The sequence below is a fragment of the Chrysoperla carnea genome, chromosome 2 (assembly GCF_905475395.1).
Source record: "Chrysoperla carnea chromosome 2, inChrCarn1.1, whole genome shotgun sequence".
Classification (NCBI taxonomy): domain Eukaryota; kingdom Metazoa; phylum Arthropoda; class Insecta; order Neuroptera; family Chrysopidae; genus Chrysoperla; species Chrysoperla carnea.
This window is the reverse complement of record NC_058338.1, coordinates 72,676,229-72,791,798: the sequence shown is the minus strand read 5'-3', so window position 1 is coordinate 72,791,798 and position 115,570 is coordinate 72,676,229. Positions and strand designations below refer to the sequence as shown.

Sequence of the window (115,570 nt, the reverse complement as noted above, 5' to 3'; positions counted from 1 at the left end):
GAAGTTTCTGCCAAACAAAAGAATTAAAGTGGTTATTGTGAATCCCAAAAAAATATTAGCTTCGAAAACTAGGTTTAAATAATACTGAACGAAAATGATCGTTCGGGATATGTTCTTTTCTCTTTCGATGATTATAAGAATTTCAAATTTTCATTGTTTAAAGTATTGACTATATTTTATTTTGCTCTTTATAAAACTCTGATATATATTGTCGAGTTAGCAGTCTAACCGTAGTAGTAAATTAAGATCTTTATAATGCTATAATTTTTTCGCGCTGCTCAGGACTGTCTAACTTTCTGCCCGTGTAACGTATATTTAGGTCTCTCATATTTTCTGCCCGTGTGATTTATACTATTTTTCTTCATTTTCAGCCGAAAGTACGTATACTCAATGTCAGAAAAAATGCTCGTTTTAAAACATTCTAAGTGTTACTGTTATAACATAACATATGATGAGTACGCTTAGAATGTTTTAACTGTAGCATTTTGTCTGACAGTGAGTATACTTTCGGTCGTGGATAAAGAATAAATTATTTTAATATAAAAAATTGAATACGTATCGAATTTAACGTAAAAATATAGGTAGCTAGTAATTTTTTATCGATTATAGTTCTTTATACATTTGATCCCAAATATCTCAAAAATTATTCCTCATTTTTTCCTATTTACATTTTTTATCAGCAAGTTAATAATTACCTTTTAACGCATTATAAACCAACTTGGCACTTAAAAAAGACTAATTTAAAATATTGGTGTCAGGAAAACCTACAAAATTTACTACTACGAGAAGTTTTTGTATATAGATATAAGCATAGATATAAAAACTTTTTTTTTGAAACATTTTTCGTAAACATAATTTTCTATTTTCTCCAAAACTATAGAAGTTAGGGAGTTGAAGCAATTCAACTAGTGCTCTTGTGAAAGATTCTTGAAAAACGAAATAAAAATTTTCGAAAGCCAAAACAAATGGCTGCCGAAAGGTCGCCACAATTATATTGCTTTTTGAATCTTTCCTGATTTATTAAAAATCATGCAGGCACTGACATTCAATACTTTCTATATAGGGCATTTAAACAATTAATTCAGTCAATTGTTTGTTTTCAATATTTTTAATGAAATCGTTCGGTCGGGACATTTCGAAGGAATCATGCTCACCGATTTTAAAAACACTGTTTTAAGAAAAACGTATTTAAAGTTTCAAAAGAGGTACACTCAGTTAAATTTTTTTATATATATGCGCTTATCTTCGTTAATATTTCTTGGAACAACTTGAAATTTTCAGAGAATATACTTAAATATATGTACATTCCGGAAATGCAAAAATCAATTTTCCAAGAATGGTATTACAAAGTTAAAAATATAAAAAAATCTACAAACAAACATACTTTCGAATTTATAATATTATTATGTATATGTAATAAAATTTATATAAATATGAATTGAATTTTAATTGGTTTAAAATAAAAAGATAATGTTTGTGCGTGTAACGAATCAAACAAAATGAATTTTAATTTACTCATATCGACATCATAGTCGACAGAGATCTTTTTATAATTAGTAATAATGGGTTCGAGTTCAATTGAATGTTTGAAAGGTTTTAACCTTTCTTTACACATATACATATTAATATTATTATATAAACATTTTGATCCGTTACAATTTTAAATGGGTCGGGTCGATTTGATTTGTAATATAAAATATAAATAGTATTAATAAGGAAGAGATTTAAAAATTGATTTATTTTTATTATTATTTATATTCATATAATAATTATACGAGCTCATGCATGCATTTCAAATCATTAAACATTTTTTTAATTATTTGCTACAAGTTGACTTTAGGTAGCGCAATTACAACGAAAGAACTGCACATTTTTACATAGGATGTCTATCTAGCCCCCAAATACCTACCCAGTCTTGGTGACCTCTCAATAATTTCATTCCTGCATCGGCTACGCTGTTAAGCGGGCATGCCAGTTTTTTTTCAAAAATTTATTTTCAATAAAATTACAGCATGTTTCCTAAGATCTTGTTCTTAAGAGGTGCACGGTCGATTATAAACTAGACTGCAGCAAAAATAAAAGGCACAAAGAAAATTTATGTAAGTGACTATACTTACTGGGTTGAATAGATATTATTGCTTTGCATAACTGCATAAATATTTATAAATTAACTTCTATCGATATCACAAATTATTGAAAAAAATAAAAGTAAATGATGCGACTAACGAGTGTGTGTATAAGTTCCATTGAAATGTGCTTGAGTTTTCAAATAAGAGCTATAATAAATTCCTGTATAAATTCTTTATTGTTATGGAAAATAAAAAATTTTTGTTGCTAAAATTGTTGGCTAGGTAAGTGTTGGCTAGGTCTTTTTTGTAAAAATTTAGTAACATATTCCCGTTTCCAAGATGCCCAGTTTTTCTAGAGAATAATTGTTATAAATTTTAAAAGGGCAGTATTGTAGCAACATTTTCTTGAAGGCTTGATACACTTTAGTTCAAGACAAAATTCCAATTGTATTTTAATTGTTTTAGAAATGCATTATTAATACTAGAGCAGGTGCTAGATAGAGTTGTGTGTGCAAAATATAAAGATCACATTTTGTCAATTGATTCTTGTTCGTAGAAAAGCTTATAGATTAATATTTCGGATGTTGGTAGAAATCCTATTGGTCCAATTTTGTTATAGCCCCAACCCGGGTTGTTCGGAGGGCCTCCACGGAAACGGTCAAATGCCATTTTTGAACCATATATAAAGCTATACTCGAAGTTTTTTGAGTAATTTTATGTCAAAAAAGCTCCTTGTGATTTTTCCTAAAATTCACTGTTTGAGTTATTAACAATAGTTTAATGTTTGGCAAAACTCCAGAGAAAAATTGGACCAATAGAGATTCTGGCGACATCCGGAAAATTAATCTAAAGCTTTCCTGAACAAGAATCATTTGACAAAATGTGGTCCTCACATATCTTGCACACTAAACTCTATCTGGCGCCTGCTCTATATTGTCAATATATTTTATTTGAAAAATGCACTACTTACTATCTGTAAAATCAATGAGTATGAAAGTAATGGATAATATTAATGTACAGTAAATCTTGTATAAGATATAACATGCCATTATTAACTTTCCACTTTCCAGTATAGGTAAGTTCTTGTAATTGGTCCGAAAATCCAAATCGAAATGTTGAACATATCTTTACATTTTATTGCCACTGCAATGTATTAATGTTGCAGCCAGTTAGCTTATTTATAGTCTAAAGCCAGGTAGTTCATTAAATGTTGTATTTGACGCTACGCCTGAAAATCATTGAACAGCGCCGTTTAGTAAAAAGGCTAGGCAGTGTGGAAATTTTTTCGCTTTCTATTACTCGTAAATAAAATGTAATATTAATTCCGGATTTGAAATGTAATATTAACCGCCAAACGTTGCTGAATAACAGCAAGATATGTTGGAAACATTTCCAAAAGCAGGGCGTAAAAATTGTGGCGCGGGGGGGGGGTTGTTTTAACAGAAAAATAAAATCAGAAATTTTTCTCCAAATATTAACAAACTGGATATTATGATAACATAGAATGCGAGTATTTTAACTCTAAGCAACACGACTGTGTTTCAAATAATAATTAATGTTGAAGTGCTTTAATCAGTTATAGAAATTTATTTTCATCATCGGGGAAGTTGAATGTGTGGAACATAAGGATTGCACTCACATGAACAGCTTGTTTGAAAATAGGCTCCACCCAAAACATGGTAAGTGTATCCGATATATAAGATTTAATCAAAAATTTTAAAAATAAGATCCATAAATAGAATTACATCAAAATTAAATAAAATCACCAAATATAGAAAATCGATTTTTTAGATAAGTTAGCCAAATTGATCCGGTAACTAAAATTTAACAAAAAAATTGAAAATATCCAAATTTAGTATAATTACATACTTGGATCATTAAAATTGGTTAAAATTTGAGTATGGAAGATTAAAATCAGTTCATTTAATTTTTGATGACGCCACAAAGTACAAAAATCGATTTTTTGGGTAAGTAGAGGAAATATTTTTGTTTGTTTGAGTTAAACAGGTTTGACTAAAGTTTAGTGTAAGTATTTAACACGTGCCAAACTAATTTTTAATTGGTATGTGACTGAATTATTTAAATGATTTAGCGTGGTTCTGCTAACTAAGTATGATTAATTGGTTGTCATATAAACACATGTATGATTTGTACGATAATTTTGTATCACATATTGTATGCAATACCATTTACACGTTTAAAAATCAAAAAAATCGACCAATGATCTGCCTACCAAAACTTTTAGTAGCAAAAAGGTGGTTGTCAGAACTGGACGAATTTTAATTAATGAATTTTCTGTGGAAATAATTACACATAGATTGGGACAATGCTCGGTTTCCGCTCAGGATTACGAGTCCTCGAACTAGAAGTTCAGCCAGCGCAAGACAAGCCAAAAACTTGGCTTGTCTTAACAAAAACCTTTATCCAAAATATATTAACTTAAAAGACTCGAAACGGTATTATTCGAGTTATTTAAAAGTTGACAGTCTCATGGTCTTACTCTTGCATAATTGTCAAACAAAAAGTTCATAAATGAGCAACATGGGTCAATTGAAAGTCTTGGTTCCGTATAGTCTTGGGCCATCTTGTAAACAGTTAGAGATAAAACAAAAGTTTAAATGTAAAAAATGTTTCTTATAAAAAAATAAACAACTTTTGTTTGATATATTTTTTCGTAAACAACACTGTTTTCTCTGTGAGGGCGAAAATTATATAGTAGGTATATATTATATGGGAATATCAGTTAGGTGTGTGTGACATGTATGTATGTGTGGCCATCTTTCTTTACTTACATGACGTAAAAAAACAAACGATTGCATAATCAACAATTCTATACATAGTATTTCAACAATTAACTCAGTCAATTATTTTTTTTCACTTGTTTTAAAGTGTCTCTGCCATTAAAATATGATGATTTGTTTGACATTAAAATTCTAAAATATCGATTGAAATTGATCCAGGAAATCATCCTTTGTACACGATTCTATGTACGTGATATATTGTATAAGCGCGTCCAATGGTCGGTCGAATGGAGCCGATTGTTGTATTATTTCTGTTAAAATTATTATAGAAAATATATTTCCAATCTAATTGGAGAGAAAAATTTGTCCCAATTTGTTGAAATTTTTGTAACCCTTTAAGAAACTCACAAAAATTTTTTTTTTCAGAATTCGGTATAACTTATGGTAAATTGGGAGACATAGAATTTCAAAATACTTTTGATTCAAAGACCCATCCATTTCATTTAATTGCAAAATCAACTAGATTTGCATCTCGTCTAAACGTTAAAGAGGAGAAGGAAGATCACTTAAAATAGTTGATCTAATCTCTCTTTGGATCCGTGCTTGCTTAAAAAAATTGAAAATATTTTTTTTCCGGAACTAAAATTCTTTTTGGAATAAAAAAAAGTCTTTACTACTCGACCACTTTTAAGACTTGAAACTAAAAGAAACTAAATGAAAACATGAAACAAAATTGTAATGATCGCTTCGCATAGTCTTTATATGCAAAGTACTTATAAATTTAAATATTTGTATGAACTAAATATTAAATTATTATGCCATAAATAAATACATAGGCGTTACCATCTTATTTAGATTAGAGATACCAAACAAGAATTTTTGAATTAGAGACAGTATAAATCAGAAAATTTTGTTTAAAAAATTTCATAAATTGCAATTTTTTTTTTTGCCATAAACACATACTTAACTAACTAAATCTTTGGTAAATCCAGGTCCAAAAGAGGGGGTAATAATTATAATAAAACAAAAAAGGGATACCGCAAATGGGTCCCTAGCCCCTAGACCAAGAGTCCTCTGTGCCCTTCTTGAGAACGAGACGTCTTCGAATAGGAGGCGCTATTAAAATCGGATGAAGATATAGGATTCTGTCGAGGCCAGGCGCCACTCAGAAAAGCCCACAGCTTCTCCGCCGGGATCTCTCCCAAGATTGATGGATCCATAGTTTCGGCTCCGAACATTCTAGTCCGAACATTAAGGTGTAAATAACATGTATGGAGATTTCGTCATTCTCCACATGCTCTTCAAGTGGGATCATTAGAGATCCCCATGTTATGAAGGTGATAGTTCAATCGACAGTGTCCTGTCAAGAGTCCCACCACCCTTCTCAACTGTGCTCTAGTAATTTTTAGACGAACACAGTCGAATGGCCTAGTTGTGATAAAGGGGGGGGGGGGTAAAACTGCCCTCCTCTCGATACGTCCATGAATAAGCATACTATAGAATGAATGGTAATAAAATTAATAATTGTAATTAATTAGTGTTATAGCAGCGTTATAGTTAGCTAGTTAGTTAGTTAGGCGTCTTCTTTATCATCAAATAGAAAAACATTAGATAAAATAATTAAGATATTTGTAATGTAATGATGATTGGACACACAGATGCTGGGGACATTCAATTTACTATATCATTAATAATAATGCATTACAATCTATTTAAATATTTAACAGGATTGGATTTACAAAACTTTACTAAATTCCAGCTTCTCAAAAAATGGATGGTTGGCAGATAATTCTATTTATTGCAAAGTAATTATCTGTGATTATTGAAAATTGAAGAAAAAACTATGTACTTTCCGATTCATTATGTTCGCCTAATACAAATATACGAAAATTGACTATTTATTTAAAAATAAAAGTAATAGTTTGTTCTTTATGTTCTCCTAATACAAATGCACTAAAATTGATGATTTTCATTCAAATAATTAATTGTAAAAATTGCTTATTATGTTCCCTTAATACAAATACCCAAAAATTGATTATTATTGGTTAAATATAGATAAAAACTATCCTTGAAACAGGTATCGTGTATAAATTTGAGCTCAATCGTTGCAGAACTTTTTGAGTCCATAAGCAATACATAAACGAACATAACATTTTTATATATACAGGGTGTCCTGTAAGTACCGCATGCTTTTGTTGCATCAGGTAGAAAATAAAATTCTAAGAAGAATAGTCTTTTTCAATTTTTTGATCCAATGCACGGGTATTTAGCTATTCATTAAAATAGGTAGCCAATCAGAAGCATATTGTATTTAATGATTTTTGATAGATAATTTATTAAATAAATATTATTGTTATTAATAAATAAATTTAAGTATAAATTTGTGTCGGGACATCTTGTATATAGAATTTTTCTTTTATAACAGAAATTCTTATTAGAAAGATTAGAAATTTAATTAAATTTGTTTGTCATGCTCTCCTAATACATATTCACGCTAATTAAATAAATAAATAAAAACATAAATCAATCAATCCTTTCTTTAAAAATTTGTCATTCTCTAGAGTTTTTAATCGGACTAATTTGTCGTATACCCTGAAATAATTACATACCTTCTGCATTGGAAAACGATAAGGCAATAGAACTGGCCAAGATATCACTTCGAAACTAATAGCTCGACCCGAGCGATATTCCGCAGTGTAGTACTCGTGGCTAAAAATTGTCTAGAGAATAAAATCAATAGTCATTTACTATCTTTTTATTTATAGGCAATTTTATTACAGATATGATATACAAATTACATAATGAACAAAATTAAATCTTAAAATTATTTTTTTACCCTGTTTTTTACTAAGCGGTACGTTTTTAGACCGTGAATCTATTTTTCGTTATTAGCCAGCACGAGAAGCTTTAAAATAAGGAGTAAATCATGGAATATTATTATAATATATGATAAGATCTAAAATCATTACATACAAACCTGCTTACGCATATTTTAAAAATAAGTTTAACAATTCGTACATACAAAATGTTTCAGAAAGAGTTAACAATATAAAGGTAAATTTAACAATATCGAATAAAAAGATTAAGCCAACATGAATATTAGAAAATGTTTTTAAATAACACTTGAAATAGTATAGATTTCTATCATTTATCATAAATGTTACTGTACTATTTCGGTTTACTTTAAGCTCTAAAACGATCAGTTTGACAATGTAAAGATATAGATTTCTAAGTTTTAAAGAGGAGTAGATTGCTCAGTTCAGTAAATTATTTAAAGCGAAAATATTTTTGTTGCGTTATTTTATCAATATTGTAAGTTTTCAAAGCGAGAATTTGAAATCGGATTTCCTCACATTTTGGCGCCCAAGCAAGTACTTGAATGAAAAGAAAAAATGGCCAGGAAATAAATTAGGGTATACAGTAATAAATTATAGTAAAATTTTATTCTCAGAGTCAGGCGATTGAGTGGGCTATAAAAGATCATCGCGAATTAAAGGTTCCACTAAATTACACAGCACGAGAATATAAATGGCAAATTCACTGAAAGCTGTCCCTTAAAAAGGTTTTTGACTTTTTTAGGACCAGTTTCTGGTTGTATAAACCCCTGTGGCTTAATAAATATTGTAGTTTTAATAATACTACGTTAAGTTCTTCTAGGTATTTCTAAAATTATAATTTATCCTGAAACATGCAATATAATTCAGTATCATTTATCCGTACACATATGGTATTTAAATCTATACAGAATTTATTTGAAATGCGGAAGAAGTTTTGATTATTTTTCTTAAAATATGTTTCAAAATTGTTTTTCAATACAGTAAAATAATTGATGTGTAGGTTGGCCTTTATTAAACACAATATTATAGTTTTTGCAAAATAAATTTTTTTTGGATTGGATATAGGTACTTAAATCTAAATAAAACCAGAGCCATTGAAGTTCTTTATAATGGTCAGATTATGGCCATATTTCCCTCCGAAATCATCTCTTTAGATAATGTCAATTCCCTTCTCCCTTCCTTTGAAAATAGTTTTTTTTTTTAATGAATAAAATTAATATGAAAAAAATGTTAATAAATTATAAAAGGACATTTTTAAAACTGAAAATAGGTATAATAAATTTTCGTTTAAGCTCAAGCATTGATAAATTAAAAAAAAAGTAGGTAAAAATGGAAAATAATATCACGGAAGGAAGTTGCGAGATTTAAATTGAAATTCAAAAGTGAAAACAAACAATTGACTGAGTTATTTATTGAAATACCATGCATAGACAGTGTTGATTACTCTGATCACATAGCACATACATACATGTCACACATATATAACTGATATTCCCATATAATAAAAACTATAAAATTTACGCCTAATTTGCGCCCTGACGGGTAAACAGTGATGTTTACGAAAAAATGTTTCAGGCAAAAGTTGTTTATTTTTTTATAAGGAATATTTAAACTTTTGTTCTATCTCTAACGGTTGACAAGATGGGTCCTACGAAACCAAGATCCAATTGACCTATGTTGCTCATTTGCGAACTCGACCTCACTTTTTACGTTCTGAGTACGCTGTAAATTTCAGCTTGATACCTTTTTTGTTTTTGAGTTATCGTGCCCACAGACGGACGGACGGACAACCGGAAATTGACTAATTAGGTGATTTTATGAACGCCTATACCAAAGTTTTGTTCGTAGTTCGTTTTTGTTTCCAAAAAAGAAAATAATTTATCTATTTTTGAGAGTACTTAAGACAACAATAAAATGATGAAAATTTCTCCTATATTGATTTTTTTTCAATATTTTCAAATCAAATTTTATGGAATTTTTCTATTAAATTTTATGGAATTAAAAATTAATATTATTAAATTTTATTAATATATGCTTTTATTCGAAATATTCGCGGTATTATTTTCATCATTTTCAGAAGTATAAATGCAGCCGAAAATTTAGGTAGGTATTGGCCCATTTGCTGAAAGTACAATTCGAATTTAACTAACACGTTATGAGATCCCAATTCGGCATGGATTTTATTCGGAAGCATCGATTTCATCAAAATCAAATGAGTTTTAACGAATTTTTAATAAAAATTGAAGAATATTTTATTTTCAATGAAAATAATTTTGATCTAAAATTACGAACATCGAATTTTTTTGAACATTGTTTCTGTCTAAATAGAGATATAATTTTGTCAGTTTTCTAGATTTTAAATTTAAGCCCTCCGATTTTAGCTTGTGGTATCGTACTTGTAGTTTTATAAACAAAATCTTGATTCTTGTAAAAGTACGAAGTTGTTCATGGTAAGGAAATTTAAATGATTCTTAGCCGTTAACTTTATATATTTACATTGCGAAGTAATCACTTAAGTTTTGTTAGTAGTTGTATCTAAAATAGACGAATAGCTGATTAATTTTATTTGAAAATATAGATTGTAATTATTAGATACTATTTTAATAATTGATGATTTATGGATAAGATTTCGTAATACTGCATTATTGGGATCCCCCTTCCACTATCACTATCCATTTTACAAGGAATATCTAAAGATGTTAGAAATGTTCAAATCTCATAAAGTCTGCATCATTCTATCAAATCAAGTCATTTATTTTAATTAGGACAACTTTTTTGTATTTAGTTATTTCAATTATCAACAATAATGGATTTCTAAAAAAACAGTTTGGTCATAGACCATATAATTGTCAGGTATGGAAAATATTTTAATTTTTATTTACAATTTTATTTAGTATACAAGGTGTTAAAAACTATCGTATTAGAAAAGTGTGCGGCTTTGGGATCCGATATCCCATTAACAAGATAGGACTTCGTTAATTATATAAAATTTTGTGAAATATTCATAAATATTTGCCAAATTGAAAGGAGGGGTATCGATAAGGCCTCATTTACGCCCCAGAATAACGAAGAAAAATAGTTATACGATTTGATTGATACCCCTATAGTAAGGAAAGTTTGAAAAATAAATTTTACTAGAATTTATCCTTCAAGCATTTTCCCTAGGTTTTAAATACGGAAATATTTACATTCAATGTTTTAAAATACAAAATTTGAAAATTTTCGAAAAAAAACAAATTTTTTTATTAAAGAGGATAAATTGCTAGGAGTAAATTTTATATTCTACATTTTTGCTAATTATAAACAATTATATTTTCGCTATATAAATAAATACAGTCTTGAGTTTTTAGTGCATTAATATTGGAACACTCCATATATCGATAAAAATTAATGTAGTTTTATAAAATGAGCTTTTGAAATTAAGCAATTGTTGATTATACTGTGTGCATTAATTTCCTTATCCAATACGGCTTTGTTTCGATGGTGGACTCACTTAATGTAGTTCCCCAAAAATTCACTTTATGAAAATCTCAATTTTCGAAATAACTGAGTCTGGTAATTAAGAGTAAATAGTTACTCAGGCGAAATACACTATTTAGATGGTACATGTTACATTCATTTCATTCAAAACACAATTCTAATCAACAATCTATTAGTGAGTTTAAACATTTTTGATAATTCAAAAATCTGCAGGGTAATAAAATTTTTGCTAATTTTATTTAAATAAAATAAAAAACAAAAACTGAGTGAATTGTTGAAATACCCTGTATAGAAAATGTTGAATGTCAGTACTTGTATTATTTTTAAACATAATTAGAAAAGTTTAAAAAACCGAAGTATTTTCTAGATTCTTTTCGTTTTTCGAGAATCTTTCACAAGAAGACTAGTCGAAGCTACCTATAAATTTCAACTCCCTATCTTTTATGGTTTTGGAGAAAATGGACACCAAAATGTTGTCCTAATTTGCGCCCTGGGTAAACAATTATCTTTATGAAAAAAAAGTTTCAAACAAAAGTTGTTTATTTTTGTATAAGGAACATTTTTATAAATTTGTTCTATCTCTTACAAGTTGATTCCTACGGATAATAGACGAACTTAAACTTAATTTTTACGTTTTGAGTTTATGAACACCTATCATATACACCTATATACACCTATACCAAAATTTTGCTCGTATCATCAATTTTTCGAAGCGTTACAAACTTTAGGTCTAAAATTAGTACACTTTAATATACATATATTTAAAATTTTTTAATAAAAGTCCATAGTTTTTCGATACGATTACAGTTATAGGTGCTCGCAATCCATAAAATATAATCAAAATTTTCAAATTATGAAGAAACATATTTATAAAATAATTGCATTCGAAATATTCTCGAAAAATCATATTTTTTACAAAAAAGGTCATATTTTGATTGCTTGATTGAATTTCTTGAATATATTTCACCGTACATTGACTATACTAATTTCGCTATAAATTATTCTGAAAAACGTAAAAACTGAAAAGCAAAAAAAAAACGGATTTTTCATTAATATCAAGATTAGGTACTTTTTTCTTACGATGTTTTATAAATTCAATCCTTAAACTAATAATCATTACCTACGAATCAAAAATTTATTAAAGGAAAAATGAAGATTTATTCCTGGCGTCTGCAGTACATATTAGCAGTTTTGATTTTATGGTTAAATACTGCAGAATTAGCAAAAACACGACGAAGATCAACGAATTTGAATCGACCACAAGCTCAACAACCTGATGAAAATTACGATGATAATTACACTGATGGGGATTACGATTATACGTATGGAGAAAGTAAGTAAACACATTTTTTTAATTTTTATATGTACAGTGTGTCGCACTTAAGATGCAGACACCTTCATATTTTCTTTATTTCTATAGGGATAACGATTTGAAATTTTGCACAGTCATAGAGGGTGATTGGTCACATTTTTTAAAATAATTAACCGAAATGTGAAATTTAAACTCAGGCTACTACAAATTGACAAATAGGACCGATTCTTAATATTTTGTCTAGCATCAGAGATGGTTAGAGATATCGAAAAAAACTATTAAAGTTGCTTCAAATATTTTTTTACTTGTAATAATTTTGAGTGCAGACCAAAATAATTAAAAAATTAAAAATGCGCATTTTTTCACGAAAATAGGTATTCGTTGTGCGCGTAGTCATGGTAGGGACAATAAAATCGATGCCAGCGCTTCCAGTGAAAAATTTTGGCGTTAAAGGGGGCTGTTATTACTAATTTGCAGTTCTTTACATGTTAATGTTATAGAAATGTCAAATTAAAATTATTGTAAAACACGAATTAATTAAACGTATATATAAAAATTGTGAAAATAAGAAATCAAATTGCACAAATATTATTTTTCAAATGTAAATTATCATAATTATTTATTTAAATTTGTGAGACAATAATATTATATTTTCAATGTAAGTCTTAAATGCAATCCATACAATTATATATACATCCATACAATTCTATAATTAAAGTAGTGTATCGTTACCAAGGAAACGAAACTCACGCACGGAGCGAATATGAGCATAAAAAAATATTCCAAGCAACTTTTTATAATAATTTTTTTTGATATCTCTATCATTCTCTGGCGCTAGGCAAAATATTAAGAATCTGCCTTATTTGTCAATTTGTAGTAGGCTGAGTTTAAAGTTCAGATTTTGGTTAAGTATCTTAAAAAATGCGACCCATCACCCCTGTATGACTGTACAAAATTTCAAATCGACTTCAAAACGAAAATATGAAGGTCTTCATCTTAAATGCGACATACTGTAAATGGAGTTTAAAAAAATTCAAACTTAAATGTATAATGCATTACAAAAATGCTTTAATATTTATTTTAATCACTTTGAACAATTGCAGCTACTCCAGAAGGTGTAACTCCAGGTACAGAATATGGACAACCTCCAGATGAACGGCCTACTCCAACCGGTAATAATTTATATGTAAATTTTAAAATTCATATGCACCTAATTCGAATGTTACCTATTAGTAGGCCTAAATGATCGTGAATTAGCTTGTTAGGTAAATTCATTTAATTTCTGACAGGTGCGATAAATGTGAATATCGTGACAACACCACCAACAACTCCTCAACCATATGTTCCTCCATCAAGGCGTCCAGTACAGCCAACAACTTCAAAACCCAGAACTGTCAGGCCAACTCCAGATGCCAAGCCAAATCCAGATGAGCCACCTGTTGTTGGTCCAAGAGGGGATAATGGTTATCCAGGAGAACCTGGTAGACCTGGAGATTCTGGCATCCCTGGATCACCTGGTTCACCAGGAATTCCTGGCCATCCTGGACCTCCTGGCCCTGTACCGGATGTATGTAATATTGTTTAAGAGAAATAATTCAAATGCTTTATTCAGAAATTTAATTTCAGTTAACCAATTACTATAATCAATTGGCTCTTGCACAAGCGGGTGCAGATAAAGGACCGAGTTATGCAGGACCGGAAGCTTTTCCATTCCTCCAAGCACAAGTAGGCCCAGTTGGACCACGCGGTGCTCCTGGATTACCTGGCCCACCAGGTCCGCAAGGTTTCCAAGGTGTAAGAGGAGAGCCTGGTGAACCAGGACCACCTGGTGTACCAGGAATTGCAGGACCAAGAGGACTACCCGGACCACAAGGAAAAGATGTATGAGAATATTTATTTAATATTCATAAATTATTGATTTTTACTGACTTAATATAATTATAGGGCGCTCCTGGAGACGATGGTGAAGTAGGCCAGCCTGGTGCAGTTGGGCCACAAGGACCCCGAGGCTTACCTGGCATGCCAGGCTTACCCGGTGTAAAAGGTCACCGAGGATACCCTGGTTTAGATGGCGCCAAAGGAGAGCAAGGTCCATTAGGAGAAAAGGGTGCACAAGGGAATATAGGTTCAATAGGACCTACGGGTCCCCCGGGTCCAGCCGGGCCTAGAGGTGAACGTGGAAGAGAAGGACCTCCTGGTCCACCTGGATTGCGTGGAGTGGACGGTATATCTGGGCCACCGGGACCTCCAGTAAGACAAATTTTTTTATAACTTATATTATGATGTTTTTTTTAAATTAATAATTACTATTTTAGGGTGCCATCGGCAAACCAGGTCCACCGGGATTTCCAGGAAGCACTGGCAATAAAGGTGATCAAGGTGCACAAGGTCCCAAAGGAAGCCAAGGCCTTCAAGGTCCTAGAGGTAAAATTTCAGAAATATCAAATGTATAGTAAATACTTCATTTTGGAATTAGTTCAAAGGAAAGCCATCAAGTAACTATTTTGATGTAAATCTGTTTTCAGGTGAATCTGGTAGACCTGGCCAGCCTGGAGAATCTGGACCACAAGGACCTCAAGGCAAAGATGGAATACCAGGTGAAAAAGGGAATATAGGTGGGATTGGACCCGCTGGACCCCCCGGATTTCCCGGGGCTCGTGGTCCACCTGGTTTACCTGGGGCTGACGGACCAGCAGGGGCAAAAGGAATACCTGTGAGTATATCAATATTAACATTTATATTATAATATTGACTATATTAATATCTTAAAATAAAGGGTACCCCTGGAGAACGAGGATATAAAGGTGATAGTGGTTCAAAAGGTGAAAGTGGAGCTCCTGGACCTCGCGGACTTCCTGGTCCCCAAGGTAGTGAGGGTAAACGAGGAAAACGGGGTATGAGAGGGCCGACTGGACCTTCAGGCCCTCAGGGAGAACGAGGAGTAGCAGGTGCAAGAGGACTTCCAGGTCCAGATGGTTCTGTTGGTCCAAAAGGTACGTGCTCCTTAACATATTAATGGTAGTATATATTAATAAAGAAGTTTTGTAGGTCAATCTGGAGATAGAGGTCCTCAAGGTCCAGCAGGAATAAAAGGAGCGCAAGGAGACCCAGGGCGCCCAGGATCCCCAGGTATTCAAGGACTCCGTGGTATTCCCGGTCGTCCTGGTCAAGTAGGTAAACCTGGAAATCCAGGAGAACGAGGAATACAAGGTGCAGACGGCAGGCCTGGTGAGCCAGGACCACAAGGATTACAAGGTTTACCAGGTCCTCTTGGACCTCAAGGAGACAAGGGGTTGACTGTAAGTATTGTACAAATTTACTGAAGAAATTAGATTACTTAAAATTAAATATATTATAGGGGGAACCTGGAAAAGATGGTGAACAAGGACCAACAGGTGCACCCGGACCCCGTGGAGACCCTGGTAAAGACGGTGCCCCTGGTGCAACAGGTCCTCCAGGACCCCCTGGTTCAGATGGTGAACGTGGACCAACGGGCGCTCCAGGACCTCGAGGATTCAATGTAAGAAAATTTTTTTAATTAAAATACTAACAGAGTATTCTATGCTAAAAATGTAAATGCTTATAATTTTTTTACTATCCTGAAAAATTTGTATGAACTTAGTCAACTGATTTTCAATATAGGGATTGCCAGGTGTTGCCGGAAATCCTGGATCTCCCGGAAAGGATGGAGAAGCGGGCGTTCAAGGTCCACCAGGTTTGCCTGGTCAAGCTGGTGCTCGTGGAGAAAGAGGATTCCCAGGTGAAAGAGGTCCAACTGGTTTAGCGGGACCTCCAGGATTACGTGGCGAAGCAGGTCCACAAGGCGCAGACGGATTACCTGTAAATACATTGACTGTACATAAATATGAGTAAAATTATTATGTTTACAAAAATTTTAGGGACCAACGGGCGCTAAAGGTGATAAAGGTATTCAAGGTCATCAAGGTTTAATTGGTTTACCTGGATTAAGAGGATTGCCGGGACCTAGTGGAGAAAAAGGAGACCGTGGAGAAATTGGTCTTGTTGGACCTGCGGGTCCTCCAGGTAAACAAAACTAAAAGATGCCAGTATATGAAAACAAAATAGATAAACAACTAAATTTTTTGAAGTAGATTTCTTTAAACTTCAACCTATTAGAAACTTTAGGTCAGACACTAGCTAAAATTTATTCGTCTGAAAAAAAATATAAAAACAAACATTCAGAAATGGTGGAGTCAGATAGTACACGAAATATGGGGACGGTAGAACCATAGTGGCCTAATTTAACATTTTTAATTCATTTTTTGTGAGAACAATTTTTTTTTATTTGTAAAGAATTTAGTGATTTTGTATATCAACATTAACTAATTAATTGTAGGAATAATGGAAAACATTATTCAATTAATTTACTTTGATAAAAAATAATAATATTTGATTTTACAAATTAAAAAATCAATTCTTCAAGAAGTAAGCATTTGGGATTTCAATATTGAAAATGATGCCAAATATCACTTTAATGAGTTCTTATGGAAGACTTATAATTTTGTTTTTTAATGTCCACATGTCTTTATTTTTAGAAAAATGATACTTGGATTAATGTTTTTCTACCATCGTCATATGTTAAACAAAATGAGACACTGCCAAGCTAAAATAATCAGACATGATTGAATAATCAGACAGAAGAATTGTATAAGCATAACAACAATGTTTGATTTAAAAGCTCAAAATTTTTTTATAGGTAGAATATGTGGTTGAAATTAGGTACCCATGCAAATTTTTAAGAAAAAAATCATTGAAAATCGATGTAAAATAAATTGGCTCTTATGGAGAAATCTCAAAAAAGACATATTTTGACTGTTTTTGATAATTTTCACTTCTACTAAATGAAAACAAATTAAAAAAAAACTTATTAATAGAAAGATATCGAAAAAATTTATTCTTACTTTACATCTTACATATCATAAAATTTTAGAAAAATTCATAATCAATATTGAAAATATTTATTTTTTAAATTTATGCTCCCACTACCGTGCTTATACATCCTTAAACTATAGAACCTTTGTTATTTCATTTCAAGGATGACTCTAAAGAAGAAATTATACTTCCACCGTGAGATTATGTGAATTAAGCTCAAGTTTTTTTATAAATTGTATGCAGGTCGCCAAGGTGAAAGAGGTGTACAAGGACCTACGGGTCCTGTTGGTCCACCTGGTGAACCAGCTGAAAGGGGTGATCCAGGCTCACCTGGCCCACCTGGTGAACCGGGATCTCCGGGTTCGATTGGAGAACGTGGCCCCGCCGGACCTCCTGGACCTCAAGGCTTCCCAGGACCGCAAGGGCTATTTGGATTACCTGGTATTAAAGGAGAACGTGGTCATAATGGGCTTAAGGGTGAACAGGGAAAACCGGGACCAGTAGGTAATAAATTAAAAATAATACAAATTAAATTATTTTCGAAAAGAACAAAATTTATATGAAGTTCTACATTTGTTATACAGGAAATCCTGGTGAAGCAGGACCTCAAGGTCCTATTGGACTTACTGGTTCTAAAGGAGCACGGGGTGAACCAGGTTTACGAGGAGATGTGGGTTTATCAGGACCGCCGGGAAGACCAGGAGAACCTGGATTACCGGTAATTTTCATTCAATTTTATTTTTTTCATAGTCATAATATTCATCGCAATTTCAATGTGTTTCAAAAAATTAATTAATATTTTAGGGTCAACCTGGTAATGTAGGGCCACCAGGATCTGCTGGAGTTCCAGGAATAAAGGGTACTCCCGGAGAACAAGGGCGTCCTGGAAGCCCAGGATTACAAGGTGAACCAGGTGTCATTGGACCTGAGGGACAGAAAGGTGATGTGGGCTCTCAAGGTCCACCAGGGGTAGCTGGTCAACCAGGACCACAAGGGCCAGCAGGGGACAGAGGTTTACCCGGCTTACCCGGACCTACAGGTCCCGTTGGATCTAGAGGAATTCGAGGTGCTCCGGTATGTAATTATTTTGATTTTGCAGTATGTTTCTTGATTTCACAATAGGTTTACAGAGTTTTTTTGTATAGGGAGAAACTGGTTCACCAGGAAAACCTGGAAATGAAGGTCCACCAGGTCCTGTTGGTCCAAATGGTCCACCAGGTCCTCCTGGCCCACAAGGTGATCATGGACCCGAAGGTCCGTCCGGAAAGCAAGGTCCTCCAGGAATTTCAGGTCGTCCAGGAGATAAAGGACCAATAGGACAGCCAGGAAATCCTGGACCAACTGGGCCACCTGGATTACCAGTGAGTATATCAAAAATACATGGTTTATTACAAACTGTTTATATATATTTAATTATATTATTAATAAACTATTCACGGATAGGGTCCACCTGGACCAAATGGACCACCAGGTCTGACAGGAGAAAGAGGAAGTCGTGGTGAAACAGGCCCACAAGGTGTTGAAGGACAACAAGGACCCCGAGGAAAACCTGGAACACCAGGACCAGAAGGACCAAAAGGAGATCATGGAGATATTGGACCTCAAGGAGCTAAAGGGCATAGAGGATTAATGGGATTACAAGGGTTGCCAGGACAACCTGGTTTGCCTGGAGATAAGGGAATACCTGGAGCAAATGGATTACCGGGCAAAGATGGCGAACCTGGTCCAAGAGGTTCTCCTGGCAGAGATGGTAATCCGGGACCACAAGGTCCCCCTGGCCCTCCAGGTTCACGTGGTCCTGCTGGAGATGAAGGAAAACAAGGTATCAGTGGTCCAGCTGGCCCTCCGGGTCCACCTGGACCTCCTGGTGAGCCAATGTATGATCCTACGGCATTAGCTGCGTTTATTAGTGCAGGTATTATATTTTTTTATTTTGTAGCTATTTTAAGTTATTTAAATTTATTTAATTTCTCTCGGTACTTTCAGGTCAAATAAATAATAATAAAGGACCTGATCCACAAGGTGATGAACCACTTCGAATATTTGGAAAAGAAATAACTGAAAAAGAACGACGTGAATTAGTTCTCAAAGCTTACGAACAATTGAAAGCATCCTTTGAAAAGTTCAGATCACCAGATGGTCAGAAACATTCTCCAGGAAAAACTTGCCGAGATATTTTTGTAGCGCATCCTGACTTCTCATCGGGTGACTATTGGATTGATCCAAATGAGGGTGATATGCGAGATGCTATTATGGTTTATTGTAATAAAGAAGCACATACAACATGTGTATATCCAAGTCCAACTCGTAGCCCAGAAATAGTATATGAAGGAAACGAACAAGAAATTTGGCTCGGAGAAATATCTGGTGGTCTAAAGGTAAAATTATTAATTATACCAAGGCCTTGAGCAACTTTTTCCTTAAACTATTTACTTTTTCTGTTACGAAAATAATTTTCTTATAACTGAGGCAATTTCTTTTTAGATAACGTATAAAGCAGATAGCAGCCAAATCAATTTCTTACAACTACTCGCAGAGAGTGCTCAACAAAATATAACATACCACTGCAAAAATTCCGTCGCATATTTTGATGCAGAAAAACGAACTTACCGTAAAGGTATTAAATTGATGTCATGGAATGATGCAGAAATAACACCAAGAGGCAATCAAAGATTACGATACGAAATGATTGAAGACGATTGTCGGGTAAGTAGCAATGAGAAAACATAATTTTAGGAATTTTTTTATTCATCTAATAATATATCGGTTATAGTTCCGTAAACCTGAATGGGCCAAAACCGTTTTGACATATGCTACTGAAAAATCAACACGTTTACCAATTACTGATATTGGAGTACGTGACTTTGGAAAACCAGATCAATCATTTTGGGTTGAAATTGGACCAGTATGTTTCAAATAATATGCAATGTTTGAAATGATAAAGCAAATTTAACTGCCATTTCCAATCACATTTGAACAGCAATAAATGTGATTGGTAATTACCTATTAAAATAATGTGTTCGTATTAATAATTTAGAATTTTTTTACTCTCTGTACAAAGTTAAGTATTTACAATAAGATTATGTTTAAGGAAGTTGTCACAATTTTTTATTTTAAGCACGTTTATAAGTTTGTAACATATTTTTCAATAAAATAATTCCATACTTCAATGTTCGTTTATTCAACATTATAAGGACCCAATCACCCTCCTTTATGGCCACGAAAAAAGAACTTCCGGAATTTTCTCCATTCCGGACGATCTTTAACGGTTTTACGAGAAACCGTGTGTCCTTATATACATCCGTTTGGATGTTCAATTCCCTTGAACTACGTTCTAAGAATCATCATAGACAAAATATTATAGTTAATTCATTGTAGAAAGTTTTTCTATTTATAAATGGTTCACAAACTTTTTGGCCATTTTGTGGACATAAAACGTAAAATACTATAGCTAAAAGAATTTTTTTTAAGTAATTTATTTTCATAATAGCATTAATAAAAAAAACAAATTTGTGTGTATTTTTGAAAAAAAATGAAGTCTACAAATTAAAAATTCCTTAAAATTGCAGTCTTTGAAAACGGAGACGGCAACCAGACTTGAAAGTTATGGTAATACAAACATAAATAATTGTCACCGCATCTCTTATCATTTAAAAATTATTACTCATGCATAATTAATACAGGATCGGCTCTATTGACTATTTTAGTAGATATCTAATTAATTCAATATCATAAAAAAATAAATTCAGTTTTAGTAATAATGGGTACATACTATACTCTATGAGAGAATTTTAATACTTTACAAAACAAATCAAAACAAACAATTGACTGAGTTAATTGTTGAAATACCATGTATAAACAGTGTTGATTACTCTGTCACATTACACATACATATATGTCACACATACATAACTGATATAAACATATAATAATACAATTTGCCCATAATATGCGCTCTCACGGGTAAACAGTGATGTTTACGAAAAAATGTTTCAAACGAAAGTTGTTTAATTTTTTTTATAAGGAACATTTTTTACATTTAAACTTTTGTTCTATCTCTAACGGTTTACAAGACCCAATTGACCTATGTTGCTCATTTACGAACTCGACCTCACTTTTTACGTCCTCAGCAAGCTTTAAAATTTTCAGCTTGATATCTCTTTTCGTTTTTGAGTAATTGTGATGACAGACGGACAGACGACAGGCAGACAGACAACCGGAAATTAATTAAGTGATTTTATGAACACCTATACCAAAATTTTGTTCATAGCATAAATATTTTTAAGCGTTACAAACTTGGGACTAAACTTAATATACCTTAGTATATTTCATATACATGGTATAAAAATTAAATGTATTGTAAAGCCGGTACTGGTAAATATTCTAAATCATGGATGAATGGGACAGAACATGAGATAACTAAAATCGATTTTTTAAATTAGAAAAAAAAGATTAAACCGACTGACTAGCAGTTTTGGAAAGTCGAAAAAAAAATTAAGGAAAACGCTGTGGATATTACAAATTATTTTGGGTAAGATTAAACTTTTAATTATAAACAAAATTTAACAAGGGCATTTGAGTTTCTTTTTCAAGTACAATTCTATAAAACCTTCCTTTTTCATTTCAAAATATACAGTAAGAGAAGCTGTACATTTTTATCTTTCAGCCTTACATAACATGGTGTATATAGCGTAAACCATCAGCTAGTACTATGGCATGACAACTTTTATTATTTTGCACAACTTTTGTTTGAAACCTTTTATCGAAAAATTTATTTTATGGAATGTTATTATTAGAACTGTGTGTCGTTTTAAAAAATCGTAATGAGTATCTTTTTTTGTCATATCATTTAATATAGTACAGTCGGCAGATAGAAAAAAGTAGGAAGTTAATGAAAATTTGGGATGTTATTCAGGGATCGTTAATTAATATTTTCTCAAGTTTTAGATCTCGAAGACCCTGTGTGAAAAGGGAAGGGGAGAAGAAAACTGCAAAATTTTCTACCTTCTTCCAGTTTTCCTCAATAACTTTTTCCCTTAAATCCAACGGCAAAACCATCCCAATACATTTTGAAGAGCGCTAAATTTTAACTATTTTAATTAATTGGAATTGCGAAAATTGTAGTAAGTCAGTAATGGTAATATTTTGCTATCCGGGGTGTCGGAAGCAACCCTGGTCAGCTGAGTGAGCTGAATACTCTAATATTTGCCATGCTATTCTGACATTTGCCCCAGCATAAGTACCTTTGACTCAGCAGCCTTAGAGTAATCTTGTATATTGATTCGAAAAGTAACTAATATTAATGCCAACATTCAACAGAAAAGAAAATTACCTTTTGTGAATTGGCGTAGGGTGGGGAAAGAGGAGCAGAGGTAGGATCACTAAAGTTTGTGATTATAACCAGAAACGTAATCTGGGTATAACAGAAGAAATAAGGTAAAATTTTGCATTTTTTGAAAAATAATCTTTTTTCGAAGCGCTATATTTCGGTTATAAATTGGCCAACAAACATCTATCAAAATTGTAGAAAATTTAATGCTATACAAAAATATCGGAATGCCTTTGACGGAGGACGAAAGGGAAAAAAGTTATTAATTAAAAATTTAAGGGAAGTCGAAAGTTTTCCAGTTTTTCCTCTGCCCCTCGAAGGAAAATAGCAAAAATCAAGCATTTTCGGCCATTAAAAAACCTTTAAGTTTTCTTATCCAGGTTTAACATCCCATAAAATGACACCTAGCTAACTGGATTGTTTTTGTTTTTTTATACATTTAAAAAATAAGAAGGGTAAATATTTTAAACAATAGTCAATAATTTTTATGAACATAACTGAAACTGTAACATGAATAAATTATAAAATTCTATATAAAATGATTAACAACATTTAAATCCATAACGAGGTATAATCAGTTAATAAAATTTTATCAAAGTCGTTATAAAGAATAGCCATACTCTTGAATCCAATTGAGTCCTGCAGCCGTTGGTTTATATTCCAAACCAATCCAATCGTTATAGCCTTCTTTTTCAATCAATTCCAAAATATATTTATAATTAATCTCACCAAATGTATTTGGTTCACCTCTGCCAGGTACTTGTGCAATTTGTATATGTCCAGTATGTGGTAGGAATGTTTTAATACTATTGGTTAAATCACCACGTATATGTTGTAAATGGAAGATATCCAATTGTAATTTGATGTGCTTGCTATTAATTTTTTTAATTAAAGCCACAGCTGAAAAAATCAATTATAAATTTTATATTTTTAACTTCTGTGGCATCGCAGCACTCAAACCCGGAAGCCCGATTTAGCCACGACCATTTTTGCTTGTGTTTAACGAAAATCTTATTGATTGGGGCAAAATTTTATTTAATTTAAATTAACGACAATTAACCCTAACAAAATACCCGGTCATCAGGCCTGTACATATGAGTAGGGGAAGGATGTTGGTATTAAAAACCCTCCTATTGAGAATCTCTCCACATAAATTTGAATTAACAATATAGTCCTGCAAATGCAGACATTTATGAAACACAGTTCCACTGAATACACTTAGCTGTTCAAGCTGTTCGACATTTGTTGACATTTATATATTTGCGAAAAATACGCCATGGAGTTGCAGAAGGTAAGGCTCTCGTCAAAATAGACTCAACGCTCGAATGTATACAGACTGATTGTAGATTATTTCTGGATCACAATCTAAATAACGTTTTAATCATGACAATATTTTATAAAATTTTTCTTGTCTCTTTTCCATCAAAAATAAAAATTCTGATGTAGACTCTTGTGCCCAAGTTTTTGAACCATACACTTCCATTTTAAATTATGACTTCCATGACTTTTGGGTCGATAAAGTTCAACTTTCAAAAATTTACTCGAAGAACTCGATATTTGCAATGAAGATATACGTTTAATGAAGATCGGTAAACGATTTAGCATCGCTCAATATACATTCTAAGGCCGCCTCTGTGAAGCTTTCGAGAGTTCTTCATACTTTACCGGTTTCTTTTCTAAGAATAAGTATATACAATAAATTATTTACTCACCTCTATCATAATCATTTAAATAATAATTAGGTAATGAATATTTATTAATTGGTTCAATAACTCCAAGGATGTTTTCTTTTGATAATATTTGTTCAGCGTAAATTAGATTCTTTTCATATGTTTGGTGATGTATGTCTGTCACTGGTGTATCCTTCACTGTACCAGCCGTTATATGTATTCTAAATATAAAATCAATTCAAAATTAATTCATTTAATTAATTAATATTGTTATTTTACAGGTGTAAACTTTACTCACTACTTACTTTGGACATTCAAGTGCTTTTGCAAGTTCTACTGTTTTAGCAAGAGCCTCGCGAAATTCATTTTCTTTACCTGGAAGTGCGGTGTATCCAAAATAACCATCGGCTGTAATTAAATTAACGATTATATTTATGAATAAATTAACAATATATGCGTCAAATGTGAGGGCGGAAATTAGGACAAAACTTTGGTGGCCATTTTCTATAAAAATTAGGAAGTTGAAAATAAGCAAGTAGCTTCAACTAGTGGTCTTGTGAAGCATTCTTGAAAAACAAAATTCTAGAAATAATACTTTCGAAAATTTTCCGTAAGTCGCCATAATTGTGTTGGTTTTCTAAACCCTTATTCTACTTTATAAAAAATATAACACTTTCTGTACAGGGTATTTCAACAATTGCATTAACTTAGTCAATTGTTTGTTTCCACTTGTTTGGATTAAAATTACCCTATATACTAAGTTTCATTCAATTCCGGAACACAAATTATGTTGGGATTTTCTCGAATTTTCCCTTAAGAAATTACAAAAATTTGGTACAATTTATTTGTCTACGATTTGGATAGATATTTTTCAAATTAAAAAAAGGTATCCATCCCCGGGGGCATGAAAAAAATGAAATTATTATTTTTTTAAAGGTGCAGACCAGATTTTTAGATGGGCAAAGCTGGACAACTCTGAAGGAGGGGGGTATTAACAAAAATTCTCATACAGAATAAAAATAATATCGTAATATTTTTTTATTTTTAACTTAATTAAGTACAATTTATAAATATAAAAAAATGTATAATATTTTATATCTTGACATATTTTTTATTTGAGTGAATAATAGTATAAATAATTTACTAAACGAACGCATATGAAAAGTTTTCTAGATCCGCGATTCTATCCATAATAACCATTTTTAAAAGAAACAAATTATTAGCAGAATTGATAGTGATAAAAAATATACCGACTTAAGTCAAGTATAATTCGAATCCGATTCAACTTTAAAAATATATTGTAAAAATAAAACATAGCCTACATACCAACATACATATTCAACAAAGCTTGCTGTACATTAGCTTTCTTTTTAGCTGCAACAATTTCATCTTTAGTTGGTCCAGAAGGATAAGCACCTTCCACAGCTTTAAAACCCGCAGATTTTGCTAAAGCATATCGTTCTAATATATTCGAACTTTCCGTAAACATAAATGAAATATTACTACAGAATTTTAAAGGCATTCTTGCTGAGGTAATTAAAGTTTGAATTGAATTTTCGAATTGTGTCTTGTAGTTTTTTATTTAGTTATGATTACTATACTTGTACAATACTTAAATTGTATTTATATATTGTAAAATACAAATAAAAATTTAGATAGTTTAACCAATGAAAATTTACAAATGATAATTGAGTTGATAAAATTTTAAGATTAGAACAAATAAATTTTATTTTTTTATATATAATTAAATCAACAAATTTTTTATGTATAATTATCACACAAAAACAGATAATAAATGTAAAAGAATCTTATATTATTATTTCTTTGACATTGATTGCAATGTGGTTATAAAAAAACAATCAAAACTTACGAATAGGTAAAAAAAACAATAACAGGTGATATTCAATCTAAATTATATAACAAAACTTTCTTCCTTTTTGAATTTGAATAATATTTTTTTTGTTTTTAATTAGAGAAGAAAATTAAACTTAAAAAATAAAAAATAAATTAGCTCTATTTAGAATATTTATTAAAAATAAATTATTTTATTTTAAATTTATAAGTTAGCGCTCACATTGGACTATTTGACATATGTGACGTCATTGTGAAAATTAATTATATTTTTCAGCCGTAAGGTATTTTATATGAAGGGAATAAATAAAATTAATAACGAAGAAGTGGTAATAACTTTTAGCCTCAGTTATAAGAAAATATTTTCCAATTCTTAAAATAACAAAATTTCATAAATAGATGTTAAAATCAGCTGATTAAAATGGTTGCTGAATGGACCGAAATGAAATTACGTCATCATGTGTGATGGTCCTCGTCTCACACATTGTTGATTTACGAAGAGTAAACAAAAAAGGGATAAGATAAAAAATAGAGAGAAAAGGCTAAAAAACGCGTCTGATTGTCTGGGAGGGCCCTTAGAATTTTATTGTCTATGGGCTCCGATATGCGTTAATCCGGCCCTGAACATTACGGCATCTACGGCATATAGTTCTATCAAACCAAAGTGGCACTGAGTAAGAGAGAATGTAGATATGACTCCTGCTCAGTGCCACTTAGCCTATCAAAAATTGTACGTCGAAAAGCAGTAAATAAGAATGGCGCCCCTTAAGTAAAAGATTAAATTTTAAAAGAAGTGCTCAAAATAATAAGAGTAAGATATAGAACTAAGTAAACAGGTTATTAGAGTAGAATAGCAGTTCACATCAAACACACTCTTCTACATTAGCGCCACTCTGGTAAATTTTAGAACTATTATTTTATGTTTTCAACTGTATACTTTTTTACTTTTTACTGCTATAGACCATTCATTTCATTTCAAAAAGTGATTACCTTTTACAAAACAAATATATCTTTACCCAGTTTATAACTATCTGTCCGAAACAATATAATGAAGCTTATTTGAAATGAAAAGGTCTATTTAACATAGTCCCCCCTTCATGAAGAGAATATTCTTTTCAAAATTTTTCATTGTATAACAACCATGATACAATTATCTTAAATTTTACACTTATTTTGTAATAAATTTCGATTCCCCTCCCCATTTTCCTAGATCAATTTTTGTATAATATAAATACCGTATTATATACAATTTGATATAAGGTAATAATATAATTTGATGCAGACTAGTAAATTAGCTGTTTGTTGCAGGCAGTGACCAAATTAGCAACAAGTAACACACAGTATAAGAGTAATTACCATTAGATAATGCATACCAATGATGACTATATAGTAGTCGAAATACGTATTTATATAATACAAAAATTGATCAAGGAAAGTGAAACAAAAATCAGAGTTCTTATTTATTATTTTGGATAATATTTATATTTATTTTGTAGTATAGGCAATAAGGCAATAAAGATGCGAAAATACGTTTCCATCCATAGTCTTGCATATGTATATGGCTCTAAATTCATACGATTCTCTTTAATTCCTTCTTTAATTGTCGTAATCGGGTTAAAATTGAATGCTGAAGGAACTTCATTATAGCCATATTATAGCGACTGACACTCCTGTTTTGCATACAGACAATTGGTAAAGGTTTAAGGTTCAGTAATGGTTGATAATTGTCTTAGGAATAATTAGGAGAAATAAAAAAATAGAGAATATTACGTATATTATTTATTAAATCCTTTCAAATGAATTATAAATATATTTGATTAAAATTTTAAAAATATTTAATTATATATATTTAACATGATTTAAAATAATTTTTTTAAATAAATCTTTATATGAATTATGCAGTATTATTTATTATTTACAATTGTTAAGGCAGACAGTAAATAAGTAAAAAGTGTGTGGGTGTGAATGTGCCACAAATTAAACAAGTAAGTTTGTACTAAGTTACGTTACGTTACGTTACGTTATAACTGATTGTCGACTAACTAATGTGATATGACATGTATCACATACGCGTACAGGTTTGGCTGATGATGCTAATAGCATTGTATTATCTGAACATGAATTACAAAATATGTCACCGCAATTACGACAATGATGCTGAAAACAAAACAAAGTGTTAGTATATATTGTTATTATTACAGAAAGAAATCATGTCTGCATCAATTTTTAATAAAAACTATGCCTAAATTTGTTAATACACTCCGCAAATATAAAATCACGATACTTGTTGTTTCGTTAAAAATAACCGTATATGCAGGCACGTACTCTTGTTATCCTTGATCCTTTCCGGGTCTACCACAATTTACTTTAAGCCTTTTAAAGTATTGTCATGGCTATCGCAAATTCAAGATCATGTATAAAAAGAAAAATTTTATATTAAAACTGTTATGTTTGTTAGACAATTAATTCTATGTTCTCCCTTTAATTTTATATGCGTTTTATAGCCGTATGATTTTTCGTTCTCGAAAACAAACCATGCCTAATATGAGCATGGTTTGTTTTCGAGATATTTATTTATATTTCTATTTCAAATAAATCGTATATACAAAACTTATACATTCAAAAATATCTTGAATTTCTGATTGTCATGACAAACACTTCGAGTCTTAGAGTAAATTGTAATAGGAAATTTTCAAATTCACTTATTTTCTCTTAAAATGAGCCTTACTAGAACCCAAAAATATCAAGGATAACAAAGAAACATGAATACAAATATTGTGTATTTTTAACAAAACAAATTCGTGACTTGAAAATACTGACCTGGACTCTACTGATTTAAATATGAAATTAGGAAGAGGATGTAAGCAACATTTTAAAACATGTAATTAAACGATCTAAAAAGAAAACTTTTACTAATTCACTCGAACTAGTAGTCAATAATCATGAAGGTTATAGAACAGGAGAAAGATCGCTATGTACTAAAGCATTAGCGTACCTGTCCCTAAAAATTTGTAGAATTTATAGTTCATTTTTAAGCCACCAGCCGCGCTGTCATCAAGAAGTAGTATCTGTGAAGTTAGCTGTTGTTGTTAGCATAATGTACAAATTGATATGTCATTTGAAATTAGCGCACAACAGCCCGCTTTTATTGATACTACCTAGCGGTCGCAGCGCCTCACTTATTTTATCCATATTTCGGGGACAATATTTTCTATAGCTATCGTTCTCCTGCCTATATGCTTCATGCAATAATATAAATTATATATTCTATGGTTTTTTGTTTGTTTATAACATGTAGATAAATGGTTATAACCCTCTTCAACCGCTATTAAAGTGCCACCTATAGTTTCTTGGAGTCGCGAATAATGTTGCGCTTTTTTTGGCGGATTATAGTTATACAGTCAAGTATACTTACTTTTCTTCTGGTCATATTAAATTCTTTTTTACAAGATTTACAATTTGTAATATCTTTATCGCTTGCCCATTGTCCATCTGATTTGAGACGTGTTGCTTCCTCTTGTAGATCAGATATTTTTAATTTACTAACACTCAATTGACTTCCTAATTCTTCGAGGGTTTGTTCTTGTTCTAGACAATGTTCTTTTAACGTGTAGTAATCTTCTTGTAATGCAGTATATTTCTGAATGAAAAAAGATTTTTTTTTTTATAAATTTAAAACTCATGTATCTAGCCCAATTTGTATTCTAACGCTTCTTTGCTTATATAATTTCACATACCTTTGATAAATTCCTAAGTTGATGTAATTCTTGTTGAAGTTGTGCGATACGTTCCCGATCTGATTCCAATGTTTCTTGAAGTGTTGTACGCCATTCTCGTTCGGTTCGTAAATCAACTTCAACATGTGTAACAGCTTCCTCTTTTTCAGCAGCACGTATTTCTAAATTTTTTGAGAATTGTTCAAAATTGGCTCTTAATTGTTCACATTCACGATATCTGTTGTAAATATAAAATTATAATTAAAGTATTTATGCACAAAAGTACAAACTAAAAACTTGTTTAAAATAAATAAAAATAAAACTAAAATGGCTGTGATTAGTAAGTACCATATCGTTAAATATTGACAAACCAACACTGTGGAGCGTGCAGTGACTTAAAAAATCAAAATAAAATAGAAATAACATACACAGAAGTTATATTTTTATAATAATTTGATGGTTTTATTTGTTTTTAAAAACGTCTACAAGCTGTTTATAAATAATTTTAAATGGTTATGTATATCTATCATCTGAAAAAATAGTTATTAAAACATTATATACGTATTTTATATGAAATACAGAATAAATAAATACATCGTTATATAGGTTAGTACTACATACACTCAACTCTTTTTTACTCGAAACTTTATTCAGAAAAACGTGTAATTTCTGGGAATCATCGACAGACTCAAAGTCTGATCTCAAATAGGAGCATAAGGCATTCATAAATTCGCCAGTTCTCCTTCAAATTTGCCGAAATTTATACTCTACGATATGCACCTCGTGAATTCCAACCTAGAGCTGTATAGTTACATTCTAAGGAATTGCAGAAGAGGAATGGTCAACCTATTTCCAATTTAGGTCTGCATAAATATTCAATTTAGTGGCAGGCTTAAAAATTAATATTTGTTTTATTTTAATATTATTGCTATTCTAATAAAAAGATTCGAGAAAACAGGGATTCGCTATGTTGGACACGTTACGTGGCTCAACGCTTTTGTCGGGCAAACCATCTCTTGCAGTATATTCTTACGAGCACTTAGTCTATTAAGGGTAAATTTACTCGTTTTCAATTTTAATATGATAAAAGGTTTCCTATTTTGACATTTTAAATTATATATAATATTCTAAAACAAAAATATAAAATATTTTTAATAACACAGCCATACAAATAGCGTGCATGCATAATAATATAATAAATATATAAAGCATAATTGGTGCGACATCAATCAAAATTAATAAGATTAATTAATTCTAGAGAGCTTTACTTTGTGGAATTGCATAATTAGGATTTTGAAGAAATTAAACTTCTAATTTTCTTTGCTTAGTCCACTATATTTTTTTATATTTTAATAATTTAAAATATTAAAAAATATAGTGGACTAAGCAAAGAAAATTAGAATTTTTATTTCTTCAAAATCCTAATAAGATTAAATACAAATTTTGTCCTTGTACGATTAAATTCATATAAAAAAAGAGTTAAGTGTATTAAGTTCTTATTTGCGAATCAGTCAGGTCATTTAATTCAATCAACATTTATTTTATTGATATCACTGGCTTTCGCACTTAAAAGACAAAGAGATCAATCTTTACATATAAAGGTCTATCTACACATTTCAGTGCATGAAATATTCCCTATCTATTTTATATAGAAATTCCTGAAGAGTACTGAGATGTCGGACCATCACATCAAAGATACCGCTCGTCCACTAAAATGCGTAGATGGGCCTTAAATAGTTCTACTATGCAATGTAGCTTTTCAAACTGCACATGGCACTGAACGCATTCTACATTCCAAAGTGACTTACTATTCAAAAGCTAAATAAATATTAGACTTAAAGAAAAAGTTTCCAAAATCTAAAGAACTATTGATATCAATCTTTAAAATATAATTTCAATTTTTTAAACAAATATTTCCTATTTTAGATGTAATAATCATCTAAACATGTTCTTTGAACATAAAATGCGTTCTTTTTAGTTAACATTATATGTTTTAAGATGTTCATTTAGTGAAGTAGTATATCTTTAGATACATCTATTTCGACGTACTGTGTCTACAAGTCATGCACATGATTATAAAGATTCTATTGGTATTGGTAAAATATCGAAATGAAATTAAAAATAAATAAACTTCTCTTGTTAAATCACAATTTTAAAAAAATATTTGAGACATTTTAAAAGGAGTTACTTACTTTATTAATTTGCATAAATAAGTTTACCTACTCATTCTTACACTCAAAATTAAAAATAAAATATTGAAGTACATTCAAATACAGATATTATAAATAAATTTTTGTACATCAAATAAGTAATAATAAGTACCAATTTTGTTTTTAATTACTTAAATCAAGTAAAATGCAATTTATGGTCATGTCACCATGAACGAATTTATATACTTCTTTCTTCTTTATCTTCTTTTTTAAATATTAATTTTTTTAATATTACACAAAATGCCATAGCGCTACTTTCCTGCAAGTTAGAACGACATGAGTTTGGACAATAGCGTTCGCACAATCCGCTAGCCATAAAACTTGCAAGAAAGTGAGGAAAGTGCCACTTCCTTCAAGTTAAAATGGCACGAATTTGGACACTAGCGTTCGAATAATCTTTTCGCATGGTACCTACATCTTTACAAATTATTATTTTTTGGGGAGTAATATTTTTCTTATGACATGCTTGGCATGAGTACAACGAATCCCCCTCCTCCAAACCTTATTACATTTACTTATTCGATTTATTTAATCTCTTGTGTCTAGATACTTCCCAGATTATTCCTTGCAGGTGAGCAACGCTTATATTGAGATCGATACACCTACCCACTCTCAAGCAATCCTAATCCATATTTTTGGGTGAATATGTGTCCGTGTATGTATGACCGTAATTTTAATGGGTTTGTTTATCCGATAAAACATTTATAAGGACTTGGAAGCAAAATATACAACCGCTGAATGTACTGACACGTTATCAGCCAAAATACAAGTACATACTTATGTCTTACTATACTTGAGAGCTATCAATGATTAAACGCACTCGCCGATCAATAATTTAATCATTTAGAAGTGGTTATATTATACGTGCTTACTTAAAAAAAAATTGAATTTGATTTATAAACCCATATAATATTTGTTTGTAATTGTTGGATAAATCTAGCGGATTTAAATAATGCAAATGGCTAATTTTTTTTAAAAATATCTTTCTTTTGTTATAAAAAATACGGAACGATTCGCCGCGTATAATAATAACAATTATTATTAGTATACTGACATTCTAAATTAACATTTATGGTATAAATTAATATCAGACAAAATTATATCGAAGCATTATTAATAAATTTTCATAAAATTCAGTACTTAAATTCTATTTTGGTAATTATGAATATATTTGCATCTTGTGCCCTAGTCGATACATTTAATAAAAGACCGGAAATTTAGAATCTTTGTCTGAGTGTCAATGATAAACTGTAAAAACTTTATGTGAAAAGAGTCAATGATATTTAACGGGTTAGTTGGAGGAAGAGTGAAAGCTGCGTAAAACGTTCAGATTAACGTTCTATAACACAAATATTTTAAATCGGCTCCTCTCATGTGCAGTAATCTCAACTAATACGATTTCAACTCAAAATTTCAGGCCTCTCTTAAATGTTCTTGGAATTGAACCACATTACATCCATTCTTGTATTTGGAATGAAGTTTAACTAGCGTATTTGTATTCGTTTTAATTGTTTATCGATTTGATGATAATACGATACGATAAAACTGAATATAAAAGTTATAAAATTGTAAAAAATAATTGATTTTAAATGTTTTAAACTTTTATTTAAAATTATATAATACAAAATATTTTGCATTTCTACATCATCTAAAATAGTTAAATGTAAATGCTTTACAACTGCAGCTGCCATAGTGAAGGTTTGCCAACATTATTTTTACGATCATGTCATGGTTTTTTTAAATGAATTTTTTATGCGATTGTTTGTGTTGATAATAAAGAGAATAATTTTTTAGCAGCAACTTACTAATATTATTCAATATATATAAATTACAAGCTAATCAGCCTAGATTTAGACTTAGACCTAACACAATGTTAATTTTAAATTTTATCACAATTGAATGCAATTCAGTTTATTTAATATGCGTATGTGTCTTTTTTTTAATTAAATTTATTCGAGATCATAGAATCTGCTAAATTAAGATTAAATATTCATTTAAATATACTGTTTTCAAATATATACATGATTTATAAACAATGCTCGAATAAACATAAAATAACTAATTATTTAGCAAGCAGATTGTGAGAAAAGCTAGTAAAAATTCAATATACCTCCCTCCTTCAAAATGTGCCTCAAAAAGCAGTTTTTTATTATATTATTTTTCTTATAATCTATAATTCTTGAATACTTTTTAAGTCAGAATTTGCGAAAGACTAGATCTACGTAAGGAGTACTACCTACGCTAAATTTTGTGGCTTGAATAATCTATCAAGGTGCTACCTCTTGAGCTGCCCTAAACCTCGTAGTTAACGGGAATTTGATACAGAAGTATGAGGAAACCATGTTAAAGGGCACTTGAGTTTGGAGGATTTTGAAGAAAATTATTCGCAACTTTACCTATTATTTCTCTCTAGAAATTTATCGGGAAAATTGTTTGTAAATTGATTCTAATTCCTCTCTCTCAAAAAATTTCGCACTTACATTTTTCGAATTCTTCTTGATATATTTTATAAAAGAAAGACAAATAGGTAAAATATGGTAACTAGAACCATGGTGAGAGTTAATATCGGGTTCCTTATTCCATCCACATTTTTAATCCCCGAAGTAAAAAGAGGAGAGTTTATCCGCTATGTGTATGTGTGTGTATGTCTACTGTGGTATCGCAGCTTTTAAACGAACCGATTTAGTTTTTTTTAGAGTGTACTTAGCTACACTTGTTTTTACGCTTTTATTTCGAGAGTGTTCTTAGCTATGTTTCATTAAAGCCGGTTCAGTTTGGAGAGAGCTACAAGAAAAAAACCTCATTTGTCGGGGGTTTTTTTATTTTGTATATTTCATTTGTTTCTTACAAACACTTTAATCATGCCACCAAGATGAATTATTTATTCCAAACCGCATGAAACTTCAAACTCTAGGGGAATCACGTTTATCATTCCTCTCAACATATCTAGTGTTAAACCACATTTATATTAAAAATAAATGTGAGATTTGCTTATCTATTATTATGAACTTTTTGTTCTGAATCATGTATACATTTGAATATGCGATTAAATAATTATGAGACTATTAGAAGAAAAATATTTAAAAGAATTTGGTTTCATTGGGCTTAAATAAACGAAGTTATAGCTTAGCTATATGTAGGGTAATATCATATAATGCAAGCATATTTATTGTTATCAAAATAATTAGTATTGTTAGTAATTGATAGTTTTTAATATTGTTTTCCATATTTTTAATATTTATTAAAAAATAATAATTCTTATTGATTATTTATATTTAAAATTTACAGGTATTTGTAAAATATAAACAAATACGAAAGTATACGTGATAAAAGTGTATTTAATATAGTTTATAAATATTGTGAAGAAAGCTTAACTTAAATGAACTCTAATATCTATGCTTTGCTCGAAGTACAACAACAAATTTTGGACAATTTTACTCATTTCTCGTGCTCGGTTCTCTCGCAAACTATTAATCAAAAAGCAAAACTTTAAATGTTAAAACTGTTTCTCTTAAAAATACAAACAAATTTTGCTTGAAATTTTTTTTCAAATATCAAACGGCATCGGTAAAATTTGACATGGAAAAGATCGCTTACATGTTGCTACTATCAGAATACTTGTTTTGGTATACTCTTGATTATTGACCATTTGTTCAGAAATAGACTGTCTATGATGTTAATTATAATATTCTTATCTTAGGCTATATTTAACACGGTTACTATAAAGTTGAGCTTGGTAGAAGTTTTACAACTTTTTAATGTGGCTGGGCTGATAGGTACAATCAGTTAGAAAAATGAGTCTCTATTTCAAATACGGCAGTTTAAGTGTGATTGACGAAATATTAGAATTTGTTAAAATACTAGATTGGCGGCAACTGAACAAATAAATTATTAGGTTAAAAATATGGAAAACAACATTAAAATAAATAATTCAATTAATTAATAAAGCATTTAAATAGTTAAATGAATTAGTTTTGTTTATTGTAGTAATTGAAAATTAAAAATTTGCACCTACTTTTCATCAAGTTTGTGGATTGTATCAGTCATGGACAATGTTTTTGTTTCCAATTTGCTAATTAATTCTGTTTTATGTTTTAATGAACTTTCACATTCCTGTAAACATTACAATTTAAATTTAGAATCAATAAAATATATATTAAATTTCCATGACTTGTTTCTTTATAGAATAATTAATAAATTAATAAATAATAATTTAATTTAAATAACAACTAACGCTATAATATATATATGTATATATAATATATATGTATATCTATATTAATTTATATATGGCATTTTTAAAATATAAATTTGTCATTTTTAAGTATATCATACAAAATTTTTTTAATTTAAATTAATATGGAAGAAAATTGTGTTTAACTCAAATAATAACGTCTTGAATATTTCTTCAATGCAACATTTTTGGGAAAAATTATCCGATTGTAAGTTATTCTGTCCGGAAGGAAACATTATAACTTTAAATTTGACTTTGACTTTAATAGCCTAAAAAGTCATCTCATGTTTATAAGTGATAACAGACTAAGGCAGAAGAACAATTTCAATTAGAAATGCTGTTCCTTTTCAGCCAAAGTTGTTGTAACGGAATAATTTACCCTCGGATTATTTTTCCTTATAACGCTTTATTAGAGAAATAATCAGTTAGGGTTTTTTAAAATGAAATATCGTATGTTAATATAGAAAGTAAAAGTGGAAATGTCGCCGACATATCGAAAAAATGTGTGTACATAATTCCCTAGAAAAAGTCCTTTCTGATAGAAGAAAACTACCAACAATACCTGTTATTTTACACTTATCTGATTCAGTGGATGTTCAGTTCTGAGCTTCCAACATGACGCATATTGTAATTGAAAGATATTGTAATTGAAGTCTTTGTCTATCAATTTGTATCATCTTTGCATCCAAACAAAATAAAAATAAACATATTTTAGTGCAAATTTTTTTAATCGCGATGTTTCTTAGCAAAGTTTGATAAAAATCTGATCAACCCTTTTTTTATCAGCACTTTTTCTTGTGATTTCCTTTTCTTTTATAGAAGAGTGAATGCAGATCAGAGCATTTAACATATCTATTTTTCCTATGCTTAAAAAGAATTTACTTGTTAAGCTTGCGCTATAGTTATTAATTTCATTTAACTAATATCTTACTTTTTAAAGATTCACAGATTTTTATTGGAAACTTTTTAAATTTCTATTATTTCCCGTTGTTCTATTTCCATTTAGGATTTATAGATAATGGAAATAATGTGGTGGCAATTTTTTTTTAGTTAAAAAGGTTCTTGTCGCGTAATTTCTATTTTCATTTTAATAAAAAGGAATTATTTTGTGCTTTAGCTGTGTAGCTTTAAACAATAACATGCATTTCGAAGCAACTATAAAAAAATTAATAAATAACAAAACATTAGCAACGAATACATTTTGATAATAAACACAAATTTCTTCCAAAAATTAATTAATTTAATTTTAAATAATAATTTAAAAATTAAGATGGTTTTGCATTTGTATTAGAAGTAGTTGATGAATCAGTAGTTGATGGTGATTTAGGTATTTTATTTTGAGTAACAGTTGTTGGAGTTGTGATGGCACTTTTAGATCCTGAACCCCCTTCATGAGCATGAGCATGAGAGTTCCTTTCTCTTATTGCATAATTTTGTTTTTCAAGATTTGTTAAAATTTTGCCTATTTGACTCGCTTTTACTTGTAGTCGACTCACCATTTCACCTTTTTGTGTTAATTCTGTTTCACATTCCTATAACATTTTTTTATTTAATTGCCAAAAAAACAATAAATTCTTTAAAGATAAAAACAATTTCAATCACTATATAAATTTTTTTTTTTTATAAAAGTCGAGAAAGTACAGAGGATTTAGAACTCAAATCATGTGACATCTCAACATATAAATAAATAATTAAATCAGTTCCTATCAAATTATCAAGATCAATCATTTCATTTGTTCATTTCAGATATTTATAAAGGTATGGCTCCACAAAAGCTCCAAATCTCAATCTATCTAAAGCCTCAAAACAAGAGATCAAATATTAATTTAACAGCAAGAAAATCACCCAAATTAATAAACTCTACATTGAACCTGGAAATTGTTTTTGTTGAAAAATTACATTTCTTCTTCGGGATTTAAATTTATTGTGCTTTAAACCACACTAAGCCATTCGACTGTGCTCGCCTGAAACTCACTTGAGCAAGGTTGAAATGTATGGTGGGACTCTTGACAGGAGACTGTAGTTTGAACTACCACCTTCATAACATGGAGATCTCTTATTATCCCGCTTTAAGGGCCTGTATGGAGGACGATGAAACCTTCATACATGTTATTTTAAACTGCAGAACTCGGCAGGGTGTCAGATAGAGAATGCTTGTGCCCGAAATCTTGGATACATCAATCCTGGAGAAATCCCGACGGAGAAGCTGTGGATTTTCTACCGTGGCCAATTTTTCTCAAGTAACAAGCAATTTTTCTGAAGTGGCGCCTGGCCTCGACAGAATCCTATAGCTTCATCTGCTTAAAATAGCATCTCTTACTCGAAAACGTATTGCTTTCGAGTGACAGATTGTTCTCAAGGAGGGCACGGAGGGTCTTTTGGTTCTAGATGCTAGGACTCGATTGCGGCACCCCTCTTTTGTTTTATTATTATTATTAACCTGCCTTCCCAATAGAAGGCTCTTGAAGAATCCCTTACATAGCCTCACTTTCTTCTGCCATATCTAAGATCGATAATAAACATTTCATGTTATTTTTGAAAAATACTTTCAATATAGGATAATTATGAATAAAGACACAGAGCTCGACTATCGGGAGTTTTTATTGAAAATTTTTTTTCTCTTGGAAAAACTGTCTTTTGCCATAAACTCTTTTGCTAGTAATAAATTTTTGAAATTATTTATGTACGAATATAAAAGTTTCGCACATTTTCTAGATGACGTGACATTTCGAATCGACTGAGGACTCGATGTGAACTTGAATATAAGTTCAATGAAGAGAAATACGTGGATCCAAGATGATGATGTTAATATGCTAATTTAATAAACACAATCTAAAAACTAGTACCTACATTTTGTTGATGGTTTTATCCCATAATTACAACAATACTTACTTGTAACTTATTATACATTTCCAAATTAATCAGTTTGATATCGTCGAGTTGTCTTCTAAGGGATATAATGGTGTCTTGTTTTTCATGAATATCTTTCTCCAATAACTTCATAGCTACTTCCATTTCAGCTTTCAAACAAATCTAATTAGAAATTAAAAAAAAAAAACAATTTTTATTTTAATCGAATCAATTTTATTTAATATAAAAGTACTAGGACTGAGTTCGATTTAGAGTTCGAGTATTTCAGGTGGAATTTGGACAATATCTCAAAAACTATGTATCCACTCATCAAATAAATCCGGTTTTTTAAATTTTTGGGTCAAAATTACATTATGTACTCAGTTTTTTTAATGCAATTTTGAAAAAATAAAAAAAAATTTTTTATTTAAGAATTTGATAAAATTCGCTATACACAGGGTGTTCCAGTAGTCGAACGAACGTCCTTGTTGCTTCAGGTAGAAAATAAAATTCCTAAATAAAAAGTTTTCTTTCATTTTTTGATTCGATGTACGGATAAATGGCTATATTAAAATAGGCAGCCAATCAGAAGTAATGAGAACTTCAACCTTACGCTGACATATACGTGTGCATACGCGTATAAGTGTTTCTTAAAAAAATTTAAGAAGACTTTTCGCATTTGAATTTCATTTTTACTTGAAACAACATAAGTACGTCCGTTACTCCTGGCACAAATTTTAGAGCAATTTTAACCCAAAAAATATAAAAATTGAATTCATTTGACGATTAATCGAATATTTTCTATGATATTGCTCATATGAAGTTCTGTTTTTAAGAGATTTTCAGCGGTATTAACGGAAGTATTCGCCTAGTCGTTATATAAAAAGAATGTGTATCTTTTGTACCCTACCCCCATTACAAGAACAGAGACAAAGAAATTGAACTTCTGGAAATCTTTTTATATATAGTGGTAAAATTCAAATATAAGGTATCGGTAAAATCTAAAATATCGTTAAACTTTTGTTGATAAATTGGATAAAAATCATTATCTAAGATATTAAAAAAAAAAAAAAAACAACAACAAAAAAAAATTAAAATCTATTTTATTGCAGGAAAGTTTTCGAAATTTCTTGATACTGCTTAAATTTTTTAATTTCCGTAGTAATTACCGGTCAATCATATTCTCTAATAAATTCCAATATTCCAGGTTTGTAACCACTGTGTACTATTTTAGAATACGCAATTATCTGACTATCGGACTCATTAAAATTACTGAATATAAGGATCAAAGTTTATGTAAGCATCGTATTTTTTAAAGCTTTAAGCATCAAAGTTTGTTTATTGATTTCTGGATTTCTGTGGATTTTACAAGATATGGTTATGAAAGAGAAACTTAAATAGTTATTTACCTGTAAATCTAATTCCTTTTCTGTTTCCATTCTAAGCTTACATTCCTCTTCTAATTGTAAACGTAACGCAGACGCATCCTCAGAGTTTGCTAACATTTGTTTATGATGTTCTAGGGCGTGAACATGGTCACCACTGCCACCACCTTCATCTACTCGTTCAGATGATACATCATGTCCTAGTTCTAATTTTAGTTTTCTATTTTCTTCATATAACGATAGTAAATTATTCTTAGCTATTGCAAGATCTTCTTTCATTAATGCATTCGTTGTTGTTAAAGATTCCACTTTTGTCTGTAGATTTGTCACCGTAGCACTGTCCAAACAAATTTTATATAAATTATTGTAAATTACTATCATTACAAGCTAATATAAATTACTATTATTATAAAATTCAAGATCTAACTTAAACCAAGAGCTAGTGAAGTTTAGTGCAATTAGAAAAACAAAACGCCGTTATATTTTTCCCTCATTTCAAGGACTTTTTTTCTGTCATGGAGGATCCTATGTCTCGAAAATTTCTTTTTTCTTTGAAAACGAATATTTTGGGAGGTCTTCCCTAATGTCCGAGTTCAAATCCTAATTATGTTAACTCACTTTTAAATAATGTTTTCGTTTTCATTCAAAATTAAGAGTGTCTGTTTTAACTTGATATTTGCAAAAAAATAAAACAATATGTCAGATAAAAAAAATTGTTTCCAAACAAAGGTTTGATCATTTGAAAGTCTCTATCAATTCTAAATGCGTATTTGATTTGAAGTGATCAACTTCATTTTTTCAGATAGGACCCTATACTTTTGTAGGGTATGAAGGAAAAGCTCTTCTGAAATGATTGTCATTAATCATGCCGCGTTAATTAAAAATTCAATTCAATTAATTAAAATTTCCCTGACTGCGTGAGAGAAGAGTGAAACTTTCTGTACAGGGAAAAGTTGTAAGACAGATCGTGACAGTAGTATCTCGAAGTTTTCCAACTGTTCTGTTAAGAATGTCAAATACTAGCATGGCTCTAGGCTTAATATTTTTATTTTCAGTTTTTTTAATCCCCGAACCAAAAATAGTGATGTTATAAATTTGTCTGCTATGTGTGTGTGTGTATGTCTGTCTGTGGCATCGTAGCACCTAAACGGATGAACCGAATGAAGTTTAGGGTTTCGCACCCGGAACAACTAAAAAATAGGTGATGAATAAGGTAATTTAATGGAGAGTGTTCTTAAATATATTTCAAGTGCGAGTTTTGGGTTTCGTACACGAAAAATTTCTCGGGGGTTTTTTTAATTTTGTAAACTTCACTTGTAGTCTAAATTTAATTTATAAACTTAAATTTTTTAAGATATTTTTAGAAAGATGTATCTGTTACATCAATGCACACACATACACATAACACACGCACATAAAATCCAATTAGCACCATAAATTATTAACAATTATAACAATAAATATAAATATGCGTATCGTACCGTTTAACTTTTCTTTTATAATATTTATTCCGAAAATGAATAATTTTCTCTTTTGATAACATTTTTATTTATTTGGTTGATTGACTACTGATATTGATAAGTAAGAAAATATTAAAAATAAAAACAAATTAAAAAAAACATAATGTAGCCGATTGTAATATACAAAATAGAATATTATTGAATCATCAAATAAAATGCAAATTATTTTAAATTGATAATAATACCAATAATAATAATAATAAATATTTAAAATAATAATGGTATGAATATGATTGTTTAAATCATTTTAAATAAAGTGTGTTGAGTGTCTTCATCAAAATATTTATATTTATTATTATGACACCTACACCTGCATATTAAAATTATTTATTATTTATAAAACGCTCACACATTACAATGTTATAAGTTTTGAATATTAATTAAGTACCTACAAATACGACAAATAAGGGTATCAATTATCTATTCTTTGATAAGTAAATAATAGTTGAAACATTTTAATTATTTACAGTAAGTGTCTTCGTTGCCACTGATACTAACATTCTTTTTTGTAAGTAAAATTAATAAGTATAGGAACAGAATATAATAGGCTTAATACTTGATAATCATTTCGGAACGGTTAGAAATTTGAAAGATTGTCAAGGTCGTGCATAAAAATTTTTTTTTCTCCACAAAGAACCCCGCAATATAAGATAGGGAAATGGCTTTCTGTGAAACTTTTTCTAACCTACCCTAAAATGTTCTTTGGATTATTCTGATCAAAAGCTCTCACAGCCAGAAAAATTTTTAACGAGTTGTTTTCGAGCTACGGGTGATCAAAGCGGCGAATATATTATAGTTTTAGTATATGACTAGGAAAATGGAAATCCACCCATAAAATGTTTTTCGGATCGTTCTGACCAAAATCTCTCACGATCACAAAATTTTCTAACGGAATTGGTTCTTTGAACAAAATAAAATTTATATTTGCCATTTTTCTGCAAGGCCCTTAGTTTTCAAGATCGAAAGAGGATTTATTTGAAAATGTATAAAGTCAACGCGGTAACGGGGTCACTTCCTTTTTTTTTCTTATACGCTAAATAAGCGAAGATATACGTTTGTAAAATGTATGCGCTAAAAATAGTATAATATTAGCATGCGGTATATCGATAATCATTAAATTTAAAAAAAAAATAGTATTCAATAAAAGAAAATAGTATAGGAAATTGGGTTTAGCCACAACATCTTAAGCTTTTATAATCTGTTAGGAATACTACATTGCTTTTTTACGGAACATGTGCAAAATTTCAATACTTTAACTGAATTCGATATTTTTTAACTTAAAAAATATGAAGGGCGGAGGAGCTCTGCTTTTCTTCTCTGTACGGCCCTGACACTAATGCAATGGTAAATGTTAATGAGAAGACGTGGGTAATGTTAAAAACATGTTAAACGAATTCTTAAAAAGTGTTTACTGTTATTTTATAAATGAAGAATAATTATTTTTACTAGCACCGCACCACACCGGATATAATTTGCATTATTTTCTTTCATTACAAAATTGTACGGACTATTTTTATTCACTTTCTTTATAAGTAAATATTGTTTCTATTCAACACAGTCATATTTTTTTAACTAACAGTATTCTGGAAAACGTGGTATTTTGATATTTTTCCGTAATTATCTGAATATTCCAGCGGTTAAGAAGCATGAAGTATTATGCTCAAACAAGTCAAATATCTTCGAATGAAAAAATAAGAATTTTTTTTAAACTTTTGCTATGGAAGTAATACATACAATCGATCTGAGTGTGAAAGCAAGAATTTGCCTCTTTACATCCAGAATTAGACCGATACGATTGGTTCAAATTTACCGATTAAATTCAAATTGTCTTCGCAAAATTTTCACAATTTTTGTTATGAATTTTTACTATTCCAATGTTTTATGAGCTGCCAATTTGAAATGAAAGTTCGGGTTAAACCTCCCTTTTATCCGCGTTCAATATACAATAATAACAATTCTTAGCTTTAGGTAAATCTTGCATTAAAAAAAATTTAAAACAAGAAATATTAAAATAAAGCGTAAATTGATGTTAAAAAAGGCTTACTTTAAATGACGATTAAGTTCTTCTATATAATTCTTTTGATCTAACACTGTTGTCATATTTTCATTATTGTCTCCGTCTCCATTGTTGTCTCCAGTGACTTGATTTGTTGACCGTAAATACAATGAGAAGTCGATAACACCTTGTTGACAATCTAAATCTTCTTCCTGTTTAAAAATTGGAAAGCATGAAATTAAAATCAATTCAAGAATAAAAACATTACATTATCACATTCTTTTGAAATATTTGAATGCATTCACTTAAAGTAATGTAACATGACTAACCTTGATACATAAATTACAATCAATTACATTTAATCCAACTAAAAGTCCAATGATAACAACTGCTTCATCACTTAACATTAACGCATCTGGTTCAAAATATTCAGCTAATGCTTCTTCTTTGTGATCAATTAATACTTTTAAGTAATCAGCTAATTTCTTCTGCATAAGTGCCAAACGAAGCCATGCTCTTGCACGTCCCATATGTGTTCTGTAACATATTTTTTTAATATTATTAAAATTCTGACCTAAAAGCCTTTCTGAATAGCTCATTTATAGGATAGATCAATAGAAATTAATTACAATAAAATACTTCGTTTTGAGAGAAAATAGAAACTCTTTATTGAAAATGATAGGTGGTTGCAACGTTTAGATCTCAACCTCTTTTAAAGCACTGACTGGATTTAAACGTCGAAATTTTACAATTACATCAGGCTTTGACCCTGAATTATCAATTTATTAAAGAAATTTTGACTGGATTTTGAATAAAAAGTTGCAGGCCGCGTTCATGAATCTCAAATAAGATTATGAATCTAAAAATGCAAAATTAATTTTCCGGTATGTTATTAAATGAAGTCTCTCAAAAATATATATAAAGGGTTACGATAGATAAAACTGATCGAATTAAAAAATATCTTCTGGTTATTCAAATTTAATCTATCTACTCCGAAAATTTTTCCTAATTAGAAAACACTGAAATACTATTTTAACCCTCTTCGAACAAGAAAATGAGGTGATAAAAACTAATGTGCTTAAATATGTAAATACTCTAATTGTTTACAAAGAAAAAAACAATTTTGTATCTAAACTTTTCTACTTCCTATGGTTCAAAATTAACTTTTTGGGAGGAAATTCCTGAATCGATTTTCTTATATTCAAATTTTCGTTCCAGAATACTTCCCACAAATCTTTAGCCGGCTATTTTTGGGTACAATTCATTTTGCATGTCATTAGCACTATTTCTATTAGTTTCTTTCTAAATAGAAGTTAACAATTTCCATAGTTTGTATATTGGAAAATTTGTTTTAAAAAGAGTATCTATACCACAGATTATAATTTATTTTTTAAATTAAAAACTATAATCTGTGATCTATACATTAAATCCAGAATCAATTAATACAAATATTCTAATGGGAAAAATAAACATATTTTAAGTTCATCATGAATTTTTCTAAAAATGCAAAGTCTTATTATTTTTCTAATTATTGAGATTTGAAATACAATTTGTATCTAATCAAAAAGAATTAGAAAAAATTTATTGAAAGATTTTATTGTGCGACTAAAATGTTTCGAGGCATCATATAACAAAAAGACGTCCTTAATGTTGGTAATGTAAATAACACGTAAGAATGCACTCTATTGGCGACAACTGTAAATATGAACGCACCCCAGTAGTGACATATCAAAGAGTATCATAACCTGCACATATAAAGTTCGTAGATAGACAAATAAAAATATGTCACTTTAAAATAATATTTTTTGTAACTATTTTGATAAAAATTAGTGCTTTAATGGTTAAATTAATAAATAAAAAATCAATTTTTGAGATAATCAAGTAATTCATTCAACAAATAGTGTAAATATATGAATCGATTTTTCATCACCGATGGAAGAAAATTCATGTCCATTGAATGCACCTTTATCATTGTATAACATAGCCATAAAACAGTTATCATGTAACATAGGATGTGAAAACATTTTTAAAAATGTGTACAGAGACTTGCCAAATCATGTTTTATTCGATTTGTATTATCAAATGTATCGAGACAATCTACTAAGTGTATTAAGAAAAGAATTTAGTAATATTGAAATATTCTCACGCTTACTTATTTTACCAGATAGAAAAGTCAAATTACTACAATGCTTCCAATCAAATTGTTACAATACTAATGCGGATTTAATTACATCGTACGCAAATAAGTGTGCTACAATCAAGGCAACATCAAGTGATAAAATCATACGGGATCTTATAGACACAGGTCTCCGTTTAGGTGCATTCTTTAGTGAGTCTGGTTGGTTTGTAGACAGCGCACAAGTTTTATATGAAGTGGAATTAATATGTACGAATAATCTACATTTACCATTTGCTGAATACAAATTATTAGACTGTTACCATAGACTATTACATGTACAGGCTGTTTACTGTAAGTTTGACGATGCAAATAATACGGTCAAACAAGTCTTACAACTAATTACAAAGTTACGACAAAATGATAAATGTCCTAATGTAGCTGGTTTGTACACTGAATTATCTGTATTACATTTTATACGAAGTGAATACGATAAAGCCTATCATTGGGGTGTGAAAGCTTTAGAACATGTCGATTCTTCACTTCCACCAAGTGTAATTATAGACGTTTTGCGCCAAGCATCTAAAGCTTGTGTTGTGAAACGTAAATTTAAAAAAGCGTATGTGTTAATTCGTTACGCTGTCAATTATACTTATGAAATATTTGAAGACTTACATCCAAAAGTAGCGGATGTTTTAATGGATTATGGATTTTATTTACTTAATTCTGATTCTATATTATCAAGTGTTAAAGTGTATGAAGAAGCTTTAGACATACGAAAACAAATATTCCACAAAGATAATTTAAAAATAGCTGAAGCACATGAAGATATCGCTTATGCAGTCTATGTGAATGAATATACTTCTGGAAGATTTTGTTCAGCACGGGATCATGCAGAACAAGCTATCCAAATTATGGAAGCTTTGATTCCAACAGATCATTTAATATTAGCATCAGCAAAACGTGTCAAAGCTTTAATTCTGGAAGAGATTGCATTAGATTTACCTGGTGTAAATAGTCAATCACGTGATAAAATGAAAATTTTAAAAGAAGCTGAAGATTTACATTTAGCTGCTTTAAAAATATCATTAAATGCATTCGGAGAGAAAAATGTTCAAACAGCGAAACATTATGGGAATCTAGGAAGGTTGTATCAAAGTATGACCGAATATGAAAAAGCTGAACGAATGCATTTACGTGCAATATCAGTGAAGGAAGAGTTACTTGGGGATCAAGATTACGAAGTTGCGTTATCTATTGGTCATTTAGCATCGCTGTACAACTATCACATGGAGAAGTATAGAGAAGCAGAGAAATTATATCTTAGGTCAATAGCAATTAGTTTAAAATTATTTGGAGAGAGTTATTCAGGTTTGGAGTACGATTATCGTGGTTTGGTGCATGCGTACACAGAATTAAATGAAATATATCGAATGATTGATTATTCAAACACGCTGAGCAATTGGATGGAACTTCGCGAACAAATCGTCCGTGGTGAAGATTTTCCAATTCGAAATAATAATACAGAACGTATGTCGTTAAAAGAAACATTAAATAAGTTTTTTAGCATGTCGTAAAACATTTGTAGTACTTTCAACATTCACGATCGATCTATTTATTTGGTTTTTTCAAAATTATTGTGATATATTTATAAATTTATGGTCATCAATTTAATCTCAATAGCTGTCTTATTTTTATTAGTTCAGTATTAAAAATAATAATTAGGCAGCGACTAAGCTGTCGGTACTAAGAGGACCGACACCGCCCCTCTACTTATGCACACAAAATAATTGTCAATTTGTACTAAAAAAAAGTTATTAATATACAGAATAAATATTGTTTTATTAAGTAATTTTAATGATTTTATTTCATTTTACCAAAACCATTCATAAAGAGCTGTTTATGTGAATGCGACTATTATGGTCCATATCGTCAACTTCTCAAATAATCCTCATTTGTTTGGAAAATTTTTTTATAAAATCAATTGGTTTCAAGATATTGTGAATTAGCATATAAATATATATATTGGCCGTTTTTCCCGATTTTCGGAAAAATAGCTGAAGATATTAAACTTTTTATTTACATTTTGTTTAGGAAAAAAATTTCCGACAATTTTTGTTTGAAACTATTTTTCATAAAGTTGATGGTTTCCTAGATATTGGCCAAAATCGTTTTTTTATATAAACATAGCGTTAATTAACGCAACCCTAGCACTTTAGAGACTGCGCGTTAGAAGGGTCTTAAACTAGATGCCGAAACCTTCCTTTTTTTTTTTAGTTTTGAAATCGCTTATTTTCAGTTATTTTGGACGGCCTAAAATTTTATTTTTAAGTATTTGAGGCTTCTTTGGACGAGGTACATTATTTACAGGAATATAAATTTAAAATTTTGTACAAATGGAATGTAAAAACTTGACAAATTGATAATTTAATAGTGTTATGTATACAATTATTTCAATAAACCTGTAATAAATTTGAGTAAAGACCAAAATAATGAAAAAATTTAAAAGTGAATTTTGTCATGAAAATCACTTTATAAGTATAAAAAATATTCTAGTTTCTATTTCAGATTTCGTTTAAGAATCTTAAAAAATGTCACCCACAACCTGTATAACTATATAAATATTATCGAAGATAATAAATGAGAACTCTAGGATATTTCGAAATAAATTTCGATTTTTGCCCCAATTTCCTAGATCAGTTCCACCATCATTACTTTGGTGGCGGACTGCACCATGCAGAGTTCGCCACCAAATTAGCAAAGAGTAACATTCATAATAAAAGTAATCGCGACTAGCTAATTCATACTGATGATGACTACTTGGTAGTCGATATACGTATTTATAATATACAAAAAACTGATCTAGGAAATTGAGGCAAAAATCGAAATTTATTTCTGTATGACTGCAAAATTTCAAATCGATATTCCTATAAATAACGAAAATATGAGAGTGTCTTCAACTTAAATGCGAAACACTGATGTATACGTTATCAAAAAGATTACAACACCGTCTGTTGAATAAACAAAAACCTTGGGCAATTTGTTGATAGTGTTGAGTGGTTGCATTCACAAAGCAATAAATAGTTTAGAACTTTAAAATTGATCATGTAAACCATTTATGAAAATAATATTAATAATTTTGGGTAGTATCGAAAAATAAAAATAAATATTTTTTTTTAAATTTATCTAACTATGTATAAAAACGTATCCACATTGAAAATTACTCGATTTTGCTTAATTTTCTTCAGTAGGCTTGGTATTTTAAATTACGACTTTTGCGTTTTTACTAAGTTTCTAAATATTAAATTGTTGAAAAAGGTCAGCCCAACTTAACACAGGTTAGGATAGGTTATATTGGCACGAGGAATACACTTAGGCTATATGGCCCATTGTGATAGCATTATGTGTTTTACCACCTTTCCGCTGATAAATTAATTTATCTGCTCCTCAATTATTTTCAGAGGCTGACTACACCTCCTTCTTGCATATACCATGCACTACACCAGCCCATCATAACTATTATAATTAAATTATTGTGACGGCAGGAATCGAACCCACTACTTTCTCGTCATACTGCGTACGGAATTGATCAACTTTTAACCAAATGAGCCACTAGGGCCAACAACTCAACATAGCGATTAATAATAAATTTTTTCTTTACAAGATAATTTCAATAGACTTTGGTATTTTAAAATCATCTTTTAAGTTTTGCGTTCTTAATGAATACAATAAATACAAAATGACATTAATTAAAAGGAATCAATTTGTTCATTGAAATGTTATTTTTCTCCAATAGATCAAACATTAAATACTTCAAGGAACATCAAGTTGCAACCTACCTTATTCAAATGACCAGCTCCATATAGTGACAAAAAATCATGACAGCTAGCCGGCCGCACATGATCAGAATTTGCTATAAAAAAATCTCACAGGTACCGAAAAGTATACCTTACAAGCTAAATTCTGATCGTGCATTTCGGTGGAGGTATTTGAAATTGCAATTTTCGTTTTAAAAATCCTTACAAGTAACAAAAACTCTTTAATTTTTCAAATAAAACGATACATTATGACTTTAATTTTTATATTTAGTATGTATTCTTTGCATGCAAAACCTAATTCAGCGACACTAGCGGAAATATTTGTAACTTCCTATATTTTTAAATAATTATATTATTTATTTATAGATATAGGTAAAATTATTACATAAATGGCAAATTCATTGCGTGAAACATCAAAACATAGAAAACTTAAAATGAAACAATATAAAATTTATAATTATTTCCGTGAACGGCGCTAAAAACCAATATGCCAAATTTCCCAGAATTCATAAAATTTTCCAATTAAGTAAATAATACAGAACGTATAAAATTGTGTTCTATATCATATTGAGCGACCTATTCTTTGATAAAAATTTGGGCTAGGATGCTCATTCATGTAACGAACAGCAAAGGAAAATTATTTTTCTAATAATTATAAAAACACCCAAGATAAAAGCCTTCAAAGATTTGTCTGTACCTCTCTCTAGCAAAACATAATTTAGCATGGAGTAGCTTTGGTAGCACATGGCCATAACAGTCTTTCACGTCTGTCGGATTTTTCTGTCTAATATTAGTCTAATTAGTCTAATCTAGTTTAAAATGCTTATATAACCCGCATTTTTTGGCCGATTTTAATTTCACTTTTTGTCATCTTTTTTATGGTATTTTCATTGTTATGATATACGAAAAAAACTTCATACATATTCCCTATTGGTATAAATTTCCATAGGTACATTAAGTATTAGGTAACTCTTTTTTGAAATAGGACATTCTATTTCATATGTTAAATACTCCACTTACCTTACAGTTGGTAGATCTCTAACGCTAGTTGTAATATCTTGTGCTTCTGGTGCAAATTTTTCCACAGTTTGTAAAATATCCCATAGTTCTTTCTTCGGTCCAAGCAAACCTTTCTTGGGTTTGAGCCCATGACGTAAAACATGTTCCAAAACAATAAAGAAATGCTGCAAAGGCATATGATCTGAATCCAACATTCGACCATATTTAAGGGATTGTTCTATTAACTCCTTGACTATTAATTTACTGATGTTAACTAAATTACTGCGTTCAATTACTACAGGATCGCGAGCTGCAAATTCAAAAAATAAATTACACGTTAGATTCATTTCTTGTAGGATATCCACTCGTCAGTTTTTAACTTCAGTGCTAAACAAACGGAATCGGTGAATATTAAACACACACTCAGCTCTTTAAAAACTTCACACCATTAACGCGATCAATATACACATTTGATTGCGGTAACCAAACAGAAGCTGCAGTAAATTCACATCACGTCATAAATGATAAGTAACATTACTTCTGATTGTTTAGCGATATTACGCTTATTAGAAACCCAGTGAATGCTTTTGCCGACAGAGTGAGTAATAATGCACACACTATTTCTTTAAAGATTTTCCGTGCAATGACAAATAATTAATTGTTCATTGAATTAACAAAATTTACTTTTCGCACTCAAATTGCCTGTGACTTTGTATGTAGATTTATATGCGGATAAGTCATAGTATGTGTGGTCAGCATAGATTTGCTAAGTGAAAATTCGTAAATGAATGGTACCTTAATCTATATACAGGATATCCTGTGACTCGTTGGACATAGCTTAAGAGCGTATTCTTTGTACAATGTTAAGCCGAAAGTGCCTTATATACTTTTGTCCAAAACCCAATAGTGAAGAATTTATATGCACTATTGAATTTAATCAATAAAGTAAAGGCATTGTTGTGTGAAGTAGTTGAGTAATGTCTTTACATTGTAAAGTGAAGACATTGTTGAGTAAAGTATTTTTAATGTTTTATTAGTTAAAATTTTTGTATTGCTAACACAAATGAAATTAAAATTTTACTTTTGGGGTATGGAAGTAGAAATAGAGATCAAGTAAAGAATATTTTCAAATATACCCAATTGGCATATCAAATAAAAGGGCATGGCGTGTATATAAAAAAAAATGTAAGTTACATGAAAATCAGTTCAGCCGTTTAAAAACGAACTCTTTTATCGGGGGTTATCAAATTTTATAAAATTTACTAGCTGTTGTTAATTTACTAATCTTCTTCTATTTTATTTTTATGTAACCATGTGCCAAAATCAAGCGTGGGAGGGTACAGCTAGTAATTTATAAAATTATGAGTAGATATTTCTTAAAGAGTTATATTCAAAAAATATGGTAACTAAAATAAAAAACTAATATAAATTATAGATATATGAAAAAAAAAAAAAATATTTTGTAAATTATTCAAATGGCTATTCAAAAATAATTGCATTCATGTTAAAAAACTAATTTAAAATTATCTTATAAAACACTATCAGTCTACATTTAATAAAGTCTGTGGTAATATAGTGTATTCTAAATATCGACACTTGTAAGTATTGTTCAAGTGTTTTTATAAATAAAAAAAAATAGGGTAAATTTGAGTATTTCCCTTGTATTTTCTTAAAAAGGGCATTTAATTTTTCTAATAAGGTAAATTGCAGGAAACACCGCAAAATCGTAGCAGCAATAAGCAAACATGTAAAAATTAGTACACACATTTTGCTGCGAAGCTGGAATTCATTATTAAAAAAATAATTAGTTGCCCTCATACTTTTTCATTCAACGCGGCAATTCTGCAAGCGTTAACATTCCTTTACGTTTCCGCCGTATAAGGGATGAAGTTTTGATAGGGACTGTTCATTAAAAAAAATATCTTTTTTTTCTTTCGGATAGATGTCAATCAAGTAAACACATATCACGAATATTCTATCTTTGTCAAAAATTGTTGTTTGATAAAGGTAAAATATATTAGATTTTTAGTTGAATAGTTGACAACTATCCGAAACATAAGCAAATCGATGAAAATATCTATGGCCTGTTGTATCTGGCGCATTATTAATTTAAAAAATTTTTTTGTGCATATTACATTAATCTATGGGCAAGATGATGTAATACCGCTGGTGGAATGTTAAAGCATCGAAAAATTAAAAGCATGATGTCATTATCGGCAACGGGGACACTATTTATTGTTAACTTCGCTATTCATAAATTTTCAACCTTAATTCAAATCTTTAAGCTTTTTCTTAAGATATTTAAAAAAGTCAAAACTTTTGATTCCTCTCCTCCAGATCTTAAAGTAAAAGAAGACATTTTGTGCGAATGTGCTAATAAATAGTCCAGTCACTTCAGTGATAAAATCAAAATATTTTAGTTCAGTTGAAACATTAAGGTCAGAATTTCTGAATTTCCAAAGATAAAAAAATAAGAAAAATTTATTATCATTTTTTCATCTCGATATTTTGTAGCTATACTATAAAGATTAAAATTAGAGCTTTAATATTCTCGCAGATACTTAAATTTTCTACTGTTTTTGTATAAAACTTTACTTGACATTTTTGACTTTTCTTAAAAACGACTTTTGAAATAGTTTCCGGCTTTTTTCAAAATTACATCTGAACAGAAAAAATTTTGATTTCAAAATTGAAATGCTCATAACGTCGTAAGTAAAACTATCTCATATGAATTTGTGTAAATAAAATTTGCTGAATTTTGTTTGTGATTATTCAGCGCAACTTTTTCAATAATAACAATATGAAAACATTTTGATAAGTGCAATAATGTCGTGTCCAGCTGTGAAAAATATTCAAATTAAAAATTTTTAAACTAATCTTTAGGCTTCTTTTGGTCGAGAGTCGTGACGTTTGTCCATATTGAGTCATAAACATTCACACCCTCAGCAAAAAAATTGATAATCACTTAAGTGTGTCACTTTACCGGTAATATCTGTAGAATAAGAAAACATAACAAAATATTTATTAAAAATGAACAGAAATTAACAATTTGGTCATTGATGAGACAAGGTCAACCACAAAAAAAAAAACATCCATAAAGACGTAAAAAATGATTGTATATAAGTGAACATACCCAATAAATTGCAGGGTACTTCAGGTGATATAACCTGCGATTGAATAAATGAATCTTGCATATTGAATTCAACATCATGTAATTCTTTTAAACATAACCATTCACCATCAACCGAAACACGAAAATTACACAAATAAATTGTATCTTGTGCCCCTGCCATGTCCTGCTCTAAAGCACCGGGACAGGGGGTTTCGCAATTTTCCAAAGCTTTCATGTTTTATATTTTTTAATCACACAATACCAACACCTTAGGCACCGAAAATCACTAAAAATTTTATGTTCTTTGATATTTTTGTTAAAATTTTTTTTTCATGCAACAATAAATTTTTTTTCCATGCAATATTCAAGAAATGTTGCACATTTTATTATTTTCTAAGGATTTTTTAAGGATGTTATTACGAGATACATAAAAGAGTTAAAAATATTTTAAATATTTAATATTTACAAAAATAAAATAAAAAATACAAACTACGTAATTAATAAATTCAGGGAAATGGAAAATGTGAAAGAGGGAAATCAAAACTAAATATCGTTTATTGTTTTATTAATTGGAGTTTTTACATTGGAACGTAAAAAATTATTCCATGCGACGAACAAAATTTAAGAATAATTAAATATTAAAAATATATAAAAAAAATTGAATAATATTTACGTCGAATTTAATAGCAATTATTTTTTGTTATACTATTTTTGGTTTTTTTTAATGATAACAATTAACAGCTCAAACTCAACCTCGCAGAATTATTTGTGTTATTTATTTATTTATTTTTTAAATAATTTATTTTTTTGTTCTTTTTATATTAAATATAATAAAATACAATGTTAGTTAGCCTCCTGTTAATGTAATGTGAATGCCTATGTTTGTCTATGAATAACAATATGAGACAATACCGATTATTGATTTTAATAACATGAACATGGATGTAGAAGTGGTCTTACATACGAACTACACACTCTATTATTATACATACGAATAAATGCCGCGACATTTAAATGTACATAGGGTAAGGGTAGTTTATTTTTAGAGGGTTGAATAAATACGCGAATCTCTTGAGAAGTTGATATATATCTAATATAAAAAATGTTTGTCCCATATTTTTAATCTATTTAAAAATGGGGAAATTAAGTTCCATCTAACAGATAATTTTAAATTTTGAAATAGGTTATTCTACTATCTTTGAAAAAGTACTTCAAAATGTTGATTTTCCTAATAAAAAGCCACAAAAAATATATTTCGCCAAAATTAACACGCTTTCTTGCCATAAAATTAAACATTTTTTATTCTCGCAAAAACGCTGTCAGCCAATTTGGTGACGTAATATTGGTGAAAACAACAGTCGTGTATGTAATAATTATATGTATAAATAAAATTGATGTCACATCATGGCAGCTAGTGTTTTAGGTCACGTGATATACAGGTTAAAAATTACGACTTTTAATTTTAATATAATAAAACAATAATGTGCTTTTATGACTCAAAATCAGAATATTTAAATATATTTCTACATAAATTTTAATTTTTATCAAATTTCATAATTTATTTGTTCGACTACTTGTTAATGATTGGAAATTTTGTGTGAAACACAGATTTTCCAGTCGCGGACCCTGAAATTTTTTTGGAAGGGGCAATATGATCTTGTCACTTTCTAATAACACTGGACATTTAATTTACTTTAAGAATGGCAAAAAAGGCATATCGTGCCAGCTCGGCATGCGGGCAATGTGTGGCAAACCTAGATTTGTGTAGCAAATAATATTGTAATATTCTTCAGCTATTGATCTCTTTAATTGTATGTATACTATACAACTGGTGCGGTTAATTGTCAATTACACATGAGACTGAAGTTAGAAGTTCGAATGAGAAGTACTTTTGCAATTCGAGTATGTAAAAAACAATTCACACGGATTGTTAACGGTATTTTTCTTGATGAATACAGGAATAGTTTTTTATTTCTGCACGACTTTCCGTGAAAGGACAAATAGCTAACTACCCACAGCGTGTTACACATAAATTTCGAGCTCGTTATTTAATTAGCTATTTTTTGTGCAAAAAACAGTACAGAGAGTACTTATCTTGCATGAGTGAAAGAAATTTACTATTTGAAATACATTAAGTCAAATGAAGGATTTGTACCAAAAACTTTTTAAATCTAGAATAACTTGATAATAACACCTATATTCAGGGTAGCTAAAATTTATAATAACCCTTCAGTACAAAATTTTTAGATTTTTACTGTTTATGTTCAAATCTTACATTGTTTCTTTTTTATAAATGATCACGTCAATTTGTTATTTATACCAGACTCTGAAACCATTTATTTTATTGGCGTTCGTAAAATGCATTTAAATTGCATGCAATTTTGGTCGATTTTTTTTATTTTTTCAAGAAGTCAAAAAAGAGAAAAGTTAACATACAAAATTGCCCTATTAGCTCAGTTGGTTAAGGCGAAACCAATTCCGTATGCGCGATTAATTGTGCGAAATCAAAAATCATTTAATAGATGGAAACAGATAGTTGTAACACTTACACATTTTATCTGATAACATTTTTAAGATCTCAGCGCCTAGTAGTAAAAAAATGAACCTTTCATTAGGTCACTTAGCTGATTATTATCATTAAATAAAAACATTATAGACGTATTATTGTGTTAAAAGCGTGCTTTTGACAGCTGACTCCTTTCGTTATATAAAAACGTTGCTCTCTTGCGTTGTTGATACTTGTAATTTTTTGATAAGTGTTTCTCTTGTAAATTTTGTACTTTATCGTGTTATCTTTTTTATGTAACATGGACTGAACAGACTTAGCCATCCAAATTTCGCTTTGGTTTATTAATTCCCCATTTCTTTTTAATTTTTGTTTTGACTTAGGAAATTCATGTAAAATCATTTATTGAATTACATTTAGCTACACAGCAAGATTTATTCAAAGGATTTTAATTGATATTCAAAAAAATAATAATATATCCAAATATAGAAAACCTAAATTACTTAATCGTAGGTAATTACTATAAATACCTTATAATTAACAGCCATAATTATGGCTAAGCAATACTCTGTATAACATTCTATGTCTATAAAGTCACAAAATATTTTCAACGCTCATACTTAATCTAAATTTTCAAGATAGGTATATATGTCACCACCGGTAGATTGGAATTTCAATTATATTATAAACCGGTTAACAAAAATCACACTCCTGGGACATTTACCAGTTTAATTAATATAGATTCAGTTAGCACGAGTTTGGATGAATACAATCTCACATATAATTAACTAACAATTCTTACAATTATCCTGTGACATATATTTTTATTCCATACTTTGTATATAGGTAGGTACCTACTTATCAATTTATGTCTGTCTATATTTCCTGGACTAGATCGTACTGTACAGGTAATAAATCAAACAATAAAGATAACCCTTAAAAAGGTAAATTTGGTACCATAGCAACAGGTGTTCGACCGTATACAACATATTTTAGAATAAAACAGAAAAAATATCCAATTATGTATTAATAAAGCATTCATAGTTCGTACTTGACTTATTATTTTTACTAAAGGTAAACAAGTAACTTAAGACAATAACTTAACACAACATGAATGAATTAAATTAGAATTAGCCGATTTGAATATTAGAATAAATTGCTTACAGATAAAAAATCCCATATCCTCATCCCATATAAAACATTTAATAACCAATTAAATAAAATGATTAAATGAATAATACATAACATAAATCAAAATAATTTAAATAAAAACAGAGCAGAGTTATTATAAAAATCATATGTGTCATTATTATTCTTATCAAATCATAGTATTAATAAAAATTGAAATGTCATAATCATCTGTCAAAATAAAATTTATTTACCTTTTTTGTTTCTGAGAACTTTATTTACTCGTGATGATCGTGATATTAATGATAATGTAGGCCATTGAAAGTCTCTAAATGATGAACTGGATGATGATCGTGATAATATTTTATCTGTTCGCGATGAATTTGTTGGTGAATCGCTATCATTATTAAATGATGGTGATGTTGGTAAACATTCACTATTGGCAGCTGCCATTATCTAACTAAAACCTAAAGTCTAAACTGTTTCATGTTGTACTATAAACTGGTATGGTATCGTATAGTATATATTATATTCATTATGGTAGGTAGGTAGATGAAGATATCATATTATATTATATGATGTGTAGTATACATGTGTTGTGATTGTATTTGTAATTTTGTATGCAACATGCTAAATTGCTTGTCACAAAAAAAAAAACACGTCTACAAACTCATGTAGGTCTGACGATGGACGCCATGCCAAAGATTGTGGAAGTGTGGACATGGTGTGGACGCAGTATTGCTTTCACATGCGGTTATTTTGTATGTAACCAACTTAACCATTTAATGTTGATCCGAAATTTTTGTCTTTATCATTGTTTTCAAAATAAGAATGTGCCGCAAAGGACTTACACAAAAGTTTATTATTATATTCAATTAGCAATAAAGATGCCTTCGAAAAACCTGCAATCTTCGAATAGCTTCAAGTTAATTAATTATGTACTAAATGGTTGCATAGGGAGGAGAGATGGTAAAATTTTTTTGAGATTTTCTCGATTATATCAAAGTGAAAAAACCTAAAAAAATGGGGAATTTGTTTCCACAATTTGAATAAAAATCGTTTTCGGAAGTTATTTTGACTCAAAAATGTTAAAATCATAGAGATAATAACATAGATCTACAAAAACGGCGCCCAAAAGGTTGATTGCAGTAGAGAGAGACCAGATAAGATAGGCGCGTATAGCTCTCTTTACCACGGCCAGTACCAAAACTATAGTAGTATGTACAAAACATGTGTTGTCGTTTGCGCGCTTGATTGTAGTTAATTATTATTGGCTGCGAAACAGAGAGGGTTTATTAGTTCTATCTCTTTCTCTGCGGTTAAGATATGAACCATGAAGGTTATAAAGAAGGAGAACGATCGCTATGTACTAAAGCATTAGCGCAACTGTCCCTGAAAATTTGTAGAATTTATAGTTCATTTTCAGCCACCAGCCGCGCTGTCGTCGGTAAGTAGTATATTAACGCACAACAGCCCGCATTTAATGATACAACTTAGCGATCCCAGCGCCTCACTTATTTTTTCAAAATATTGGAGACAATATTTTCTATTGCGATCGTTCTCCTTCTTTATAATCTTCATGATATGAACACAATAGTGTCCATGGGTTAAGAATTCAATTATTACCATAGACATAGTAATACTAGACTGCGTGATTCATATACTTTCTGTGTTGAAAAGTTGTGCCAACTTTAGAAAAAAATAACCTCTCATCTAAGGTAGAGCCATGGAGGTTAGAGAGAAGGAGGACGATCGCTGTAGGAAATAGTGTCTCAGAAATACGGACAAAATAATTGAGGCGCTGCGATCGCTAAGTTGCCTCAATAAAAGCGGGCTGTTGTGCGCTAATTTGAAATGATATATCAACGTTTAATATACGTGTATATAATATCATTCAAAGGCAAAAAAAAGAAATAATGAAATTATTATTAATTATTTATTAATGAATAAATTATAAATTATCTATACTACTTTATAAATTTCAGGAAGGTTATAGGCTACTTTTTGTTTTAAAATTTGTACATTATGTAACTAACTTCATCTACTTGTACCGACGACAGCGCGGCTGGTGGCTGAAAAATGAACTATTAATTCTACAAATTTTCAGGGACAGACGCGCTTTAGCACCTAGCAATCGTTCTTCTTCTTTATAACCTCCATGGGTAGAGCAACCTCTACTATCTACAGGAGAGATAACTTTACCGAAATTTTCTTTGTATCTCTTTCTACTATTGGAACATGAATTTCATCGAATGGGCACTTATTACAGTTCATATGCCTATACAGCATACAGCTCAATGGTATTATTATCTCTATGGTTAAAATCGACTGACTTCGGGCGTTTGGGCGAATAGCTTCTGAGATATCGACTAAAGTAGAATAATCAGAGATTTGTCATTCAATCGCAAAATGAACCAGATTTTCGTGCTTATGAATCATCTCAAGATAAAAACTTTTCGGAAAGGATTTTATGCGATATCTTGAAATAAATTCGATTATTATTATTATTATTATTATTTTTTTGTCAAAATTACCCTATACAACACATTTTTGTTATTTTCACGATTTTTGAACGGGTTCTCTTAAGAAAATTGCAATAATTCGGAAAAATTCTTTGCTTCCGATTTGAATACAAATTATTTCCTGAAGTAATGTAGATGCAAAAAATACAAAAATTCGGTCTGTTTGATAGTTGGACGAATTGTTTTTAATATATCGCCCAAAAATATTGTCAGAAACTTGTTCAATCAAATCACAAGATGGATCAATTTTTTTTTTCTCTTTACAAATTGAAATGTAAGAGCATGAAAATTATTAATTATTCAAAACTCATGAAAGGATCAGACCGGCCCCCTACAAAAAAATTTCCGTATTCAAGTACTCATGACACAGCTAAAAGATTGAAAAAATTTAACATACATTTAATAATATTAATTGATTTATTATAGAAATTGAACATAAAATAATCACATAATTTTTTAATACATATTTACATAACAATACGATTTTAATTAACTAAAATCAGTTTAAGATAGCTACTGTAGCTCTGACGAATGTAACATTCATAATGCGCATCATTAACTGCGCACTTCGTCTTATGGTCAACGTTTCGAAAAAGGTTTCAACAAATATTTACATACAAAATAAAAAAATTAATTTTTTTAATGATATTAGAGAAAAATTTTTTGTATTAAATTTATTTGTTCACAAATTTTCCATTATTTGACTACTCACCAATATTTTTACACCAATATCAAAAGTCTCAATTAAAGTAAGAATTTTTTTTTACATAGTCATTAAGGTATTTCTAACGACATATAACTAAAAATATTTTTGCACGAATAATTCCAAAGATGCAGTTTTCAACGATATAAAGCTGTTAAAAAGTTAGCTGCTATAAATTTTCAAAGTTGTCGATATTTAACATGCAAAGAATGAATTCATACTATTTAGAACACATTTTTTAACATCTTTAGTTCGCGTTTTTTCTATTCGCACCGTGCGTGAGTATTTTTGGAGGCGTTTCCATGGTAACGATACACTACTTTAATTATAGAATTGTATGGATGCATATATAATTGTATGGATTGCATTTAAGAATTACATTGAAAATTTAATATTATTGTCTCACAAATTTAAATAAATAATTATGATAATTTATATTAGAAAAATAATATTTGTGCAATTTGATTTCTTATTTTCACAATTTTTTAAGTTAAATTAATAAGTGTTTTTAAATAATTTTAATTTGACATTTTCAATAACATTAACATGTAAAGAATTGCAAATTAGTCATAACAGCCTCCTTTAACGCCAAAATTTTTCACTGGAAGCGCTGGCATCGATTTTATTGTCCCTACCATAACTACGCATACAACGAATAGAAAACAACTTTTCAAAAAATAAATATCTGTAAATAAACAAATTAGGGATGCTTTGAGTCTAATTAGGATGTAATTGACCGTTTAGTTTACGAAAAAACAATAAACAAATATTAATTTTTGACGAATATTTAGTCGAATACAGAAGTGAATTGTACAATCGACAACGTTCTGTATACTGTTGAAGGTTTTTCTGAATAGCATTCGTTGTAGTGTTCACAGATTGACTGAAGTAATATACTGCTATTTAGATAACTATATTTTTCTCTTTGAATAATAATGCGTTCTATCTTATATCGTTAGAAAAACCTTAAGCTATGTAAAATAAAATAAAGTAGTATCTCACTTTTAAAGTAAGAAACTAAAAAATATATATCTAAATGTCGTATTTGCTTATATATAAATTAAATGCTATTATTTATAGAATGAACAGTATTTACAACAATTTTGCACTTTGTAAACATATATTAGCTCGGTCGTAAAATTGGCCGGAGTCAGGGAATAATATATTTAATTCTGATATGCCCAGAACTTAAGTAAATTTTAGATATGTATCTTAGTATAGAGTCTTATAAAAGGATGATGTTTGGTAAGGCATTTTAGAGTTACTAATGATTCTACTGAGTAAATAAAAAGGAAGTTTATCCAAATTTAATTGGTAATGATAAGTACTATTTAAATTATGACTTTAAAATCCAAGAATCCAAAACCCAGTACAGTTTTCTTCCGAAATATGAAATAGATGATATATTTCGTCGTATTAAGATGTGATAGCAGTGTAATTTCTCCTGCTGACAAAAAATACTGTTTTAAGAAAGTATTTAAATCAGCTATTGCGTAGGTATAATTAAAGGGTTATTAGAGTTACATGAGACACACTGGCCGATTTGGTCGTTCAAAAACTGAAAATATATTTTAAAATCTAGAAAAAACCTCAGCTGGCTAACTCTTTTCGTTTTTGAGATATTGTGTAGACGGACAGATAGGCGGAAATGGGCTAATTCAGAAATTTTACTATTGATATTTATTTTTAAGAGTTAGCAAATTTGACTTAATGGTAATTCTATCGCCTAGACCTAGACAAAGCGTAATTGTCTTAACTTTTGATTGAAAAACTCTAATACGCTACAATCAGTAACCATATCTAATGATTAATTTACAGAAGTTCAAGACAATAGGTACGTATTGCTCCGTAAAATAGTTAAAGGGCCAACATCACGTTTATATTACATTAAATCGAAATTAAAATTTTGTCTACTGATTCTAAGTATATATATACATTATATAATTTTGTACTAAAATGTATTTTCTAATTAATTAGTCTATAGTAATCTGATCTGAACCTTAAATTCTTTACAGCCTGCTGCCAATCTAGACTGCTATTTGTAAATAATTTTTATTTATAAAAATTAATAGAATAATTTGTTAACAAAAACAACTTTCTTCTTGATTGTTGCTATTTATAGTATTTTCTCTTTTGAGAGTAATATGCTGTTGTCTCTTGGCAGAATTACATGAAGGTGACATCAAAGGTTTTTGACTTTTTAATTTATGGGCTAGCGTTAAAAAAATAGCTTCAATATTATCACATTCAGAATCTTCATGGGCGGATGTTTCAAATAACTGAAATTAAATCATTGATTTAAACCTCTTAGTAAATAACGTACAAACTTATAGTAAATGTACATCAGTAATGTGCATTATGTCTCTCGAATGAAAGTCGACACATGGCCCCCGAAAAAAAAAAAAAAAAAAAATTTTAAAATAGAAGTTGAGAAATTAAATAGAATTGGGTATAAGTACACACGGAATTTTATTGGTATATCATCCAGTTACTCTCGATTCCTATGTTGCGAGACTTGCGAGAACATGTTTAATAGACTGTGTAACAAGTGCATAAAAAAAAGTTATCCTCTTAATTTTTATATTTAAAGTTATTTTTATTTTGTCAAGTGTTTTGTTGTATAATACAAAATTTTGTTAACTACATTTTTTCTAAGAAATTAAGTGCTGAATACCTTGTGGCTGCAATTTCAACGTTACAACCGTTTTTATAAAATGGTAAGTGTTTCCTACTTTATAAAGATTATTCAAAATGCCTTAAGGGGCGCCAAAATACTTTTTTGCACATATACGCCAGTAGCCCTTACGGGGGCCCTGAGTCGACATATTATGGTATCCTCGTAATTTTATAAATGTGAATAAACATTCGAAATGTTCAATTCTAGGGTGTATCATATTCAATCCCAACACAAATTTATTTACATTATCAATAAAAAAAGACCACAATAGCAAATAGATATACAATCTTATGCTTTTTCTAAGAATATGATTGGAACTACATTTAAAATAAGTCTGTGATATAGGAGTTATCGGTACTTACTGGCATATCGTACTTATCAGCTAAACGTTGAGCTATGTTTGTGTTTACTGCATAATTCTCAGTACAATCACACTTATTTCCAACTAGAATTCGCGGAATATCATTATATAAATTATTTTTTTCGCATTCTTCAACCCATCCTGGAATGCTCTGAAACAATGAAATTATTCTTATTCTACGCTTGAGTCTTTTTCGTTTAAAATTAATGTTCCAAATACGATTTAAAATTTTCTATTCAACAGTATAACCACAGACTTGATATTAGATCTAGACTGACTATTAAAAAGCACGCCTCAAGTAGATTGACATTTTCTTATTATGACGAAACAGGTATTTATCAAGTTAAAATGAAACTCACTAACATTTGGTAATATATACTTGATTAGGTATTATTTTAACATCTTTTAGATAATTGTATTGACAGTTCGTAGTATCTGTGGGAACCTGAGAAAGATCAATAGACTTTTTCATTTTAAATTATGCTTTATTTTTAACTTTCTGTTATAGAATTTCTGTCCGAAACAAAATGAATTGTAATTTACAATGAAAAGTCTATGAATAAATACATGTCTATGGTCTTCCTTACAAATGCCTATATATGTCCCACGTCAACACGAATATTTAGAAATATTTTCATGTCATTCGAAAAACATCATTATTCATAAAAAGTTTTCATCGAATAGCTAATAATTTTGAAGAAGGATATCAAAGATCAATTAATTATTTATGGACTTCAAAGCCCTTGTTTTTCACAAAAATTAAAAAAAACATACATCAAAAGATGACATTTTCGTAACATCATAAACAATAACAACTGCGTGTGCATTACGATAATAATGTTGGATCATTGATTTTCTAAACCTTTCTTGGCCAGCTGTATCCCATAATTGAAGCTGAAACATATTGTTTAAATTAATTCTATCATATTAAAACTCAAAAAATTAAAAACTATAATTCATACTTTAATATCTTCATTATCCACAGTAACAATTCTTTCTCTAAAATCAACACCAATTGTTGCTTCGGCAGTTTCTAAACATTTTCCTTCACAAAATCTATAAGTTAATGAAGTTTTTCCAACATTTGAATCACCGACAACTATTATCTTAAATATTTTCATTTTAACGATAAATGTTTTAATAATTAACAGTACATTAACACATGTTCTAAAAATAGCTTATTTGTTGATAAGTTTGAATCGAAAATATTTTTAAATATTAAAAAAAAGTAAAATAATGATAATTAAGAGGCGCCAATTGAAATAATATATAAATTACGAACTTCATGAATACAAATAACAAATAATAAATAAAGAATATGAACGAATAATTAAAATATGGCTTGTTTACATCTTACAACGCATCCGTAAAAAATATACCGCAAATAGTACTTACCAAATTCAAATAGTACTTAACAAATTTATTCATTGTTGAATAAATTGTCTGAAAATGACAAATTTTAAATAATCAATACACAATTAGTCATTCTTGACTTCATTAATTAATCTTAATCTTTGTAATATCTACTAAAGTTTGGCTGGTGTTCGTTGAGTCCAGAACAAAGCCTATACCGGAGGTAACAAATTAAAAAAATTAATATAATCGATCCCGATTTACGATATTCGTATGTGATATAACTTTTGCGCTCTTTGGAAAACAGAACAAAATTATTTTACTTATGTAATTCATATGCATAAACTTTTTCAAAAATCGTATAGGATTTAATTCTTAAATTTAGTACCTGTGGCGATGAGCTCGCGCTTAAAACCGCAAATTGATTCTACCTAATGTTATTTAATCGGTAAATGTAACATTAATTATGTGTATGTCTTATTGAATTTTAAAATTTTCGAGTTTCTACATCTCTTTATAAAAAATTTCTATTTAAGAAAAAGAACAATAAATACACATTCTGTCTAATCGATTCTTCCCACTTATACCTTACTCAGAATCAATTCGACCGCTTTCAAAAAACATCTGATTCGGAGTGGCTAATCAGAAGCTATGATGGTTACCGCCTTTGATACAACGGTAAGCAAACGGTAGCTTCCTTGATATCCGCGACCTATTGCTTATGTTTGCCGCTTCAATGACGTTTAGCCTTTTTTAATTCCGAACTATAATATCTCGGAAACGGTTAAATGATTTATTTTGCCTATGCATTTATTTGGTATATAATGTTTTTGTAAAATTAAAACAAATTTGTGTTTCCTATTTATAATTTTTAGTACCCAATATTAAAAGTATAACTATAAACATAATAAACATTTTATTATGACATCATCGGATTGGAATGCTATAGATATATTAAAAAAACAAATTATGATAAGCAATAAGTATAATGAATAGTGACATTTGATGAAACTTAATAAAATGAGAATACAAATCTATTTCAATAATTATGATGACTGTATTAAAAACGAGAGATTGGATATAGTTTGTATTGTATAAAAAGTATTTTTATTTTATATTATTGGAGTAAAGTATTTTATGGATAAGATAAAGTATAAATTAATTGAGTGGGATTCAAAACTCTAGCATGCATGTCACATAAAATAAGAATGTAGTGAATGTTGCTATAAAAATAAATAAATGATTTTAAACAATAATTAATTGTATTAAAGGATAATGTTTAAATAATATTTTTTTTTAAATTGATAAAAATATTGAACAAAAATAAAAATGATGGTGCAAACAACTAATATCTGAAAAATTAAAAATATAAAAGAATTAAATACGTATCGTATGGTATGGTGTTGGTACCTATGATAAAGTATAGCACGGATATGTCAACCGACAAGTGATTTTTGACAATCTATGAAGTGTGAAGTAATGACTGACTGAACTGGTGTTGAATGTTGTACTTGTATTGTATTTATTTGAAGTAGTTTAGAGTAACCTAGTGATGGAGTGATCTGAATTCGATAGTGACATTCAATTTATATGATGGAGAATCAAATTCTTATGATTTTAATTGGGTGTGTCTTAAGTATCAACAAATAAATCAAACCAAAAAACCTAAGTGTTGAAACTTATATATCGATACGTTTTTTTTTAAATAACAAATTTAATTTGACAGTTATATAAAGTTGTTCGACCCACCCAACCCTTCAGCACAAGAAACCTAATAGTTTTAATTAATCTGTTTCTGAATCTCATGAATGTGTATGAATCGAAACAAATCAACTCAAATGAAATGCATTATAAGTATAATAATGAGTGATTTGAACGCTTAAAGTTTTGTCAATGAATATGTCTCGACTTGCTGATTATTTCGTTATCGTTGGATATGATCACGAAAAAGAAAGTAAGTTGATATATGAAGCTGTTATAAATAAATTATTAGTTCTATGTTTTTATAAATTAAACTTTGTACTTCTGTTATCAAAATTCTATAACTTATTGTTTCCCATTATTTACCAAAAGCATAATATTCAAAACAATGCTATTTTTCATGGTATTATCTAAAATATTTTCACGAAAAATGGCTTAAACTGACTATTTTAAATATGATATGTTTACGTATTGAATGACAATAGAAGTGCAGAAGAATCTGGATAAAACGTAAAAATAACCATAAATTAATAAAGATGTGTTCTATTTTCCCCAGACTGAAAAATTAAATGAATAATTTGAATACTTATACCGGCTACTTAGCAAATAATGAAGAAAAACATTGCTTCTTCTGTCAATGTCTTACGAAAACCCACTAAGTAAAAATGTGAGCCATTAATCATCCTTTACTTAAATTTATCGAGATTTTACTGTTCATTTATTTTACTAGTTCACAATTATTTAATTTTTCTGAAATTTTTTTACACTTTCCAAAATTATTGAACACTTTTTCCAAGTACCGATCGTTGTAAACTCTCTTTTCCGCAAACACAAAGTGCGAATTAAAATAAAATTTATTTGTTCTTATCGTAGAGAGGCACAAGGATTGATAAGTCCTAAAAGTGGACCAAAAGCGTAAGAAACGACGGTTTAAAAGCTTCCTTATGAAATCTAAATTCTATATTTAATTTTTATACGGACTAAATAAATATAATAATCAATACAGTTAATTGTTTAAACGTCTCGTATATATTGAGTTGGGTATTATTTAATTTATTATTTATTAAGATTAAAACGTTTATGATTATAATCGTAGATTTTTGAGCTGAAATCGTTTGCAAATATATTTATGAAAAATATTTCTTGCAAAACTTATCTATTTTTGAAAAACAAACATTTTTTTCATTAAAAATTGTTTTCTAACGCTAATCATTTAAAATATATGGTATTTATGGCCAAACGGGTGGATCGGTCGGTGTTGATCGTTTGCGATTTTACAGTAATATTTTAACTGGCTATATTTTTCGGTTTTGAGCTCATTTAAGTTATCGTACTGACCAAATGTTTCAACTTCAGAATGCTAAAAATTAAAATGAATGATTTTACGAATTTTAGGAGGTGGGATAAGCAGTGGTATTATATTGCAACGTTTTCCTGAAAAGGATTGGAGCGATACACCTTTCATCGAAGGAATAGAATGGGTAAGTTTTTGTGCTAATTATTCAACTATCTATTAAATGGCTTCACTTGACAAAAGAGTTTACAGGAAAGTTTATACTTGACAGTTTATGAACTTTCCTGTATGTACCTATCGATTTGACTATTACATAATATTTTAAAAAGAATTAGTGTTGTAATATGACGGCTACTAATAAAAATAAATAGCTCGACCCAAGAGGAATTCCGCAGTGCCGTATCCGTGGCTAAAAACAGGCTAGAGAAATAACATATAAGTGATAATTGACTTGCTTTTTATTTATAGGCAATTTTATTACAGATATGATATACAAATTACATAATGCACAACATTAAATTTTAATATTATTTCTCTAGCCTGTTTGTCATTAGCCAGCACAATTAGCTTTAAAATGAGGGTTAAATTCTCGAGTAAGAAAGTAATAAGAAAGATATCACGCGGACAGGAAAAACAGGCTAGAGAAATAATATATAAGATATCAATTATCAACTGCAATGAATTTTATTTATGAGAATACCAAAATTCGAATTATTACAAAAATTTATTTCATGTCAATACAAGACAGTCATACATATAAAATAAAACTCAGTGTTGCCAATGCCTAATTGACTGGTAAAAAATATAAAATTATCCCATTTTACCCAAAAACCATTTAAACTTCTTTTTAAGGCAACTCAAAATAAAAAATTGTTAAGTCATACCATTAAATTATAGTCATACATATAATACAGGGTGTATCAGGAGTAACGGACGCCTTGTCGTACTCAGGTAGAAAATAAAGTTCTAAGAGTTCTAAATAAATGTTCTCTTCCATTTTATGATCCGATGCGCGGATAATTAGCGGATAATTAAAATAGGCGGCCAATCAAAAGTGCGCTACAGCGGCAGGATAGTGGGTGGAAGGATATGCATACGTGTGTAAGCGTATTAATGTGTAGGAGGGGGCGGGTGTAAGTGCATCGGATCAAAAAATTGAAGAGAGCAATTCGTTTTAGAATTTTATTTTCTACGTGATGCAAAAAGGACGTCCGTTACTCCTGTAGATAGAACATATTTTTTTGCTTTTTAAAACAGCATAAAATTATACTAAAATGTATTATACTAAAATTACAGCTTTTAAAATTATACTAAAATGTATTATGTTCGATAAAAAATGAATGCAACTTTGTTAAAATACAAGCAAAAATGTAAATAATTCAGGAAAGTTAAAAAAATGCTTAGTTACTTGTTTTACCCGTTAATACTGAATTACCCGCTATATTGGATTGTTTAATAAAAAATAACAATCAAATTTTGTATTTTATTTCAATTCTTTATCATAAATAATATTGAACTTCGTTAAAAAACCTTTTATGGTTAAATAAAAGGTTTTAAAATACGTCCTTACTAAATACGTCTTTTATCTTTCGAAAATTTTCCGTCGTTAAATAAGATTGGATGAAGTATGGTCGCCCTTTATTTTATAAAAGTAGTACTATTATCAATAAAATGTTAATTAAAAATTATATAATTTGAATAAAAAGTGAAATATATGGTTTCATTTGCAACGTAACGGTTATTAATTTTATTTTAAATATTTAAATTTCACTACAAGAATGTTTTAAAATTACATTTATTTATTCATTTTTTATTAATTCTAATTTTTATTGAATTATTAAAAGTAATTTGATTTATTGTTAACAAAAATTGTGTATATTAATTAATATTTTGTTCTATATTGTTTTAGTTTTGTCAACCGCAAGGATGGGCATTATCAACAGAACGAACAGAACCACGGTTTTTTGTGTCGGTATTGACTGATGTTGACGCAAACAGGCACTATTGTGCTTGTATGTGCTTCAATGAAACTGTATCGATCACACCTAGCAAACCTGTTGATGAGGTGATTGTTTCATTTATTATGTTTTATTTATCAATTAATATGGGGTGGGGAGCTAACGTTTCGGATGTAAATACATTCGTGTTGTCTTATAGAATGCTACGATTACAATTAAAATTAGTAGAGGTTCCACGAATGGTTTACCTGAGTTGAAAATAATTAAACGGCCGAAAAATTAGCTATCGCGTCCCTTTCGTGAAACCTAAAAAATCAAAGTGGGTTTCTCGAAGCTACTCCTTATTTTGAAATATTATGAAACATCTTGCTACAAGAATCTAGGGTTCTTTCGTTATACCTAATACGCAGTCAGATCAGTCAGGTGATTTATCTCCGCTAACCTAACTGGCTTTCAACAAAATTAAGATTTCCGCTTAGAAGCCGATATATATCTATGTAGAGGAATCATATTTGTTCCAAATTTCTCTGATCCATATACAGTCCAGAAGAACTCGATAAATATTAGGCACATCTCAATTTCAAACCTCAATAGATGCATAAATGGTGTACAAGATATTTAAAATCCTTCGCTATTCGACAAGTGAAGATGAGGGGTCAAAGCCTTCAACATGCTGATGATAAATGTAAGACCCGCTTTTGGTTTGCTATACCAATTTTATCACTATAAAATCACTCGCGCAGCAGTGACAGTTAAGTGGCAGTTATAAAAGAACACTTGAAATTAATTACTATTGTTGAAAATTATTGTTTGCTAGAAAATGGCATAAATTTGGTTAAAATCGATTTAAAATCGATGTTTTTTAATTTTTATTATAGATACTATCCATATTTTAAAAAACATAATTTATTTTAAACATATTTAGGAAGAAGATCCGGTGGATGGAGAAGTAACTCTAGGTCGAGCTATTCCACCAATAACTCATCACAGTATTATGTATGCTCCAAAATGTTTAGTACTTGTATCTCGACTAGATTATATAGACACATTCAGGGTAACTATCTATTGTTCGGACTAATAAATGATGGGAATACTAATCATTTAGCAATCAATTGTTTTTTTTTTCTAGAACTGTTTAGGTATAATATACACCGTATATATTGAAAATTATGGTATACCGTTAGAAACATTGATCGGTAATATATTGGGATGTATTCAAGTGCCACCACCTGGTGGGCCTCAAGTCAGATTTAGTATCGGTGCAGGTGATCGGCAAGCACTACAGCCACCAATCAGTCCTTCCTTACCTACAACGCACACATCTGTAAATCTTCTCTTCCAACAGTTGGGTATGTTAATTGATGATTATTATTAATTAAAACTTCCTGTGTTAAATATTTTTATTAATTTAATATTTTAATTACACTTATTATATTATTTACTATTCATAACATTACAGAATATAATGCAATTTGTTTAAATTTAAGAAGTTTTTCTGTTGCCGGCGTCTTTGTTAACATATTAGAAATAAAAAAATAATAATTATTTTTTAAGCCCTTACAATTGGGCTATGAATAAAAAATAATAATCAATTTTTGTATTTTATTTCAATTCTTTATAATAAATAATATTGAACTTAGCTTAAAAACTTTTATAAGTAAATAAGCTAGTTAAAATGAATAAAATATACAAAAGAATTCACAGATTATAAACGTTACTTAGGTACGATTTGCTATGTTCGTGACAGATAGGGCTTTTCATTTTCAAATCACGATTCACATTTGTTTCGTACTAAATGATTTATAACCAATGTGATAAAATGAATAACAAATATCTTCTATCTTAGTCCTACTTATTGCTGTCAGTACGAAAAAATAAACTCTGCACTTGCGCTTATGACATGATGAAAAGGCCTTATAGGCCTGTAATGTTAAAATACAAAATTCTATAAAAATATAAACTTTCGCATGGATGTTAATTGATGTTCTCCTAGACACAGAACTATTGCTACTCCATCTATTTTATTTTAACTGATTTATATTTAAATGTATATCATTTTAAAAATTCGTTCTCTTCGATTTTCCCTTTGGTATTATATACGATGATACTACATTGAAATAAAATTTAAAAACACAAACATTTTTTATTCAAAAATCCAAATGTTTCTGGTATAAAACTGACCGGTTTACTATAACTCCACCTGCTGAATAGTTAACTAAACTGTTAATTTTAACCGAATGCACAAACCTCTTAAAATAAAAATCTTAAATTTTATAAAAACTTCTGTTAACTCTTGTATACAATTCTTAATTAAAATTATTACGTCACACGATGTTTTACGAATATTTTTTCTTCGAGCGTTTTTGTTTATATTTGGAAAAGTTTTTTAAAACTGTATGTAACTTTCAAATTATTATGAAAAAATTAAAACAGTTTTGTTATAAAACCTTTAAGCGATCTTTCCATTAAAAAAAGTTTTGTTCAACAACTCAATTACGTCTTGTTCAAAAACGTCTACAGAATAGTCATAAACTTGATAAACAGGACTTAAAATGAAAATAAGCGAAATTTAAAAGTACCCCAATCTAATTTTTTTTAAATGGATTATTCTTTGTTATTTTTCAGGTATTAGAAATGTTCTAGTACTTTTCTGTGCAATAATGACTGAACATAAAATACTCTTCCATTCAAAAAGTTACAATAGATTAACAGACGGATGTCGAGCACTTACAGCTCTTATGTATCCATTCCGTTACACACATGTGTACATTCCTTTACTGCCAGCCGGTCTTATTGAAGTTTTATCAACTCCAACACCGTTCATCATGGGTGTTCATTCATCACTTAAAACTGAAATCTTTGAAATGGTTTGTATATAACAAGAAACAGAGCGGATCCATATTAAGTGTTATCAATATAGACAATTCTAAAGCTTAGGAGCTTAGGTCCCTTTGGCAACATGCGATAACTTCTATGACAATGTTTAATAAGTATTGTTTCCAGACTTCCCGGACACCCTATAATTGGGATAATCGGGAGTGACCAATTTAGAGAGATAGTTTAATCGACAGTGTTGGGTGCTCTCCACATGAAAGCAACATTTTGGTTGCAAACTAGTTTACAAAAAAATAACCACGAAAACAAACTAACTGTAAATTAGTTTCCAACTAGGCTAGATTAGGTTAGGTTAGAGTGGCAGTTCTGGGGTGGGACTTAATTAGACCATAGGGCCCGTTGTAATACCAAAGAAGGGGTTGACCCACCCCAACCTCTTACTCCATGAACCATTTGGAGTTGTTTAGGAATAGCAGGAACACTTTGACTTCAACGGACTTTAGGTCGGAGGGGTCTTCAAAGAAAGGCTGATTCAAGTAAGTCCATCTCTTCACGGCAAGAGCTTGACAGTGACAAAGAAGATGAGACATCATCTCCTCCTCCCCACTCTTAACAGCTACTATAATAGTCCGAGTACACGGTTAGGCCCAGGTGTTCAGCATGTTTGCCGCCCAGAATAGAGGCCTTTGGAAGCGATATAAGATCTTCGAAACGCCTACGATTGTACTCAGACCATATCTACTTTGTTTTCCGTTTGCTAGATGCAAACAAATATCCACGGAAACAAACTAGCTATAAATTAGTTTCCAACTAGTTTGCAACCTAGATTAAAATCACGTGGGTAGGACCTTAAACAACACTTAATATGAACCGACTGTCTTAAAAAATATTTCTAATATGATAAAATTTTTTTGTTTTAAAGGCGGATTCAATAATTGTAGCCGATTTAGATGGTGGTTCTATATTTGTTCCTGAAGGTCCATCTGTACCGTTACTTCCAGAACCGCTATTAACAAATACAGAAGAAGCATTAAGTCTTGTTCTACAGCCAGAACTAGCATGTGCAGATCATGCATTTCCCCCGTTAGCAGTGCGAGCACCACAAGCAGCAATGTTAGATAAGGAAATACGTGCTGTATTTATGAGAACCTTTGCTCATCTCTTCCAAGGATACCGTAGCTGTTTAACACTGATACGAATTAATCCAAAACCAGTAATCACATTTCATAAAGCAGCATTTCTTGGTGAACGTTGTCTTACCGATTGTGAATTTACGAATCGTGTGTTAGACTGTATGTTTTTCAATGCATTTGTGGCAGAACGCGGACCTCCATGGCGACCGTGTGATGTCTGGGATGAATTGTATAGTAGTTTACCTGAATTATTACGATTGGAAGCACAAGATCCTAATTTAGTTTTAGCACATATTCAAGAACTAGCCACACAATTGTATTTAAATGAGAATCCGAATTCTCAATCGTATGTACAGAAAATTCCAAAACCTCCAGATGGAGCATTTTCACGTATACATCAACCACCGTTGCCAACTATAAATAATGGTCAGGTCCAAGCTATTATTGATGAAGAATTATCTAAGGATAATTTTAAAGCAGGGTATGTTATTTTTCTTAAATACAATGAAATTAATTTAACTAATAATAATAATAATGATAATAATTAATTAATTTAACTAATTAAAGCCAATTGTTTTATTTAGGTTATCGTCAATTCGACCAATTCAATCTCGTATTGTGCCAACAGGACCACATATTACAAATATTCAAGATAATCGCCAAATTATTAGTAATTCAGCTAGACGTTTAGAGGTATTTATTTCATTTTTAATTTTTGTTTTCTTTATCCAAAGCTATTTGATGAACATATAAGCGAGTTTCTTGCATTTTTTGGTCCAAAATTACCAATCGTAGTTATATGAAATTTTGAAATAAACACTTATTATTTATTATATGAAAATTTGATAAAACTCATTATGTAAGGAAGTATTTACTCAAAAATTACAAGAATTGCATTAAATTTACAAATAAATGAATAATTTCTTAGATATTGTTAGAAATCACTCCGAGATACATCTTTTTCCGAAAGATTTCAGTCAATTTCTCAGAAACTACTTGCTCAAGCGTCAAATCAACCATTCCGAAGAACAAATTTTCTGGTTATTCAAAGGTAGACCCCTTAAGAAAATTTCAAAAATTCGAGAAAAAATTTTACTTCAATTTCGATAAAACTCAGCATAAAATGGTAATTTTGAGTTTAAAAAAATTCAAAAATCGTGTTCATTTTATAATGGAATTAGCAGTTTCTCAGATAGCACCTAAAATCCCATTCAAAAATGATTTCACGGATCGATTTCAATCGATATCTTCGAAACTATTTATTTAAAGACGACGTAAAATGCCATTTACATTTTATTTAGTTAGTATTCGTTAAAAATTTAATTTATATATTTTTCTAGGTATTAAGAAACTGTGTAACTTACATATTTGAAAATAAAATAACAGATGCTAGAAAATCGTTACCAGCTGTTCTACGAGCACTAAAATCAAAAACAGCTCGTCTAACATTATGCGCGGAATTGTCACAACATGTTGTCGGCAACAAAGCAATGTTAGAACATCAACAATTTGATTTGGTTGTTAAGTTAATGAATTGTGCACTACAAGATGACACTGCGACAGATGAGTTTGGCGTGGCAGCAACACTTTTACCATTAGCCACAGCATTTTGTCGTAAATTATGCACTGGTGTCATTCAATTTGCTTATACATGTATACAGGTAGGTACAAATATTTAAATTAGAACTATTACCAATATTTAAAAAAGTAAATTTTTGTTTTTTATCAAAATGTACTAAATAATTGATACTGTAATTAGGAGCATCCAGTTTGGCAAAATCAACAATTTTGGGAAACAGCATTTTATCAAGATGTACAGAAAGATATTAAAGCATTATATTTACCACAACAAGATAATTACTCAACATCTAGAATGAATAGTGAAACAATGTTAAGCCCGACTAGTCCACGTGAAAGTAGAGATTTTATATGGAAAGATAGACGATCGATTCTAAATCGAGTTCATGAACCTTCTGCTTTAGAAATTGCAGCCGAACAAATGCGTACTTGGAACACTTTGGATACCGACAAGCAAAAGGAACTAGTGTCAAATGAAGAATCAACGATGTATAGTCAAGCTATACATTATGCCAATCGAATGGTGTCATTGTTGGTGCCAATCGATGTTGGCGTTAAAAATAATAGACAGAATCATGTATACGATGAAGAAGGTGCAAGCAATAGTCGAACAAACAGGTAACAGACCTTGATAAAGCTTTAATATTTGTAGGACTAAAAATTTATAATTTGTTTTAGTTTTGCGGAAAGTGATAGTGCAGACGCTGAATCTGGTTTTGAAGACCAAGAAACAGGTGAAACAGGAAGTACAGTGATTCGAATGGTCTCAAGATTTGTGGATAAAGTATGTACAGAAGGTGACATTAGCAGTGTTTTAATCAGATGTCTCCATCAAATGGTACCTGGGGTTGTACATATGCATATTGAAATGTTAGAAGCAGTTTATAGAGAATCTAAACGATTACCTCCAATACCTAAGGTTTATTTATTTAATTCATTTTAATCCAAATAAATACTAATTGAACTCGTTTATTTTGCAGCCTAAGATATTGACACCAAATCTTCTACCTGGTGAAGAAATATCAATGGAGGGTCTTCGTGTACAATTATTACCAGATGGTAGAGAGGATAGTACTGGCTATTTGGGCGCACCACTCTTACCAGCTGAAGGAGCTGTATTCCTCACAAATTATCGTATTATATTCAAAGGAATGCCATGTGACGCTTTTGGTTTGTATTCAATTAATAGTTCGATAAATTTAGCTTTTAAAACGAAATTAGATCTGAATCTTCTAACCAAGTGTGTTGGAAACTGTTGAATTATCATTTTTGGCATTAAATTTTCAGGCTCCAACCTCAAATTTTGATTTAACGATTTGTTATATTATATTACCAAGAATATTATTTAAACTCTTGGAATTCTAGGAGATATTATCATAAATAATAAATGTTTTAGCTTGCGAACAATTGGTTGTAAGATCTTTCCCAGTGACATCCTTAACGAAAGAAAAGAAGGTCACTTTACATTTGGGACAACTAGATCAATTACATCATGAAGGTTTACAGTTACGTTCGTGTACATTCCAATTAATGAAATTGGGATTTGAAGAGGAAGTTACACCTGAAAATATAGATATGTTTAGAAAATGCTTACATCGAATACGACATCCATCACATGTTTTACATCACTTTGCATTTTGTGGTCAAACTATGGTTTCACCAACTCCATTGCATAAGGGAAAAGAAGGAAAAAATGCTACTTTAAAGTAAGAGACAATCCAATAATAGTTATGGATCCTTAAAAATTGATTAAAAATTTTTGCGTTTAGGGGATTTGCTAAGAAAACATTATTAAAAACTGCACGTAAAGCTGGTTTCAAACAAAAAGATTCATCCAAACGTCAAAAATATGTTTTAACAAGTAACATCAATGGAAATAAATATATGACATCTCCTGGTCGAATGAGTTTACCTGGTGATACGGAAGATTTCAGCCACGATGATGATTTATCAAGTAAGATTCATATAATTTATAATCTATTATATAATTATTTGTAATTATTATAATTGTAATAATAAAGGGAGCTTTGGGTCAGGCAGAAGTATTCAAACATTGTCACAATCTACAGTTACATTACTGTCACAATTTCTAGATGTATTCAAAAAAACATGTATGTGTTATGTCAACGTCAAATTTGAGTGTGATTCGTTTTTTTTTCTTTAACATTTTGATTTTAGTTCAGTAGTGGAGTATCTCAAAAAAATAGTTATATTTAGACTGTGGATTTACATTGCAGAAGGTCAATACTTTTTCTAGAAAAAATTTTTAATAAACTTCAATAGCTGCGACCTTTTGTAACGTATAGTCATTTTTAACTGGCTACCGCTGAACTATTAACAAAAAATGAAGAGTAGTTTTAATTGAATTTTCAGAATTATCAGAATAATACGCTGCTCCACGAAAAACTGGCACTTTATATGTTTCTTAATAAAATATTTTAGCTATCAACTATTTTTTCATATATTGTTAATGATATATTTTTGATTTCGATGAAGAAATTTTACTGAATATCGTATACGACTCATATTCAGCTCACATAAGCACTAAGATGCTTTCGAGTAAGTTCTAAACCAGCTCCACTAAGATGAATACAATCTTAGTGGATTTATAATCACTAAAACAAACTCCTTTTTTCAATTTTTCCACTTTTTGCAACACCCCGTGGTGTACGATGATATTAGGTAGATTCAGTGGCAGCTAAAATTAAAAGCATGATAATATTGAAATAATTTGCTCTATATTGATAACAGGGAGTTGCAACCACGCTAACTGGCGATAATAAGTCGTACTAATTAAAACAGGGAGTGGGATCATTTTGAGTAGTTCTAATTTAGACTTCCAGATGGCAATATTTGTACTTACCATTTATCAGATAACTGGAGTTGATTCCCCGCCAACTGACGATAATATTTAGTACTAATTAACCCTTATGTGAAAAAAACAACTTATCAGAGTAACGAAAAACCCAGGTATTTGCATACATTTTACATTATGTAAACAACTAAATTTTGTTTAGTAGTGAAGTGAAAGCACCCGGGTACCTTGCCACTCTATTATTGAGATAAAAAATGTTTAAGCTTCTTCAAAATAAAACTTTTTTCTTTTAATTGAAAATGCTAAAAATACCCAGGTACTCCGTCACTCACATAAGGGCTAAACAGTAAATGGGCCCGTTTTGAATTGATCCAATTTAGACTATCAGATTACTTACCATTTATCATATAATATTTAAAAGCCGAAATATTTTACTAGGATTTAATTAAATTCTTTAAGTGTCATTGTTTTTTGTAAAGCAGTGGTGTGGATTGCATGGTGTGATTAACAAAATATTTGATTTAGTGAAAGTTGATTTGTTTGAATTTTTCAAATATTGCATTGGGTAGTTTTATATTTTTCCACTAATAATATTCATACAATCTTTAAATATGTATTCTACAGCTCTTAGTTTTCTGTTACTCCATACTTTGTATATATTGTCTTCGTAATCATATAATTCCAAGTTGTTCCAAAAATAGAGAACATAAAAAAAAAAAAAATAAAATTGGTGGACCGTTTTTCTGTTGTTCCTTATTTTTGGTACACCTTTTATAACAAGGGTTTTTCTGTGGTAGGTTTTAATTTATCGATATTCCAAACAGTGCGTTTCATAAAAAAGGGACACTTAATTTAGTAAAGTCTTTATCCTTGCGATTGACAAAACTCGATATAAATGTATATTATCATTTTTTGTCAACCTTGGTTGATTCGGAGTAGTTTTAAATATTAACAGTATTAGTATTGAATAATAATTATGAATCGTGCGCGCCTTAATATCATTACTTCATTAGATAATTGTTTTCTTAATTTTCTTTTTGTCTTTAGTTGACGATTATGATATGAATGCAATTCCAACTGTAGTACGACCACCCACCGATGCCAAAACATTAGAACGGCTTTCTGAAAGAAGCTATGTCAAAGATTGGCAACGATTAGGTCTTTGCAACCAATCACCAACAAACGGTAATTCTAGGCAACGCCATGATCAGTTTCGGATAACAACTGTAAATAGCGCATACATGTTATGTCGAAGGTATTTTAGCGCTTTTTAAGATATCTAGTTTATATTTAGTGTTAATATTGCTATCTGTTTTTTATAGTTATCCCGCATTATTGGTTGTACCTGCAGCAACGACTGATGAAAGTATTCGGAAATTTTGTCGTTGTTATCGACATGGTCGAATTGCATGTATAACTTGGCGTCATCCCCGTACAAAAGCATTGCTATTACGAGGCGCTGGTCTTCATGGTAAAACTGTTATTGGAATGTTAAAAAGCCATCCAACAGCAGCGAATACTTCGACTGAAACTACGTCAATGGAGCAAGAACGGTATCTAAGCATATTAGTTTCAGCAACCCCAGTATCTACAATGCGCCAAAGTTCTGCTTGGGGGATATCGGATAGTAGCCTTAGTATTGATTCATTATTTTTAGCAGCTGATGATCCTATTGGTTTAGGTGGTACTTTAACGCCTGAAGTTGCCAGAAGACAAAATCCTTTCAATAAGGCTATGGGTACGCTAGGGTAAGTTTCAGTATGCCCTTATTTTTACTTAAAAAAGAAACTATCGTTTTTTGTCGCATATTTTGAAAATTACTATACTGCAGGTTTATGAAATGGGGGACAAAATTATTTTATGATTTTCTTAATTTTTTCAAAGAGGTTAAGGAAATTTTAAAAGTTGAGCAAAAATTGTTTACTTTTGATTTCGAGCGATTTCTCGGGACGATTTTAAGCGATATCTTAAATGGAACTGGATTTTTGGGTCCTAATTAAGCTTAAAAATAAACTAAAACGTAAATATTACAAAAAATTTTTTTTCGTTTTGAATAAAATCATTATTTTGTTATTATTACCCAAAAATGTCTTCTAATTTCTGCTATCAAACAAAAATCCCACCTAACAAATTTCCCAATATCTGAAATTTGACCTTACCAACATTAGTTATTGTCTGAAATATATTTTTAATTAAAAAATTATATGACAATATTGACAATTTTATAAAAAATATCTCTAACCTTGATTAAAATTTTAAAGTCGTAAGTGGTTTAATGGTCATTTTAGAGTATTCCCAAGATCAAGTGGAGGAAAAGGCCCTAAAAATTTTGGACGATTTGGATCACTGAAAGATCGACGACAGAATTCACAAGCATCATTAACAAATCTTCCACCTCAACATCGTGGTAATATTAGACTCTCAGCAGATTCAGATTCTGGTACAGATTGTGTACAATTCCAACGAGCTGCATTATATATTCTGGGAGAAAAGGCTCACATGAAAGTTGTAAGAACTGATGCTGTAGCAAAAACAGATTTTATTCCTGTAGAATATGATGATATTCGACATACTAAAGCCGCGTTTAAGAAATTGATGAAAGCTTGCATTCCTAGTTCAATAGGACAAGAACCCGAACAGACTTTTTATAGGTTTGTATTAATTTTCAATATCGATCGATCAATCACAGGCGTTTCTTCTTTTTATTTAACTTTAATTTGGCCTACTTAAAGTAAAAGAACATTTTACAGAGTAACGAGCGATCTAGAAAACTTTGAAAATCTGAATAGTCGTGGAATTTCAATCTTTATTTCATTATATCTCGCATATTTTTTTTTATTTGACTTAATAAATAGGCCAAAATTTTTTCTATAATTATGAAATAGTCAGGGAAAATTCAGGGAATTAGATCAGATGAGATGAATAACTATGAGGATACCCTTTCCTATGTGCGTTTGTAATTTTGAAAATATTTTTTATGGGCACTATAATTTTTAGACTTGTGGAAAATTCTGAGTGGCTGAAACAAATACAAAATATTATGCAGTTGGCTGGTGCAGTTGTAGACTTGTTGGATGTACAAGGCTCATCAGTTTCGATTTGTTTAGAAGATGGATGGGATATTACTGCACAAGTTTCTTCAATCGCTCAATTATGTTTAGATCCACATTATCGCACAATTGAAGGTTTCCGTGTACTCATTGAAAAAGAATGGATTGGTTTCGGTCATAGATTTAGTCATAGAAGTAATTTGGCTGCTAATTCACAAGCTAATGGATTCGCTCCCACATTCTTACAATTTTTAGATGTCGTACATCAGGTAATGTTTCATCTCTCAACGAAAACAGAGATATTATCTTTTATTCCCAATTTTAATAAAATTCATTTTTTGTTTTTCAGATCCAAAAACAATTTCCGTTAGCATTTGAATTTAATGAATATTTTTTAAAGTTTTTAGCATATCATTCTGTATCTTGTAGATTTAGAACGTTTTTATTTGATTGCGAAGTAGAACGAGTCGAATGTGGTGTTGCAGCTGTCGAAGATAAACGAGGTTCTCTTACCTCACATCATAAAGGTGTTGACACTGGTTCTGATGATGAAGGTATTTATCCGGGTGGGCGATTAGCTGGTACACAGTCTGGTCCAAATTTAGGACAATCAATTTTTGATTATATTGAAAAACAACATACAAGATCTCCATTGTTTTTCAATTTTTTATATACACCAGATTTTGAACATCCTGTAAGTAATTTTCGATCAATTCTTTAATATTTTAAGTTTTATTTTTTTTTTAATTTTTCCTCCATTTTTAACATCGTGGCAACATTTAATAATTTCAGAATCAAACTATTGAAAAATTTCCAAAAAGGCTTAAATTTTTATTATCAAAGAGCAGGCTTTATGTTTCACATCGTAAATTAAAAAATGTGGAAAAGTTGAATTTTGCATTTTCTTTGGTGTAAAAATCGTGCCCCTGCAATGTCTTCTTTTTTTAATTTTTTTTTTTTACTTTTATTTTATTCTCTAACTTTTATTAACTATTTTGTACATGACATCCAATAATCCATGGATGTCTATAACATTGTTTTATTAACGAAGGTGATTAACTTTGTTATGTTTGTTACAGGTTTTGCGACCACAATCTCATATACCATGTTTAGAAATTTGGGAATATTATTTAGAAGAAGATTTAGCACACGGGCCAAGTTATGATTTGGAAATTATTCAAATGGATACGCAACAAGAAGAAGAAGCTGAAGCAATGGAGAGTATGGGAAATAAATCAAACAGAAAAACCATTACAGTTGGCTACGATAATGTTACAAGAAATGTTCCTGATGCATTTAGTCATTTATTAGAAGAAATCCATAAACTAGAAACAGAATTAGGGCATTTACCACAAAAATGGAAAGTATTGTGGGATAAATTAGAATTACCAAATACTGATTCTTTAACGGTACGTATTCATAAATGATATTTTATTTTATTATATTTCAATTAATTGAAATGTAATTTTTTTAGCGTCATGCATCGTTTAGTACAGCATTAATTCGATACCATGGTCGATTGTTGCATAAACGTTCAACGTTAGAGATTTTAATGCGTGGTAAATTAGTTGGAGCAGCTGAATCAACGCATGTTTATTCGCATCCTCATCGGTTTGAACGATATAATTATACAACACCAACATACTGTGATTTATGTTCGAATGTATTATGGGGACCTGTTAAGGTAAAAAAAACCCGTTGGAGGCGCCCATGAGTATACATACATTTAGAATTTTGTTTTAATATTGTATTTTTTCCATTTTAGTCTGGTTCACGATGTATAGATTGTGGATATAATTGTCACGAAAAATGCACTGAAAATGTTCCTAAAGATTGTACTAAATATAAGACAGTAACAGATGGTTCCTTGAATTCTCAAACATTATCTCGTAGTGGTGGTGACAATGGATCGGTAAATTCAAGTAAGTCTTTTTTTTGTCAAAATTTGTTCTTATATTTTTAAATTTAATTTTAATTTCACTTCAAATTTAACTTTAATTTTAGCTACAATGCAGACATCCAGTAAACAGTATTACGAACAATTTTCATCGAATGTAGCAGAGAATAGAACACATGAAGGATATTTATATAAACGTGGTGCCCTCTTGAAAGGATGGAAACAACGATGGTTTGTTTTAGATTCTATCAAACATCAATTGCGTTATTATGATGCAATGGAAGATTCACATTGTAAAGGCTATATTGGTTAGTAATTGAAATTTATTTACAAGCACCTTAATATAGACTTACATCCCGTTAAGTACATTCCTAAGTAGGCAAAATTTTCAGAGTGTAGTAAATTTTTACTCCATATTTTATGTTTTAATGTGTGCAAATATATGAATATTAGATTACAAATTTGCCTTACCGCCTCCCTGTAGGCCGGTAGCGCTCACAAGCGGGCGACATCGCCCACTTTGAGAAACGCTGATTTAACACAAAAAGGATACCGTTTTCAAATGAGCATAGGACAGTGCTTGACATAAGTTCGTTTTATACTTAAATCATATATTTTAAATAGATAAGCCCAGTGTATACCAAGTATGTATATTTTGGCGTCACAGAGTAGATTAACAAAGATGAAAATACAATATTCAAACAGCTGACAGAGAAAACACCATTTTGGAGGCCTGGTATTCAATGCGCATGATCGTATGACCGGAATCAGCTGCTTCAATAATGTGTTTATATTTCACATTCACATGTGCTTAAAATAAATAAATAAAATTTATTTTGTTTTAACGTTCAAACGAGTAATATTGTTAAATAATTTTGTTTAAATTCTATGAATACATTTTTTTTAAATTGTAAAATGGTAATTTGTACAAAATATACTGTTTTAACTTTATTTAAAGTGGTATAATCTTATTTTAAATACGCGCCAGGATATTATTTTATATATTAAGACATGCGTATTATGACCAGGCCTCGGCATTTATTATCCTTGTCTTTCTACTTTGAGACGTGGTTCTCACTCTGTTGACAATTCCAGTACTGAATTTTCAAAGGTTTTATATCTATGAATTTGATACTTAATTACGTGGAACCAACGCTTTAAATTAAAAGTCATATGTATCAATCAAATAATGTCCATTAATTTATTAGATCGTAAGATAATGACAGACAGGTCTCTTCCATGTTTACTGAGTGAATTCTATGATAGAAGTGCAAGTGACAAACAAGTTGAAATAAGTGTCTGATTTTCTAAGGAATCGGGGAATTTTATGCATTCTAGAAGCTAAAATAAGTAATCTGCTAATCGAAAGTATGAAAGTGGATATTGTGTGGTTCACAAAAAAAAAAAAGGCATAATATCTGATAATGGCCAAGTATGATTGAGGGCCTTATTTTAGTTAAGATTGAAAAGTGTGGTACCCAAATCTGTCATTATCAAAGAATAAAAAACTTAAAAAAATTTACTTTAATGTTGTTTTAATAGATTTAGCAGAAGTAATGTCAGTCACACCAGCTTCTCCTGCCCCTGGGCCACCAAAGAAAACGGACGATAAATCATTCTTTGATGTAAGTATTGAACTAAACATTACATTTTAAGCTTAGACAAAACTTTTCTAATTAAATTATTTTAAATTGAAATAGTTAAGGACAAGTCGACGAACATACAATTTTTGTGCATCGGATGCTACATCTGCTCAAGAATGGATTGAAAAAGTGCAAGCATGTTTGCAATAAATGAATCTATTATCTCTGGTGATAGTTCAATTGTTTTGTACACACCAGCTTACCAAACCAAGTAAGCCAAAGTTTGAAAATAGTCATCTTGTTATAATTAAAATAAAAAATTTAAATCCTTTTTCTTTTTACTTTTGACAATAAGATAAGATGTAAATGTTTGTATTTGATTGTTTTTACTTTGTATATACCATATATATATATATATATAAATATTATTATTGTAAAACTTAGTAATAATTAACAAAGAGAACACACAAATACTACTAAAAAACAGATAAGCCAGCCATTATTTTTGTTTTTCTTACAATATTTTTTAAATGAAGAATTATTATTTATTTATTTTTTATTATGAATAGTATGCAATAAATATTAATATAAATAAAAACCTATAACATCTCTCTATCTATTATAAAATAAAATGTATTGTCTAGCCAAAACCAATCAACCAATACATTATAATTCGTTATTTTTATATTTTAAATTTTATATTAAAGCAAATTATTTTCAATTTTATATTTTGTACAATAATTTTTATTTTATTTTATTCTTTACTTTAATGAATCTTTTTTAAATTGATATTATATACCTACTGCGTGTATCAGCATTTAATTTTAAAGCATTATTTATTTAACTACTATTACATCTATAGAAAAAAATGTGTATCAGTCTATTGTAACTCAATTTTTATATCAAATGACTCTCGAAACTAAACCAGTTTTGTTTGGCATGTAATCAACGAATTGATTTAGAATGTTATTGGAGTAAGCGGTTGTCTCTCTTTTTCTTTGAATTTATCAACCACTTATACTCAAGCATTGATCTTCATTTAGATACCGTCATTACGACCTAAAGATGATTGTTCACTTTAAACACAAAATCTGCATTAGAGTCACAGAAAAAGTTTCATAATTTAACTAGCTCCACATCTTTTAATCTCATTTAGCCCCATTCGATAACACTCGACGGGATTTTTTTACACAGTTAAAATATATGCAGTTTTCAATTTTTTTAAGAGTAAAATAGTCATTATTCATTGAGTATTTCAGAAAAGATGGCCATGAATTGTTTAACATTTACTATTTTAAATTTATACAGACATCTTTAATTTATGGTTCAAAATGATGGTCATAGTGCAGCAAATGTCAGAATAAATTAGCTTTTTTAGTTTTTAACTTTTTTTAATATATATCTTTATAAAATATAGCTCATGTGTTACTCTGATGTATGAGCTATATTGTTGTACAGTTTCCTTCTAATCCATTCGCTAGTTTTTGCGTGAAAGCGTAACAAACAAACAAATATCCTTATTTTCACATTTATAATATATATGTTAGGGATAGATTAAATGACTACCTTGGGTCCAAATGAGACATTTTGAGTAAAAATTGTACTTGAGTGAACAATAAAAATGATTTCCCACCTATTTATTCTCTTTAGATGTAGCAGTCACAGTTAAGCAAGTAATGTTTGCTAATCTATGTTTTTAGAACTTTTATGTATTGAGGGCATTATTTGCATCACAAGTTGTGTTTTTTGAGTTTAAAACGACTCACTGAGATTGAAGTGTCCCACTTATGCCTGAGATTCTTTACTTCGGATCACTTTAAATGCAAACAAGTACAGCTCAATCATTATTTTTCTGACAACCGAAAGCTGGAAATTATTGAAACGAGGTTTTGACTTGATTCTAAGTAGCACGATGTGTTATTTCATTAGTTCTCAATACATAAAATGAACTGAAAGATTTTTTTAATGTTTTGAGTTTTTATCATCAGGCTTTTAGTGTTATATGAAAGTTGTTGTTTATAAATTAGCGTATTCCTAATTTTTTATTCTTATAGAAAGTTTTATAGGTAAAACGGTATTTTTATAAGGTGCAATGAAAATCTCAGTTAAAATATTTTCAGAATCGAAGGATCTGTAGAAAAGTATTTTACTAAGTATTTAAGAATGAATCATTAAAAACAACAAGAGACTGTGATGATGATCTTACTACAAGAGAAATGAGAAAAATTATAGGGTGTTTTTTAACTTGATATATACGTGAAACCCGAAAAATAAGTTTAATCGAGGAAAATGCTTCAAACGAAAAATGTTAGTTTCAAAGAGACACATCTCATACAAATATTAAGTCCACCTAAGATTTCAGGCTTGATTGAAACTTCACTCTGATTCATAACTGGCAAACATTAGACGAACAATTTAAATTAGAAAGATGTTCTTTATTAAAACGCAAACATTTTTTTTGAAAAATCGAGTAGTTTAGACACTAATTGATAGCAAAAATATCTAGCTGGGCGTTTCTTCATTAAATTTGAAAAAAAGCGGTCTTTTTAGAAAAACAAATGACTTTTAATGGAAACTTTTTTTAGAAGAGTACCTAGATTTAGCAGAAACAATCCAATTTTGAGTAAAACTTTTCAGCCCGTTTTTGCCTAAACTGTACGGTTTGCGGAAAAATGTTACGAACAATGTTAATTTTGTAATCAATAAAAATTTTCTTAAAGTGTTCATCTATCTATTACCAGTTGTGGAGGGAACCGAGCTTTTCATTGAGTCTAAAAACCTAGGTCAAGTTCAATTCTTCATAAGATATGCTCATATACTCCTAAAATTTTTTGCTGGAAGTATTTTTATGTCAACTTAAAAGACATTCTACCTGTATATAGATTTATATTAAGCGTACAATTAAAGTTGTATGCCATTTCATCGGATGGCGGATGTCAGACGCAAGAACAATAATTCGACAAACAAAGAAAAATAACGATATATTTTTATGCTTCCTTTCTCGGTTACATATAGGACGGAGAGTATAGTTTTCGTTTTAGGACGGTGTCTATACCTCCCATCTTACAGAAACTTACTGTTTATCTATCTGGCCTCGCACTCTTGAGTCTCGTGATTGAACTATTACACTTATCTCCAACATCCGTCATTCGATTACACGATATATGGCTTTAGGTTCCAGAATTAGCCCAAATATTTTGTGCAATAATCGATTCAATAACCAGAGTTTACTTCAGTTACCATTCGTATAATACCACTTATTTGACTAGCGTTTGGTTGTGAAAATTTTAAGGGGTGGTTTGGAGGAATTCTAACTGTCAAAACATCTGCCGCGCTCTGATGGAGTTTTTGGTCATTTTCATTGGGGTAAATGAAGTACATTTTAATAGTTTCGTTTACTAAACAATTTCCAGGAAGAAAACAAGTTTGATATTTACATAGTCTCTTCGATTATCGACTGGTAGATGGTAATCTTCGTCGAATTTGCGAATGACTTCTCAAGACATATTTGATAAATGTGTACAGCTCATTTATACCATTTTAAAAAAATTTATATTTGTTAAAATTGATTATTTTGTGTCTATGTTGTTAATGCTAATGCCCCATCTTTTAAATATATATGTAAATATTTTATAGTGGATTATTTACATTTAAAAAATAATGACTTTTATAGTAAAAAAATTATAAACAATTAGATATCTAAATAGCAAACAAATTTATTGTGAGTTTACTATCACAACATCAGTTGATTCGTTTCTTAGCATTAACCATTTTTGTGATAAGCCCTTTAAAATTTTAACTCTTCCATAATGGACTACAAGCCCATGCTGAAATTTTTCGGATGAAATTACCCACCAGGAATCATGTTGAAAAAGATGCTCCTTTTTTTAAAGCACCATGGCGTTAGTTTTGCGCGGTACGGGTGAGAATATGAATGTCGCACCCCTGCGCCAGCAAATATATGTAGTGCGTTGGTGAATACTAACTCTGCATAGATATCCGAAACGAATTAAATAAATGCCGTACAGAAATAAATCCGGTAGTTTCGATACCGGAAGTTAAAAAAAAAATTTTCTCTCCCGTCAATTTCCAAAGTCCTACGTGTTTATTTCTGTACGGCATTTATGTTATTCGCTTCGAATACTTATGCAGAGTTAGTATCCAGCAACGCTATACATATTTGCTAGTGCAGAGGTGAGATATCAAGGGAATGGTGCTTTAACTTACTTTTACATATAAGAGCGTCTTTTTCAACATGTTTCCTTGTGGATCATTTCACCCGAAAAGTTTCAACATTGGCTTGTGGTCTATAAAAACTTTTTGCAGATCATGATTAGACCCATGATATTTTTAAGACGCAACAAGTTCTTCAAACAGTCAGAATAATAGTTGTATACAAAAATATAGGGCATATTGTAAAGCCACAATTTGTTCACTAGTTATTATGCGTGGGTAAGTACATTTACCTGCCTTATATAGATCTTCTTTGATGCAAGATATTTAATCGTTAAAATTTTGCATTTAGAAGAGTTAAACGACTAATGGACATTAATATTAATTTTATGAATTCACAATATATTTGTTTGAATAATGTGTAAAATAATATAAATTATACAACAAATAATTTTAAATTAAATGAATCAATTTATAAAAACTGTTATTAATAAGATTTGTATCTATTGTTCGTATGTTATTTATTATTATTATTAGACACTTAAAAATTTTAATTTTATTCAAAAACAAATCTAAATTCAACAACACTGATTCAATGCTCAACTGAACTGATTCAATTACAGGATTGTCAAATACTTAATAACATCCACTTCAAATCGTAAGGTAAAGTTGGAAAGAAATATGAAATCGAAGATAAAGAAAAAATGCATTCATTTGATTATTCATCAGTTTACTTGCTCTTAGAACGTTTAACGAATATTTTAATTGGAAATCAAGATTCAATAATTTATATCGTTTCCAACCGTAAGATTTACGACCGATTTCAAAGTAAATTTACAATCACTTTAATTTGCTGGTAAATTCTATCGCTAGTATATTAGACCAATGATGAAAATTGTTAAATTAGGAAAGGTAGTATACAGGCGGTTACCATTAAGACTAGCCATTGATGCTTTCAAATGATAACATTGTTACAATTTTGTATGTATTACATTCTAAAATGAATCTTTAGAAATTAATGTGGATAGCCAACTTATTGTTTTATATACAATGCTGTAATTCAAATAGGCAAATGGCATTGTTTTTATAATAACGTCTGTATAATGACAATCCTGAACTAGGCGGCATATTCCATTTTGTGTGATTATGATCACTCATCATGAACAAAATCTTTTACGGAAACACAAATTGGTTGTATTTTTACTTATTGATTGTATTATTCTTAAATCTTCATATAAATGCCTAAAATGAAGCGTGACATCTCTTTATTTTAAAAACGATTACAAATTTAAAGTAAAAGAAAAGAGATAAAGTAGAGGAAATAAATGTCCAGATATTCCAATGGTGTTAAATATAAACCAATCAAATTAATAAATGATATTAAAATTAGTCTTTCTTCGCTTTCCTCTTGGTAACGGAGTGAGTCAATTTTGCAATTTCAAATGGATATATTCATTTTAACCAAAAGCAAGAAATAATAAATTTTGAAAGAAGTTTGAAGTTTTTTTTCCTAAAGATGAAAATGAGATTTTTATTTTAATTTAGAGAAATAAGCTTAGTCAAAAGGTTATACCAGCGTCATAGGCAAAAAAGAAGAAAGTATAATAATAATAATATAGACTGTGTCTATTTAAAATTAACCTAATATTTTTATCTTTATATGATTATGAAATATAAAATTAAATAATAAAAAAGGATACGAAACCGAAGACTCTGGATTAAATCCGGAAAAGTGGCAGATTTAATTAATAAAATATATAGTGATTTAAGAATAATGAATTAATGAGTATGCTTTTGAAAATAAAACAAGATGCTGATATGCTGATGTTGATAAATATAATAAATATTTATAATTATATCTCAAAATTGTACAAAAATTTTATGAATAATATTGTTTGGTGTCACATACAATTAAGTTAAATTGAATTTTATCATTAGGTGCGATGCGTGTAATCGATTAAAGGGCTTACGAGCAAAATGGCAACTTCTGAATGTGCTTATCGTATAAAAATTGATTGGGCTAAATTGTTTCAAATAAAAGGTTCGGTTTACTTTTGGCATTCAGCAGTTACCCCTTTGGTTTTCGCTTAGAAACACCCATTGATCACTAAATTATAAAAATCAATCAAAACGAAGAAAGCAATAATTTATTTTTAGATCTCATTGCTTTTACATCAGTTTTAACTTTTAGTTTATTATACATTTTTTATGATCTCAAAACAAGTCAAACATCACAATCATCTGAATATAGTAGTAAATGTCTATTTTTTATTAATATAGTAGAGCTTATTAATATAGTAGACCAGCAGATGTGGCTCCAGCTTACAAAAAAAATCCGACTCCCGACCTTTACCACGAAATTATTATACGGAAGGAATATTATACAAAACCTACTAATAATCTAGGTTGATGTTGAAATTTAATAGTTTGGGCTAGATAAAAATACGATAAAAGCTATTTCGTTTTCTCCTTTTCGTGTGTGTCTGGATTATTGAAATACCGCAATAACAGTATAAATAGCATTAATTAAATCTCGTTCCTATTTGTTTTAAACAAAATAATTATGAGATATTCCTAGAATGAAAAACGGTTATTTTTTGCAAAAATGCTCTCTATGAATCGTTTGTTCTTCTTGCCTTCGCCTTTGACTTCGTTTTTGATCTAGTTAAGTTTAGTATATTATATAATTTGTTTGATAATAATCAGTCAAAATCGGTTATAGTGGCACTGAAGAGACTTATCAATACTCGTTATAAGCGATATGCACTTTTTATTTTTTTTGAAATAATTATCGTCTGAGAGAAATATCATTAGAAGCTTAATTGGTAACTCTCGTTAAAAAAATCATCCTTCTCCGAGGAAAAACGACAACCCGAAGAAAAAACAAGCTGGCTTCTTTGACGATCGGTGTTTGACAATTTTTTCTTGAGAAAGTACCCCAGTAACAGAATTTACTGTTAACTATTTTTAATCCCCGAATCAATAAAAGGGTCTTATAAGTTTGATCGCTATGTGGGTGTGTCTGCCTGTCTGTGGCATCGTAGCGCTTAAACGGTTGAAACGATTTTAATATTTTTGAATCGTTTAAAAGGTAATTTAATGGAGAGTGTTCTTAGCTATGTTTCAAGTGCAAGATTAGGGTTCCGTACCATCATGTTGTTTTATCAGCTGTTCTTATATACGGTGTAATTACAATATGTATTTCAGTCGCTTTAACCGATTTGCCTGTAAACATAAATTGATTTTGACTTTTGTTATTTCTATTTTCAATAGTGAGTACAAAATGTGGCAACTGAACAGTTAGAGAATCAATATTGAAATATCAATTTAAAAAATAAATTTGATGTTTGCAATTGCAATTCTACAAATGAAAAATAAAATTATATATATATAAAAGTTATGTATTCTCCATTGTTTATCTATATCTTAACATAAATAAACATATCAAATTAAATCAAACAAACTCAAAACATATTCTTTTAAATCTTATTTATTATTATTATTATTTTGTGATATATTTTTTATTTTATTTTATTTTTTAAATAAAGAAATTAATTGTAGAATTTAGTCATTATATTTTATTGTTATTTAAAAATTTATATGAACCTTTTAGCTGAGCTCCGTAGAAATAAACTTTCGTATTGATTGCTAACATTTTAGGTCATGGGGACGTAAGTTAATCAAAAATAGTTTACATCAGACAGTATATTTTAATAAATTCGACGGAAATCGGATGCATAAACAAGATTTTTCTTTTGATTTTCTTCCGAATGTATTAACTTTATGGTAAAATATTTCGAACAGAAGTTGTTTTTTCGTTTACCTCTTTAGACTAGAAGCCTATGCAGAATTTTTTTGGGTGAAATGACCCACCAGGAATCATGTAGAAAAAGATGTTTCTATATGTTAGAGTAAATTTAAGCACCATATCGTTAGATTTGATGAACGGCGTTGCTGGCTACTAATTCTGCTTAAGTATTACATAAATGCCTTATAGAAATCAATCAGGAAACTTCAATACCGCAAGTTATAAAAAATCTCCTGTCAATTTCTGAAGCCCTACGTGATTTATTTCTGCACGGCATTTATGTAATTCGCTTCGAATACTTGTAAAGTTAGTAGCCAGCAACGCCGTACATATTTGATGGTGTAGGGATGAGATACCAAGGGTTGTGACATTCATATTCTCACCAATGAATGCTGTACTTATCCATATAGGAACAACTTTTTCAACATGATTCTTGGTGGGTCATTGAACCCGAAAAATTTCAGCATGGGCTTGTAGACTACCTGAAAAAACACACCTACGAAAATAATTTTTTATATTCCTTCAAAAGTGCAGACTTTTGTACCTACATATTTTTTTTTGTGCAGTTTTTTTTTTCGAGATATTTTTTGCATAGAAATAATATCTGAAATATTTAGTGAAAAATAGACGACAAATATGAAATTACAACGGTAAGTATCAGCTTTTCCATCTAAAATATTTACAGAAAGAATTACTGACACAAATAAAGTATAATTTAACTTGGACATTATTCATTGTCAGGTCATCAAAATTTTCGAATTGGGGCAAATCTTTCGGTAATAATTGATAAAATTTTTAAAATAACTTCGCATCGTGTTACGCTTTTGAAACAAGATAAAATATAGTTACTCTTTAATGTCTGAAACTCTATGAGGCTTATTCAACCATTGTTTTTTTAAATTTTGTTATGGATGCTTGGTATAAAGACCATGGCTTCTTCCTGAAACTCAGCACGATATCAAACTTAAAAAGTAATTATAATCACACAAATTAAATTTTGCTAAAAAATTATAGAATATACAATGTGATATGCGAAGAGTTAAGATTACATAATATAGTTTTGATTAAAAACTGAAACTATCTGGAAGATTGATTGATTTATCAAAAAAATTATTTGGAAATCCTGCACTCTCTATGCCAGATATACAAAATTGTTGGGATCTAATAAGCTTTCTTTACTGTTTAAAATAAAACGTTTAATGAACTCGTATTTGCATAATATAAATCGAACAGATCATTGCAGTAACATGGCTTTTGAGGTGAGTAAAACGTTATCGTGGTGTGACGATTGACGTCAATAAGGAAAAAATCCAACACGGGAAACCACAAAATTTAGGTTTCAACAACAAGATCAACATTTAAAAACTATTAGTCGAATCTGAGCTATAAATAGAGATTTTGGCTGAACGGATAAATAAATAATGTATCTTAGGGTTAAAAAGTTGAGTGCAAGTCTATTCTAGACCACCTTTACACGCCAAAATCTTTTAAGCTAGAGTTTTAAACCTGTGTTGTAACAACATGTGTGAGATGTCGTGTAAATTGTCTTACAGCTGTAGTAATAATCAGATTTAATAAAACCACCGACTTACGAGAATAACATAGTGACAATGGTCCTATTCACAAATCGTGACGAAATCGTAAAAGAATAAACAGGTATGATAAAAACTATAAATAGAGTACGAATGAGATTTTAATATTTATATAATTTATTAATTGTAATAAATATTTATTTTATATACAGTGACAAATATATTGATTTTATAATTTATTTGTAGCAGCTATATCATAAAAATATTATTTTGATTTTAATTTAATAAGTACAATTAAAAACGAGATGATTTTATTTTTCTTTTTTTAATTATTAATTTTTTTTTATTTGGTAAAGCCTTAATTTTTGATAACTTACAGCACCGAAATCAAATCAACTCAAAACCCACAGGATAAATAATAATAATAATATTAATTAATAATAAACATAATAAAAAATTCTTTATTTATAATAATATATTTTAATTTTAAAAAATATTTTTTTCTATTTTATTTGCGTATAATTATTATAAAATATTAATAATAATACTTTATTACTAAATCAAGAATTTTACTTAAAAAATGTCAAATATTATTTCATTTTTTTAAAGCAACTAATTTGTTTTTTAATTTTAATAATAAATATATTTTTTTTATTTGTGTTGCTATTTTGTATGCAATAATCAAATAACAAAATCAACCTTTTTGTTCAGAAACGATTTAATTAATATTACTATCACTAGTGGAGCTGGCGTCACTAAACAAATAAACATTAATAATTTTAATATCTAGCTGCCATGATTTACTTAGTCACCATTTATAATTTAAGTTCGTCTTACGAACAAAAAAAAAAATTGGTTATCACGGAAACTAAGGCGCTTTTAAAAAAGGGCTTCATGGTGGACAATACGAAACGTTTATTTGGTCTGATTAACATATCGAATGTTTTGTCTGCACATTGTGATAGGTCACATAATGCAGCTAGTTTCATTACCTATTAAGCCATGGATAGCAAAAATTTCTAAGAATGGATACCTTTCTAATTATTTATAATTTTTATTAGGATGCCATTGTTTGGTTTCAATTTAGCATCACAATTAGACAGTCGTTTTGAGACAAGGACGAGCTGATGGTTAACTAAATAAATGATTTTAAAGAGTCCTCACTTTAATTACTAGTAGCGTTTTGAAATTATTTCAAATATAGCCGGTTAATTTGCTTTTAGCATAAAATATTTAAAAAAATACTTTTTGTGTAATAAGGAAATATCTTAAGGCTGGAAACCGCAAATACCTCTTTTTAATCTTGTCTCACAGCGCTTATGGATATTGTTATTTAAATTACAAAGCCTTTATAAAATATTAAATGCTTTTGTTATTTGAATCATTAATTACTTTTGAAATATATTAATTTCCGTGTTTTGATTCAAAACTGAAAAACTAGATATTTAAAGTAGGAAATTTATAATTTTACGATGTTCTCCAGGTCTATACTTTTAATTTTAAATATTAATCAAGTACTATATTCACATTCTCGTACACGTAAGTACTATAGTAGCAGTAAAATGATAGCTGCTTTATTAAGGTTAACGCTAAAGTCAAATAAAGGAAGTCATTGAAAAGTTGGCTGATAAGATTTTTATTTCTTATCTTCAAAATTGTCAGTTATTAGGAAAATTCGTTAAAAAAGGTTTGTCCCTACTACATGTGCTTAGGCTGCCCCCTAATGATTAATCGGTGGTATCTTTCTCAACAAAAAGGTTCAAACAAACATGAAATTTTTCAAAACTAATGATCAAAACTTCAACACTATTTTTTTTTTTTTTTTTTTTTTTTTTTTTTAAATATTGTGTGACCAACGTTTGAGATTGATTAAGTTTTGTTGTTGTTGTTGTTTATAAATGTTGCCACTGAGTGGACATGAGGGTATTATTCGATTCAAGTGCTCGTGCAATTTCTTCGTGTAAACGATGACTAAGCCACAGCGTATGTAATTTCTTATAACGTTCTTCACATAAATGCAATGGATTACCACGTCGTAATCCTTGATCAGTTTCACCGTAATCATCTAGATATGGGGGTGAGACAAAACAACCACGATTTGGACTTGCCAAGAATAATATTTCACATTCTCGTACACGTAAGAAGATTCCAACGCCAGCACCACATTTATATGCATGATAGGTGCATGCACCAACCAATGTTTTATTCAATTCCGTTTGACAACAATAACTTTGTGAGCACAACATCTCCCCACATGCTAAACACATTGTTGGATTTCTGGAATCTTCACGATCACTGTTTGGACATGTAAATAATGATACAGTGTTTATTAATTCACTGTAATCATTTGGTAATGAAACTAAACGTGATATTGCTAATGGTTCTTCAATCACTTCCTTGCTCGTATTATCCTGAATGTATTTTTCTACTTCTGGATGTTTACACCACAACGCAATCAAATCACAGGATATTAATGGTTGTAAAATATCTAAACATGAATCAGTTAATCCTAGATAATTACACATATTTGTGAATGTATCCCCACCAATTTCAGTTAGTGTAGTCGGTGCAGGCACGTCTGTTAAAAAGTGGAAGAACAGGACACAACATCTTAAGAATGGTATACAAGCGTCTTTAATTCGACTCCAAATTTTATGCAACGATATATTCGTGGTTTCTAATTGTGGTTTTGCTATTTTTAATATATTTTTTAATAATATTCGCTCTGTTTCTGTTAATTGATTAGTTGTTGATTCATCGTCGTCTATGTCAACTTCCATAGATGTCGTATCCTCGTTTTCAAATTTACTAGTGATTATAATTTTACTGATGTGACACAGTAGCAATAAATGAAATATGTATTGTTCTTGCACATCACCTGTAGCAATAGCTCCTATTTGTTCCTTACAAAATAAACTTGGTAAGGATAAAACAAGTGGGACTAACATACCAAATGAATCCCAATCTAATAGGCTAGGTCCTTCTGGATCAAATGGATTCTCTAATAATAATGTTAATATTTTTAACGCATGACTTCCAATAACATTTGGTTTCTTCCAAATGGAACTAATCGCTCCAACGATTCTTACAAGACTTTCTAGACAATCTTTTTGACGGCACGATAAATCACCTAATAAAGGTTTATTTAAATCTCGTAATAGAATTTCCATTGTACGAATAGTGTATGCACATGATTTCCAAGCTAATAACGGTGTTCGGCCATCACCCACATGGGGATTTACACCTAATCCTTTAATATAGGTTGCTTTTGAAAATAGTAAAATCATTTCAGTCAGATTTTCACTTAACACTTTTGTATTTGTTGGAAATAATTCTGAGAACGATGTTCCTACTGAATTGCTATTGAAACGCTTTACAACTTGTTCTATTGGACATGCGTAATATACTTGATGAGTTTGTGTTATACAATATGGGTCACATTCTTCAACTGGATTCAACTCTGCTTCAGAGTTACTAGTCACAGCTGTTTCTCTGCAATGACAATGAAGTTCAGCACATGTTTCAGAACATTTAAAAACTCCATGACTAACTTTTAATCGAAGATTAAGGGTTATTTCTAAACCTTTCAACCAATCATTAAAAGTGATATCTGCAGTCGATTTAGGTTTAGGTTGAAGTGTTCCTAGTGGAGGAATTAATGGTAGAATTGTGTTACTTAAACATTCACATAATGGGCATAAATATTCTTGTTTTTCTACATCAAAACTCGCTGGATGGCGAAGTCGATATGGCCTCCTATTTTCTTTTAATAATACATTATCAAAATATTTTTGCCAACAGTGACTATGCATAACATGACCACAGGTGCTAGTGTGTGGAGCAGGTCCTAAATTCGCTGATAAGAATAATGGATCTAAAATGGGATTCTCCGGTTTGCTCTGTTGCCAATTGCGTTGCTGACATAAAACTGTTGATTGTTGTACAAATCCAGCTAGTACCAACGCAGTTCCATCAGCAGTGACAGCTTGTTCTTCTTGACACAAAATACAAGTGTATGTTCGTTCCACATTCATTTTAGTAGTTTGATTTTTTCCTAAACAAATAGGAACTTCATTATCTTCGGTTACATCCATTTCGATTTCATTAAATTCCGGTTTCTTTAAAACATCAGTACCACTTTCTTTAAACAGTTGAGCATATTCTTTCATAAAATTATTTTGCATTGCTGCCATTTGAGCCATAACCTTAGCACGTCGTTCAGCAGCCATTTTTGCCCGCCATTCTTTTTCTTCTTTAGAATTATCAGCAACTGGTTGATTCACTTCCATTGCGCTTTCAGTCTCTGTGGATTCCACAGGTCGTGCCACTTCTTTATATTTATTTAGCGTCCATAATAAAAGACCTTTATGAGATTCAACACGAGCACTTGTTGATAATTCCTCCATTAAAGGTAATATTTCCCATTTATTAGCTCGTTCCGTAAATACTAAAAATGGATAACGTTTCGATGCTTGTTCTTGTAAAGCATATCCAATTAAATGGAGAACTTTATGCAATTGTGGTTCTGAGAAGCTACGTGCGCGTAAATTAATACTTCGTAGTAAAACAAGTCGCATTACATGAAGCATAACATCAGATTGTAGTAAATTCGTAAGCATACTGAATGATTCAGTAAGTTCAGGTAAATCTGGTGGTGGGCAACATTCTAGTTCGTTTGCTGTTTTTCGACGTTTCCGTTGTGCTTCTTCAGATTTAGAAAGTTCTTCACGCGTATAATGATAGAAGAATACATTGTACATGTTATAGTATTCTGGTTTTAATTCATAAACACCTTTACCACTCGATTGAGGAGGTTTTTTGAAGGTAGCAACTTCGTCAATTAAATTATCTAGAACAGAGTCACTTAGAACTTCATCTGTTGTGGTTTTATTCAATTCAGATCGTGGTAAAGGTTTAATACATAATTGTTGGACAATCTCTTTTTTGATACGATCTTCTACTGTCACTTTACCAATTCCTGGTATATATCTTTCCCCTACAATTGTTATTAATAATCCTAAAAATTCCTCAACTAAATTAATAGTTTGGCGCATACTATCTTCTTCGGAGCTCTTTAAACTAATTTCTTCAAAATCAGGATTTGCCCAAGTGATTAAATTGAATTTGTTAATGACATGGATTAAAAATTCATTACTTTCTATGAGTGCAGCTGCAATTTGTAGAATGACTATGTCACGATCTAACATTTCTGTTCGACACTTTACATTATGATAAAAATATAATTGATTTAATAGAGCGTATCCATTGCGTCGCCACATGCCTGCATGTACCTGTGCAATCATCACTTGGGTACGTAAAACTGGTTCCATTATTTGTTCTGGAGTAAGTTTGATACCTTGAAATGCAGTATCGAAATTTAAGTTATGAGCTTCCAAATACAAATGTAATCCAGCCAAGAATCGTGATAGTGGTAAATGAATTGAAACTGGTTGGCTGGCTACATCGTATTGTAAACATGCCGCAGAATGATCAGCTAGTTCACGCACTTCTCCAACTTGAGTTGGATCATAACATGGATTCTCTAATAAACGTTTTAGTGTAACTTTGTAAGTTTTTGTTAATACTTTCGTGTCTGATCCACACCATTCTAATACAAGTGAAATCACAGCTGCAAGTTTGATGTGTAAATTAAATGCAGATTCCCATTCAGGTTCGTATTCCATATGCTGGCCCACTTGTCGTGAAACAGAATCCATACCTTGCATCATTGTAAGCAAATTTAAAATGATTGTAAGACCTTGAAAGAATCCTCGTCGCAATTCTTCTGTCCATTCTTTTGGCTTTGTACTTAATAAATACTTGACGTCGTATAAAATAAATTGTGCTCGTTTAAAGGTGTTAGTGGGAGTGTTTCGCTCGAATTCAAGTTTACCTTGAGTGTTACACTTGCGGGCACATTCCGATATAAATGTGTTTAATAAAATGAACAGTACATCTTCGTTTGCAATCAAATGATGCGCCAATGTTGGTACTGTGTATAATTGTACTGACAACGATGACACAGAAAATGCATGGTCATGATCGTCTCTTATAAAGTCTTTCATAATGTGACCATAATTTTTGGTAAATATTGTAGCTAAAGCTTTCTTGCTATCATACTCCATCAACATCCCAGAAATCAGAAGACGATGCCAATGACTTCGTGCTGATTTCCACATATACGAGTCTCTTAGTAACACTCCTTCAACAATTGATGTGTTATTTAAGGTGATATCTCGTGGTTTTGTTTGACAAGCTATTTGGCTAAAAACAACACGCAATCCTTCCCCATGTGACAAGAAAGTTGGCAACCATGCTAACAATTTAATCGCAAACATTTGATGTGCCACGACATGTGAATGAACAACGGACACTTTCAACGGTCGATTTCCATGGCGTGACGTATACTTTTCAATTTCGGTTTTTAATTCAGTACAGTGTTGAAATGTTGAACATTTTACAACAGCTCGACCTTCTCGATCGATGTTTGTTACAAATTCGATAGCATCTCGTTGTGAACATTTGATCACTCTTGCCAAAGTGCTGATCACTTGTTCAAATGTATGTGTTTCATCATTGTATAAGACTGTACAATATGCTTCAGGTATTTCTAAGAATTCAAGTGGTTCTCGCTCTGAGTCTCGTATCTGTAGTTCAGCCGGTAGGCGTGGACTATGTTCTAATGTTAATAAATGGTATGCATACCATAAAACTGCATCAAATGTGATTTTAGCTCGTTCCACGAAATCTTCTGGTAAGCCATGTCCTTCGTCTTGTTTTGCATGTTTACCTGCAAACGAATTTAAAATTTTATAATATGTCGAAATTATACGAACAACACTTTCAATAAAGTAAAAAAATTTGTCAAAATCTAGTTCATTTGAATAGTAGATTTCGTACGTACATTTGGATCGAAAATTACCTTACATAATGAGTTTTATTTAAACCGGAAATACAAATTTTTTTCTTTATTATTTACTTAAACAGTAAAAATCGAAAAAATCACAAATTTTTATTTTGAAACTTAATAAAACCCTGGAATTCTATATGGAATGACTCCAATTGATAGTTATTAAATGTATACATACCTATTAAATGTATATCACAGTAAGGTTCACTTTTCCACGCCTCATCGTCGCCACAGTCACAGCATCCACCTCCTGATGAAGTGCCCATCTTGTACTTATGATTTCGGTGTGCTGATTGTTTGAAGCAATCTACACATAAAACACAAGTTCCGTCCATACCACACTGTCGACAACTGTAAGTAGGTTCACCCATTTTAAAGACCCGCCCGCACACAGACGGTGGTTTATGTAATTGTGTTAATTTTGCTAAGACTTCTTGTGGATCACCGTTACAAATGAATTCTTCTAATATTGAAAACAATAATTTTTGTGCTTTGGCCTCATCATGACACCATTCTAAACAATTCCCATTGAATGGATGTCTGTATATGCGTGGTACCCAAACACGCCAATACTCCTTAAAATGCGTACTGGACAATATTCCAGCTTCCATTTTTTCCATCCATTTACTTATACATTTTTTTGACACAACCGAAATTGGGCATGCTGCCCTCACTGGTGGCATATCCACATCAATCGGATCATAATTATCAGCACTATCGCCACTATCTCCCATACCTTCTGGTAATGTGTTTATTGGCTAAAATTAAACATTTTCAATCAAATTCTATTTCTAAATAAAAATTAACGAATTCCAACTCCTAATGGGGAATTTTGAAGAAATACAAAAATTTTAAGAATAAATACAAATTAATAATGTTTATACTTTTTGTTGAATATCTTCTATAACAGTTTTTTCTGTCAATGTCCAAAAATATGTACGCTGGTGTAATATGGTAGAAAATGTACATAAGAACCGAGCCAAGATACAGAAATTACCGTTGACAATTGAATATTTTTTGCACGAGAATTTTTTCTGTCAAATGTTCAAAAATTTGTATAATGTACAGGGAAAGTTTTAATAAACATAATATTTTTCACATTTAAACTTGGTATTGATAGGAATACTACAGAAAATACAATTAATATTTAGTATTATTGGTCATTTTATCGAATAGAAACTCCTTTCGAACAGATTCGGATTTTTGAAAATTTACTATTTTGTTACATCTTGAATATGAGTCATATGTTCAAAATAAAAATATTTTTTTATTTTTTTTCTTTGTTTTAAAAATTATTGACTGTTCACAGAAACTGATATCAAGTTTAGATTTAATTCAAATTTGCAAAATACATTTTTCTTGTACTAATTGATTGATTGACATTTGTAATTAGAAAGTTTGTATTGATGGCACTTAATTTGATGGATAGTTGAAATCAAATTAATTAAAACAAACTGTTTTTAATAGTTACCATTTACAAATTACCAACAACAAAATTGAATAAATTGATTTTACTTTTAAAAATAAAAAAATCACAAAAATAAATCCTTAAAACTGAAACTAGTAACTAAAATTTTTTAAGTATTGTTTTCTGAAGAAAACATATTAATTCCCGATTTCACATTATTTTAAAGAATAAAATGGTGTATTGTTCGAAAGAATGGATTTCTTTTATATAAATGTTCTAATTTTAGTTGAAAAACGCAATTATCATCTTAAATATGACTTACTTGAGAAGTTGCCAAGGATGAAAGTATCAAGGGTATTTATGTTTATGAACAATGTTTGATGACATATATATGAAAATGTTAATCAAAATTTAATAAATTCAACGAAAAACACATCAAATATTTATCAACAACCAAACACAAACCAAAATTTTTAACATAAATTTTTGATAATAGTATGTCTTTCTTTACGTACGTATTTTGACATTTCACGACAGTGAATAGTTTAACTACGTATATTCGTGATCTATCGTGATCGTGATGAGATGAGAAAGAAAAAAAACACAGGAATTGTTTCTACATTACAGTTATTCGAATACCGCCAAATTTAAAATAATAGTTTTTTATACTTACATTTTCATAAAATTGATTATGAACATATTCCAAGTAATAATTGTAAATAATATTTGAAATTATTGAATTGATCTTTGAAACTATTTTTTTAACCCATTGCATTATTGATTCTGCTTCTTTTAATTCTTGATTATTCTTTGTAAGTGTATTCAACATTTAAAATTTTATTTATTTTATTGTTTTATGTTTAATTCTTGTATTAGCAATTTTGACATTCCTTAAAATGATAAAATTTTGTAAATAAAAGAGATTTTTGTATTTTATTACAAGGTTGTATTATTTGTGTATATATAATAACAATGCATTTGTCTTATGTTACTTTAACTCTAGAAAAAGTATCATCCTAACGGAATATTATTTCAAAAGTGTATGCTTTTATTATTTTATATTTAAAAATTCTGATTATGTTTAGTTTGGCCGTTTGAGTTACAAATATAATTATCCGTTTATTATTTTCCTAACATCTCTATTATTTTGAAATTCAATTGTTTGTATCAAAATAGGATAAAAATGATACTTTTGCGATAATAATATTTTCCGCCAAATTTTAGCAAAATTTACGCAGGCGTAAACGGCTGATTTTAAGTCTATCTGGACACCCTCTAAAATATTGTTCAGCCAGCAAAATTATTTTTGCATCACATTTATTAATCTATTTCGGTAGCACCAAGGACATTGTTGTTTTAGTTTATTTACAAATTTTTTTTTATGCTTTCGATTTCGATTTATTACTTTCGATTTCATGTCATTAGTTATAGAGATAGAACAAAAGTTTAAATATAAAAAATGTTCTTTATAAAAAAATAAACAAATTTTGTCTGAAACATTTTTTCATAAACATCACTGTTTACCCGGGAGGGCGCAAATTAAGACAAAACTTTTGTGTTCATTTTCTCCTTTAGTGTCAACTATAAAAGAAAGCGAGTTGAAAAGTCAATTTAAAAAAAAATTTTTTTTTCTTAGTAATTTTAAGTAAACTTTCGAAAAAATTAAAAAAAAAAATATGCAGCTTCTCTATCACATGTCCGTCCAGAATCACGTGGAGATATTTTGCTTAGTCACTAACTCACTTTTTAGTTATTTAACACACAAATATTGCCAGTTAATTCGAACACGCGCTTCGATGCAACTGTTAAATTTATTTCTACATACAAACTGTGCTTGTGGTTTTCAGATTTGCGGTTTTCGTTATCTATCTAACAAACTAAACAATAATATCAAGTAAACGATAAAAAGAAAAATTTTTTATAACAGAAATTTTTTTGAGGGAAACGAATAACAAAAGAATGTCCATATGTACACATTTTTGGTTATTGATGCTTAATAACAATGACAATTGGTCGCAATAATCGATATATAAAGTAACAAGGTTTAAAATATAGTCAATAAGGCTCAAAATAACTTTATAGGATTAAAATAGTGTAATGATACTGCTTTGTTTAATTGAAAAAGTGTACATGTAAAAAAAGGATGTAGGATGTATATGAATAGGGATTTTGAAAAGTTCTTTTAAAACTATCGGTAACTTTAAAATTATCATGAAAAAATAAAAGCAGTTTTGTTATAAAGCTTATATTTGATCCTTCCATATCAGGGAATATTAATGTATTTTTTATATTTTTAATTCATTGTTTACACCGTTATAACAAAGTAAAAAATATAAATACTGTTTAAAAATACTGTAATTAAGTGTAAAAAAATATTAAAAACACATTATAATTTTGAGATGTTTAAACGCAGTCTTTTGGCGCTTTCTGTTTATGACGCATAAGTACGATAAGTACGTATTAAGTTTTTTAATAAAAAGCCGTAGAATAATATACCTCAGTGTAATACCATATAAAATGTAAGTAATTAATGTCATACAGTACTTCAACAAATTTGACAAGCCAGTACTATGATGTCACGTCCGTATAAAAATTTGAATTTGTACTTTTTATTAATTAATTTTAAGTAATTAAAAAGATATTAATTACTAAAATAATGGTTAAGTTGAAATGTCCAGTCAATAAAGTTACAGAAGAAAAATATTTGAACCAAATTTAAAATTCATGAATATTCCCTTTTGTCAAAAAAAAAGATCGCAATTCAGTCGGAATCCTCCAATTTCGTCATTAAAACCGGTTCGTCATTATAACTGGTTTTGACTATATAAGTAAAATCACTCACCATTTTATAATTAAAAAGACTTAAAAATGTTTCACACTCTTTCTTCATTCACTTATTAAATATTTATCGATTTATATAATCATGATCCTTTTTTACAGAAATTGTTTTAATCTACATCTAGATTTTTTAAATATAAACTTATGAATCGCTGCTACTTGCATATTATAAACTGTGTACAATAATAATAAAAATACAAGTAAAATTGACGCAAATTAATGATGAAAATAATAATTAAATATAATACTTAGATAAAAGATTTATATCAATATTTATAACTTTATAAGTATATTTGTATCAAAGAAATTTTATTTTATGATATCAATTCATTATTGTGCATTTTGTTAAAATATATATCCTTCAGGACCCACAATAAAAATATTTAGCTATAGATTTATTAATATAAAATTATTATTAATTAGCTAGACCGGTCTCGATTGCTTACTCTTCAGTAGCATTACTTAAAACTCTTAAAAATAAAAATAAATTACCAAAATACTAAAAATTAAATAACTTAGATTTACAACGCCCTAAAACAAATAATAAAATATTAAAATTTCATCTAGGTAGGTTAAGGACTACCCTTAAAATTAAAATAAAATTATTTACCAGAATATAACACCTGAAACACAATAAAATATTAACTTGAAATTCTAAGACAGGGTTATCGTTGTGAATACTATTATAACAATATATAAAAACAAAATGAGGAATTAAGCTTGAAAATAGAAAATTAATTTAAAACAAGTGAAAACAAACAATTGACTGAGTTAATTGTTGAAATACCATGTATAGAAAGTTTTGATTACTCTATCACATTACACATATACCTATACATATCACACATAAACAACTGATATTCCCATATAATACATACTATGTATATAATTTGCGCTTAATTTGTACACTCACGGGTACACAGTGATGTTTACCCTCGACCTCACGTCCTGAGTACGCTGTAAAAGTTTATATTTCAGCTTGATATCATTTTTCGTTGTTGAGTTATCGTGTTCATAGACGGACGGATGCACGGACGGAAGGACAAACGAAAATGGTCTAATTAGGTGATTTTTTGAACATCAATACCAAAACTTTGTTAGTAGCATCAATATTTTTAAGCGTTACAAACTTGGGACTAAACTTAGTATACCTTGTATATTATATATATGCATGGTATAATCATAAGCAAAATTGTAAACATTAAATAAAAACCAGAAATCAACAAATTAAAAATAAATTACCAAAAACATAAGAAAATTTGTATCCTCAGTGTACAGTGTCAAACCAAAGTGGCACTGAGCAAGAGAGAGTGTAGATATGAAATCACATACATATATATATCTCTTTTGTAGTGCCACTTTGGTTTGATAGAACTCTACCTAAAACAGAATAAATAATTTAAAAATTACAATTATTAATTTTAATAATCCTACCTAGATTTAATTTTAATATTTTATTATTTCTTTTACGGCGTTGCAAATCTAAGTTATTATACCATTTATATATGAAATATACATAGTATATTATGTTTATTATACCATGTATATATGAAATATACATAGTATATTAAGTTTAGTCCCAAGTTTGTAACGCTTAAAAATAATGATGCTAGGAAAAAAATTTTGTCATAGGTGTTCATAAAATCACCTAATTAGTCCATTTCCGGTTGTCCGTCCGTCCGTCTGTGGACACGATAACTCAAAAACGAAAAAAGATATCAAGCAATTTATACAGCGTACTCAGGACGTAAAAAGTGAGGTCAAGTTCGTAAATGAGATCATAGGTCAATTGGGTCTTGGGTCCGTAGGACCCATCTTGTAAACCGTTAGAGATAGAACAAAAGTTTAAATGTAAAAAATGTTCCTTATCAAAAATTAAACAACTTTTGTTTGAAACATTTTTTCGTAAACATCACTGTTTACCCGTGAGGGCGCCAATTAGGCGGAAATTTTATAATATGTACTATACTTGATTATCAGTTATGTATGTGTCACATGTTTGTATGTGTAATGTGATAAAGAAATCAACACTGACTATGCATGGTATTTCAACAATTAACTCAGTCAATTGTTTGTTTTCACTTGTTTTATTTTATTTTTCGTATTTTGGTAATTTATTTTTATTTTTAAGAGTTTTAAGTAACGCTACCGAAGAGGGTTGCCAAATGGGATTGCTTTAAGCAACCGAAACCGGTCTAACTAATTAATAATAATTTTATAAATCCAGTTAAATATTTTTATTGTGGGTGCTGAAGGTACGTTTTAACAAAATGCATAATACAGCCCCTAGAAAGACTCATAATTTGAATAACAATAAATTGTAGTTAATCTCATTTATAAAAAGTCATACAAATAAAAGTCAAAGTTTAAAATCTATTTAAAATCATAATGTTGCTAAAATCATTTTTATAGCGTGTTCCGGAACTAAAAATTAACTTTAAGTTTAAAATTAACAGAATTGGTCTTTTGAATCATAGGTTCCATCTTTTAGAGAGATAGAAAGAAAACTTTAAGTACAAAATATTTTTTTTCCAACAAAAAAAAAATTATTATTTGAAACATCTTTTTTAAACTGTAGATTCCCCACAATTTTAGCCAAAGTCAGCTTAATATTAGTAATAATTATTTAATATTTATGTGTATTTAGCTCTGTGCATGTATATAAATTTTAATAATAATAAAAAGTATGCGTAAGCATATGCAGGGTATTTAAACAAATAATTCAATTGTTATCTTCATTTGTTAAATATTTTGTTTAGTAGTTTTTTGGTTATTAGATGGAAGCACAGATAAACAATTGGTGTGACAATTGGCTATTAGTTCAACGTTTTGTTACTAGGTGGCTATACTAAAACTTTGTCGGGTAACAAATTATGAAAGTATATTAATTACTTGCAGCTACTAGATGTCGTTACATACATTGATTTTTACCATTATATTTTCCTTAGAATTTTTAAAGTATCGAGATACCGTGAAAATTTGTCTAACACTTCTTTTGTAATGCAAAAATACAAAATCAAAAATTTGGATGAAATGTTGTGGGACTTCAACTTTCTTTATAAATGAAAAAGTTTAAAATTTGCCAGTCAATTTAAAATTGCATTTCATACAATTTCATAGGCTTTGTTCATAGAGGCTTTCAAACCACTATATTTAAAATCATCTTCACATCTATACAAATAAAATGCTTTGTTCTATCGAATGACTAATTGATTGATTGACTGACTGAGTTAATCCCTAAATCGGCTGATCGTAGAGATCTGAAACTTGGAGGGTGTGTCCTTTAAATGACGTAGGCATCCGATAAGAAAGGGAGGATTTTCCGATATATCAAGGGGGATTAAATAGAGGATGAAAGTTTGTATGAAAATCCGTTATTTTTGAGTCCGCTACTTAATCGAATCTAAAAATTCTTTCACCTATAGAATACTACATTGTCAGCAAGGATCATGGGCTGTATTTCATTTAAAGAAAATTAGAGTTCTGCATCAAAAAATTAAAATCCATTAAATGGCGAGCAAAGTTAGGGTAAAAGATGAGAAGGCTATAACGCGGTAGTCTTTGTTTTTAAAGTTGAAATTGTCCAACGAGATGCGGGCGGGTAAGTTTTAGTCATAGTATGTATAACACCGATCTAAATGTTGTGATGGCAATGATGTCATTTAAGTCATAGCTGTACTTAATTAGTTGATGGCAAAATATGCATGTAATTAATTTATTTTCATGTAAGGAGGAAGGCGTTAATTAATTTTATTATCTACATATTAAAAATTGTTTTAAATAGATAATATAATTAACGAAAAAATTTATAACCTTTTATAACCTTTGCTAGCCCGAATTTTTTGTTGTTGGGTGGTTTTTCTCTACGATTAGGTAAACTAGATATACTAGCATGTGATGAAGGTAATAAAAAAGGATTAGGAATTGGAATGATTGAATGGGCATGTGTGGAGGTCTTCGTTCTATCAAGTGTCATTCTTATTGCTGATTAACATTAATTAATCCAGAAATATCTTCTGATTACCTAATTCTAATTGGTGAACACAAGGAGATTAACAGAGTACTAATCAGTAATGTAGAAATGAATAAAGCTAACACACACACACACACATATATATATATAGATATATATATATATATATATATATATATATATAGATATATATATATATTTTAATTTCTTATAAATCAATTTAGGTCACAAAATTTCCTGACGCTTTAACGAATGCCGAAAACCGCATTCAAAACCGACTTACTGTTCAAATTTTTCGAACTTCATTGCTTCGTTTCTGCGACTTTTTATAGATTGTTCTTTACATCGTAGCACAAAGAATAATAAATATATTTTCCTAAAGCTACTTTAAACATATACAGGCGGGTGCATAATTAGAGACACAATAGTTTATTTATCACTAGTTACAAAAAATAATAAATTAAAAATACAAAACATAAAAAATTCACCTCGAATGAAATATGGTAAAAGATTCGTCACGAAAAAGTTGATTTCAAGACGGTTGGATTTTTGATATTTCTCTTCTTAGTGAAATTAGTGTTTATTAATGCGATTTCCAGAAAAGAATTGCGAAAATTGCTGACTATAAAATCTTTTTAAGATAATTTGATTAAAATCTTTTTTCATATTATTTTTAACAATATAGATTATATATAATTGCTAGAATGCCAAACAGTTTTGCCGTTGCTAATAGTGCGCCAGATATTATTCTAATAATTAAAAAAAATTATTTTCAAATCAATTAAAAAAGTCCTTTCGCTTGGGGGAAGTAAATTGTGGAATGAACCTTCTTAATTCAATAAAATAAGTATTTGACTTCTTAAAAATGAAATTATAGCAAGAAAATATTGTCTGTCTTAAATAAAAGTATTAACTTGCTGCCTTAAGAACAAATTTTCCATCTAGTACTTTTTTTTTCAGTTTATTATTTATTTCTTAATAAATTAAACGGTGAAGTATATATATTAGTGCAAAAACAGAAACCCGAATATTTCGAAAAACTAATTTTCAGTTTTTCTTCATCTAATCGATAACTGGTAGCATAATTCAAGAAAAGTTAAGGTATAAATCGAAACTTCACTATACGTTAGATAAAGACTTAAACCATTATACAAAAATTATTTTTCCTTGTTATATAATATTTTAAATTAATATGGAAGGCGAAAGGGTCCCCTTAAGTGTGGCTGCAGTAGGTAATTTTAATATGATTTAAGATTTTTATAATTTTAGAATTTAATTTTAATTTGCCAGACAGATATTCAGTTACTTTACTAGCGCGCATCCTGCGTTAATTTAATAAGAACATAAATAGTCAAAATCCAGCCGCCTACACTGAAAAAAAAATTGTTTATGTCAACTGATACGAGGTTGTCTCAACTTCATCGAGAGACCAAATATGGTGAATGGGGGCAGGAATGTGATACAACTACCGTAGGGGGTTGAGTGGTAGAGTTGACACAAACACATGAGTGGTTCATATGAAAGTAATATACTGTCTAACAAATTTCAAATATTGTTGTTTTGAAATGCAACATAGTCTTAAACAATCTTTTTTTGATTAGATAAATATTATAACACTTATAAGTATTATAACAAAATACGGATGTTATTGACACAACCACATAAGCAGGTTTATTAGGTTTATTTAAAAAAAATTCGATTTCTTCGAGTAGGATTTGATCCATCGCCATATGGATTACTATTGATTTTAGTGGTTTAAATTCACTACTGTACCAATTGCGCTACTGATGGTTGTTATATACGTACATAAATATGCTATATATTATAAAAATGATCAATAAGTTTATTTCAAACTGTATGTAAGTTAGTAACAACAATCTTCATCTAGTTGAGACAATCGCATATAGACTAGACATGGCAGGTATATATTCGTAATAAACAAATCCTATATTTAAAGCAAACGCAAAGAAAATTTTCTTTAATTCATCGATTAGATTTATTTATACGATTATATATTCCAATTAGTATTTTATTTTCCATCAATAAAATGCATGACTTTAAACTAAAATCAATCTCTTTCATAGAAGTAATGATTTTGTTTATTTAACTTCAGTGATTTTGTATCAATAAATTCATATTTTAAATTCAATCTCATTCTATTATTAATACAAATATTTAGATGTACTTGTCTCAAGCATTAGGAAATTGTTTGAAAGTATTTTTACTTTATTTCAATATGAAACGGCCAACTTCGAGATGGGGTTGTCATTATTTTAATGTTTTTTTCTTTGTAAAAATAAACTGTTGATAACGTTTGTCTTGTACCATTATGGTTCGGTTATATTGGCTGTCCACGAAGGACACACTTAGGCTATAGTGATACCATACATGTGTTTTACCACCTTTCCGCTGATAATTTCATTTATCAGCTCCTAAATTTCAGAGGCTGAGTGCGCACCTTCTTCATGCATATACCATACTCTACCTCAGCCCATCACAACTATTAATTTAATTAATTTTGTTGCGACGGCAGGAATCGAACCCGCTACCCTGAGCACACCGCGGACGGAATTGGTTATGCCTTAACCAACTGAGCTAATAGGATGACTTGTACCATTATAAAATAATCAATTTTTAAAATTCCCCTGCATCAGCACCATCTATACACATTATTTTTACAAACATCACAATAATATTGCTGACAAAAACGGAAGTCCACAACTAATACCAAAGTTACGGATAACTACATATACACCACACTGTATATACCAATCACGTTCGTTGGTAATCTGGGCTTAATTCAATATTATCAATTCACAATATCTATTTCAATATTTATTTTATCGTGTATATCGATATTAAATTTCAAGTGCATTTTATATCGCTTTTAACAAGCAGATAGATGCGATGTAGTCAAATTCTTTTCAAAATAATATATGTAATATAATATGATGTAATATCGTATATGTTGTAACATTATCAAAAGGATCGTTAACAAACCAATTGCTAAAGAAACGCTTATATATGGTATTTGGTAATTCTTCTTTTTTTTTTTTTTTTTTTTTTTTTTTTTTGAAAGCGATTGTAGTAGAAAATAAACGGCTTTCGAGATATTGTTGATTAAAAATTTCTTAACAACTAATGAGATAGGATCACTTTTGAGATACATTTCACGTCTCAAATCACACGAGTATGGTATCAAATCACTCAAACAAATTTTGTAGCATTTTTTGTAGCAAATTTTTATTTTACGAATAGCTTTATCAAAATTTTATTTCTAACATCAATATATCTAAGAGTTACAAACTTAGGACTAAAATAAATATACTTTGATATATTTCATAGGTAGGGCAAAAAACTAAATAAAATTAATTAAAAAAAAAGTTTCTAGGAAAAGGGCCCCCATATGATGAAAGGGGAATAAATAAATAGCAGAAAAATAAATTTTTAGGCAAACGATTTCCACCAGTATAAATCTGGACTCCAGTATCTGTGAAACCCTAAAATTTAACTGTAGATCCACGCATGATTTCAGATAAATTTATGGTTAAATAAGTTTAAACTTGAAATAAAAAATAAATTTTGCGTTTTTTCTCCTATTAGTTCGTGGGAAGTAAGTGTGGTTTTTAAAATGATACATACATACTTGAAATTTTGTGAGTTGCTTCCTTTTGGCGATTCTATCAAACTTCTCTTTTTTCGAAAGCGCTGCGTTCTCAAATGAACACGATGACTTCATATTTAAGGTATCGATCTGAAATAACGCATCAGGGCATTTGTCACCCTGTCACCCATTTGACACTATGATCACTCGATAACATTAATAATTATTTAACAATTCAGCAAAAATGAACTACGCATGTATTGAAAGGCAAAAATACTTAATTACGGAATGTTCGAGGTCGTATGCAAGCTCAGCGGTGCAGAATTTTTTTCGAACAAAATATTTTATTGCTTAATGGTTATTAAAGTTATCAAGTGGTCCTGCTGTTCGACAAATTTCTTGCTGCGTTTTTTCATATTGATAGTTTAAATATGACGTCATCGTGCTCATTTGAGAACGCAGCGCTTTCGAAAAAAGTCATAAAGAAAAATTTCAAGTATGTATGTATCATTTTAAAAATCACCCTTACTGCCCCACGGATTATATATTTTTACTTGAACAAACCTAAAATTCATACTTTTCCTATTCTCCATAAATCAACTTGCCCCCCCCCCCTATTTGTCATCGCCTGGCTACGTTCTTGTTATGATCCGAAAGTGTAAAAAGTTAACAAACAAATAAATCAGTTGTATAACAAAGTTAATGGCTATGATAAATATGCAGCATATACTGATGTATGGTGTATGGTAAATAGTTATTTTCAATATATTATATACATCTATACTGCCAAAAAATTGTAAATAAAAGCCGTGTGTTTAGCTTTCTAAAGCACTGAGCAGGGTATTGAGCATGTTTTATTATGATATATCAATATACATACGTATATGGCACATATAATATGCATACAGAGTGTTTGGCAAACACCAAGAAAAAAATTGAAAAATGTTATAAACAGGAAGTCATTAAGGACTGTTTTACCTTAATGTGAAAAGTATACTGCTAACCACTTGAGATGTTCTCTAAGATTCAATAATAGACTCGAAAAAAGTTATTGTCCGATTTATAGATCCCGCCCAAATGATCTAATTTTGTCGAAAGTCTGTGGGATTCCGCATCATGTTTGGTCTTCGTAAATCCCTCGATTTTTTTTTATTTTTAAAATTTTTATATTCTATATTTTACAGTTATAAATTTTATCTGCTCACCATCCTGTCTTCCCCTTCCCCTCCTGTCTAGCTATATAATATAATATTTGAGAAATGAGTAACACGGTTTTGTAAGAAGACACGTTTCTATCAGATCCAATTGTTAATGACTCGATCGCCTAAATAACGCTCAATCTTATTGAAGAAATCGGTTAAGCTATGTAAGGTTGATTCCGGTGTCTCTATCGAGAATATAAGTTAGTCATGAAGCAAAGTTTAACGATCACACGTTGTATAAAACAAAATTTTGATGATGATTTAGGCCCACAACAATTATTATTCGATTATTCTTTTATTGATGAAAAATGGTATCTAATGTCTCCTAAACACCCTATAAATTCACATCACATGTATATTTTTTTGATATTTATTGTATAGAATGTGATCTATTGTAATTTTTTGAATGCAATATATGAATGTATTTTTACTATTCTTGCATCGTTGATGATATACTTACATTTAACATAGTCCTGGCGCGAAGTCTCTCCAAAAAACTCATAACACACATAATGCAAATCTCAACAATAAGTAATTCCATTGCTTAATTTACACCCGTTTTCCTTGAATTTCGCGATGGAATATTGTGTGTTTTTTGGAAAAGACAATTTTCCTGTATACCGTTAGAAAGTGAATAGTTTGATCTCAATCTCTTAATTTTTTTAGCCCGTAATGAGTATGGCTCTTGACTGAAAATAATTTTTTGATTATATGATTGGCTTTGATAATTTAATAATTATGTAAATTATTGTAACAACTGATATTTTGACTAATACTCCTATCCCTATTCCTATCTCTATATCTCTATTCCTATCCCTATCCATATATATTATAAACGTGAAAGTAAGAATGTTTGTGTGTTAGGCTTTCATAAAAAAACTAGCGAATGG

General features: G+C 29.8%; 7 protein-coding genes across 10 annotated transcripts; 3 read left to right on the top strand and 4 right to left on the bottom strand.

The window, feature by feature from the left end:
• The first annotated feature begins 10,362 nt into the window (after window positions 1-10,362).
• Window positions 10,363-20,442, top strand: LOC123292200 (collagen alpha-1(I) chain-like). Its single transcript, XM_044872766.1, has 21 exons — window positions 10,363-10,500; window positions 12,272-12,460; window positions 13,543-13,611; window positions 13,729-14,006; window positions 14,066-14,320; window positions 14,384-14,689; window positions 14,755-14,863; window positions 14,965-15,152; window positions 15,216-15,432; window positions 15,488-15,738; window positions 15,798-15,959; window positions 16,082-16,279; window positions 16,339-16,483; window positions 17,576-17,836; window positions 17,917-18,050; window positions 18,137-18,406; window positions 18,478-18,693; window positions 18,776-19,247; window positions 19,319-19,710; window positions 19,817-20,038; window positions 20,106-20,442. Exons 2-21 carry the CDS (start codon window positions 12,277-12,279, stop codon window positions 20,250-20,252), a joined length of 4,476 nt encoding a protein of 1,491 aa, XP_044728701.1. The 5' UTR covers window positions 10,363-10,500; window positions 12,272-12,276; the 3' UTR covers window positions 20,253-20,442.
• A 2,710-nt stretch (window positions 20,443-23,152) lies between these two features.
• Window positions 23,153-25,933, bottom strand: LOC123291823 (putative hydroxypyruvate isomerase). Its single transcript, XM_044872247.1, has 4 exons — window positions 25,658-25,933; window positions 24,637-24,739; window positions 24,374-24,552; window positions 23,153-23,561 (listed from the first exon to the last, which is right to left on the bottom strand). Exons 1-4 carry the CDS (start codon window positions 25,851-25,853, stop codon window positions 23,263-23,265), a joined length of 777 nt encoding a protein of 258 aa, XP_044728182.1. The 5' UTR covers window positions 25,854-25,933; the 3' UTR covers window positions 23,153-23,262.
• A 2,151-nt stretch (window positions 25,934-28,084) lies between these two features.
• On the bottom strand, window positions 28,085-58,278 carry LOC123293937 (RUN and FYVE domain-containing protein 2). 3 transcript variants are annotated; one of them, XM_044874943.1, is made up of 10 exons: window positions 58,027-58,278; window positions 51,048-51,336; window positions 44,423-44,630; window positions 44,142-44,305; window positions 40,602-40,914; window positions 39,235-39,375; window positions 36,124-36,221; window positions 29,920-30,136; window positions 29,598-29,822; window positions 28,085-28,339 (listed from the first exon to the last, which is right to left on the bottom strand). In XM_044874943.1, exons 1-10 carry the CDS (start codon window positions 58,223-58,225, stop codon window positions 28,199-28,201), a joined length of 1,995 nt encoding a protein of 664 aa, XP_044730878.1. In that variant the 5' UTR covers window positions 58,226-58,278; the 3' UTR covers window positions 28,085-28,198. The 3 variants fall into 3 exon arrangements, with proteins under 3 accessions (XP_044730878.1, XP_044730880.1, XP_044730877.1); XM_044874945.1 differs by lacking the exon at window positions 58,027-58,278 and adding an exon at window positions 57,809-57,839; XM_044874942.1 differs by lacking the exon at window positions 58,027-58,278 and adding an exon at window positions 54,160-54,410.
• LOC123293938 (amyloid protein-binding protein 2) lies at window positions 45,913-48,029 on the top strand. Its single transcript, XM_044874946.1, has one exon. It carries the CDS (start codon window positions 46,026-46,028, stop codon window positions 47,784-47,786), a length of 1,761 nt encoding a protein of 586 aa, XP_044730881.1. The 5' UTR covers window positions 45,913-46,025; the 3' UTR covers window positions 47,787-48,029.
• A 3,334-nt stretch (window positions 58,279-61,612) lies between the features above and the next one.
• On the bottom strand, window positions 61,613-65,257 carry LOC123292455 (ras-related protein Rab-33B-like). The gene is made up of 4 exons (XM_044873123.1): window positions 64,998-65,257; window positions 64,810-64,929; window positions 64,037-64,186; window positions 61,613-63,276 (listed from the first exon to the last, which is right to left on the bottom strand). Exons 1-4 carry the CDS (start codon window positions 65,154-65,156, stop codon window positions 63,079-63,081), a joined length of 627 nt encoding a protein of 208 aa, XP_044729058.1. The 5' UTR covers window positions 65,157-65,257; the 3' UTR covers window positions 61,613-63,078.
• Window positions 65,258-66,744: 1,487 nt separating this feature from the next.
• Window positions 66,745-85,723, top strand: LOC123294284 (myotubularin-related protein 13). The gene is made up of 26 exons (XM_044875411.1): window positions 66,745-67,342; window positions 68,485-68,570; window positions 70,293-70,448; window positions 71,267-71,395; window positions 71,471-71,690; window positions 72,967-73,208; window positions 74,099-74,790; window positions 74,894-75,002; window positions 75,650-75,970; window positions 76,069-76,505; window positions 76,566-76,806; window positions 76,868-77,057; window positions 77,284-77,593; window positions 77,657-77,841; window positions 77,909-77,998; window positions 79,750-79,957; window positions 80,025-80,450; window positions 80,991-81,353; window positions 81,700-82,021; window positions 82,102-82,446; window positions 82,832-83,161; window positions 83,227-83,436; window positions 83,518-83,674; window positions 83,757-83,957; window positions 85,192-85,274; window positions 85,350-85,723. The coding sequence occupies exons 1-26, from the start codon at window positions 67,282-67,284 to the stop codon at window positions 85,440-85,442; spliced, it is 6,207 nt and encodes a 2,068-aa protein (XP_044731346.1). The 5' UTR covers window positions 66,745-67,281; the 3' UTR covers window positions 85,443-85,723.
• Window positions 85,724-96,585: 10,862 nt separating this feature from the next.
• Window positions 96,586-103,611, bottom strand: LOC123294002 (E3 ubiquitin-protein ligase UBR2). 2 transcript variants are annotated; one of them, XM_044875051.1, is made up of 3 exons: window positions 103,386-103,611; window positions 101,834-102,413; window positions 96,586-101,535 (listed from the first exon to the last, which is right to left on the bottom strand). In XM_044875051.1, exons 2-3 carry the CDS (start codon window positions 102,387-102,389, stop codon window positions 96,638-96,640), a joined length of 5,454 nt encoding a protein of 1,817 aa, XP_044730986.1. In that variant the 5' UTR covers window positions 102,390-102,413; window positions 103,386-103,611; the 3' UTR covers window positions 96,586-96,637. The 2 variants fall into 2 exon arrangements, with proteins under 2 accessions (XP_044730986.1, XP_044730985.1); XM_044875050.1 differs by lacking the exon at window positions 103,386-103,611 and adding an exon at window positions 103,127-103,157.
• Window positions 103,612-115,570: the final 11,959 nt, after the last annotated feature.

What these genes read in the sequence shown, in the direction of transcription:
- LOC123292200 (XM_044872766.1), top strand. Translation starts at nt 12,277, where the DNA reads ATGAAGATTTATTCCTGGCGTCTGCAGTACATATTAGCAGTTTTGATT. An exon ending in CCGGACCACAAGGAAAAGAT is followed by an intron (nt 14,321 to 14,383) that starts GTATGAGAATAT and finishes ATATAATTATAG; the next exon opens with GGCGCTCCTGGAGACGATGG. An exon ending in GAGGAATTCGAGGTGCTCCG is followed by an intron (nt 18,407 to 18,477) that starts GTATGTAATTAT and finishes TTTTTTGTATAG; the next exon opens with GGAGAAACTGGTTCACCAGG.
- LOC123291823 (XM_044872247.1), bottom strand. Translation starts at nt 25,853, where the DNA reads ATGCCTTTAAAATTCTGTAGTAATATTTCATTTATGTTTACGGAAAGT. An exon ending in TTTGTTGAATATGTATGTTG is followed by an intron (nt 24,740 to 25,657) that starts GTATGTAGGCTA and finishes ATTTAATTACAG; the next exon opens with CCGATGGTTATTTTGGATAC. An exon ending in AAAGCACTTGAATGTCCAAA is followed by an intron (nt 24,553 to 24,636) that starts GTAAGTAGTGAG and finishes TTTTATATTTAG; the next exon opens with AATACATATAACGGCTGGTA.
- LOC123293938 (XM_044874946.1), top strand. Translation starts at nt 46,026, where the DNA reads ATGGAAGAAAATTCATGTCCATTGAATGCACCTTTATCATTGTATAAC.
- LOC123293937 (XM_044874942.1), bottom strand. Translation starts at nt 54,373, where the DNA reads ATGAAAGCTTTGGAAAATTGCGAAACCCCCTGTCCCGGTGCTTTAGAG. An exon ending in AAATGTATAATAAGTTACAA is followed by an intron (nt 36,222 to 39,234) that starts GTAAGTATTGTT and finishes TAATGTTTACAG; the next exon opens with GAATGTGAAAGTTCATTAAA. An exon ending in ATCCACAAACTTGATGAAAA is followed by an intron (nt 30,137 to 36,123) that starts GTAGGTGCAAAT and finishes TATTTACAACAG; the next exon opens with ATATCGTGAATGTGAACAAT.
- LOC123292455 (XM_044873123.1), bottom strand. Translation starts at nt 65,156, where the DNA reads ATGAAAATATTTAAGATAATAGTTGTCGGTGATTCAAATGTTGGAAAA. An exon ending in TGGATAATGAAGATATTAAA is followed by an intron (nt 64,930 to 64,997) that starts GTATGAATTATA and finishes AATATGTTTCAG; the next exon opens with CTTCAATTATGGGATACAGC. An exon ending in CTGATAAGTACGATATGCCA is followed by an intron (nt 63,277 to 64,036) that starts GTAAGTACCGAT and finishes ATTTAATTTCAG; the next exon opens with TTATTTGAAACATCCGCCCA.
- LOC123294284 (XM_044875411.1), top strand. Translation starts at nt 67,282, where the DNA reads ATGAATATGTCTCGACTTGCTGATTATTTCGTTATCGTTGGATATGAT. An exon ending in ATATGATCACGAAAAAGAAA is followed by an intron (nt 67,343 to 68,484) that starts GTAAGTTGATAT and finishes TACGAATTTTAG; the next exon opens with GAGGTGGGATAAGCAGTGGT. An exon ending in AATGCCATGTGACGCTTTTG is followed by an intron (nt 77,058 to 77,283) that starts GTTTGTATTCAA and finishes TAAATGTTTTAG; the next exon opens with CTTGCGAACAATTGGTTGTA.
- LOC123294002 (XM_044875050.1), bottom strand. An exon ending in CTGTGATATACATTTAATAG is followed by an intron (nt 101,536 to 101,833) that starts GTATGTATACAT and finishes ATTCGTTTGCAG; the next exon opens with GTAAACATGCAAAACAAGAC.